The sequence below is a fragment of the Pan troglodytes genome, chromosome 7 (genome assembly GCF_028858775.2).
Source record: "Pan troglodytes isolate AG18354 chromosome 7, NHGRI_mPanTro3-v2.0_pri, whole genome shotgun sequence".
Classification (NCBI taxonomy): Eukaryota; Metazoa; Chordata; class Mammalia; order Primates; family Hominidae; genus Pan; species Pan troglodytes.
Window position 1 is genome coordinate 153,020,632 of NC_072405.2, and position 137,462 is coordinate 153,158,093.

Here is a 137,462-nt window from a genome sequence, read left to right on the forward strand (position 1 = left end):
TCTTGATCATAAGATACAACTTCCATAAGCCTTTCATAACCTTTACAATCTTTATATAGGAGACAGTTAATACTTCAAGAAAACCTTGTTAATTTGACTCAGGGGCCCATATGCTGGTCTTGCTTCAGTGTGCCTTCAACATTAATGATTAATTTATAGAGAAATTGAACTTATTTTATCTTTAAAATCAGCCCTTACAATCTCACGCACCCACCTCTACCGAGGTAGTCCATGGGCCTTGAGGAGTTGAATAGCTTTAATTTCTGTCCCTGTGTTTCAGGAATGCAGTTGATTTTGATTGGCATCTTCTACTGGGCCCAAAGATGGGGCTTTAATTGCTGTCAATGTTTAAAAATTGAGCAGGACTTGGTGTCCTTTTCAGACCCAGCAGTCAAAGCCCTGTAACTCAATGTCACAAGAACTTTAAAAGCACATACAGGAAGATACACAAATGTAATAACTTTAATTTAAAAAATTAAATATCGGCCTGGTGTGGTGGCTCATGCCTGTAATCCCAGTACTTTGGGAAGCCAAGGGGGGACGGATCATGAGGTCAGGAGTTCAAGGCCAGCCTGGCCAATATGGTGAAACCCCATCTCTACTAATAATACAAAAATTAGCTAGGCATGGTGGCGTGCACCTGTAGTCCCAGCTACTCAGGAGGCTGAGGCAAAAGAATCGCTTGAACCCAGGAGGTGGAGGTTGAAGTGAGCCGAGATTGCGCCACTGCCCTCTAGCCTGGGCAACAGAGTGAGGCTCTGTCTCAAAAAAAAAAATTATCCTTTTCCTAAGCAAACCAAATTTAACAATAATGGCATAGGAATTATTTCAATAAAATGTTAAATCTGTTAGGTCATTTACCAAAAGGCAAAAGAAAAGACCTTCTGCAGTGCACAGAATATTATGTTGGAAGAAAACATTTCCTTAGACCTTTAGGAAAACGTGCCTTTTAAAACGGGAGAAAAAGCCAAAAAATGGTGAGATGCAATAAAAGCTGAATTTTCAGTAAAAAAAATTAAAATCTGTTATAATTTATTAAGAGTAATCAACCCCTTAAGAGAATTTCATTGTTCTAACCAATAATTTAGTGCATAAGTGTTTTTTTTTTACATCAAGCCCAATCTCTAGGAAGAGCAATATAATTTCCCATTACTTATAAACAACTTGATCATATACAAATTTTTGTTTTTTTTTTTTTAAAAATCCTCTTACTATGACTTATACAGACCATTCATCACATGCCTGGACTTTGTCTTTTGTCCTGAACATGCTCTTTCTTAATCAGTCATTTTATTTTAGGACTAAACTTACCATACAAGATTCTTTCTCATACAAAATTATTTCTCTTTAAGCTTTCTTAACACAAAAAATACCTCTTTATTTTTACAACTTTCTTTACATCCCTCTTATTTTCTGGTTCTTTTACCTTGTTTTATATATAACCTTTAAATAAGCTTTAAATTAGATAAAACTTGTTCACCTTTTTTTAAAAAGGACACACCTTTTTTTTTTTTTTTAGCAAGAATGTTTTCCTACAATATACTTTCATTGGAAAATACCTAAATAGTGAAATATCTATTATTCAATATAACTTTCTATTCTAAATTATGACAAATTTGTCTACAAGTATGTATCACATTACATTTACCTAATTACCTTGTTTACCTAGATTGTTTATGAAAACTGTGATAGTCATGATTTAAAGTTATGAAACCATCATTGCAAAATTATAACTGAGATAAGGAAAAAAGATTTGACTAACTAACTCCAACTTGCTTCTAACCTCCAGGCTGTCCTTGTTCATTCCTGGACTTTGGGAGGAACTTAGTTTATAGTTTAGCTTTGAAACAAACACTATAACAGTCCTTTCCGAAAACAAACTTCCTTACTGCCTGTGCACTAGACTGCCTAAAGCCACAGAATTAGAAGTTATGATAATCTTACTAAATTCAAAATGCAACTATATTCATTAAATCAATATCAATGACTTATTTATTAAAGATTACACAAGCAAATATCATTATGTTTTGGGCCGGGTTTATAGTTTTGTAAACCCTCTGCCAAATTTTGACAACTTATACTATTTGGCAGGGGTAAGTATGAAATTGCTTGATTAATAATTGCAAACAAAAATGTATGCTGACATTTCTAATATTACTTTACCAATAATTTTAAAGCGAGCTCATTTATTAATAATTTTACTTAAGTTATGCAAACTTGAAAAAGCATTTGACTAGTCTTTCCTTTTTTCCTGATAAAGTATTTATGTATTAAGTATAAATCATTGATATTGATTTAATGAATATAGCTGCTTTTTGAATTATTTCACTTTGAGCCAATTAATTAGAGCTCTTTTATATATTTTTCATAGTGAAACATTGTGTACACAACACATAAATACAGACATATTAGGCATGCTGATAAAAGTACATCTTATAGATTCATAAAAACCTTTTTTTCATATCTTAGACTTTCAGATTCTTGATAACCTGTTTCAGAACCCTAGACAGTTGTCAGCTAAATAGCCTTAAATCTGCATATCAGGTGAAAGTCAAATAGCAAAATTTACATTATCAGGTACACAGAGAAAATGTCTGGTGGTGCTAGAGAAAGATTAAAGATGGATGCCAACTCAATAATAAAATTACAGAAATTTATTGTTGGATTATATAGGAAGACTGATTTTATTTAGATAGAGACTACCTGTCTTTCTTTTTTTAACCTGATATCTGAGCTCTGGGTAGAGCCCACACTGAATCCTGGGTCTCCAAAAAGGGTGAATTATTATGAGGCTAGACAACGTGATGCTTTTACAGTGCACTTAAAAAATAGTTTTAAACAAAGGCATTTTTAAGTGTCTAAACTACACTCTTCCTTAAAAACCCCAGAGTAGCCTCTGTGCAGTATCTATTTTAGTCAAACAATCAGGTAATAAGAGAATTCAGTCAACTGAGAAGAAAAACACTTTTGCTAAAAAAAAAAGGCAAGGTCCTAGAGGAGAAAAACAATGAAAAAACAAACACATGAAGACCTTTCAAAGACAAACATACACATATGCGTGCACGCACACACACACACACACACACACACACGTACATCTTGGATGTTAGCCTTTTAATTAAACTGACTTTTAACCATTGAGCTCTTTTTAAAATAATCCATTTAAATTTCATTACCGTATTTTAGTCAGAAAAAATTGCTGCTATTTCAGAGGTACCAAGTATCAAACCAGAAAGGGCTTGATTTAGGAACCAAACCCACCAAACCCAGGCTCTCATGGTGAAAAGAAAGCAGAGCCTTAGCTATGGAACTGCAGCATGGGGCAACCGCCATTGTTTCAGTTTGGCCTGGCTAGCAAAAAAGCGGCCTTGTTCTGTAAATAAAACCCCTTTAGTAGTCAAAATCAAAAATCTTTCCTTTTTTTCTCCTTTTGCTGGCTGTTTTTCTCCCCCAACCATACCACCTTTTGTGTGTGTGTGTGTGTGGAGGGGAGGCGGGGGGTGGAATTTAGTCACTTCAGAGGCCTTGTTCCCCATAATTTGGAACTTCCCTTCAGATTTGATCAAGTTGGATAGAGTTGATTAAACCCAATGGGCAAAAGACTGAAACAACAAGAGAAACAGTAGGAAAAACAGAAACAAACAAACACCAAAAAAAAAACCACTTAAGCAAAACAAACAGTGGCACAACTTATATGATCACTGAACACTCTAATGGTAAAAAGAAATTAAGACCAGCTGGTTGTTAACTTTAACTTTAGCCAAGACAAACCCCAATTCAGTTACTTACCCAGGGATGGGTCTCAGGCTGAAGACTGCTCCCCACCATCCTAGAAGCAGGAAAAATCTCATCTTCCCTGTTGGAAGTGAGCTCAAACTCCATAAAGGAGTTACCTGCCTTCCATTATCACGGAAGCAGGAAAACTTCCCTTCCTTGTTGGAAGAAAGTAAAACTCCAAAATAAAGGAGTTGTACACCAAAATAAACTTTAGATCTTGACCAAATTTTGGGAGAGCAGGGATTCTCTGGAGGGGCAGCTCGCAGACCTCAGCAAATTGTCCTATTGATTTGAGCAATAAATTAGTTCATGATGGTACCAAGCATCAATACAAGATTTGTCAAAGCTCAGGGGCACCTCCACTCAGAATCCCCCCGTGGTTACCAAATATGAACCCAGAAAATTTGAGACAGGTCCCAGTTAATTTAGAAAGTTTAATTTGTCAAGGTTGAGGACACACGCCCATGACACAGACTTAGGAGGTCCTGATGACATATGCCCAAGGTGGTCAGAGCACAGTTTGGTTTTCTGCATTTTAGGGAGTCATGCTGGTTCCGTCTGGAAAGGTGAGACAACTCAAAGCAGGGAGGGGGTTTCCGGGTCACAGGCAGGTGAGAGACAAACAGTGCATTCTTTTGAGTTTCTGATTAGCCTTTCCAAAGGAGGTAATCAGATATGCATTTATCTCAGTGAGCAGAGGGATGACTATGAATACAAGCAGAGGGATGACTATGAGGCAGGTTTGCCCTGAGAAGTTCCCAGCTTGAATTTTCCCTCTACCTTAGTGATTCTGGGGGCCCAAGATATTTTCCTTCCACATAGACATAGAACAAATTATATTATTTCAGATAAAGGCAAAATTCTGAAATGAATCATAATGTTTTGGAATACAGGCCTGTCCTTGTGTCTCATGAAAGCAGTTTACGTTGTCCCCTTTGCCCAGGTCTAAAGACGAGCCTTCAGTTAACTTGAGTTTTTGTCAGATACTGGTAGGAGTCAGTGCCATCTTTAGATATGTGTGTCCAGGAGTCAAAGCCCTACAACAGGTTATTAACTAAGCACAAGGATTGGTTAATAACTCCTGATAAGGACAGCTTCAAGGGGGCTGAAGGAATCCTTTAACTGATTTTCTTCCAATATATAATTATCAGGCTGGAGGTGGTGATACTGGACTTCATGGTCTGACAGAAAGTTCTAGAAAGAGTCTATGACCTTGCAGAGATTAATTTCTATAGGTTTAATAAGCCCCAGCAATAAGACTAAATCAGAGACTAAATTTAAGATTTTGATTTTGAGGATATTTCTCTAAGATGTTAAAAGGCTCAAAACATTTTATTAACATAAAATCACAGGTCATTGTAATGGTTATACACTTAACCAAGAGTAATAATCATAAAGACTTTAACAAGCAATAGAGAAAGTCACATGGAGGTAAAAACCTTAACCCTTTTAACTTTCAGTTTTTTTGCAATCATAAAGCTAATAAAGACAGTATAGGAATTATCTTGAAAAAAACATAAAATCTTGTTTTTTTTTTAAGCCAGCTAATAAAAAGGCAGGGAAAACCTTCTGCAGTGAGACTGCTTCTCCTTACGGGAAGCCCATTTAGATAACCTGGAAGACAAACTTGAGGAAAGAAGTGCTTGAATGCACAGGAACAGTGTTTAAGGTTATGAGCATATGTGACTCTTAGGAACAGCATGAGAAGTTTTCTGATTACACTGAAAATTTAGACACAGCAAGAAAAGCCAAGAATATAAAATCAAGTTATACTAGAAGAAAACATTGCTTTTCTAGACCTTCAAGATAAAACATTTTAGCATCAGGCCATTGCAACAGTTAAAACTGGAGGAAAAAAGGGGTGCAGGAGCTGACCAAAAATGCTGAAGGAGAGGGTCATCTTCTCAGGCCTGCTCAAGGGGGAAAAAGCTGAAAGCAGTGAGACAGAAAAAATGGAATGTCTAAAATATGGATCTGAGAAGTTTAGAAGAGAAACGGGGTATAAAATTGAAAGTAAAATTTCTTGTAACTTCATTCACAGCAAATCAGTACCTAAAGAAAACTTTGTTTTAACATAGGCGACCAATTTTTAGAAAGACTGTTATAAATGGCTTCCTTTCAATTATAACCAACTTAATCATATACAAAATTCCTTTCATAAATTCCCCTTCACGAACTTTATCCCAGTGTACACAGACCATCTTAGACGTGCTTGGACTTTCTGCCTTGCCCTAACCTTCTCTCTTTCCTAAATAATCATTTAGTCATTATTAATGACTAATAACTAATAATAATAGTCATATTAATGGCTAATGACTAATAATCATTAGTCATTTTACTTTAGGACAAAAATTTACCACACAAGATCCTTTTTCATACATTATTTGCTATTCTTTATAACCTTCCTTACCAAAAATACATCTTCATATCCATAACTTTCATTCACATCTCTCGCTCCCCTACTTACTGGCTCCTTTCTACCTTGCTTCATAAGTAACTATTTTCAAGTTCATCATTTGAATTGACCTTTAGATAACTTCTGAATTAGACAAAATTATTTTTCTTCTCAATAAGACTAGTTCCTGCGAGGCTTTTGGCCTCCAATGCTGCCCAGAGACATGCTGAATTAAATAACCCAAAGAAAGAAAATCACCAGGAGAAGGAAAATGGCAGGCGTAAACTTCAGAGCATGCAAGCTCAGGATGACGGGCATCACTAGTGAGGCACAGACAGCAAATATGCAGCCAATGAAGGGGACGCGGGAGACCCAGCAGGACATGCTGGCAAATATCCCTCTGAGTCTCAAATGGGCTCTCCATTGGGGTGGCACTGCAGCCCTGGGACCCAAAAGGCTGAAGAGCCCCATGCAACAGGATGGTGGCTGACCTGGAGGATCCCCGGCTCCAGGCTCCCCAGCAGACAGAACCCAAAGGATCCCACACCTCTGGGTGAGGTCCACTAACCCCTAGTCCCTAGGGGAACATAAAGGAGCATGAGCATCCCTGTGTGTCCCAAGGCTTGGAAGGCTGAGCACATTGCATACAGAAAACCAGAGCGGGAAGGGAAGGGAAGGGACAGCTAAGCGCACTTGCTCATCCGTGAGTGGGAAAACTGAGGAAGCAAGAGATCCTGCACTGTTTGCCAGATGTTAGCACTTTATAGATAAGACCCTTCCACAATTCTAGAAACATGTTTCCCACAGCATAAACTTTTCTTAATTGGAAATGACCCAGACATCCAACACGCAATCCAAGGAAAGCTGTGGACCAAAGTTTTGGTAAAGTAGTCTTTAAGGAAGTCTGGTTTTAAAAAAAAAAAAAAAACCTTTTCATCATTTTTTTCTTCAGTTTTAAATGAGTTTTTAATGTATACATTTTAGCCAGAACTGGCTGAACTGTACAAGAAAAGACAATCTCCAGGTAGCCTTGAATTAGTAATACCAAAAACAGTGAGTCTCACCTCAACACCGTGAGATAAGCAGAGTTGCCACTCGGCAGCAGCTTAGTAACAGCCGATCCAAAGCAGGCAGAAAAGAACAGAGAGAAACACATAAAGAACATTAGAATCCGCCACTGGAAGGTGGAAACCTCTGGACCAGCCATTTGGGGCTGCCCCAAGGCTGCAGTACAGCAAAGCAATGAGCTGGGAAATGATGAGAAGTAGAGCTTTCCCATCCCCAGCAGAGGGCACAAGGTGGATTAGTTCAGATCATGTACTGACAAACATCTTGCAAAGAGACTTCCATTGTTCCAGATATACCCCAGGGCATCTAACCTTGTGGGCCGAGCCTCTAACCTGAGTTTCTAGGCGAGCATCCTTGTCTAAGCATGACATAGGATGCCAAGAAGGACCCCATTTACCAGAGGTGGCCAACTGGTGCTGCAGACAAAACTTCCCCAGCACATAGTCTCATCTTATGGTCCCTTAGTGCATCGCCAGAAAGATGTTGCTGGAAGAGGGTTTTTCAGTCTTGCACAGGAAGGAATTCAGGTGAGTCACAGAGTGCAGTGAGAAGAGATCGTTTATTGAAAGCTACTCAGATGCAGAGTACGGCATCCTCAGAAAGCAAGAGGAGGAACGCATTGTCTTTGTTTTAAACTCCTCTCATGTAGGGGTCTTATCTATGTAAAAGCTAAGTTAAGTCTATGTGTGGGTGGGTTGACAGCGTGACAAAACTTATTACTTTGTTGATTTAAAGTAAACTATCCTTGGGATTTTAGTGAGTAAGTACATCAAAGCATGATTCTAATTATTTTAAAAGCACGTATTGTTATTAGATATTGGCGCATTTGGACATTTTGTTGCTGTAGGAGTTAGTCCTTGCAGGCATTACTAAACTCCCTCCTTAGCTGTCAACACCTGTGACCATGGGCTGTGACTGGCAAGGAATTGCCTTGCTCGTTTTAAAATGGAATTGGCTTTAAAATGGCGTCACTCTGGCTCTCCTACACTCCTGTTTCTCTAGTAATCCCATCAAAAGCAATGTACAAATTCAATGGGATCCCTATCAAAATTTCAGTGGTATTTCTCACAGAAATAGAAAAAAGATCTGGCTGGACACGTTTGCTCACCCCTGTAATCCCAACAATTTGGGACGCCGAGGTGGGTGGATCACCTGAGGTGAAGAGTTCAAGACCAGCCTGGCCAACATGGCAAAATCCCAACTCTACCAAATATACAAAAGTTAGCCGGGCATGGTAGCACACGCCTGTAGTCTCAAGCTACTCAGGAGGCTGAGGCGGTAGAATCCCTTGAACCCGGGAAGCAGAGGTTGCAGTAAGCCAAGATTGTGCCACTGCACTGCAGCCTGGGCAACAAAGTGAGACTCCATCCCTCCCCACCAAAAAAGAGAGAAAAGAAAAAAAATCCAAAATCGGCATGGAACCACAAAAAAAAAAAAAATAGCCAAGGCAATTTTGAAAAAGAAAAACAACGGTGGAGGCATCACACTTCTGGATTTGAAACAATGTTATAAAGGTGTATAATATGGTTTGCCCTGCCTTTCTCCGGCAAAGACAGACTGTGAGGTCTACTTGGCTAATTTCCAAGCAGCCACATGCCCTGCAGACATGAACTCCTAGCAGGGAGCTCAGAGGCCTGCTTGGCTTTGGCTGGGCTCCGAACACACAGCAGCCCTTGAAGGCTCCTCCCTCTGCTCTCCCTCTGCTCTCCTTCTGCTCCTCCCTCTCCTCTCCTTCTGCTATTGCCTCTGCTGCAGAAGCCACAGGCTCCCCTAACGTCCTCCTGCCCCCTGCTCTGGAATTTACTCTCACCGTTTGATGGACTTTGCTGGGCTGCTCCTCCTCTTGGTAGAATGGTTCTCTGACATCAAGATATGAGAGGCATTTCTGGTTTGAAGGCTATCTGATGCTGTTTCCTGGTAAGGAAGTCGTAAGTTGCTATTGTCTTCCAGAGGCATTTGAGGAGCAGCTGCAACACACCAGAGGTCCCTGCTGGGTGGCAGCGCTGGCTTCTGCCAAGGGTTCCCAGGCGGCAAGTGTCCTGATAGCAGACATTCCTAACCACATCTGGACGACTGGCTCAGGAGGCCTGCATGAAGCTGCATGCACCACCTCTTGAAAATACATTCATGCTTTTATTGGTTCAGGGACCCATTTGAATTCAGAATAGCAAGGGCGGTGTATTCCTCAATGGGGAATGTTGTGTCTCCAGATCTCTCATAGGTCCACATGGCTCTGCTTCTTGTTTAGCAAAGGGCTCAGTAAGAGATAATAATTTGCTTCTCTCTGTTTGAGGGACATTCCTGGTTATACTGGCACAGGCATTCCAGAGAAGTCCCCAGACCGGACTGGGCCTTGCATTTGGCCAGGCTCTGTTGGGTGTTTGGGCGAATACAGCCCAGTGCTTCTCTGAGCAGGCCATCAGCATGACGGCATCCACATCTCTACTAACTCACTCTCATGGTTAGCTAGTCCAAGTCCCGCCACTCCTCATGCCAGGAAATTCAAATATCCCTGTGCCAAATGGCACATGTTTACCTAACCACATTCTCCTAAAGTTATGCCTGGCTGGACTGCAACAGTGGGTGGAAAAGAAGGAAATGTGCCTTTAGACCAATGGGGTGTACTACGGCATCCCACCTGCAACCCTTACCTCCAGCTTGTTGAGTTACCTGGACAGTCTTTACAATATGAGGTATAGCTGAAGAAATGCAGCATACTGCACTGTTGAACCCTGCACATGTGCTGTCAGCCTCCACAAATAATCTCTCAGACAGGATGGTTAAAAATAAAATCAAGGTCAGGTGGAGTGGCTCACGCCTGTAATCCCTATACTTTGGGAGGCTGAGGCAGACGGATCGTTTGAGGTGAGGAGTTCGAGACCAGACTGGTCAACATGGTAAACCCTGTCTCTACTAAAAATACTAAAATTAGCCAGGCATGGTGGCTCATGCCTGTAATCCCAGCTACTCGGGAAGCTGAGGCAGGAGAACCACTTGGACCTGGGAGGCAGAGGTTGCAGTGAGCCGAGATCATGCCACTGCACTCCGGCTTTGGTGAAAGAACAAGACTCTGTCTCAAAAAAATTAAAAAAAAAAAAAATCAGTGGGAATCAATTCCTCCACTTCAGCCTTTTCCTTGAGAGTAGGGAGGTCTGGCGGCCCTCCTGAAGTTGTGCAGGGCTCAGCGTCGACTACAGAGGAAAGTCTGGACCATCCAGAATATTCCAACATAGCATTCATGAATTAACCACACAGGGAAGACTTTGTTCATATTCCTTGAAAAATTACTCCCAAGATCCATTGTAATGAGCCTTTTTGGCATCATATATGAACCATATAACTTCTGGGTCATTGCCATGGCATTTGTAAATTGTCATGGTGCTGGTGTGGTGTCTTACAAGAATGTATTATAATTAGCATATAATGAGCAATGAGGGCAACTAGAAGTCACTTTTGTCACCATCTTGGTCCTAGCTGGTTTGGGCCAGTTTCTTTGTTATATCCTGTTTTGATCACAGGGTCATGATCAAGGCTCGGAAAACAAGTCCTGCTGATATCATACCTCACAACTATTTCGGGATTGGTCAGCAACTCAAATATTGTCTTCTGTTAAGCAATGTCTGTTAAACGGGAAAATGGACGAGAGACATAAATAGAGAGATCACAGAAAAATGCAAATATCCACTAGCCATATCAAACATATCAAACCATATCAAGTGCTCAAGCTCACTTATAATTTAAAAATGCAAATTAAAAATACACCCGTATACTATTTTCATTTTCATCTGTCAGATTGGTGAAAATCCAAAGAGTAAATAAGAGGACATTCTTTCTGACACCACCATGAAAACAAGCACTCACTCCTCAATGACAAAATTGTCCAAAGACCAGATAGAGCAACTGGGCAATACTCATATAAACTGCAAATATATTTAACTTTTGTCCCTTGATCTCATTTCTGGAAAGCTGTGGTATAATGGTATATGTAAGGAATGACATTAGGGACAATTGCAGCGTCATGTATATGAAAGTTGACTTCATAAATTGAGTTATTCTGGTCATACCCGACTAAGTCAAGGCAGAGGGCCAGAGGAAAACCACTCAGGCAGACAGCACCTGCTCCAAGAACCATCTGCAAGCCCAAGTGCTGAAACGCCTGCTGCAACTTTACAATCAGGTGCACCTAACAGCTGCTGGAACGACCTGCCGTGACTCAAAGACAACGTCTACCTACTGTGTCACTCACCCATCAGAGCCTGCCAGCTCCCCAAACCTCTACCAGGGCCCACAAGTTTTCTTTCTAAACAATAGGTAACATTTCTTAAATAAAACTTTCAACCTTCTCTTTGTTCGTCAGACACACCAAACACATTTCTGGTCTGTGTACGCCCAGAATTACAATTCTGTGATTCCTGAATAAAACGTTTAGAGATTCATCCTATAATGTATTTGACTTTGACATGTGAGATATAAGAACACTGTGAACAACACAAATGTTCATTCGAGGAGGCTATTTAAATTAACTATGGTACATCCAGGCCATGGAATATGATGCAACTTGTATTAGTCCTTTCTCCCATTGCTATAAAGAAATACCTGAGGCTGGGCAATTTATAAAGAGAAGAGGTTTAATTGTCTCACAGTTCCACAGGCTGTGCAGGAAGCATGGTGCTGGCTTCTGGGGAGGCCTCAGGAAACTTACAATCATGATGGAAGGCAAAGGGGAAGCGGGCACCTCTTACGTGGCCTGAGCAGGAGGAAGAAAGGGAGTTGCCTACACACTTTTTAAAAAACAGATCTCGTGAGAACTCCATCACAAGAACAGCACCAAAGGGATGGTGCTAAACCATTCATGAAGGACCACCCCATGATCCAATCACCTCACACCAGGCCCCACCCCCAACACTGGGGATTACAATTCAACATGAGATTTTGGTGGGGACACAGATCCAAACTATATCACAACTGTAAAAAAAAAAAAGACAAAGAAGAAAGCAAAGAAAGGAAAAGAGTGTGAAATTCCTGCTCCTGCCTGTGTTAACAGAGGGCCTCTATACAGACGGTTGAGAGGAGAAAGCAGGGTGGAGAACAACACCTGTGGATTGCCCTTTGGGGCCTACTCACACGGGCCCAATTTCTCGTAAAACTAGTATTTAGGGTTTGTTTTGAATAAACATAGAAATTGGCCCACCCTATGTTAAAACTTGGGAAAGTTACATTTGTCTTATCTGAGCTCCTTTCTCAGGAAACCAACCATCGGGCCTCCCAGACAGTATCAAGGCGCTGAAACTCAGTAGGTCCTTGAGGCCAGACCCCTCACCAGTCATGACTGCCTAGCTGCCTCCTCACTCTCCCTAATTCCTGTTTTCCCACACAGGGTGATATTTCTTCCCTGCTCTGGAAACTTCTAATTTTAGTGGGCTGAGGAGAGGGATTTGTGACTGAGCGCCCATCTCTGGGCTGTAGCACTTGAATGAGGCCTTCTTCCCTGGCACTGCTGGTGGTGATTGGCTTTCTGTGCAGGGCAGGGGGCGTAGATGACAACCCTGATGTTTGGGTAGCACTGTTACTGTGAGAGACATGGAAATCCTCCAGTTCTTAGTCTTCTTGGAGGAGGGAATTCAGACAAGAGATGCCTAGCAAGAGGTATAGGGTTAAGTAACCTATATTTAAAGAGTCAGGATCTCAGAGACACAAGACGGAACCTGCCACTCAGGAGATAGAGCCAAAAGCTAGTGACTTTCTTTTTTTTCTTTTTCATTTTTTTGAGACAGGAGTCTCGCTCTGTCGCCCAGGCTGGAGTGCAGTGGCGCGATCTCGGCTCACTGCAAGCTCCACCTTCCGGGTTCACGCCGTTCTCCTGCCTCGGCCTCCCGAGTAGCTGGGACCACAGGCGCCAGGAGGAATTCTTATTTGAGCTTTTAGTTAAGGAAATCAGTACAGCTTGAAAGAGGAACAGGGTGGGCTGCTCGAAAGAATGAGTCAGTCCCTACTCACGCTGGGGAGACCCTCTTGATGAGAGTTTTACAGGATTACTCACGAGCGGCCCAGGCAGGGGCCTCACTAGTAAGCACGTTTTGGGAAGTCCTCGGGGCACGCAGGCACCGTGACCTCACACACTAGTGCACTGGAGTGTGTCATTAGCATCTAGAATCTCTCCCCAGGGATGTGGTTTCTGTTTTTGTTTGTTTGTTTTTTGGTATTACAATGAGCTAAAAGCTATTCAGGGGCGAGTTCTCAGAGGTGCGCCCGCGCTCTTCAGCGGAGAAAATCCCCTACCTGGCCGCTGGCCGCTTTCTGTGGGCTGTGGGGTCCCCAAGGCGACGGCCGTTGGGCTCAGGGGCTGCGTTTCCACACGCGCCTTTCCCAGGGCTCCCGCGCCCGTTCCTGCCTGGCTGCCGGCCGCTCCAGCAGCAGCACAAGGCGGGACTCAGAACAGGCGTTCAGGGCCGCCAGTGGCCGCGAGGCCCTGAGATGGGGCTCCAAAGACCCCGACAGGCCCCGGCGGGTGGGAGGCGCGCGCCCCGGGGCAGGCGGGGCTCCCCCTACCGGCCAGACCCGGGGAGAGGCGCGCGGAGGCTGCGAAGGTTCCAGAAGGGCGGGGAGGGGGCGTCGCGCGCTGACCCTCACTGGGCATCGCTGGGGACGATGGCGCTGCTCGCCTTGCTGCTGGTCGTGGCCCTACCGCGGGTGTGGACAGACGCCAACCTGACTGCGAGACAACGAGATCCAGAGGACACGCAGCAGACGGGTGAGCCTGGCTCGCCCTCCACAGCCACGGGCCGAGAGGACGGGGCCGGGCGGCGTCTGCCCGGCACCGCGTGGCCACCGCCCCGACCAGGCCGTGAGAACGGAGAGTTCAGGGGGCCCGTGGCGCCTGGAAGCCTCTGGGGAGCCTCGCCTCGTGCGGCTTCCACCAGGGCGGCGGGGCAGCCTGAGCCCGGCCCTTCCCCAGCCCTTGCCCCCCTCCGGCCGCGCTTCCCCGGGAGCCCTCAGGCTGGAGGCTCCCGCCGGCCTGGCCTCCGGGGGCTTCACGGGCTGAGAACCGTTCCAGCTGCGGGAGGAGGGCCGGCTCCTCCTGCAGAGCTAGGCCAGGCCCAACCCAGACCCAAGGGAGGACTCCTTTGAGGGAGTCGGGGTGCAGGACCTGGGAGGTGGGTGGACCTGGAAGGTGGGCGGGAGGGCACGTGGGAGCAGACCCAAGCCCCAGGGTCACTTCCACAGCCGTCGGCCGGGAGATGCCAGGGCCCGTGGGTGCAGCGTGGCCGACCTGGGGTCAGGGTGCTGCGGCCGAGTGGGGGTGCGCTGTGCGCTCATGTTGTGTGCTTGGATGTGGGAGGATGGGGGAGCCCCCAGGAGAGAAGACAAATCACTCCGAATGTAAAGAAGTCCGGGGGCTGGGCAGTTTATAAAGAAGACAGGTGGGATTGGCTCACAGTTCCACAGGCTGTCCAGGAAGCCTGGTGCTGGCTTCTGGGGAGGCCTCAGGGCACTTACAATCATGGGGGAAGGCGAAGGGGAAGCGGGCAGCTCTTACGTGGCCGGAGACCCCTCCTGCTTTCTCCCCATGCGGCTCACTCGAGTCATGTGGCCCCAGCCACTGCTCAGGGGGAGAAGGATGGGGACCCGCCGAGTTTGTGCTGGTCGGATGCCGGCTGTGTTCATCAGATAGGCACGGAGAACTGGAACATTCTGCTTTCTTTTTTATTCCTCCTTTCAGACGAGGGTGACAATAGAGTGTGGTGTCATGTTTGTGAGAGAGAAAACACTTTCGAGTGCCAGAACCCAAGGAGGTGCAAATGGACAGAGCCATACTGCGTTATAGCGGCCGTGAGTGAGTATCTTCGCTCTTGTTGGGGACCCAAAGGCAGGTGAATAGAGGGCTTTCAGGAATCAGGGCTGTCTAGTTTTCCTCAATGGGGAATAACTAATAGAAAGTAGCCTTTTTTTTTTTTTTTTTTTTCTGAGACGGAGTCAGGCTGGAGTGCAGTGGTGTGATCTCGGCTCACTGCAACCTCGCCTTCCGGGTTCAAGTGATTCTCCTGCCTCAGCCTCCAGAGTAGCTGGTATTATGGATGCGCGCCACCACACTGGCTAATTTTTTATTTTTAGTAGAGGTGGGGTTTTACCATGTTGGTCAGGCTGGTCTCGAACTCCTGACCTCAGGTGACCCACCCGCCCTCGGCCCCCCAAAGTGCTGGGATTACAAGCGTAAGCCACCGCGCCCTGCCTTTTTTTCCCTTTAAAATGTGAAGAGCAAAGTTCTCAGAGGCCAGAGAGAGGTGAAGGGGGAGTGGGGTGGCACTCAGTCCATAGGAACTGTGCTAGTGTAAGGCAGTGCCTGCTACAGTGGGTCCAGATGAAATACTGGGAGGTAGGAAGAAAATCTGGATTTCATATCATCCATTTTTAAATGAAAAATTAAGCTTTAATAATGTTAAATGCGCCACAGAGAACAGTGTCTATGTCACTCTTACAAGAGATGCACAAAACCAAGGTGTACAGCCTTCAAGTGTGTTCTCAAAGGAGGGTGCATGCCTTAAAAATTGTGGAGACCACTGCTCTGTCATCTGTGATTCCCCTGAAAACCTCTGGGTACATGAAGCCCTCCCCAAGGGGAATCTGGACACCCAGCACATTCTGCCCACAGGGAGATCTTCAGGGCTCGTGAATTCTGATTCCGCCCAGCAGTCACTCTCCAGCCCTTCGGTATCCACGAAGTTGGTGGGGTGCTGAGGTGATGCTTCAGACTCAGTGTGGCCCACATCGACTTTATAACTTAATATGGCAAAATGATTTGTACAGTGATGTATAAGATGAAGTGTGGTCATGAGACAAGACCCCCAGCTCAGAGTTGAGCCAGGCCCACCAAGAGGCCAGCTCCACACCCTGGGTGATGGCCAGAATGGCTGGGAGTCATGTGTCTGTCTGTGGTCACAAAGGCCTGAGCCAACCCTGTGTTTGAGAAGTTGAGACCTGTTTGTTCCCAAACAGCAACCCCTAGACCCACATTCCCAGTGCATATGGACAGGCCATACCACGCAGAAGCCAGCCCTTCCCTGAAGCAGCATTCAACACACAGGCCTGGCCCTCGTCCTCCCGACTCCCCCTTGGTGCCCCAATTGAGTGTGTACCTTTGAGCAGGGCCGCCAGGGGTGAGGCTTTGACCCAGACAGAAGGGCCTCGGTGTCAGGCATTGGAATTGCGTGATTGCCTTCTCTCGGTCTTTATTTCCTATTAGAAATATTTCCACGTTTTTTCGTGATTTCGAAGCAGTGCTCCGCTGGTTGTGCAGCGACTGAGAGACCCAAGCCAGAGGAGAAGTGGTTTCTCCTGGAAGAGCCCATGCCCTTCTTTTACCTCAAGTGTTGTAAAATTCGCTACTGCAATTTAGAGGGGCCACCTATCAACTCATCAGTGTTCAAAGAATATGCTGGGAGCATGGGTGAGAGCTGTGGTGGGCTGTGGCTGGCCATCCTCCTGCTGCTGGCCTCCATTGCAGCCGGCCTCAGCCTGTCTTGAGCCACGGGACTGCCACGGACTGAGCCTTCTGGAGCATGGACTCGCTCCAGACCGTTGTCACCTGTTGCATTAAACTTGTTTTCTGTTGATTACCTCTTGGTTTGACTTCCCAGGGTCTTGGGATGGGAGAGTGGGGATCAGGTGCAGTTGGCTCTTAACCCTCAAGGGTTCTTTAACTCACATTCAGAGGAAGTCCAGATCTCCTGAGTAGTGATTTTGGTGACAAGTTTTTCTCTTTGAAATCCAACCTTGTAACTCATTTATTGCTGATGGCCACTCTTTTCCTTGACTCCCCTCTGCCTCTGAGGGCTTCAGTATTGATGGGGAGGGAGGCCTAAGTACCACTCATGGAGAGTATGTGCTGAGATGCTTCCGACCTTTCAGGTGACGCAGGAACACTGGGGGAGTCTGAATGATTGGGGTGAAGACATCCCTGGAGTGAAGGACTCCTCAGCATGGGGGGCAGTGGGGCACACGTTAGGGCTGCCCCCATTCCAGTGGTGGAGGCACTGTGGATGGCTGCTTTTCCTCAACCTTTCCTACCAGATTCCAGGAGGCAGAAGATAACTAATTGTGTTGAAGAAACTTAGACTTCACCCACCAGCTGGCACAGGTGCACAGATTCATAAATTCCCACACGTGTGTGTTCAACATCTGAAACTTAGGCCAAGTAGAGAGCATCAGGGTAAATGGCGTTCATTTCTCTATTAAGATGCAGCCATCCATGGGGAGCTGAGATATCAGACTCAAAGTTCCACCGAAAACAAATACAAGGGGACTTCAAAAGTTCACGAAAAAATTGAATTAAAAGATAAAAATTTAAAAATGTTTTATTTCTCAGCATGAGCTCCATCGAGGTCGAGACGCTTTTGCAAGTGATGGTACCAGCCATTCAGTTCATCCCTAAAGAATTGGGCACCCTGGGAATTTAACCATGCCACTTCAGTCTTTGTGACGTTATTAACTGAAGAAAAGTGGGTGCCCTTTAAAGATTTTTTAAAATTATAAAACAGAAGTAACCAAATCAGGCCTGGAAGGTGTATGCCTAGTGATTTCCCATTGAAACTCTCACAAAACTGGCCTTGTTTGATGAGAGGAATGAGCAGGAGCATTGTCATGGTGGAGAAGGGCTCTCTGGTGAAGCTTTCCGGGGTGACGATTTCCTGGGTGTTTTCCTGCTAAATCCTTGGCTGACTTTCTCTGTACACTCTCATAATAAGATGTTACTGTTCTTTGGCCCTCCAGAAAGTCAATAGGCAAGATGCCTTGAGCATCCACAAAACGGTTGCCACGACCTTTGCCCTTGACATGTCTGCTTTTACTCTGATGGGACCACGCCCACCTCTAGGTAGTCATTGCTTTGCTTGAGCTTTGCCTTCAGGAGTGTACTGGTTAAGCCACATTTCATCTCCGGCTATAATTATTTGAAGAAATGCTTCAGGATCTTGATTCCGCTTGTTTAAAATGGCCATAGAACGCTTTTCTCTTATCTGCAGCTGAGCTGGGAGAAAGTTTTGGCACCCACCGAGTGGACAGTTTACTCAACTTTAATTTCAGTCAGAATTGTGTAAGCTGAACACCTTGGGATACCTACAGCGTTGGCTATTGTTTCTGCTGCTATTAATCAGTCCTCTTAAATTAGGGCACGAACAAGATGAATTGTTTCCTCACAGACTGATGTGGCTGGTCTGCTGCTGTGGACTTCCTCTCCAACATCATCTCTTCTCTTCTTCCAATGAGTTATCCGCTTACTTAAATTGCTGATTTCTTCGAGGCATTGTCCCTATAAACTTTCAATAAATCATCAATGATTTCACCACGTTTCCAGCCAAGCTTCACCATCGATTGCATGTTTGTTCTGGTTTCAATTTTAGCAGAATTCATGTGTCTGATAGGAGCTCTGTTCAAACTGTTGCCTTCTACTTCTTAGGGCCTCAAACTAGATCCTCTTCAGACATGTTTTCACAAGTTAGTACAAGTTTATTTTGTTGCAAAATAATTCTAAATTCATGCATTCTTTTTCCCAATATGCATTTTCCATGAACGTTCTAAAGATCACTCATCCTTCCTCCCCATGTTGTCTATTCAATGTCAGGGAGGATGTGACCCCACCCACTGCTCACTTTTGTCTCCCTTCTGTCCCCACCATCCTGGCCAGCCACTGCCTGGTCTAATACCAGAGGCTGCTGGGTGGGGAACCCTGGGGAACCTTCCAGATAGAGTTTCTTTGCTATTCCTGAGGCATGGGGAAAAGGCTCATCTCAGTCACATCTGAACACTTCAAACCTGAGGCCAAAGTCCATTCTAGGGGCAGTGGGCAAGGAGGGTCCCAGCAACTCAGGACCAGATAGGACCACCAGCACCTGTCAGGCTCTGCCTGTGTGTCCATCTTTTTGCCCATCATAGGCTTGTGTTCACATCCTGCCATTCACACCAGCACCCAGAAACAATAGCCCCAGATGCTTCCAATTCGCAGCCCTGGGCTTGAGTTTGGGGAGCATTACTTTCATTAAGGCAGGCAAAAGTGGGAACTTCATTCAGAAAGAGCAAGTGAGGTAGGAGGTCAGCCACATGAGAGAGTTTCCATGGCAACCTTCCATTAGAGTCTCTTCAAATGAAGGATGTAATCTGTGATGTAAAATCATAGCAAGTCAAGAAATGTGAACACGGACAAGTTCGAAATTGGGAACTGTTGGGTCTCTGGTAACACTAGGAGCACTCCCAATTACTTGAGTAAGGGAGACAGAAAATTATTGCAGGGTTAGGAATTAGAATGGATCAAGGAGTTTGCTGTCTCCAGTGTGATAGATGCTCTTTCTAGAAAAGTCACCATGGATGGAAGACAGAACGGAGGGTAGTGTCTAGAAAAGAACAAGGTTCAACCCAGATGCTCCATTATGAATGTAAAAGCTCAAGTATTGTTGACCAAAGGTTAAGAGTCAGTCTAGAGTGAGGGATTGGAGAAGCAGGAGATGGTGGCCCAGCTGGTCAGGGAAGGTCCTTACACAGGCAGAATAGACTAGGGGACAGATCCAAGGCCGAGACACTGACAAGGAGAACAGACACTTCTATCAACATGGAAGAGCAATAGGCAAGAATACAGAGAAAGATCATGTATAGGAAGGGGCCAGGAAGTTGAAAGAATTATCCCCAGCAGTCACATTTTCTCTGTGAAACAGAATACGGTGGTGTCTGCTCAGAGAATGAAGGTACAAATAAGGTTGGACTTTGAGTGCCATGATGGAAGCTTAGGACTATCCCCAAAGGCAAGAGAGAAGGGATATCTTAGGGGACATAACATAGGATAGCCCAGCATTGTGGAGGTCATGGCTAAGACAGGGCATTAAACATTTGCAGAGACCTGCAAGAGTTCTGTAGTGGATTTTCCCCAGCAGCAGCCCATGTTTATGAGGGGGAAAGGCAGATAACAAAAGTATATCTGGGTGTGAGCTAGTTCAGAAGGTCACGATGGAAAGAGAGCAGTTGAGTGATGAACTATGGGAACTTCACTGAATGGAGAAGTCAAAGTAAGGTTAGAAATATCAGTTTTGAAGCAGTACCAAGGCCAGAGGCTATAGATGGCACAGAAACACAGAGCAGATGTTGGCAACCCCATGATTAAGAGAGTAGGAAAGGAGATTACAACCACTAAAAATAACCAGAACTTAGTGCACAATAAATGAAGGCTCAAAACTAATGGGGAAAGAATGGCTTATTGAATAAATGATATTGCTAAAACAGGCTACTGTGTTACTACTAGATCAGGTGTGTGAGTAATGCAAATCCCCACATCATAATGACTTAAACAACACAAGAATGTGTATTTCTTGCTCTTGTAAATGAAGTGAGCAAGTATGGAGCCCAGGGCTGTGGGCCACTGCTGGAAGGACCCCTTTTCACGTGCCACCACAGCTCGGAGCACACACGGGGAAAGGGGAATGGGTGGGTTCTGGAAGACCAGCATTGTTTTCAGAATTATGAATTCTCCAAAATATATATGCATGTATATATCATCACCTATGTGTAGGCTTTAAAAACAAAGAAAATTGAAAATTTGAGGTTCCACTTTGAGTCCGGAAAGCAGTCTTCTAAGAATAAGTATGTCAGGGTTTCCAAGAGCTGCTGGTAGCCTGATGGCTGGACTCAGAGGATCACATGAAGACACACTGGAAAGTATCTTGAACATGGATTTCATGTCTTGATCTCTGAAAACAGAAAATGACCCTCCTGTAATACACATGAAGTAATTCATAAATTTCCAAACAGCTAGACTTTCTGAAGGCTCTGCTTGGTCAAACAAACATGTCCAGGTCTCTGAAATGCCTTTCTATCTCAAGCACTAAAAAACTATTACTGACTAAATTCTTTTATGGTCAAACACAAAACTGATACTATAAAACAGAAACAGCACAAGAAAGGAAATTAGAAGCCATCATAATTGTGAACAAAAGATAAAATATTGGCTAATCAAATCCAAGTGTATGAAAATACTAATATATTATGATAAGTACAATTTATCCCAGAAATGCGAGAACAATAAAAATCTTAGGAAAAGATACCACTCACCATAGCAAGAGAATACGCAATAATAACCAAATGATAATCAACGTTCAGTTATAACATTTTAAAAATCCTGGATACCTAAGAATAGAAGGCAATTTCAATATTTTGAAAAAAGTTACTTACCAGAAACCTAAAGCAAACACCATACTTAGTGGTGAAGCATTAGAAGTGTTCTATCTAAGTGCAAAAACATGATAAGCCTATACATTGTTACCACTGCAATAAAACATTAAAGTGGAGAATTTAGTCATGTACTATAAGAAAAATAAAGAGTATAGAAACTTGTTCCCAACAATCTGCCCCATTAGATAGCCACCTATAACAGAAGACCTTAGACTAATTAATTTGTAAAGAACAGAAATTTATTGCTCACAGTTCTGGCGGTGGAGAAGTCAAAGATCAAGATGCCAACAGATTTGATGTCTGGTGAAGGCCTGTTCCTCATAGATGGCACCTTCTATGTGTCTCTGGAAAGACCTAAAGAGGCGAAGACATTCCCTTCAGTCTCTTTCATAAAGGCATGAATCACATTCATGAGGGGTGCCTCCCAAAGGGATGCACCTCTTTTTTTTTTTTTTGACATGAAGTCTCGCTCTTGTCACCCAGGCTGGAGTGCAGTGGCGACATCTCAGCCCACTGCAGCCTCCTCCTCCTCCTGGGTTCAAGCTATTCTCCTGCCTCAGCCTCCTGAGTAGCCAGAATTACAGGCACCTGCCACCACACCCACCTAATTTTTGTACTTTTAGTAGAGATGGGGTTTTGCCATATTGGCGAGGCTGGTCTCAAACTCCTGACCTAAGGTGATCCGCCTGCCTCGGCCTTCCAAAGTGCTGGGATTACAGGCGTGAGCCACCACGTCTGGCTGGGTTGCACCTCTTAATACCAACACAATGGTGATTAGGTTTCAATATGAATTTTGAAGGGACACAAACATTGTACCACACCATTCTGCCCCTGCCCGTCCCCAAACTCATGTCTTTCTGACATTTAAAATAAATTCATTCCATCTCAAAACTCTTAACTTCAGTTAAGTCTTAACGTAGTTCCAGCATCAAAATTCTAAAATCCAAAGTCTTATCTAAATATCACGTAAAACAGATATGGATGAAACTCAAGGTAAGATTTATTCTGAGGCAAATTTGTCTCCAGCCATGAACGTGCAAAATCAAACAAATGACATGCTTCCAAAATACAATGGTGGGACAGGCATAAGATAAACATGCTTATTTCAACATAGAGAAATAGGAAGGAAGGAATGACAGGCCCTGATCAAGTCCAAAACCCAACAGGGCAAACATTAAATCTTAAGTCTCCAAAATATTTTTTAATCCATGCCCCACATTCTGGACACACTGGGGTGGGGCTTGAACCCCCAAGGTTTTTGGCAGCCCTGCAGCCCTCCCTCCTGGCTTTGCTATATGCACCTCTCACAGGCTGGAGCTGCCTGCTGGTGGCTCTACTGGTCTGGGGTCTTCAGGGCAGCCCTGCTTTTATGATGCCACTGAGTAATGCTCTCTCCAGTGACCCCTGCCACACCTGTGGCTGTTTTCTGCCTCTGTCCTACGTCTGTCTGAGGTATCCTTTGAAATCTAGGTGGAGGCAACCATCCCTCCAAAGCCCGTGTGGAAATGATACCGTACAGATGCTGCCGAGGTTTACCGCATATGCCTTCCAGAGGGGCACTCTGAACTGGTCCTGGGCCTGCTTGAGCCACAGCTGTAACAGCCAATGCAGGCCCAAAACTGGAATCCTGAGAGCAAAGCCTTGAAATCATTCTGCTCCCAAGACCCTGGTGTTCTGGACCTGTGGTGGATGAGACATCCATGAATGTAGGGTCCAGCCCCACAGGGTCGGTGGGTTTTCTCTCCATGTGTGGAGATGAGAGAGTGTGGAAATAAAGACACAAGACAAAGAGATAAAAGACAGCTGGGCCCGGGGTACCACTACCACCAAGACGTGGAAACCAGTAGTGGCCCCGAATGCCAGGCTGCACTGATATTTATTGGATACAAGACAAAGCAGCAGGATAAGGAGTGTGAACCATCTCCAATGATAGGTAAGGTCACGTGGGTCACGTGTCCACTGGACAGGGGGCCCTTTCCTGCCTGGCAGCCGAGGCAGAGAAAGAGAGGAGAGAGAGAGAGAGAGACAGCTTATGCCATTATTTCTGCTTATCAGAGACTTTTAGTACTTTCACTAATTTGCTACTGCTATCTAAAAGGCAGAGCCAGGGGTACAGGACGGAACATGAAGGCGGACTAGGAGCATGACCACTGAAGCACAGCATCACAGGGAGATGGTTAGGCCTCCAGATAACTGCGGGCGAGCCTGACTGATGTCAGGCCCTCCACAAGAGGTGGAGGAGTAGAGTCTTCTCTAAACTCCCCTGGGGAAAGGGAGACTCCCTTTCCCGGTCTGCTAAGTGGCGGGTATTTTTCCTTGACACTGATGCTACCGCTAGACCAAGGTCCACTTGGCAGCAGGCGTCTTCCCAGACGCTGGCGTTACTGCTAGACCAAGGAGCCCTCTGGTGGCCCTGTCCGGGCATAACAGAAGGCTCGCACTCTTGTCTTCTGGTCACTTCTCACTATGCCCCCTCAGCTCGTATCTCTGTACGGCCTGGTTTTTCCTAGGTTATGATTGTAGAGCAAGGATTATTATAATATTGGAAAAAAGAGTAATTACCACAAACTAATGATTAATGATATTCATATATAATCATATCTATGATCTACATATAGTATAACTATTCTCATATATTGTATTATACTGGAACAGCTCGTGCCCTCGGTCTCTTGCCTTGGTACTTGGGTGGCTTGCTGCCCACACATGAAAGTCTCAGAAATGCCCTCAAGATCATTCCTCCATTGTCTTAATAAATAACACACAGTTTCCTTCTATCCATACTAATCTCGTTATCAAACATTTGCTTGACCACACCTTTGGTGTCTCTCCTGGACACACTTTCACATTCTTTACAATAGTGTCAGGCTCAGAATTTTCCAAATATTCAAGTTTTGCTTCCCTTTTGATGATAAATTCTGTCTTTAATTCATGACTCTCTTCTTGCATTTCACTAAAAGCAGTCAAGAGAAGCTGTGCCACACCCTGAACACTTTGCTAAGAGATTTCTTCTGCCAAATATTCTACCTTGTTGCTGATAAGTTATTCCTTCTACGAAAGGCTAGAACATGAACACAATTCAGCCAAGTTATTTGCCACTTAGTAACAAGGATTGCCTTTCCTTCAGTTTCTGATAATCTGTCCCTCATTTCTGTCTGGTACTTCATAAGAATGGGCTTTACTGTCCATGTTTCTACCCAGATTTTGATCATGACCACTTGGATAATCTCCAAGAAGACTGAGGATTTTCTCTATAGCTCTCCTCTTCTTCTGAGCCCTCACCAGATTAGCCAATGTTTGATTAGAGCCTGTTCCTCACAGATGACACCTTCTATGTGTACTCATGTGGCAGAAGGAGCTAGAATGCTCCTTTCAATCTCTTTTATAACAGCATTAATCCCATTTATGAGGATGGAACTTTCATGATCTAATTACTTCCCAAAGGGCCCCACCTCTTAATACCAACGCAATGGAGATTAGACTGCAACATTTTGGAGGGACATGACATTCAGACTATAGTAATAGCTTAAAACTCTTCTATTATAAAACACTTCATCTGATTCTCTGGCTGTTCAGGTTTTAAAAAAATTAAAATAAAAAAAAACACTTTTAAATCCTGAATGAAAAAATATCTTAAATCCTTTTCCACTCTATGCCAAGTTAACACGAACATTTCAGAGGCCAAAAATAAAATGGGAACTGGATCATGATTCAACATGGTAGTTAAGTCAGGAGGCTGAAAGCTTCCTTGAGAATGTTTGCTTTTGTCTAATTATCTTGTGCCACATGTAGGGGATAAGAGACAAGGCAACGGATGTCCATAAGATAGGAAGTTAAAATGAAAAAAACACATAAATTAGGAGCTTAGGAAGGGATATATCTTAAATTAAATACTGAACTAGGAAGAAAGACACACTCTGCACAACCCTGTCTGCCTCACTATTGGCTCTGCATGAAGGTACAAATAGGAAGAGAAGTTTCACCTCAGAATCCAGAAACTTCCAGAGTACAGGGTTTGTATTTATATTACTAGTTAAATACACTAAACTCTAAACCAAGAAACAAATGTAAGGTAATAATGGATTGGTTTCACTCTATAGATGCCTGGAAATCAAAGGAAAATTCTCTCTGAAGGGACAGACTCTGAGTCCAGAAATCATAGAATTCTCACAGATACTATCTCCATAAATCTGCTATAAATCAAAATTTACAAAAGAAAAATAAAAACAAGAAGCAATGAGTGAGTAGAATTAGAGCATAAAAGGTTTTAAACATTGGAAAAAATAGATACCAAATACAAAATAAGTTTCCTTAAAGAAATAAAAGATCAGCTGGGCATGGTGGCTCATACCTGTAATCCCAGCACTTTGGGAGGCCAAGTCGGGAAGATCGCTTGAGCCCAGGAGTTAGAGACAAGCCTGGGCAACATAGGAAGACCCCAACTTTGTTTTATAAAAATAAAATAACTTTAAAGAAAGAAAAAAATCATAAAAAGCATCAGGAAAGAATACAATACCATCAGAAAAATATTGGGCAGACTTGACCCCCCCAAAATTAAAAAAAAATCTAAAGAGAACATCCAGAAGTAAAAAAATATATAACCATCATATGTTAAAACTCAAGGGATAAATTAAATAACAGATTAGACACAGATGTAGAGAGAATAAGAAACTGGAACATGAGCTGAAGAAACTACTCAAATGTGACCTAGAGATAATAAGAGCTGGAAAATACAAAGAATAAACTAGAAGACAGGGAGAATAGAATTAGACAGTCTGATATAGAAATAAGCAAAATTTCAGAAGAAGAGAGTACAGACAATATTTGAAGAAATAACAATGAGTGGTTTTTCCAAAATTGATTAAAGACATGAATACTCAGATAAAGTAATCATATTGAGGCACATTCAGAGTATCACTTCAGGACTCCAAAGCCAAGAGGAAAATTTAAAACCTGCCAGAGAGAAAAGACATACATCTAAAAAATAAAACAATTACACTTGCACTGACTTCTCAATTTGATTATGGAAGTTAGAAGATGGTGTACTAGTGTCTCCGAAGTGTTGAAAGAAAATGACAAGAAATTAAGGTAGAATAGAATATTTGAATAAAGGCATTTTCTGATAAATACAAAACTGAAATTTTTTACCACTGCTCAGCCATTACTAAATGAACTCCCAAAATATTCTTTAAAAGGAGTGAAAATAATATCAGACAGGCAGATGGAATGAAAGAAGGAATCATAGAAAAAGATATACTAATGTGTGGTGCTATGGATTGAGTTGTGTTGTTTTTCCTACCCACCCCACAAATTCACATATTGAAGCCCTAATCTCCAAAATGGCCGCATTTGGAGTAAGTAATTAAGGTTGAATGAGGTCATAGGTGTTAGCCTCCGATCTGGTAAAATTAGTCTCCTAATATGAAGAGCCACCAGAGAGCTCCTTCTCTCTCCACCATGTGAGGACATCATGACAAGTTGCCATCTATGAACCAGAGAGTGAGCCTTCACCAGATACTGAATCTGCCTGCACCTAGATCTTGGACTTCCCAGCCTCCAGAACTGTGAGAAATAAATGTCTGTTGTTTAAGCCTCCCAGTTTGCGGTAATTTATTATGGCAGCTAAAGAAGACTAAGACATACGGAAAAATCAAAACTATCGCTGAATAGATAGCACAATAAGAATTTCCAATTTATGGGGGCTTAAAGAAAATAAGAGTGATAATACTAGACACATGTGGCATAAAAGGAAAGAGGGAGGTGATAGAGTTGTTCTGTAGTTTTTGCAGAGTTCACAAGGAGGTTCAGATATACTGAAAAAATTTGGCCGGGTGCAGTGGCTTATGCCTGTAATCCCAGCACTTTGGGAGGCAGAGGCAGGCAGATCACGAGGTCAGGAGATCGAGACCATTCTGGCTAACATGATGAAACCCCGTCTCTACAAAAATACAAAAATAGGAAAAATACAAAAAAACTAGCCAGGCGTGGTGACACACGCCTGTAGTGCCAGCTACTCAGGAAGCTGAGGCAGGAGAATCACTTGAGCCCGGGAGACAGAGGTTGCAGTGAGCCAAGATCGTGCCACTGCACTCCAGCCTGGGCAACAGAGCGAGTATCCATCTCAAAAAAAAAGAAAGAAAGAAAGAAAGAAAAAATTAGACATAAAGAGTAAATTCCAAAATGCAAAATGATAGAAATCCAGTTTTAAACTTCTATGTATGTGTAGAAAAATAAGAGATCAATATTGAATGGTGAAAAGCATAAAAGAAATAAAAAGAACTAAACAAGATGATAGAAATATATCCTTATTCCTTAGCAGTGACAACAAATAAAATCACCAGTTCTAGCCTGGGCAACATGGCAAAGCCTCCTCCCTACAAAAAAAAAAAATACAAAAGTTAACCAGGCATGGTGGTGTGTTCCTGTAGTCCCAGCTACTTGGGAGGCTGAGGTGGGAGGATGGGTTGAGCCTGGGAGTTTTAGGCTGCAGGGAGCCACAATCACACTACTACATTCAAGTCTGGGCAACAGTCAGACCTCATCTCAAAAAAGAAAACAAAAAATCACCAGTTTGAAGCTAATTATTATACTGATTTTTTGTTTTAATCCATAAAAAGATACACCCAAAACATAAGACCAGAGAAAAGTTAATCATACAAAAAATGGCAGAAGATATAGTGGACTTATACTATTAATATGAGATAAATAGACCTCAAGGCAAAAAGTATTAATAGACATAAATGACAAAATATTCAAGTCACTATAAAAATATGTTAACAATTTAAAATTATGTCTTCCAGAGGTGTTTCAATATAAGGAAGTAAAAGATGTTGTAAATACAGGGAAAAATTGATAAAACCGACAATATAATGAAATATTTTAACACACATTGTTCAATAATTGATAGATCTAGAATGCAAAGTATAGTGAAAACACTGAACAAGATAACTGACAAGACTGACTGAATATACATATGTGGGACCTTGCACCCAACAATTACAGATCAGGCCTTCTTCTCAAAGATGGAAAACTACCCAGAGCTTTGAGGGGCTGAGGCAGGAGTATTGCTTGAGCCAAGGAGTTTGAGACCAGCAAGGGCAAGATGACAATACCCCATCCCTACAAAAAATTTTAAGATAGCTGAGTGTGGTGTTGCATGCCTATGGTACTAGCTATTTGGGAGGCTGAGGCAGGAGGGTTGATTGAGCCCAGGAGTTCGAGTTACAGTGAGGTATGATTGGGCCACTGCACTCCAGCCTGGGTGACAGAGCAAGACCCTGTCTCTAAAACAATTGGAGGGGGGAACCAAACTGAAAATGTTAAAATACTTTAAATTGAACAGTTAAAAATCTATACCAAAATGAAAAAAAAAAAAACCTTCAGGGTAAAGCTAAAGCAGTACTCAAGGAGAAATTTATAAGCAGTTAGAAATTTAAATGTTTATAATAGGAGAGAAGAAAATTGGAAAAGTAATACATTAAACATTCGATTTTGCTAAGCGTGTGAGCTCATGCCTGTAATCCTAGCACTTTGGGAGGCCAAGTCTGGCGAATCGCTTGAGCCCAGGAGTTTGAGACCAGTCTGGGCAACAAAATGAGACCCCATCTCTACAAAAAAATGCAAAACATAGATGGGCATGATGGCGCACACCTGTAGTCCCAGCTATTCGGGAGGCTAAAATGGGAGGATGCCGTGAGCCCAGGAAGTCAAGGCTGCAGCAAGCCGTGATCGTGCCACTGCACTCCAGCCAGGCGACAAAGCGAGACCCTACTTCAAAAGCAAACAACAAAAAAATTCCGCTTTAAAAGTCAGAAAGTAGGTATGAAGAAAATAACAAAGTGGTAGAAGTTAATGAAATAGAAATCAAGGGTATGATAGAAAGGCCCAAGAGGTGAATTTAATAGCATATTAGACAATCAGAGAAAGGAAGAGTAAACAAGAAGAATGGTAGGTAGGAACCATCAGACTGAAGATCACAAAATTTAAAAAGAGAATGGAAAATACAGAAAAAGCCTTGGTATCGGGGACATGGAGACAAGGTCTGGCATAGTTGTATATAAGTCGATGTAATTATTGACTCTGTTTCTTCACCCTTTGCTATACATCAGCAGCAGTCCCCAACCTTTTTGGTACCAGGGGCCAGTTTCATGGAAGACAATTTTTCCATGGATGAGGCAGAAGGATGGTTTCGGGATGAAACTGTTCCACCTCAGATCATCAGATTCTCATAAGGAGCATGCAACCCAAATCCCTCACATGCACAGTTTACAATAGGGTTTGTGCTCCTATGAGAATCTGATGCCACTGCTCATCTGACAGGAGGCAGACCTCAGGCTGGAATCCTTGCTCGCCTGCCACTCACTTCCTGCTATGTGGCCTGGCTCCTCATAGGCCATGGACTGTGGAGTTGGGGACCCCTGCTATACAATACCCTCTGCCATGTAACTTTGCAGTTCCTCCAGCCAAAGACTTGGTTTAGTTCCCTGATATTCACGTTGGATATTGTCACATGACTTGCTTCAGGCAATGATATTAGCAGAAGTGACACAAGCAAAGACATGAGATGAGCTTGTGTGATTGGGATTTCTCTCGTGCCCCCACCATCATCCTGAGAAGAAAATGCTTCAGCTAGACCACTTGTACCAGGAGGATGAGAGACGTGGGTTGTAGAACCATCCCAGTGGACTCAAGATCTGTAGTGAGAAGCGGAGCTACCCAGCTGAGCTGGGCCTACCCACAGATCCATGAGTGATAATACAAAAATGGATGTTTCACATCAGTGGGCTTTGGGGCGGCTAATTATGCAGCAGTAGCTAACTGATAGACCATGGATCCACTAAGAGAAAGGGACAGACACAATATCTGAAGATACAGGAGATCATTTTTGAAAACTGATAGAAAATAACCACAGATTTGAGAAACTCTGAGAAACTGAAGCAGAATTGATACAAGGAAAAATCATACCTGGATACATCATTGCAAAACTTCTGAAACCCAAGAATAAAGAGAAAGTCTTAAAAGCAGTCAGAGCAAACAGCCACAATACTTAAAGGAGCAACAATAAGAATAATACCCGAGTTCCAAAAAGAGAAAGTAAGCAATGAGAAAAGACAATGGAAGAACATTGTGAAACTGCTGGAAGAAAATCACTGCTAATTCTAGAGTGTTCTACAAAACAAAATACCCTTCAAAATGCAAAAGTAAAGACAAAGTGAAAGAAACACACTCTCATAGAATGTATCACCATCAGACCACACTAAAAGAAATCCAAAAGGTGGATGAAAAGTTATATCAAACATAAGCAATGGAAAGAATATTAGTTAATATAAATAAAAATCTATTGTATAAGACAATAATAACAAGGACTTTAGGGATATAATATATAGAAGTAAAAAATTATACAGCAGATTTAATATAATGAATATAAGTAGTGTGAATAATTGTATGTGACCACAGTAACACAGAAGGTGACAGAGGAATGAAAGGAGTTAAAAGTATTCCAAGGCTCAAGCATTGTGCTAAGAGGCAATAAATATGAAAATGAATTAAAACAGTGTGTCCCAATAAAATGTATTTGAATTTCATATATATCTATGGAAGATGCTTTAAGTAAAAAAAAAAAAAATTCACATTTAGATACTATAGTATAGTTTATTATTTATTTATTAATATTCTACTTAATAAATAACATTCTTAGCTCACAGGTTGTACGAACACAGGACTGCAGCTGGCTGTGGTCTCAGGTTTTGGTTTGCCAGCCCACGTATCAGGAAAATAGCAACCACACAAGGCAGCTACCACCACTCAGTCTGGGGTACAAAGGGGAGAATTAATAAAACTAATAAGCTGGAATTCATGAAAATGAGTCACTCCCCAGGTGCCCCAGGGCGGCTGCCACACTGGGATCTGGCCTCTGAAGAGGGATGGCAGCTGCTGCCAGGGTCTGAGCTGGAAGGGCCTACGGCCTGAAACCCAGACCCCCGAGATGAGGCGTCCCTGGCAGTGGTTTGAGGTCTCTAGCAGGGAGATCAAGCTGATTCTGCAGAGTCGGGAACCTGCAACCCAGTTTTAGCAGCTAGGTGGGGAAGTGCCACTGCCAGGTGAACCAGCAGCGTCCAGAGGACACGTGGCCCCAGTGGCAGGTAGACCGGAAGCCTGGGAAAGAAACCGGAAGCAAACTGAAAGGAGCACATTCCCCATCTTCCCCAGCCTTGCGTGCTTTCTCTGGTGCCCCTAGTGGGAGAATTTAGCACAGCACCAGCTGTCCCAGCAGAAATGAGTTTGCGGAGCTAGGGCCAGCCACAGAGGTGGAGTGGGGATGGTTGGTGTGGAGCTGAGTCAACACCAGGCAAACACTAAGTGAAAGAATCTGGCAGAGTTTCTACTGTCAGACAAAAGTGATGTTGATACAGGAAACATTACTATAATGGAGGGCTTTTCATAATTGCAAAAGGGTAAATCCAACAGGTGGATACAATAATTCTAAATGTGTATGCATCTGTTAACATAACCTCAAAATATATAAAGCAAACATTAACAGAAATAAAAGATGAAATGGTAAATTTCAACATACTTCTTTCAGTGTGTGACAGAACAATCCAGCAAATTAATAAAAATATGCAATATTTGAACATCATTAACAACCTTGGCCCACTAACATATACAGGGCACTGCACCGAACAACTAAAAAGTCACAATTTTTTCAAGTGTACATGGAATGTTCATCAAATTTTTGTCCATATGCTGGGGATAAAGCAAATCTCCACAACGTCAATGACTTGAAATCGTGTGGCATGTTTTTGACCATAATGCAATTAAATAAAAAACCAATATCAAAAAATAAAATATCCCCAAAGGTTTGGAAGATAAGAAATAAATTTATGCATATTCTAAGTCTCAGAAGACAGTCACAAAGGAAGTTGGAAAATATTTGTATTAAATTATACTGAGGCAAGGTACAGTGACTCATGCCAGTAATTCCAGCACTTTGGGAGGGTGAGGTGGGAAGGTTGCTTGAGCCCATGAGTTAGCAGCCTGGGCAACATAGTGAGAACCCGTCTCTACAAAAAATTTTAACAACTGGCAAGGTGTGGTAGTGCCCACCTGTAGTCCCAGCTGCTATGGAGGTGGAGGTGGGAGGATCACCTGAGCCCAGAAGGTTAAGGCTGCAGTGAGCCATGGTCATGCCACTGCACTCCAACCTGCATGACATAGTGTCCAAAAATAATTACACTGTTTCTCCAAAAAAGAATTATACTGTTTACATGACCTATTATTACTTGCGGTATAGTGACAAAGATATGCTTAAGAGAAACTTGTGGTCTAAAATAATCCATTCATGGGAAAAATTCTTAAAGACAGAGAACTGAGTATCTACTTCAAGAAATTAGAAAAAGAATAGCAAATATATCCACAGAAAGAAGAAATTCAAACTAATAGAAAATTCATCAAAAAATAAAAATAAAAGGTTGCTTATTTGAAAAAACTAATAAAACTTATAAATCCTTAGAAAGATTGATCATGAGTAAGAAGGCACAAATTATCAATATCGGGAATAAAAAGATGACATCTCTAGACTAAAAAACATAGAAAGATACCATCTAGGGCTAGGTAAAAAGTTCTTAAAATTGACACCAAAAGCTGAATCCATAGAAGGAACAATTGATAAACTGGACCTCACCAACATTAAGACCTTTGCTTTGCTATTGACTCTGTTATTAGGATGAAAAGACAAGCTTCAGACTAAGAGAAAATATTTACAAGCCACAATCTGACAAAGAGTTTTATCTAAAATATACAAAGAACTCTTAAAACTCAACAGTAAAAAAAAAAAAAAATCAATGAGAACATGGACAAGGCATATAAACAGACATTTTGTCAGCAAGCAGATGTGAGTGGCAAATAAGCACATTAAAAAATAATCAACATCCTTATCCTTTTTTTTTTTTTTTTTTTTGAGACAGAGTCTCACTCTGTCGCCCAGGCTGGAGTGCAGTGGCGCGATCTCAGCTCACTACAAGCTCCGCCTCCTGGGTTCACGCCATTCTCCTGCCTCAGCCTCCTGTGTAGCTGGGACTACAGGCGCCCGCCACTGCGCCTGGCTAATTTTTTTTGTATTTTTAGTAGAGATGGGGTTTCACCGTGGTATCAATCTCCTGACCTCATGATCCACCCGCCTCAGCCTCCCAAAGTGCTGGGATTACAGACGTGAGCCACTGCGCCCAGGCCATCCTTATCCTTTATAAAATGCAAATTTAAGCCACAATGAGATATCACCACATACCTATGAGAATGGCTAGAATAAAAAATAGTGACAACACCAAATCCTGAAAAGGATGCAGAGTAACTGGATCACTCATACACAGCTGGTGAAAATTTAAAATGGTACAGCCACTATGGAAAACAGTTTGACAGTTTCTTATAAAAATGAACATACAACTACCATGCATTTCATAACTCAAGTTCCACCAGACATTTGGAGAAAGGTTCAGAAACTGGAAGCTTACCCCAAGACACCTCAGGTGACGTGGATAGCGGAGGCCTTTAAGGTTTTTAACAATAAGGACCAGGCAGGGGAGGAAAAAAAGGATGAGAGAATGAAAAATCGGGCAAAAATTTTGGCTGCCATAATTACAGGTCTGCCTCAAGGTGACCCTAGGCAGGAGAAACACTCCAGACAAGGGGTGACCAGACCTCAACCAGCAGCAATAGGACTGAGGGACAACCAATGTTCTTATTATAAGAAAGAGGGGCACTGGAAAAGGGACTGTTCATTCCATCCTGTGAAGTCATGACAGCATGAATCTCCCCAACCCACTCCTCTTGATGCTAGTCTCTTGTATGAAAAGGCCACCCTCTCTGCTGGATGTAGCCCAAGTGCTCTCCCAGCTGCAGTCTTGAAGCGTTCTGTTGGCATCACCACCGCAAAGCCTCAGGTCACTCTCAATGTAGCAGGCAGGAAACCTGAATAACTATTGGATACTGGGACCAACTACTCTGTCCTGACCCAACCTGTGGGACCTCTGCAATGCCAACTGTATGGTGATGGGAATAGATGGCCAGGAGAAGGTAAAATGATTTGCCTTTCCTTTGACTTGTGAAATTGGATTTAAGGGTATTACTCATTCTTTCCTATATATCTCTGAGTGTCCCCTTCCTTTAATAGGTTATGATTTATTATCCAACCTGGGAGCCTCAGTTTCCCTCCAGGGGATGCAATATAAGTCTCAGTACCTCCGAGAAGAGAATCCATTTACTGGCCCTTTTGGCTCCCAAAGGTCAGAAGCTACCTCCTGTCCTGGAAGAGATAGTATGTCAAGTGGCAAAGTTTATATGGGATGCCAGTACTCTAAGACAAGCCATCATTGCAGAGCCTATTAAGATAAAACTTAAGCCAAGTGTACCCTACCCATGCAAGCCCCAATACCCTTTGAGGACAGAAGACCTACAGGGAATACAGCTCCTCCTGGAAAAATTCCTATAGCACAGGCCTATTCAGCCCTGCCAGTCACCTTGTAATACCCCAATCTTGCCTGTGGAGAAACCAAAAGGGGAGTACTGGTTTAGGGTACTCCTTTTAGGAGTGAATGGGTTAGGGCAGTGAATGACTCAGTTGTTCCCAGTCATCCTATAGTTCCCAATCTATCCACACTCCTCTCTCAGATCCCTAGGCGCACTCAGTTCTACATGGTGCTGGATCTAGAGGACACTTACTTTTGTATCCCATTGCATCCCAAATTCTCCTACATTTTTGCCTTTGAATGGAAGTATCCAGAGACCCAGGAAACTTCCCAATATACCTGGACAGTGCTACTCCAGGGGTTTCAGGATAGCTCCTACCTCTCTGGGAAGGCCCTGGCAAAAGACCTCAGAGATCTTAAACTTACAAGTGGAATCTTATTGCAATATGTGGATGATTTGCTTATTGCTAGTGAGGGCTTCCATAGTTTTCAAGAACATACTATTAAAACCTTACATTTCTTGGCTGAATGGGAATATAAGGTCTTCCCCTTAAAGGCCCAGATCTCCCAGACACAGGTTCGATGACTAGGGTTCATACTTACCCCAGAAGCCAGGATGCTTGCCCCAGACTGAAAGCAGGCCATTGCTTCACTACTAGTCCCTGGTAGTAGAAGAGAGCTGCACGGATTTCTGCAGATGGCTGGCTTCTGCTGGGTTTAGATCCTAAACTTTGGCCTCATACTTAAACCCACTCAAGAGTGGAGAAAACCAATTATCCCACTGGGTAGAAGCCTGTCAGCAAGCATATGAAACCCTAAAATCTGAGTTAGGAAGGCCCCTGACCTAGGACTCCCACATTTGTAGAAGCCTTTCTTCCTATATGTATATGAGAGGTTCAGGCCAGCCCTGGATGTCCTAATTCAGAATCTGGAGTCCATCCAATGGCCAGTGGTTACTTTCAAAGCAATGAGACCCAGTAGCCCAGGGAAGGCCAAGCTGACTTAGGGCAGTGGTGGCCACCAGCCTCCTGGTCAGAGAGGCCTCCCAACTCACATGAGGCCAACCCCTTCAGGTTGACACTCCTCACCAGGTCTGGAATGTGTTAGAAATAAAAGAGCACCACTGGCTGGGGAAGCCTAACTTTATAGCAGGCCCTGCTGCTAGACACCTTCCACTGAACCTTAAAGGTGTGTTAGACCTTGAATCCTGCTGCCCTGGTTCCCTCGCCCACTTCAGAGACACAAACACACTTGTGTGGAGACTTTAGAGCAGACCTATTCTAGACAAATGGACCTGCAGGACTCCCCCTTAGAAAATACAGATAAAGAATTATTTACATCTGGGAACAGCTTTGTAGAAAATGGCATCCAAAAGACAAGCTATGCTGCTGTTGGCTTGAACCACATTGTAGAAGCAAAAGCCCTTGCCCCAAGCACTTCCACTCAGGAAGCAGAGCTCAAAGCCCTAGTCATGGCTCTTTAACTAAGGGAAGGAAAATACTTAATGTATATCCTGCCTCTAAGTATGCATTCCTAGTGCTCCATGCTCATGCAGCTGTCTGGAAAGAGAGGAGATTGTGGACTCCTAGGAGCTCCCCCATAAAACATAAAAAAGTGATTCTGTCCCTTCTTGAGGCAGTTCAGCTCCCTTCCCAGATAGCTGTCATGCACCATGAAGGGCCCCAGCGGGCAGTTCTTTAACCAGCCGAGGAGACAGCTGAGCTGGTGAAGCTGCCAAACAGGTGGCCCAGACAGAGCGGCTTGGCCCCTTGGCTCCTGTAACCCATGTTCCTACCATAGGAAGGAGGGGCACTGGGAAAGGGACTGCTCATTCCATCCTAGGAAGCTGGGACAGAATGAATCTGCCCAACCCACTCCTCCTGTTGCTAGCCTCTTCCTAGCCACTTTCTTCTAGACGAAGAGTTAAATCAGGCTGTAAAAGACATCATTAACTTGGGACAAGTTCAGCAGGCCATCTTCCAATATGATAATAAGATGTGACCTCAGCCGGGTCATGGAGTTTCAGATCATTTCCCTGCTAGCCCAGGTGCACAGGTCCTACTCAAGACATGGCGAAAAGGAAGCCCAGAGGCTCAGTTCACTGAGAAATGAAAGGGTCCATACCAGGTTTCCTTGGCCACTCCATCAGCTGTACAGTTGGAAGGACTTGTCTCTAGAATAAAACCTTTTGCTTCTCCTGATGGACGACAGGCCTGCTTGGAGAAAACAGTTTACTCCCGTAAACCTATATAGGACCTCAAGTATTTGTTCAAGAAGCTGCCTCTGGAAGACAGCAATAGTTAAGTAACATCCTTATATAAATGATATATACCAGGGGATATGCAGACTATCTTCAGGACCCTGGCTTGATACCCCCAACTGCACAATTCATAACCTGAACCTCTCCATTCTCAATGACACCAGGGGATATGCAGACTATCTTCAGGACCCTGGCTTGCTACCCACCAACTGCACAATTCATAACCTAAATCTCTCCATTCTCAATGACACCAGGGGACATTCGAATTTGGGCTCCTCTTGGAATTGTTTTCCCTCGAGGCCACGCTAATGACCTCCTCAACCACCCTGCTTGCCTAGCTCTTTCCCCCTGCATGGCTCTGTGGGCTTGGACACCCCAAGCCCAGGCCAAGGAAGGGCCAGGTCTGGCACCCAGAAGTCCCCCACTTGACCTTGACTCCTTCAAGTCCCCCAATAAACTGCCAGTGAACCACCACAAGCTGCCCAAATCCATTGCGTTAGACTGATGCAACTGAGTGATGGGGAAGGTGTGGGTCCCTCCAGCTTTCGTGGGTGCTAAGACTGCTGGGTGTCTGGCACTGCTCTGGCCCTGGGACACAGCAGTTAGGAGGCCAACCAGGCCCTGGCCTTCTGGCTTCAGAGTCCAAGAGGGACAGAAGTATTCCTTGCTTATGTATTCCCTGTGTAAGATTGCAGCAAGGCTATGCACCCTGGGAGAGGTTCCCTGTGCAAGGAGAGCCCTGGGGATCTTGCCCAGTCTCTGGGCCCAGGAAGCGGAAGATGGAAGAGGAGGGAACAGCATGTGGGTGGGAGGGGAGCTGGGAGAGCAGAAGTTGGGAATGAAAGGGCAGGGGCAGGAGCAGAGGAGGTCTGGAGGGTGGGTAGAGACCTTGGAAGCTCCAACTGGTTTCTCATTCATCCATCTTCACCGGTATCTCCAGGGCTAAGCCTCCAGCTCTGGGTCCCTCCCCTGGCAGGAGAGGACACAGTGGTGTAAACCAAAAATGAAATTCTAAGCACCCCCACCATCTGAATGGACCCCTGCTCTTGACCAAGGGCAGTCCAGGGTTAACCTGAAACACTAGTTCAGACCACGACAGGAAATGGGTGTTGGATATGCCTCACTGTACCCTCCTCCCTTTGGATTTCAGGCCCAGCTGACCAGCAGTAACATCAACACACCCCTTAAAGACTGAGAGAACAGACTCTTTAAGTCTGATGAGAAACATTTACAATCTATTCTCTCTGAAGCCTGCTACCTGGAGGCTTCATCTGATGATGAAACACTGGTCTCCATGACCCCTTATCTTAACCAGACATTCCTTTCTATTAATGCTAGGTCTTTAAAAAATAACTCTTTTTTTTTTTTTTTTTTTTTGGTAGAAGTGAGGTCTCTCTATGTTGCCCAAGCTGGTATCTAACTCCTGGGCTCAAATGGTCCTCAGCCTCCCCATGGCAAGGATTACAGAAATGGGCCACCATGCCCGGTCAACTTAACTCTTTCAACCAATTGCCAATCAGAAAATCTTTGAATCTGCCTATGACCTAGAAGTCCCTCTGTCACTTCCAGTTGTCCCCACCTTTCTGGACCAAACCAATGTCCATCCTGCAAGTATTGATTGATGTCTTATGTCTCCCTAAAATTTGTAAAACCCAGCTGCAGCCTGACCACTCTGGGTACAAGTTCTCAGGATCAGGATCTTCTGAGGCCGTGTGACGGGCCACAGTCACTTAGATTTGGCTCAGAATAAATCTCTTCAAACATTGCACAGTGTTTCACTCTTTTTGTTGGCAAGGGGACAACATGGGTGACCAGGAGGCTGCATTCTTTGAGCAATGGCCAACAGGCTCAACGGCTATGTCCTCAGTCCCTTCAGCCCAAAAGGCCACCCCTCCCTGGGGCAGAGGGCTCAGAGCCCAGCTACGACAAGGTGACACTTCAGGGACAAGTGTGAGCAATGCTAGGGTGTTGGGAATAGGCCCCCAAAATCTGGCCATAAACTGGCCTCAAAACTGGCCATAAATAAAATCTCTGCAGCACTGTAACATGTTCGTGATGGCCATGATGCCCACGCTGGGAGGTTGTGGGTTTACCGGAATAAGGGCAAGGAACACCTGGCCCACCCAGGGCAGAAAACCGCTTAAAGGCGTTCTTAAACCACAAACAATAGCTTGAGCCATCTGTGATTTAAGGACATGCTCCTGCTGTAGATAACTAGCCAAACCCACCCCTTTATTTCGGCCCATCCCTTTGTTTCCCTAAGGGGTACTTTTAATCTATAATCTGTAGAAGCTGTGCTTATCACTGGCTTGCTGTGAATAAATACGTGGGTAAATCTCTGTTGGAGGCTCTCAGCTCTGAAGGCTGTGAGACCCCTGATTTCCCACTCCACACCTCTATATTTCTGTGTGTATCTTTAACTCCTCTAGCACCGCTGGGTTAGGGTCTCCCGGACCGAGCTGGTCTCGGCACTGGGGGAGCTGCCCTGATAGGTAGTGAGCTCCCTGTCCCTGGGGCTATCAAGCAGAGCCAGGTGCCGCCCCAGGGAGCTCCTTCTTTGAGGGCGGTCCAGAACCCTGGAACCCCAGCCCAGGCCCAGGCCTGAATCCGGACCTTGTTTAACCCAGCAATTCCGGGACCCCATCCCCGGTCGCTGGCATCCGCTGTCATTCGAGAGCCTGGAGCTGACGGGGAGAGCTGGTCCGGCCTTCTCTGGGCCGCCTTTCCTCCCCAGCCTCGTCAGGAAGGGGCACAGGACAGCCGAGCTGCGCGACAGCCCGCTGGGCCTGCGCCCCAGGGCCTCCGGCGACACTTGGAGTCCGCAGCTGAGTCACTGACTCTCACCCGGGCTCCCCCGCTTCCGCCCGGCCCTGATTTGTTTCAAAAGGGAGGAAGGGCGGGAATGCTCGGGAAGGCCTGGGGTTGGCAGGACCTTTAGGGGGTGGAATGAATGTCGTGAGGGCGAGTAAGGAGGTACCGGCTGGGGCTGAAAATGCGCACGGGGACCATGAGCGTGATTCGCCCTGAGCCGCTGCGAACGCCCTGCGAGCTGGGGTGGCCCTGGAGGTCCTGGAGCAGAAGCTAGGTTCCCGGAGAACCTGCAGCGCCGCTGGCGATCGGGCTGGGTCCCATTTTCCACGAAAAGTCCCGCGGCTTCGGCCGCGGAGGTGCTGGAGCCTTTGCGCTCAGACGAAGGGCCGAACGGCCAGGGCCAGGCCGCGTCTTCAGAGCCTGGCGAGGGTCTCGCGCTGCTGGGAAGGCGGAGACGCCGGGGCGCGCGTGCACCCGCGCGCGTGCACCCTCGCGCCTGCAGCGCCGCGCACGGCCGCCAGGTGCCGCTGTGGCGCTCAGCGCGCCGCCCGCCCCGCCCCAGGGAACGCGAAAGTGGCGCGGGCCTGGACGGCGGGACGGACCACGTAGGGCGCTGAGAAGGTCGCGCCACCGTGGGCGGGGCTCCGGGCACCTCCCCCTCGGCCGGCCTCGCGCTGTGGTTCGCTCCGGGCGCGCTGCGCTCGCGAGTTCCCAGGAGGCCTGGCGGGCACCGTAACCAGCGCCGCGGACACCGGCACCGGCGCCACGGACTCCGCAGGACCCCGCGCCCGCCGCCGCCGCTATGCTGGGGCTGCTGGTGGCGTTGCTGGCCCTGGGGCTCGCTGTCTTTGCGCTGCTGGACGTCTGGTACCTGGTGCGCCTTCCGTGCGCCGTGCTGCGCGCGCGCCTGCTGCAGCCGCGCGTCCGTGACCTGCTAGCTGAGCAGCGCTTCCCGGGCCGCGTGCTGCCCTCGGACTTGGACCTGCTGCTGCACATGAACAACGCGCGCTACCTGCGCGAGGCCGACTTTGCGCGCGTCGCGCACCTGACCCGCTGCGGGGTGCTCGGGGCGCTGAGGGAGTTGCGGGCGCACACGGTGCTGGCGGCCTCGTGCGCGCGCCACCGCCGCTCGCTGCGCCTGCTGGAGCCCTTCGAGGTGCGCACCCGCCTGCTGGGCTGGGACGACCGCGCGTTCTACCTGGAGGCGCGCTTTGTCAGCCTGCGGGACGGCTTCGTGTGCGCGCTGCTGCGCTTCCGGCAGCACCTGCTGGGCACCTCACCCGAGCGCGTCGTGCAGCACCTGTGCCAGCGCAGGGTGAGCGGCCCCCGCCCCTGGCCCCGGAGCACGGCCTTTGTGGGACCTCCGGGGGCTCCTCCTAGTCCCTGGCCCCCTCCCCTAGGGAAGGCCCGCTGCCTGCACCTCTTTCGGATACTGCTGGAGTCCTGCCTCTTACCGCTCCCGCCCCTCCCTCTCTACCGGGGGCATTCCTCACTGATGCCTTTGTTCGTGGGGGTTCCTAGGGTCCCCGAATCAACTCTTCATAGTCGGGCTTAGCGTGCTTCCCTCCTGCCGTTTCTTAACCTGGTCCCTCACGGTTTCGTGTTCACCCCTCTCCTCTCTCCTGGTACTCTGTTCTGTGGCTGGAGTGCTGACCTCTCTGGTCCTTGGTCCTGAATATAGGCTGGAGAGGTGATCAGTTAGAAGAGGTTCCTAGGAGTTCCTGAGGACCTGAGCCCCCCTTTCAGACAGCTTAGAGCTGAAGGGCTGGGTTCTGGTCACCTGGGTTTGAGGTTGAGGTACTGAGCCGAGTAGCTGAAAGCCTTCTGGCCTTTCTGCAGTTGGAGAGAGGAGGGCCATGCACCTCCCCAGGGCTCGCTCCTTCCAGCAGGGCAGAACCGCCCCTGCAGCATGGCACCTGGGGCCCTGGGGACGGCCACCAGGCCGATGTGGCCAGAGCAGTTGCCTGAAAAGTTGCCTGGAGCGTCCGTGCAGGAAGCCAGGGCCTGCGCACCCCTGGTGTGCCCTTAGGGCACTGCCCTCTCCGGTCTCGGACAGGTGCCTCCCGAGCAGACGAGGGTCAACGTCTCATCTCAGTCCTGATGTTACAGGAAAGGGATTCAGATCCAGACCTCATGGGAGGGTTCTTGGATCTTGTGTAAGAAAGAACTCAGGGCGAGTCTGCAGTGCACAGTGAAAGCAAGTTTATTAAGGTAAAGCGGTGAAAGAATAGCTGGTCGGTAGACCCAGTAGCATGTTCCTGTAAGAGGAGGAACGCGTCCACCCTAGGTGCAATGCTTGTATATATGGGGAGATGTGTTCTGCTACAAGGGTTTGTGATAAAGGAGTAATTTTCTTAATTACTATATTTTGCAAGAATCAATATTACTATCTTCTTTTTTTTTTTTTTTTTTTTCAGACGGAGTCTCACTCTGTCGCCCAGGCTGGAGTGCAGTGGCGTGATCTCGGCTCACTGCAACCTCCGCCTTCCGGGTTCACGCCGTTCTCCTGCTTCAGCCTCCCCACTAGCTGGGACTACGGCGCCAGCCACCACGCCCGGCTAATTTTTTGTATTTTTAGTAGAGACGGGGTTTCAAAATCAGGAATGCCTTTGTTCTCCAGACATCGGGATATCTGGACACTCCCAAGTCTGGGTCTCTTTAGTAAACATTATTAATTTGTTCCCTTGAATGTGTTTGAAACGCGTGTTCCCCGGTGCCGTAAAGAAATAGCAGGTGAACATAAATTTAATTTACTCAGCAAGGCCATTTTTACTTCCTGCAGAAAGGGTACACTCGCCAGCAGCTTTGCCATGAGAGTACACCGAACAAAGGAGACAGGCTCATTTACAACCTGATGCGTAACAATCGCTTTTATTTAAAGTGCGAACGGAATATTTAATCCATTTCAGCCAGGGATTTGCATCTTGATACTCTCTCGATGGCTAAGGTCTGTTTTAGAGCTCTTATTTTTACAATAGACACCCTAGTTTTATTATTAGATGTAGAAGCAACCGGTGTGAGATCTAGAACTGAGGCTACTGAAGAAGGGGGAGATGGGGGAATAATGCGTATTTAAAAAATACCTAGGGGGTCTTTTCCATTTATGTCAATCCCCATACCACAGAAGCGACTGAGGGCAGGTCTAGAGTTAGTTAAGGTGGAGGTGGTGATAGAGAAGGACAGGGTTACACTGATAAGGCTGACAGTTCGAAAGGGTAGTCCTTTCAGTGAAATAGGTGAGGGGTTTTAGATCTGCACAGACCTTTTTCGTGGAAGTTTAACTTTGCTCCTGAGCAGTTGAATGTGTATAGTCCCGTTTACTACAAAGTTGGCAGGCTATAGGAGCAGAACATTGGCATCTTGGCTACAGGTCATTACAATAATGACAGCTAGGGGTAACCGTGTCCATCAGAGGGCTGGGACGTAAGCATTTGTGTGAAAAGGCTAGCTGTTGTTGATCTTTTACATTTCCGCAAGGTATGACAGAACAAGCATTCAAGGCAGTGGTCTGAGGTGAGTTAGTTACAATAATGACAAAGGCGCTAGTAACAATAAGGAAAGGAAGCAATATAGAAGGTACATGAAAATTAAGCTTTCTTTAACTTTAACTTAGTAGGATTGGTCCTAGTACAGTCATCCATGATTCTGAGAGAAAGATGTTTTCTTGACTGGAGTGTGGTCATTTTTTTCTTGGCTCTGCGGATGGCAGTCTCAGTGGTTAACAGCATAAAATAGGGTTCTTCCCAGGCTGGCTCAAGTTTTCTCTTTCTGTCTTTTGATGAGGACGTGGTTTTCAGGCTGGTGCTGGTGTACTGGAAATTCTAGGGGTGGTACCTAGAACTGAAAGACTTTTAGTTCTGAGGGAAGGGAAACTGGAAGATAAATTAAGTATATAATTTTTGCTGCATATCCTGGGGCTTGAGGCCCCATGGTGATGCCTCCCACTCCATTCCTGCTCAGCACCGCCCAGGGGACACTGCAGCCCTGCCTCCTCTTAAGCTCTTGGCCTTCTTGGGGCCTTCACTGCCCCTGTGCACTGTGGCCTTGGACATGAGGGGCCTTGTGACTTACCTGGCCACCTTCAGGCCTTAAGAAAGCTAAACACTGTTTTATATTTGACAATGCTTTTTGTATGATTTTATACCAGATAAGTTAAATTTTACCTTTATACTAATGTGCTATTAATGTTAAACTTAATAAAATCTTTTTTTTTTTTTTTTTTTAGACAGAGTCTTGCTCTGTCGCCCACGCTGGAGGTGCAGTGGCGCAATCTCAGCTCACCGCAAGCTCCGCCTCCCGGGTTCACGCCATTCTCCTGCCTCAGCCTCCCGAGTAGCTGGGATTACAGGCGCCTGCCACCATGCCCAGCTAATTTTTTGTATTTTTTAGTGGAGACGGGGTTTCACCGTGTTAGCCAGGATAGTCTCGATCTCCTGACCTCGTGATCTGCCCGCCTCAGCCTTCCAAAGTGCTGGGATTACAGGCGTGAGCCACCATGCCCGGCCAAACTTAATAAAATCTTGTAGACATTATTTATTCAATTTTAATGTCTGACTATAGGGTAAGATTTTTATAGACTATTTTTAAGCTTTTATAATTTTTGTTAAAGAGCGGGTTAGTGCTTTAAGAAAAATCTATTGTGCTTTTAACATCCAGTTCACAGAAAAACTGCATGATACCCCTTTAACTTTAGCCAATATGTTTACACACAGAATTTCCTTTACAATTAACATTTTAAAACTTGCTTAAACCTTTAAAACAAAATATATTTTTTAACCTTTTAATGTAGGTAAAAATCCATATTGTGTCTCCTTATAATCCTGTTATTAAAAGTATTATTTTATTTTTCTGACATACCTTGTATATAAACTGTTTTTTAAAAAATAATTTTACATTCAGGAGGCCTAATTACTTTTAAATTATACTCTATTTCTTGCATAAATTCCCTTTTATAGCTTTTCTTACGACTTTCACAATCTTCAACATGTCTTAACTTTCTGCCTGCCTTTTACGCTATTTCTTTTTCTCAGTTTCACCCTCTATGTCTTCTTTGATTTCTGTCTCTTCCAGTTTCTCTCTTATTCTTTCCCTCTGTATTTTAATCTCTTTCTGTCTCTTCTCTCTCTTCACTCTTCATCCCCTGCTTCCTTCTTCCCTCCTGAGTTCTCCCGCTCCTACAGCAGCAGGGCCGGGCAATGGCACCAGCCCCTGGGCATGCACTGCCGTCAGTTTCTCTATCCACCCCCGCCATTCCCCTTTTTACTTTTTTTCCCCTTTCTTCCTACACTTAGTTTCTTGGGCTGGGTGGGATTTGCATGGCTGCAGTCCGGCCCGGGCAGCCCAGAGGCTTGGCAGATGCCTGCCACAAATTGCAAGAATTATGCCCTCTCACCTCCTCTGCTCTCTTCCTGGCGCCGCTGTGCTTGCTGTTTTTGCTTTCTTTTTTTCTGACTTCCTCTCCTAGTTCTTTTTCCTGTCTGCTGGTCTTTCCTTTGTCTCTGCCAGCCACCTATGCTGCTGTTTTCCCCCCTCTCCTTCCCCTTCCCCTGGGGGACCAACCGGCGAGAGTGAAGCTTAGCCTTTTTCTTTCCCTGTGAAGAGGGGAAAAGGGAGTTTTGAACATATATATATATATATATATATATATATATATATATATATATTTTTTTTTTTTTTTTTTTTACTACTGGAGGTTTGTGTGAGGTTCAACCCCCTGAAATTAATGGAAGACTTAACCCCTCAAACCAGGGGTGTCTTGCCTTGCCTGCCCTGGAAGGCACAACCCCTCAAACCAGGGGTGTCTTGCCTTGCCTGCCCTGGGAGGTTGACCTGTTTCCTCCTTTCCCCCCAGAGGTCCCTTGCATACTTCCCACTTGTGTTGTCCTCTCTGGTCGCTCCCCCAAGGGAGAATTAGGCCCCTCTTAGTGTAGGCGTGCTGGTATAAATCCCATGGCAGGACCTGCCCTAAGCCATATGAGGTCACTACAGAACCGGAACCATGGAGAGGACCCACTCACTGTCCAGCAGGAGGACTTGTCACCATCCACACAAACCACACTGCAAGCAGGGTTGTCTGTGATCATTCACGCATACACACATTCAGCCCTCCAGAATTTCACCACCAAGGAAGTACTTTACCAGCTCCTGTGGCTTCTCCTTCCTTGGTCTGTGCACAGAGTTGCAGCCCTGGTATGTGAGCATCCTTTACCTTAGGTTGCTGGCCAGTTTCTTTTTTTTTTTTTTTTTTCTGCATTGCTGAGAGTCCGGGTTTATTCGTCACACCAGGTGGGTCTCGATTTCTCATCCCTGAGGCCACTGCAGTGAGGCAGAGGAGCGTGCTCCCTCATGAGAGAGGAACAGAGACCGCCCCCACAGGAGAATGTAGCCCTGCGGGGCTTGCCACCAAATTGTTTGAAATGCTTGTTCCCCAGTGCCATAAAGAAACAGCAGTTGAACATAAATTTAATTTACTCAGCAAGGACATTTTTACTTCCTGCAGAAAGGACACACTTGCCATCAGCTTTGCCACAAGAGTTCACCCAACAAAGGAAACAGGGTCATTTATAACCTGACGCGTCCACCCTATTGCCGTCTCTGGTTTCCATTGACTGGGATGGGACCTCACATTCTGTATCTGTCCCGATTGGCCAGCAATGTACAACTTTTTAAAAGAGGCAAAGGCAGAGGAGAACAAAGGAAGGAAGTAATTTGTGGAATGCTGAGAAAGGTAAAAACACCTTCAAATAAGGAAGAGGAACAGGCTATGACCTAATGCCCGCTTGGACCAGTATAAGCATGCCAGGGCAAATATTTAGGCTAAATTGTGGGAGCTAAGAACATAAAGTAGTACATTGCTTTCTTTATTACTGCTAGCAGATATTTAATAATGTTAGCACAGGTCTTTGAATAAATTTTGCTTCTAAGAGAAGTTACTATTTATTCCTAATTAGATCGGTAGGAAAGTCTTTGAAGAGGAACCTCTACTTTACTTTTTACAACTGTAAACATCTAGAGGCTCGGAATGCCTCTTTCTGGGGATGCAGCCCAGCAGGCCCCAGCCTCATTTCCCAGCCCTCACTCAAAATGGAGTCGCTCTGGTTCCAGCGCCTCTGACACTGAGAGGTCATGTCAGGAGTGGGGAAACTGAGGCTCAGAGGAGCTATGGCACTGCACAAAGCTACACGGCTCCCTGGTCTTCTGTTTCTGTTGAGTCATGTGAACCAAAAAGTATCCGAGATGTGTCTCAGTCAATTTAGAAAGTTTACTTTGCCAAGGATAAGGACTCACCAGTCCTGACAACACGTGCCCAAGGTAGTCGGGGCACAGCTTGCTTTTATACATCTCAGGGAGGCACAATACATCTGTCAGTACATGTAAGATTCACATTGATGCCATCTGGAAGGGGGGGCTTCCAGGTCATGGTAGATGTAAAAGTTTTCTGATTGGCAGTTGGTTGAAAGAGCTATTATCAGTAGAAAGGCATGTCTGGGTTAAGATACCGGTTGCCGAGACCTAGGTTTTATTATGCAGATGAAGCCTCCAGGCTGCAGGCTTCGGAGGGAATAGATCATAAATGTTTCTTGTCGGACTTAAGGTCTGTGTTGTTAATGCTGGAGGGCATAACAGGCCTGTCCCACACCCTCTTCCATCATGGCCTGGGCTAGTCTTTCTGGTTAAATGTGGAGGGCCCTGGCCTATTGGAGGAAGTTCATTCAGATGGTTGGGGGTACCTTCCGATGGTATTTTTGGTTTACAGTCAGGAACCCCCTAAAAGGCCTAGATCTCTCTCTGTCCCCAGGTGCTGGACTCTGTATGTCTTTCATGCATCTAGAGTCCAGAGGCAAAGGCCACCAAGGCTGAGAGCCGGGCACGGAGGCCGAGGAGATGGGGAGCCAGGGTTGCTTTTCTGGGAAAGAGGGCGTGATAAAATCAGGCATGGGCTGGTTGGTGAGGTCCCTGTGGGAGGTGAAGGCTGGGACCCAGAACAGCAGAGACTCTGTCGATGACGTGGAAAGACCGCGGGTGCAGTTTGGGCAGGCTGAGCCAGGGTTGGGTCTTGCATGTTGAGAGGCTGGCCTGCGGTGATGTGGCCAAAGAGGAAGAGCTGGGCTGGGGTGAGTGTTGGTCACATGGTTGAAACTAGGTGGGGAGGGGAGTGGTCCAGGGGAGAGTCCAGGCCCAGCTCTGCTGGGACTTGCCATGGGGGTCACGACTCATCTGCAGGGAAGGTCTGGGCTTTATCTCTGAGCACCTCTGTGTGCTGCTCACCCTGAAGTGGGGGTGGGCCTATGCCTGGCCTGTCCCCTCATCCTGGGAGCTCCCAATGCCCATCTGCAAGGCTGTGGACCCCTCAGGAGTGGCCTGGAGCCTGGCTCCCATTGCCACATGGTGGCTGTGTGTGTGGAGAGGGTTGATAGTGGAGTGGTCAGGCCCAGGCTGCCCTGGGGGATGAAGTGCCATCCTCTGGGTGCCCTGGAGAAAGAAGAGAACTCAGTGAGCCCTGTCTGGTACCTTCCTGGAGGAGGGCTCCCATGCTGGCCCTCCACCCCTCTGTCCCCTGTCACCCTGAGGCCTCTGGATTTCCTCTCTGCCCTTCCCAACCTGCCAACTTCATGGGTTTCTGGCTGGGTCCTGGGGATGGCCCCTAGGGGAGACGGGCCGGGCACAAGCGGGGCTGTGTCAAGGTGTGTATGCGGGGGTAGCACAAGTATGCAGAGCCTGGGGAGGCATGGGCAAAGCATGGCAGGCGGCGGGGCAGGGGATCTTGGAAGGTCACGGGCTGGGGAGCAGTGTGGGCAGCGGCCCAGAGGTGGGAAGGCCGTAGCTTAGCTGGGTGTCCCCTTTCTGTCCTCTGCAGGTGGAGCCCCCCGAGCTGCCCGCTGACCTGCAGCACTGGATCTCCTACAACGAGGCCAGCAGCCAGCTGCTCCGCATGGAGAGTGGGCTCAGTGATGTCACCAAGGACCAGTGACCGCCACCTTCACACCGTCTGCCCTGGCCACCATCCTGGGCCTGGGGGCTGCCCACAGATGGGCAGTCTCAGCCATACTCTGTTCCAGCTGGAGTAGCCTCCTGACCAGCCTGGCCCACCCTGCTCCACCCACTGGGCCCCCCCAGTTATTGATACCCCTCTGTGCTGGGCTCCACGCTAGGCAGAAGGAGGAGTGGCATTGGCATCCTGACCCAGCTCTGCCCTCAAGGTGGGGATGGATGGGCAAAGGAGAGTCCTGCCTGGCCCTACGATGAGGCCACTCGTGTGGGCCTAGGTAGGGGAGGATGGTGCCTGGAGCAGAGGGACCCACAAGTGCCTCCCGAGCCTAGATCCTGGCTCGGACCACTGCAAGGGCCGAGGCAGGGCCAGACCAGAGCATCCTGGGTACAGGCCTGGGCTCTCCAGGGCCTGGGCCTGATTCAGGTGCAGTGGGCACTCCTGAAGGGTCAGAGCGGCATCTGCCAGGCAGCCCCTCTGGCGTCCGCTGAGGTAGATGCAGGCCTGGGGCAGAGCCTGGGTGGTCAGAGGCCGGGGCTAGAGGCAGATGGAAGGGAGGCATTTGCCGGCAGAGGACGGGGCACCTGGGCTCCCCGCTGCAGTCGGCCTTGCCTCCTCCTCCTCCTCCACCTCCAGTCAGGCTGGACGGGAGGGTAGCCTTGTGGCTGAGAGGGGTCAGACTAGGTGGCACAGGGGCTCCTGGAAAGACAGCAGGCTTCCTGCTGGGCGTTCCCTTGTTGGAGGGAATAGAGTGGGTGTGGGACTCTGCAGGGGTGTCCTTGTCCACTCGCACCCCTCGCCGCCCACCAGGGCCATGCTCTGTGACTTGGGCTGATCCCCACCCTTTCTGGGCCTACAGCACCACAGGCCGCTGTACCCCCTTAGAGCTGCCTGTCTCTGGCCTGGCCGGCAGGCGTCTTCTTAACTCCTCTGTCCTCTATATTCAGCATGTTCCTTGTCAGCTGCTGGGCCGGCCCTGCCTTGCGCTAGCAGAGCCTCTCCTGGCAGCTTCTCAGGTCTCCCTAATGGAGACACCAGGCTACTAGGACACTGGCTGGGGCCACCCCCTCCTGCCTAATGCCTCACCTTACAGCTGGGGAAACTGAGGCCTGGAATGGCCCAGAGTCACCAAGGCAAAGTTGGGGCTGGTCCCAGCCTGAGGCTCCAGCTGATGCCCTCAGCTCCCAGAGAGGGGGTGCCCCATCTAGCTGGGTGCAGGGGTCACTGCTTGTCAGCTCAGGGCCCTGTGCCCGCTTGCCTGTTCCCCTACATCTGTGCCTGCACATCCAGAACTGCCTCCTTGCCGCTGCCTCCAGGAAGCCCACCTTGAGCCAGAGTCAAGGGCTGCAGCGCTGCCCCTGATAGAACACGCCCGCCCCCACTGCTGTTCTTGCCTTACAGCCACCATGGGAAATCTGCAACCTTTCTGTTTTATTTAAAGAAAGCCCAGCATTAAAGGGTTTTCATTGCAAGCGTGCTGGGGAGGGCCTTGTTTCTGAGCTACCACCACCACCATCCATGCAGGAGCAGAGGTGGGACCAGGGAAGCTGGGGCACATTCCCAAGATGGGTGTCTGGCATGGGGGGCTATCCAGGTTTGTTGGGCTCCCGTGAACTTAGGGATCAGGCTGGCAGGGCAGGGCTTGTCCTCATCCCATGGGGCATAGGACTGAGGCCAAGAAGGTGCTGTCCAAAGCCCCCTGGGGAGCCCTTCCTGCTCCAGCCCTCCTGGTTCCCAGCTCTCGAGGCTTGCAGCCCCATCTACAGATGCCAGCTCCGGGTTCCCGGTTTCCCTCCTTCAGGGATTACCCTGGCGGTCATGCCTCAGACTCTGGGTCTGGCCCTCCAGGCTCCCAGAGCCTCAGGCAGGGTGCTGGTAGCCATTGGGGGCAGAGGTCAATGGACTGGTGGGTGGACAGGAGGCAGAGAAAGCATGGGGGCTGTTCTGCAGGCCCTTCAAAAGGGGTGGGGAGAAGTGGGACCCTCCGGGACATAAAGTTGAGTGAGGTGGGGTGTGGCCACATCCATGCTGTGACCACCTTCCTGGGAGGGTCCAGAAGGCTCTGAGGGCCAGGGAAGGAGTGGGCAGTTGGAAACAGCTATGAAACCGGCATTTAGTGATGGGGCAGTAGGGCTGGGGAGGGGAAGCAAACTTGCTCAGCAAATCTGGGGTCTGCAGCCAGACTGGTTGGCCAGAAGCCTCTGTGCTTTCTCTGGGGTCCTTGGGGGAGGTGGCTCGTGGGGTCGCCACGGGTGTGTGAGCTGAGTGTTGCCAGACAAACTTCCCAGTGGGGCTGCAGACGAAGCTGTAGGGATGCCGTCCAGCTGATGGTCCTGACCATCTGCCTGAGCCCTGGGGCAGGGCGGGGGCCACAGGACAGGGTGCCTGGGCCTTGGGAGGGCACCATGTGATGATGCCACTGCGGTCCCTGGCTCAGCAGCTGCCTCCGGGTCGTGGAAGGCACATTGGCCTGGATAGGGAGTAGGGCTCAGTGACTGGACTAGGGATGAGTGTATCCAGTGTGCATATGGATGTGCGTGCCTGTGTGCATTTGTGTGTGTGTGCGCGCGCGCGCGCACGCACGCAGGCAACGGGCGAGCTTCAAGGTGGTTGAATGGGCAGCACCCGCAGGCCTCTGGGGCTTCTCTCTCCATGCAGAAGCTGAACACCCTGGGCTGTCATAGGCTGGCTCAGAGGAAGGTTTGAGCCAGCAGGGCCCTCTCTTGGTCTTGTTTTTGGAGGACGGGCTGACGACAGGACTGGCCCGGGTCACGGAATGGGCGGCTGGGATTGGAAGTGAACCAGTGCCTTGTCCTGGCGGAGCCACTGGAGCCCATTCTGCTCCTGTGAGCCTGCCACCTCGGAGAAGTTAGAGGGCAGCAACTGCTTCGGCCCGCGTCCTTCCCCCAAGGCCAACAGCTGCAGAATTTCTGCCCCAGCCGCCCTCACCCCCGGAGGTGTCTGCACAGTGTCCAGTGTCGGGCCCAGGAAGCCCTTGGTGGATGCTGGTGAAGAAGGGACAGGTACAGGTTATGGGAGTGTGTCCGGAGGTCCTGGGGTGGTGGCTGTGCATGGGTCCGTCGTCCTGGGGGAGGAGGCACTGTGCCCTCTGATGGCCAGGTGGACAGAGTCACGACTGCTTTGGTGGGTGTCCCCGGGGCTCACTCTAGGTCAGTTGCCTGCTCAGTCTCAGCATCCAGCCACCGCCTCTGGGCTCAGTCAGCTGACTGGCCACTGTTGTGTCCCCTCAGGGCCCAGGGACACAGATCCCCACATCTGAGGCCTTGCTGAGTGGAGTTCTACTGTGCCTGGCGTCCGGAATTCTGGGACAGCAGGACCATCGCCCACCTCATGGATTGGGAAACAGACTAGGGCAGGGAATTCCCAGTATGGCCGCCAGGGGCACAACGAGGCAGGCCAAAGGGGCTGATTCGTCCCAGGCCCAGGCCGCCGCTCCCCGCATGACTTCCCCTCTGGACACCTGCAAGTTGGGGGCACCCTTGGGGAGGTGGAGGGTCTTGCTCCTGAGGGCGGGGAGTGACGCCCTGCGGTCTGCACACCCCTCTCCTTTAGAGATTTCTTAAAGCTGCGGAAGACTAGCGCTGGCTGGTCTGACCTCTCCGCGGTAGTGGGGTTCAGAAGGGCCTCTGCTTCCCCTCCGCGCAGTAGGGCCTAGCGGCACGGGTGGGCGCCCTTCTCCCTCCCCTCCACCGCCACCTCTTGCGGCTGGCTGCTTCCCCGCCAGCTTTACCCACGTCCTGCGACGGTCACGGATGCGACGCCCACTCACCTCCCTAGACCCCGCGCGCCCGGGTGGTGAGCGCCTGGCCTCCGCGAGCCCCACCCCGTGGGCGCGTCCTCCCGAGGTGCCTCCCTGGCCGTGGCCTCCCCACGCATTTCCTGGGAGGGTCGCGGCGACAGGCAGGGCAGGTGGGCGTCCTCCAGGCCGGCCGAGAGGGCCAGGGCTCTCTGAACTCTGTGCTGCGGGCCCCTACGGGCCAGGCGGCCCAGCTGCGCGCGCAGTGCAGGTTCCGGGCAGAGCGCACAGGGTCGCCGCGTGCTCGCGGTGCGCGCTCTGGGAGGAGTCTTCGGGGCGCGGGTTCCGGGACTCGGGCGCGCGCCCTCTGCTGGCCGTGCGGGTTCAGCATCGGGGGCCCCTCGCAGGTGCCCTCCCAGGGATGGGGGCACCTGCTGAGCCTTCACCACTGCGCTCCCAAAGAGCCTGGAGGCCTGATCCCCATTGTGCCGCTGGGGACGCTGCCAGAGATGCGGCGACTTCTTGCTCCGTCCCCCTGGTGAGGCCAAGGCCCTGGCCCCTTGGCTCCAATCGAGGCCCGGGTGAGGCCCTTGCAGGTCCGGCCCTGACCCAGGGGACGGGCCCTAACCGGAAGCCACGCCGCCGGCCCGGTGCTGGCCAACGGGGAGGCCCGGGGTAGCCCTTCAATGGGGCCTCTCTGGCAGCTTTCTCTGGTCGGGGCTGCTCGCCAGGGAGAGCATTTAATTCCTGGTATTTCTGGGAGGGCGTAGAGGTAGGGGGTGGGTTCTGACATCTGGGCCCTTCATAGACAGAGGTGGGCTCTCACAGGGGTCCTAGGCGACCCCCGCCACTGCCCTGGTTACTCCCGCATGCTCCTCGGGTATGCCCAGCTGGTCTGACCACAGCCTGCTGCATACCGCTCCCACCCCAGCAGGCACAGGTGCCCACAAGACCCCACGGACGTGGCCCAGCTGATGTGTGGGGCCTTAGAACCCAAGACCTAGCTGGGCAGCGCTTAGAAGGTGTGCAGCCCAGGAGACACCAGGGGACTGGGGCCTGGAGAGGGGCAGTGTCCAGGGGTGGCTCAGGCCCACAGCAGCCCATGCTCCCCGTTGGCTCTGCCCACCTGCCGACAGGGGTGACAGTGGCACAGAGCACTGTGACTGTGATGGGACAGCCAGGGCCAGGAAGAGGGGGAAGCGAGCCTGGAAGTCAGGTCTCCTGGGTCCTGAGAACCCGGGGCTCCTCCACTAATCTCAGCTGTCCCAAGGGGACAGTGGGCAGTTGTCAGAGGAGGTGACTGAAACCGTGGAGCTGTGTGGTACCAGCAGGCCCAGGTGCACACACCCAGGAAGACCCCTTGGGCTGGGCAGGCAGAGCCAGATGTATCCACCCTTGGAGGAAAGTGGATTCCAACTCTGAGCTTCCTTCCCACTCTAGGGTGGGAGCGATGTCTCCAGGGTTTACAGGGGAGATTCTTAGCGGGAGATGTTCCCTGGGCTAGGGTGCAGGTCCTGGTCTGAGATGCCAGGCTAGTTTGCATCAGGAAAGGGGCCCAGGAGGCATTTCTCCCCCTAAGGCTCTGTTTTCCTATCTGTGAAGTGGGTCACAGAGGCTCTGGGTGAGAGGGAGGAGCAGGTGCCTAGAATGTGCTGTCCTTCCGCCTGGCTCTCCTGAAGGCCAGTTCTGCAGGGTGTCAGTGCCCAGGAAGGACAAAAGTCATCTCCACTCTTGGCTTAGTTATGTTTTATAAGCATGGGGTATGGAAGGCAGAGGGCGCCCCTGGTGTGCTTCTCTCCCCTCAGACCCCATGAGTGAGCTGTGCCACAGCAGCAGGAAGCAGGGGGAGGTGATCACAGGTGGAGCCAGGCCCCGTCAGAGAGGAGGTGCCTGAGGAGCACCTTCCGCCCTGCCGCCCTGGGTTCAGAGTTCCGAGTTGCAGAGGTCTCGGAAGCAGCAGAAAATCAGGTGGGCAGCCCCGATGCTGTCGGGGTCGGTGGCCACACAGGAGCTGGAGCAGGAGCGGGTCACCACGGGGCTCTGGTTGAAGGGGTACTCTGCAGGGTGGGCCAGTGTCAGAACCCTCACTCCCCTGCAGCGCCTGCATGCTGCTGCACTGCTCCCAACCGCCGTCGCCTGACCTCACCCTCCCTGTGATCCCTGTTCCCAATAGTCCACATCTGTGAAGCCACCCGGGGCCCAGCCCTCCTCTGACTGTGACCTGTTCATGAATTATTAGGCCCTGTCAGACCTCTGAAGTACCGCGCTGAGAAGGGACCCCGAGCCCAGAGGCTGTGGCAACACCACCCAGTGGGTCTGTGTCAGAGCTGGGGTTTGAACCCCCCAGGGTACCCCGGCCATTAAGCCCCACCCACCTCCAGCGCCTGGTGCCCCAGGACTGGGTCTCTGAGGGGGCTGTGCCACCCTCGTGGAAGGCACCCCTGCCAAGGTGTGGCAGCCTGTTCTGCCCATCCCACCTGCTGCCTTTTGGGCCGGGAGGAGCACCAGCAAAGGAGGGAGGCACTTGGGGGAGGTGGCCCTGACTCCAGTGCACCCAGGGCTGCCGTGGGGCCTGGCCTCACCTGCCTCCACCGTCACCAGCGTGGTCATGCAGGCTGTGTCCTCTGGCTTGCAGCGGGTAATGGTCCTGCAGGAAGCACTGGTCATGGGCTCCTTGCAGGTGTAGCACTTGAGGGCCTCACCTGGGTGAGGGATGGGGGCAGAACCTCATCACCTGACCTCGGTGGCCTCATCCTGGAACCAGGAGGCAGGGGCTGAAGGAGTCTCACTGACATCTTTCAAGGCCCCGGGGAGCCCTTCAAGGGGCCTCTCTGGCAGCTTTCTCTAACTGAGCTGAGCCACAGACTTGAATGCTGCATCCCTCCACCAAGCCTCAGTCTCCCTTCCTGCAGAGTGGAGCCGTGACCCCTGTCCCAGGGTGAAGCTGGGCTCTGGGACCCAGGAGGCTCACTGAGAATGAGGAGGGTGAGCCTCATGGGGGCCTAAGGAGGCTCTCAGCCACAAAGCACCCCCAACAGCCCCATCCCCCTAGGAGGTGGGCAGACAAGCTCAGAGGCAGGGTCCCCACCAGCCTGCGGCCCACTCACCACAGCCCATGCTCCAGGCTGCCACGAGCAGCAGCTGCACAGCCCAGCGAGAGGCCATTGCTCCGTGCTCAGAAGTGATGAGAGGTAGCCAGCCTCACATCAAGGATTTATACCCAGCCCCTTGGGCACCGGCTTCTGGGCGGTGGCAGAACCGGCTGTGTGAGTCAGGAAGGTGGTAAAGGGCCCAGTGGGGAGGCAGCTGGCAGGAACATAGCAGACGGGCAGGGAGCTGGATCTGGGAGCTCTGTCTGAGGACGATGGCCAGGCCTCTGCTTGCACACCTCCAACACTGGGGAACTCACTGTTCCTCAGCCATGTCCAGTGGTCCTGGGACAGCTCTGACGGAGAAGGCCTTTCCCGCTGAGCTCAGACTGCCCCTCTGATGAGCCCCCATGTCCTGGCTGTGCCTCTGGGGTTCACATAGGCCACCCAGCCCCAGCCTGGGGGACCCTTAAGACCCAGGTTCAGTGTAGCCTCTGCCCTTGTTGCTCTAGCCCCGCCTGGCACCCCCTCCCTGCAGCCTGGCCTGCAGCCCTCTCCACAGATCTCTACCTGGTCTGTGTACACCTGATACACACCTGCAAAGTAGAAACCAGAGGTAGGAAACAGGTGTCAGGTGAGGGTAGCATGGGCCAGCTAGAGCACTCTCAGGCTGACAAGGTTGGGCCCAGGAGTGGCCCCTCATCACTGCCAGCCCCTTCCCACTAATGGCCTTTAGACCAAACCTGAGTTTCTTGGTTTTAGGCACCTGACAATAAGGTTCTGCTCACCCTCCAGCCTCCTGGCCTGACTGTGTTGTCTGCTCTTTACTGCGTGCCCCCCACGACACCCTGTTCCACACGCATGCCTGCCTATGCCATACCGCTCAATGACCACATTGCCTGGTCTCCCATCTGATGTCCCACATCTTCCCCATGCTGTGAGGCCCACTAAGGTGCCCCTCTCCACAGTCCTTCCAGGTATACCAGCCTCTCTGGTTTCTCTGTCCTGTGATGTCCTAATGGGTGGTTGTATAGATGGATGAGTTGATGGATGGATGGATGGGGGATGGATGAATGGGGGATGAATAGGCGATGGATAGGGGATGGATGGATAGATGGGTGGGGGGATGGATGGGTAAGTGAATGGGAGATGGATGGGTGGATGCATGAGTGGATGGGTGGATGGATGGGTGGATGGATTAGTGGGGGATGAATATGGGATGGATGGATGGATGGTGAGAGATGGATAGGAAATGGGTGAAGGATGTATGGGTGGATAAGTTGGGGATGAATGGAGGATGGGTGGGGGATGGATGGATAGATGGATGGATAGGTGGATGGATGGATGGATGGGTGGATGGATGGGTAGATGGATGAGTGGGGGATGAATATGGGATGGATGAGGGATGGATGGTTGGATGGATGGGGGATGGATGGGAAATGGGTGGAGGATGGATGGGTGGATGGGTGGGGGATGAATGGAGGATGGGTTGGGGATGGATGGGTGGATGGATGGATGGGTGGATGGATGGGTAGCTGATGAGTGGGGGATGAATATGGGATGGATGGGTGGATGGTGGGAGATGGATGGGAAATGGGTGGAGGATGTATGGGTGGATGGGTCAGGGATGAATGAAGGATGGGTGGGGGATGGATGGATAGATGGATGGATGGGTGGATGGATGGGTGGATGGATGAGTGGGGGATGAATATGGAATGGATGAGGGATGGATGGGGAATGGGTGGAGGATGTATGGGTGGATGGGTGGGGGATGAGTGGAGGATGAGTGGGGGATGGATAGATGGCTGGATGGGTAGATGGATAGATGGATGTATGGGTGGATGGATGGATGGATGGGTGGATGGATGGGTAGATGGATGGATGGATAGATGGATGGATGGGTAGATGGATGAGTGGGGGATGAATATGGAATGGATGGGGGATGGATTGGATGGATGGATGGGGGATGAATGGGAAATGGGTGAAGGATATATGGGTGGATGGGTGGGGGATGAGTGGAGGATGGGTGGATGGATGGGTGGATGGATGAGTGGGGGATGAATATGGGATGGATAGATGGATGGATGGGTGGATAGATGGGGGATGGATGGGAAATGGGTGGAGGATGTATGGGTGGATGGGTGGGGGATGAATGGAGGATGAGTGGGGGAGGGATAGGTGGCTGGATGGGTAGATGGATGGATGGGTGGATGGATGGATGGGTGGATGGATAAGTGGAGGATGAATATGGGATGGATGGGGGATGGATGGGGAATGGGTGGAGGATGTATGGGTGGACGGGTGGGGGATGAGTGGAGGATGGGTGGGGGATGGATAGATGGATGGATGGGTGGATGGATGGATGGGTGGATGGATGGGTAGATGGATGAGTGAGGGATGAATATGGGATGGATGGGGGATGGATGGGGAATGGGTGGAGGATATATGGGTGGATGGGTGGGGGATGAATGGAGGATGGGTGGGGGATGGATGGATGGATGGGTGGATGGATGGGTAGATGGATAAGTGGGGGATGGATGGGTGGATGGGTGGGGGATGGATGGGGAATGGGTGGAGGATGGATGGGTGGATGCGTGGGGGATGAGGGGAGGATGAGTGGATGGATGGGGGACAGATGGGTGGATGGGCAGAGGATGGGTGGGTGGATGCATGGATGGATGTTGGATAGATGTGTGGATGGGTGGATTTCAGAAGGATGGATGGATGGAGGATGGGTGGATAGGTGGGTGGAGGATGGATGGATGAATGGGGGCAAGATGGGTGGATGGATTATTGAATGAATGACATTTGAGAGAGTTGATGTGTGAAAAAATGAATGAATGGATGGGAGAATTCAGGGATGGAGGGATAGGTGGCTATAAAAGTGGCGGCAGACAAATGTGTAGTGAGTGGGCCCTTCCGAGGCAGAATTCGATGCTGGAAGGAGCTCTGGGCTGGCACCAGGAGTCCTGGGTTCTGGTCTTGGCCTACTGCTCTCTCCATTTGTGGCCTTGGTGTGGCCCCTTTTTCCTTCCAGTCTTTGGTTTTCTGTTTGTAGTTGTGAAAGCTGAAGTGACCTGCCCTTGTGGGCTGAGGTGAGTTGTGTGAGGCTGTGGGATGGTTGCAAGAAAGCCAAGGGAGGGCGTAGTTACTGCAAATTAAACAAAGGGGCTGACATGGGTTGGTGCACAGATGGCAACCAAGAGCAGCCTCTCCCCAGGGCTTGGTCCACAGACACACCCAGGTGTTTCGAGAGGAGTCAGAGACTGTCCGGTTCTGGAGCCTGAGCTCCACCCGGCCTCCCGTGAAGCCCATGTCTACTCACAAGGACTCTCACCCCACGTTCTTTCATCTATAAACTGGTCAGGGGAACATCTGCCAGAGGGTGGTTGTGAAAACTAGCAAGTATCTGGCAAAGGATGGGCCTCCATCAAGCTTTCAACTCAGCTCTGTGCTGATCACAGTGCAGGTGTACTTGGGGCAGAGGTGGGCGGATGCTGAGGACAGGGGTACTGCTCTCAGCTGCTGCTCTCATTGGCTTTGAAAGGGAGGGAAGTCCTCAGAGGGTGCTCTGGGTGGGAGTAGCAGCCAGCAGAGGGGCACAGGCAGCCTTTCCGCTGTGTGGGAAGAGTGGGCACTAACTTGGCCCATCCCTGAGCCCAGCACTCTATTGGCAGGTGGAAAAGCAGCACTGTGTCAGACACAACTCAAGCAGGGAGAATTTATGCCCTAGTTAGGCGACTGCCCTCCCCTCCTCCTGCCTCTCCATGAATCCACACCTTTTCCCAACATGTGGAACCAGGAGACCAGGTTTTTTGAAGGCAGCTCAATCCCCCAAACCCCAGAGTTCTCATCCATGATAGGCCTGCAGCACTGAGCCAGTTCACACCAAGCCCCAGCTATCTGCCATGTCAGCCCGTTCTCTTTCCCAGAGGCCTGGCCCTTTCTCCTTGGCTACACTCTCCACCCTCCACTCAGAGAGACCAGCTAAAATGCAAACTGGCTTATGGCACTGCTCTTCCCAGAAACGCTCCCTGGCTCTCCACTGCCTTCAGCATGCAGTCAAAAAGCCCCACCACCACCGCTGGTGTTTGATGCTTGCCCAGTCTGGGCTGGCCTGAGGGACTACTGGACTATCATCTCCTCAAGTAGAACATGTTTCCATTCATCTAAGAATCCTTCTCCCACAGCCTGGGTCTGACCATGCTGACTGTTGAGCAGCATTTGCTGGAGGATGGATGGATGGATGGATGGGTAGATAGATAGATGGGGGATGGATGGAGGATGGATGGATGGATGGATGGGTAGATGGAAGGGGGATAGAGGGATGAATGGGTAGGTGCATGGGTGGATGGATGGGGGATGGATGGATGAATGTGTGGGTGGATGCGTGGATGGATGGGTGAGTGGATGGATGGGTGGGTGGATGGATGGATGGATAGATGGATGGGGAATGGATGGAGGATGGATGGATGGATGGATTGGTGGATGGATAGATGGGGGATGGATGGAGGATGGATGGATGGATGGATGGGTGGATAGATAGATGGGGAATGGATGGAGGATGGATGGATGGATGGGTGGATAGATGGGGGATGGATGGAGGATGGATGGATGGATGGGTAGATGGAAGGGGGATAGATGGATGAATGGGTAGGTGCATGGGTGGATGGATGGGGGATGGATGGATGAATGGGTGGGTGCATGCATGGATGGATGGGTGAGTGGATGGATGGGTGGGTGGATGGATGGGGGACAGAAGAGGGATAGATGCAGGGGTGGGTGGATGGGTCGATGGATGGGGGATGAATGGATGAGTGAATGAATGGAGACTGGACAGAAGACAGATGGATGGGTGGATGGATGAGTGGATGGATGGATGGATGGATGAGTGAATGGATGGATGGATAGATAAATGGATAGGGGATGGGTGGATGGATGGAGAGAGTGATGGATGGGTGGGTGGGCATATGGGTAGAAGGATGGATAGGTGAATAATGTATGGCTAAAAGGGGAGATGGATGGATGAGTGGGTGGGTGGAGGAGGGATGGATGGATGGATGAATGGATGGATGAATGGATGGATGGATGAGTAGTTAAAGACAGGCTTAATGTTGTTTCTTCCAAGGTGACCCAGGATGGGTATTTGTGGGCATTCAGGTTGACTTCTCCCCAGGGTACAAATGCTCTTGCAGCCTCTCTGACAAAACTTAGCACAGGTTTGGACACCCCTGGGAATGGGAATCTTACTCCTTCTCAGGGAAGTACCTGCCCCACTGGGACAGACCTGTTTCAGGCCTTCTTCCATGGGAGCTTGGACTTGCCAGTCTGACACCCACAGCCTTGGTTCTGACCCTGTATCCAGGCTTCAGAGCCAATTACATCTCACAGGCGAGTCTGATAGCTAGTCAAGTTCCTTGGAGGATTGAGGTTTTTTGCATAGACAGGCACTGAGTGAGCTCTCAGGTTTGGCTGCTGATTTAACAATGGGCTAGGGTAGAGAGGGGGAGGCAAGGAGCTGGAGGTGGCTGTGATAGCTACCCAGGGACATTGGCTGGTGGCTTAGATGGCATGATGACAGTGGGCACAGGGCTGAGGCCGAGGAAGATGTCCTGGCAGTGGGGTGGGGGGATTGCTAATGCTGAGATATGGGAGGTGGTGGCTGAGGTCCTGAGGGTGCTTTGTCCTCTTGAAGGTTAGTGCTGGGCTCCAGCCTTGTCCTGACTGTATTGTCTGCATTTGAGATCCAGACATCCCTGCCCTGGGGTGGGCTGGGCCCTGCTCCCTGAGGAAGTGTGGCAGGTGTTCATCCTGTTCTGGAAGGTCGCAGCAGGTGGCCTTGGGGAAGTCAGGAGTAGAAGAGAAAAAGAGGACGGCTGGCAAGGTGGTCTCATCATTCCTCTGATTTCAGGGCCAGATGTAATGGGGCCAGGGCAGAGGGTGCTAGAGCTGGCAGGTCCTAGAGAGGAGCAGAGCCCACTCCATCAGCCCGCCAGGGGTGGGAGTGGCCTGCACCACCAGACACTGAGTTCAACTGCTCCCCTCGCCTGCCTGCTCCTGGCTCCTCTTCTAACCAAAATCTGGAACCACTGGCTCTTCCTTTTCCCATCAAGCCATGTCCTGCCCTGCCCATTTCTACAGGCTGTGAAACTGCCCAGGGCACTGCACTGGTGGGGCCCTGGGTCCCTGCCCTGGCACCTCACTATAAGCCTCTCCTACCCCACTGGCAAGCTGAGGAGTAAGCCTGGATGAAGGACTTGGGTCATAGGGAATCTCAGGGACAGGTACCCAAAAGGTGGCATCATGGATGGTGAGGTTAAGGTCAAAGATAGGGCTCTAAGGCTTGGATTGGGCCTCACTCATAGCCTGTGCTTGGGCCTGAGCTGAGCCCCTTTCCCTATCATTGACTGAAGCCTTTTCCTGATCACACAATCACACACTGAGCCTGGACCCTAGTTACAGATTGAATCCTGATCCTTGGCCCTTGACTGAGTCATACTCCGTGGCTGAGCCACAGGCTCACACATGGAGCCAGGACATCAATCATAGATCAAGGCCTGGCACTGGTTACAGACTGAGCCCTGATCCTGTTTCCAGGCTGAGTCCTGATCTCTGGTCACAGATAGGCCTTGCTCCCAGTCTCTGTGAGGGGTTGTGAAATGCATGTGTGTTTGTAGGGGGTGTGTGTGTATGTGTAAATAGAGTCTCAGCCTAGGCTTTGAGGCCACTTTGTGGGAGTCTTGAGAAAAGCCAGCTGAGAGCTGTGACGTTTGATGGCTGAGAGCATGTCTCCCTCTTGACAAAATCAGAGCTCAGGGTCACAGCCTGGATGGGGCATCCAAGACAGCACTAGAATGTTCCCAGCCTCCCAGGCCCCTTCCTCTCCAGGAGGCTGCCCTCATTTTACCACCAAGGCGTCTCTGACAGATGGTGGCTGTGCTCCGGGTGGTGGGGCCCCTGGGAGCAGGCCCTGGACCATAGCGCCCACTGTGGACTACAGGTCTAGCCCCAGGAGGGTGACACCCAGGGGCCCAGAAACAGCTGCTGGAGCAGGGAGGGTGAGGTGGGTAGGCTCAGTGGGGGTCTGCAGGGCCCAGGAGGAGTGGCAGGTTCCAGGGTGAACATTCTCCTCTCCTAGCCAGGCTGGGGCCCATCTCCTGCCACGACCTCCCTTGGGCAGCCCTTGGGAGGAGCCGGCGCTGGGTAGGAGGGCCACTGGGTCCTGTCCTTCCTCATGTCCTTGAGTTCCTTGTGTGTTTCTAGGACCACGTGCATATGTGTGCATGCATGTCCATGCCTGTGATCATGGGGAGTCTCAGCCTGGAGGCTTCTGGGGCAGAGGACTCCCTGGAGAGTTGCCTGGAGGACTGGGGCGCTGGCCTAGGGCCAAGGTGAAATGAAGGCCCCTTCTGCACCAGAACTTGTGGCTGCCCTGGGCATCTGACCCCCTGGGCACCAGACCCCTGGGAGCAGAGCTGAGTGAGGGCAGGGATGTTAGGTGGACATGTGGGGTGAGCCTGGAGAGGCAGGCAGCGGACACACTGGGATCCAGCCTATGGTCTCCTCCTCAAAGCAGCCTCCGCCATCAGCCTTGGGGCAAGGCCCTGCTCAGGCTGGGGAGGTGGGTAGTGGGGTGCTCCAGAGGACAACCCCAGCTCCTGGTCACTGCCTTGACCTTCCTTCCACCTGACATGCCTTGCCCTCCTCAAGGCCTGCCAGATCTCTCCATCATTCAAGGCTTGGCCCTAATGCCCCCTCCTCCAAGGAGCTGGCCCTGACTTCACCCTGGTAGATGTGGTGCTCCCTTGCCGATGGGTCTCAGCTGCTGCCCCACCCTGGTCAGGCCCCCACATCCCCTGAGGGCAGAAATCTGCATGGTTTGTGTGGGGGTCCCAGGCCCATGGCTGTTCTCACGATGGGATAGAGCTTAACATCACAGGAAGGCAGGAAGAGAGACAGATAAACAGGAACGGGGACATAGACGGGGTCAGAGATGCAGCTGGGGGCCCCTCTCTCTGCCCTGGAAGGCAGGTCTGTGCCCAGAAAGGAGACTCAGGAGTCCTGGTGCAGGGGGCACTTCTTCAAGGAATTCGGGGCTGGGCCGCATAGGGCCAGCTGCGGCAGGGCCATGGGGGTGGGCGAGGACTCTACAGTCGGAGGCTCAGGAGTGGGAGGAGCGTGAGGACCCCGCAGTGGAGGCTGTTCAGAGCGGGCGCCCCGTCTACATTGCACAGCTCAGTATTGCAGCAGGACACGGGCCGGGTCTGGCCGATGCCATCCACATCCGAGGGCTCACACTTGCTGGCACAGGACTTGGTCACCGTGGAGTCCCCCTGGAAGGGGTACACTGTGGGGTGTGGGAAGAGTCAGCCGTCAGGGCTGGTCACTGCCTCCAAGCCCTGGTCCCTGCCAGTACCACCTCATGCAGGCCTCACTCTGGGGTCACCCACCCGGGTCTCCGTCCCTCCTGGCCCAGTGCCCTCCTCTTCCTCTCTCCTCCCACCGACGTTGTCCGGGTGTCTACCATGTGCCAGGCACCCGGCCTGATGGGGCAGTTCCCTCCCCGAGGTGACCGTTGAAACCAAAGCCTGTAAGTGTGCCCAGCTTCTCCAGTCCCCCCAAAACGAGGTTGCAGATATGTTCCCACTGAAGGACATGAGGGAGAGAGGAAGGAAGGGGAGGGCAGAGGGAGGCCTAGCTCGGGCAGAAAGCCATTTCTGGAGATGGGTGAGGTGGTGGCTGTGCACTGGGGCCAAGCTGGCTGGTGGTGACTGGGCTGGAGGTGGCTCTGACCGGGAACCCAGCCCTGCCCGCCTTCCGTGCTCACTGCCCTATCTCCCGGGAGTAGAGTGTGACTGGGCTGGAGGTGGCTCTGACCGGGAACCCGGCCCTGCTCGCCTTCTGTGCCCACTGACCTATCTCCCGGGAGTAGAGTGTAGTCTTGCACATGGTTTCGTTGGTGGTGCAGGTGGCGATGGTGACACAGTCGGACACTCCTGTGGGCTCCGGACAGACGTAGCAGTGCAGGGCCGGCGCTGGGGAGAAGGGACAAGGGCGGTCAGGCAGGCTCCACCCCTCCCAAGCCCAGAGACAGTCTGTCCTGGAAGCCCACGTCTGAAGAGGACAGTGACACTGGCCAGGGTCGGGATGCCTACCAGCCAAAACTCAGGAGCAATGCCAGGAGCCTGCGGCTGGGGACAGGTCGGGCTCAGCCTCGGAACCCTGCATCCCAGAGGCAGAGTCGGCTGCTGGGGGTGGGGATCCAGCCTGCAAGGCCTGGGCGGAGCCAAGCCAAGCCCCTTTGGAAGTGTTTGGGAGACTCAGGGGGACCAAGGCCCTGGCATCTTCATAGCAAGAGGCACCTCGGGCAGGAAGCCTTGGGTGGGGGCGTGGCTGGGGGCAGGTTACCCCCTCAGTTTCCCCATCAGGGAAGTGCTGCTGTGGAGATTAAGGGATCAGGCCAGGAGGCCCATGGAATGCAGGGTGTGCCAGGCTGCATCCGGGCTGTGTCTGGGTGCCCACTCCTCTCCCACAGGGACTTGCAGACCGGCAGGGACGGGGACCGGAGAGGCTCCAATTCCCTCCTGCTCCAGTGACCTCGGCCCCAGCCGCAGCAGCCCAGGTGGGTCTGGCTGGCTCCGGCTGGCCGGGGCAGCCAGCTGCACAGCTAGGCCCGACTCCTCTGTCCCCACTGTGGGGATGCAGCGGGGCCTCTGCCCCTCTCTGGTGCACCTGTTTCTGGGAAATGGGCAAAGCCATCTGCCAGGGGCCTCTGGGCCAAGCTGCTTCTGGTTGAGTCCAGGACATTGCCCCTGATGGTTGTTTCAGGCTCCACATCAGGGAGTCACCCCACCCCATGTGTCTGGTTTCCCCACTCCTCTCCATCCCTACTGCCACCCCAGCCTCAGAGCCTCCCTGGGGTTGCCTTCCCTCCCCTGCTCAAGGCCCTTCTGGGTGCCCATAGCCCCCCATAAAGTGTGACACCCAGGCTGGTGCTCAGGGGTGTGGCTGGCTGGGCCCCCACCCACCTCGAAGGCCACCCTCTGCTCACCCTCATTAGGCGCCCCCCTCACCGCCAGCCCCTCTCTCCGTCTCCACCCTCCCCTCCTTATGGCGGGGGGGCCACACCCCCGGCCCCGCAGCTCTGGCTTCTCCTGCCTCTGAACCCCCTTCCTGGGGCGCCCTCCCGGGAACAGTGTGAATGTCAGTGGGTGGCATCTCCCTCCGTCCCAGCTCCCCTGTGGGTCCCACACCTTACCCAGCTCTCCGCAGGCAGCCAGCACCAGCGCCAGGAGCGCCAGCCGTGTCCCCCGCATGGTCCCGGCCCACTCCTCTGTGCTCTCACCCCAGGCTTGCCTGGCGGGGACAGCAGACACCAAGTGAGGTGGTGACAGACCGGTCTGCTGAGCGGATTAGTGGGGTAGAGTTTCCCCAGGGTGGAGGTGTGAAGATCCCGCCCCTCCAGGGGCTCCCCAGCCTTCCAGGCTGCTCCTCCCACTCCCAGCCTGGCCCTCTAGGCCCACCCCACCCACCTGGGACCCTCCCTGTCCCTTCCTCATTCCTCCAGTATCAGGCCGGTCCCCTCCCTGCCCTTTCCTGACCCCTCCAGCTCCCTGCCTCCGCCACCATGGCCTGGGGCCGCCCCTTCTTCCCTTTGTGGGGACCCTCCTTGACTCCTACACACCCTGTGCCTCGGCTCTTCTCCCCACCCCCCTCATCCAGGAGAGCCCCCACTGGCTCACCCCAGGCAGCCCAGGGACCCCCCAGACTGCCTGGAAGGGGGCAGGGGAGTGTTACAGGCCACTCTCTGCTGCTGGCTCCTCAGGGATCCCTCCTGCCTCTGGTCATCTGTGTTCCAAGGCAGATCCGTGTGCTGGATCTTCCAAGATTCTGGGCTGGAATCTTTCCAGGAGGACCTTGGTCCCACCTCCGAGCTCCTTTGAGTGGTCAGGCTGGGTGTTGGGGGCCTGGGAGTGAACTGCCACCTGGACAGCCAGCTACAGGGTGTGCTCAGAGGCTTAAGGAGACAAATGCCAAAAACTACTGGGTCAGCAGAGAAGGTCCTGGATAGAGAGTGGGGTGGGGAGGAGCTGGGGTCTCTTGGGGGTGCTAATCACATGCCCCCAGCCACCTGCCAGCTGGGTACCTTCATCTCTAACCTTCTGATAAAGCTGCCCTCAGGCAGGGCTTACCACCTCCTTGCAGGTAAGGAAATTGAGGGAAAGTTCCTTATCCAGGGCTCAGACAGGGGACAGTGACTTTGGGTTGGGATGCCTCAGACCATCTCCTGCTCAGCTCCCAGCTCTCCCCACGGACATCCCCGCAGACTGCCTGCTCCAGCCTCCCCAGGCTGTGTCTGGTCTGTGATCCTGCCACCCCCTGCTCCCAGTCCTGCAGCTGCCAGTGTGTAGGGTGTGGGGGTGGGGGGAGGGATGCGTGACAAGCAGCCTGTGTCTTCCTGGGCCCTGGCGGTCAAGGCCATGATCTCAGCTAAGCCCAGACTGAAACTGGAGCTCTTCAGCCTGAGCACCCAAATCCCACCTCATCCTGGTCTTTGCTCCTGCTGTTCCCACTGCCAGGAATGCCCTTCCCTCTTCTGTCCCAGTGTTTGAAATTCTGTCTTTGGTCGACCGCACTCTCCTGCCCGCACCCCCTCCCTGCCATGGCCCTTTTGGTGTCCCCACGCTTTCCTGCTGCATCAGCTCTGTTTGGGATCTGGTCTTCGCCCCAGCGGCTGGGAGAGCCTGTGTCTCTCTGAGACTAGGTGGGGGTGGAGTGTGCAGGGGTGGTGAGTGGGGCACCAAGGATTCCCTAGCGCCCCACTTGTGTCAGAGACTTAGCCTAGAGGATCTCACTTTTCCTCACTGCAGCTTCAGAGGTGCACAGTGCTAATGAATTTATTTTGCATAAGGGAACTGTGGCTCTGAGAAGTAATTGACTTAGGCAAGGCCGCCCAGCCAGGCCTGGGTGAAGGCTGAACAGCAGCAAGCCTGTCTGGTTTTTCATGGTGCCACTCAGCCACGCTGCAACTGGCCATTGATGCTGGGTGCAGCTAACTGGATTAGACACCCCACCCTACACACCCTGGGTTCCTCTTGAGGCCTGACCCAATTCCTCTGCCATGGCATGGCCCAGCTCCTTCCTGTCCTCAGACCCAGGGGCCCCACCTGTGCCTTCTACCCAGAATACACGCCTGGCCCCCAGGCATTCACCTCCTCCTAGAATATCTGCCTGACCCCCATTGGAGAGATCCAGGCTAAGCCTTTCTGCAAAGTTGCAGCTGCCTGATTGGGGTGCGGAAAAATGTGGCCTAGCCAGGGTCTGGGCTGGCTTTGTTTGGGAGGACTGTGTTCCAGGAAGACCACACCCTTCCCTCCTCAGTTCCACCAGGAAATTCTGGGTCAGAGCTCAGTGTGTGACCAGAATCTGGGATCAGTCTATTATCAAGATCAGGGCTCAGCATATTACAAATGTCAGAGCTCAGCACGTGACCAGGATCAGAGTCAATGTGTGATCAGGAGCAAGGCTCACCTTGTGACCAGGATCAGGGCTCAGTGTGTGATCAGGAGCAGGGCTCAGCATGTAACAAATGTCAGAGCTCAGCTTGTGACTAGGATCAGGGCTCAGTGTGTGATTAGGAGCAGGGGTCAGCATGTAACAAATGTCAGAGCTCAGCTTGTAATCAGGATCAGGGCTCAGTGTGTGATCAGGAGCAGGGCTCAGCTTGGGACCAAGATCAAGGCTCAGTGTGTGATCAAGAGCAGGGCTCAGCATGTAACAAATGTCAGGGCTCAGCTTGTAATCAGGATCAGGGCTCAATGTGTGATCAGGAACAGGGCTCAGCACATAGAAAATGTCAGGGCTCACCTTGTAATCAGGATCAGGGCTCAGTGTGTGATCAGGAGCAGGGCTCAGCATGTAACAAATGTCAGAGCTCAGCTTGTAATCAGGATCAGGGCTCAGTGTGTGATCAGGAACAGGGCTCAGCATGTAACAAATGTCAGGGCTCAGCTTGTAATCAGGATCAGGGCTCAGTGTGTGATCAGGAACAGGGCTCAGCATGTAACAAATGGCAGGGCTCAGCTTGTAATCAGGATCAGGGCTCAGTGTGTGATCAGGAACAGGGCTCAGCATGTAACAAATGTCAGGGCTCAGCTTGTAATCAGGATCACGGCTCAGTGTGCGATCAGGAGCAGGGCTCAGCATGTAACAAATGTCAGAGCTCAGCTTGTAATCAGGATCAGGGCTCAGTGTGTGATCAGGAGCAGGGCTCAGCATGTAACAAATGTCAGGGCTCAGCTTGTAATCAGGATCAGGGCTCAGTATGTGATTAGGAGCAGGGCTCAGCATGTAACAAATATCAGGGCTCAGCTTGTAATCAGGATCAGGGCTCAATGTGTGATCAGGAACAGGGCTCAGCACATAGAAAATGTCAGGGCTCACCTTGTAATCAGGATCAGGGTTCGGTGTGTGATCAGGAGGAGGGCTCAGCATGTAACAAATATCAGGGCTCACCTTGTAATCAGGATCAGGGCTCAGTGTGTGATCAGGAACAGGGCTCAGCATGTTACAAATGTCAGGGCTCAGCTTGTAATCAGGATCAGGGCTCAGTGTGTGATCAGGAGCAGGGCTCAGCATGTAACAAATATCAGAGCTCAGCTTGTGACTAGGATCAGGGCTCAGTGTGTGATCAGGAGCAGGGCTCGGCATGTAACAAATTTCAGAGTTCAGCTTGTGACTTGTATTGGGATCAATGTGTAACTAGGATCAGGGCTCAGCGTGAGACCAGAGACAGCCTCTAGGGATGACCTCCAACCACAGTAATGCTGCTGCTAAACTGAGGAATTGTCAGGCTGCCACTGGAGCTACTGACTTCAAGAAATTACCCCTGAACTGTGATCCAGGGATCAGATGGGGCCCTCACACCAGCTCCCACACCACTGCCTCTTTTCTGGGCACACTGGACCCCTGCTGTGAAGCCCTTCTCCAGGACCTTCCCCAGATCCCTCTCCATAGGCCAGGGTGAAGATTCAAGTCTGTCACCTAGAGGCACTCTGGTGGGGTAGGGCAGCAGGGAAGAGAGGCCACACCCTGGTCCCTGGCAGTTTCTGCTGACAGGTCAGTGGTTGGGATGGTACCCAGGGTGGGATGGGAGCTCAGGTTCCATGGTCTGCCATGTCCCTTGCTACCAGGGTCTGTCCGTGGTCATCTGGTGTCCCATCATCACCCAGTGTTCTGTGTCTGCTCAGGCCCTGTGGTCAGTCAGTATCCTGTGGCCGCCCACACTTACTGTGTCACTGTTTCTGTTTCGGAGTCTGGGCACGGCTTCATGTTGCTGCCGGGTCACTCTCAGGCTACAATGCAGGCTTTGGCTGAGCCATAATCATCTCAAGGCTCAGCTTGGGGAGGACCTGCTTTTAAACTGGTGTGGAGTTGGCCAAATTCTGTTCCTCACTGTCTGTTGTTAGAGGCCGCCCTCAGCTCCCGGCCATGTGGGCCTGTTCAACGCGGCCACCAGCTTCGTCAGAGCCTCAGGCTGCACTAGTGTCTATGGCTGGGTAGCAAATCACCCTACACTTAGGGGTTTAAAACCACACCCATTTTTAGCTCCGGCCTTTCTTGCCTTGTGGGTTCGGCTGGGCTCTCTGCTCAGGGTCCCACAAGCCACAGTCGAGGTGTGGTGGGGCTGGACTCCACCTGAAGGCTCCAGAAGGAATCTTCAGCCTCACTCAGGCACCAGCAGAATCCGGGTCCTTGAGGTTGCAGGGCTGACATCCCTGTTTCCTTGCTGGCATCTGCGGAGGCTGCTCTCTGCTCCAGGGCCCCCATTCCTCCTTGGGTGACCCCTCCACCTGCCAGTCAGCCACGCGCACTGCATCCTCCTCCAGCTTCAGTCTCTGTCTTCCTTTTCTGCCACTGGCAGACATGTTCCATCCCTGGCTGCACCTTGCACCAAACAGTAAAACCCCCGACTTTGTCATTCTCTCCACAAGTGCTGAGGTTCACCGGAGGTGGCTTCTGGCGTCTGCTCTTGCCTTCCCCCTTCCCACCCTTATGATGAAGTGCAGCCACATGCCGTCCCCAAAGCCTCACCTTCCGTGGCCACCTCATCCCAGGGGAGGGATCTGGAAGCTGATTTGTTGCCGCCCATCTTCTCGGCTGATGGGGCCCTCAGAGGTCAGATGACCAGCTCCAGAATCTGACCCTCAAGGGTCACTTGTAGATAATGCCTTCTGATGGCCTCAATGGGTCTTGAGGAAAGACTCCTGGAATGAGACCCCACACCCACTGCTTATCAGGGAGGCGGTGGGCGGGGCCTATGCAGGAGCCACTGCCTTCACATGTATACCTTTGCAAGGTGGCCTGCGGCCCAGAAGCCCCGCGAGCCAGGACCCCACGCAGCCAGCAGAGAAGTAGGTGCCTTGCCTGGATTCCTGCCTTCCCTATTCAGGAAATAGAAGTCGCCCCTAGGCTCCAGGGCCCCTGGGAAAGGGAGCTGTGGTTTTCCAGCCCCTGCAGCACCAGGTGGTGCCCTGGCAAGGTTGTGGGTGGAGGCCTGGGCCTTCCACCAACACAGGCTGGGCTCCCCGCTGGCTCCAAGCCACAGTGAGGTGCCACAGGGGCAGCACTGGGGGCCTCTCCCCTGCACCCAGGTGCACAGCCCCGCCTGCTCTGCTCTTGGTGGCTTCTCTTCCGTCCTCTCACCCTGTTCATGTTTTGTGCTGTGAGCACCTCAGCTTCGGGGCAGGGGTCCCCAGGCCCCATGTGGGAGGCTGTGGCCAAGCCCGGGGCAGGGCAGTTTCTGATCACACTCGTATGGGATGGCCTCATTTGTTTTTTTGCCTCCAAAAGAGGAACTCCTCTATTCGGGCAGCTTCCTGGGTGGACGGGGAAAAGGAAGTGTCAAAAGTTCAGGCCTGGGGCACCCTTCCAGGCTAGATGCCAGCAAGGCTCAGGGAGGGCTGGCAGCGTCCAGCGAGGCCTGGGGGCTGGCTGGAAGGAGTCAGGCTTAGAGGTGCTGAGTGGGCAGGAGACACAATCCTGAGTCTGACACGCAGAGCCCTGTAGGAGCTGGCACTGTTCCCCTCTGTGGCCTTGTCCCCTACTCAGTCCCTCCCAATTTATGTTGGCAATACCCACCCTCGCCCAGAACCCAGAGGAGCTCTCTCTGCCACTGCAGCTCCAGGGCCCAGCGAGCCTTCCTGCGCAGCCTGCCTCAGGGTGGTCTCCCGGGAGTCTCAAGGGCTGCCCCACCTGGGCTCCGGCTCTCCTGGTCATCCAGTAGGGCAGGCCAATGGCTCCTAAACCAGTGTTCCTATGTTGAAAAGGAAGTGGAGGCACAAACAGCGCCAAAGGTTGTACGTTGGAAAGAGGTCTCCTGTGTCCTTCCAGAAGGGATGTGTCCTCCAGTGCCACCCTCTGCACCCACGCAGGTTAGCTCACCTGCAGCTTCATGATGGGAAAACTGCAGGGAACATGTGTCTGTGCATGTTCTTTGCCCCCTACCCTGTTAGGAGCAGCGGGTAGGAGCAGGGCTTGTTCACACTGAGAACTGGAGCCAACTCCACCCACAGGGCTCACTGTTCATGGGACCACGATCCCCTCCCCTCCCCTTCCCCTTTTTTTTTTTTTTTTGACAGAGTCTCCTTCTATCAAAGGCTGGAGTGCAACGGTGCTATCTCAGCTCACTGCAACCTCTGCTTCCTGGGTTCAAATGACTCTCCTGCCTCAGCCTCCTGAGCAGCTGGGATTATAGGTGCATGCCACCACGCCCAGCTAATTTTCATATTTTTAGTAGAGACGGGGCTCACTGCAACCTCTGCCTCCCGGATTCAAGTGATTCTCCTGCCTCAGCCTCCTGAGTAGATGGGATTAGAGGCTCATGCCAGCATGCCCGGCTAATTTTCCTATTTTCAGTAGAGATGGAGTTTCACCATGTTGGCCAGGCTGGTCTTGAACTCCTGACCTCAAGTGATCCACCCACCTCAGCCTCCCAAAGTGCTGGGATTACAGGGGTGAGACACTGTGCCTGGCCTAGACCATGACTTTCCACCGTGCATCTTCATTCCTGAGCTTCACGCTTCCAGGAAGATAAAGCAGCAAATGGCTATCATTTATTGAGGATCTTCCCGAAAGGCCTATTGACTCTTCAATAGAAACTGTTAGGGAACACCTCAAGACTCAGAACCCATGGCCTCAAAATTCTAAACTACTTTTTCCGAGTCCTGGCTCAACACTAATGGAGCCCCCTCATTGGAAGACCTACCTCAAATCAGACTCAAATCCCAGGAGTGCTGGAGGGAGCTGGGGTGACCTGTCCTTGGGTTTTCGGTGACATTTTAGGGAGCCAGCATTCAACGAAATGCTAGTGGCATTTTGAAGTTTCCTGGACAGGGGTGATTTGTCCTGCGAGGGCTGCATCTGGGACAGCACCGAGGTTGGTCCGTGTCCTTTCTCGCCGCGTGGCCTGGTCGCTCTCCTGCTTGGGGGTTTGCAATTCTGCTTGGCACCTCTGTGATTCCCAGGACGGTTGAATTTCCTCTCCTCGGCTTGGCCACTTGAATGGCTTTTTCTGGAAACCTGCTGCTCATATCTGCTGCTCTTTGGGAATCTCAAAGGATTATTTACTGTAAACCAAAACTAAAATTCTAAGGCCCTCCACAACCATCTGAATGGACCCTCTTCTTGACTAGGGCATTCCAAAGTGAACCTGAAAAACCGGTTCGGATCATGCCGGGAAAGGGTTGCACACCCTCATCATCCCTCCTCCCTCCTGGAATTCAGGAAAAGCTGACCACCGTTAACATCAACACAGACCTTCAGTCTGAGGAGAAGCATTTACCATCTATTGTCTCGGAAGCCTGCTACCTGGAGGCTTCATCTGATGATAAAACCCTGGTCTCCACCCCCCTTGTAATCCACACATTCCTTTCCATTGATTCCAGCTCTTTAGATAATCTTAACTCTTTCAACCAATTGCCAATCAGAAAATTTTTAAATCTACCTAAAACCTGGAATCCGGCCCCCCCCAACCCCGCCCCCACCTCGTCCGCTGGAGTTGTCCTGCCTTTCCGGATGGAGCCAATGTACATCTTCCATGTATTTGATTGATGTCTTCAGTCTCCCTAAAACCAGACTGTGCCCCAGCCACCTTGGGCACATGTTCTCAGGGTCTCCTGAGGGCTGTGTCGTGAGCTATGGCCCCTTATATTTGGCTCAGAATAAATGTCTTCAAATATTTTACAGAGTTTGAGTCTTTTTGTGGACGTTATGTGTGGAGGGAATCATCGTGTGTTACATGCGTGGCAAATATTTCCTTGTTTGTCTCGTCCTTCAGTTTGTTTATTCTTTTTTTCTTTTCTTTTCTTTTAGATTTTTAGGTAGTATTTATGAATCCCAATCCTGGTTTTGTGTCTTTTCTTTTAAAAAAATTTTTAACAGCTTTATTGAATATACTTCACGCACCATACAATCCACCCGTTTACAGTGGGTAACTCAGTGGTTTCTCACGCACCATACAATCCACCCGTTTACAGTGGGTAACTCAGTGGTTTCTCACGCACCATACAATCCACCCGTTTACAGTGGGTAATTCAGTGGTTTCTCACGCACCATACAATCCACCCGTTTACAGTGGGTAACTCAGTGGTTTCTCACGCACCATACAATCCACCCGTTTACAGTGGGTAACTCAGTGGTTTCTCACACAGCATACAATCCACCCGTTTACAGTGGGTAATTCAGTGGTTTCTCACGCACCATACAATCCACCCGTTTACAGTGGGTAACTCGGTGGTTTCTCACGCACCATACAATCCACCCGTTTACAGTGGGTAACTCAGTGGTTTCTCACGCACCATACCATCCACCCGTTTACAGTGGGTAACTCGGTGGTTTCTCACGCACCATACAATCCACCCGTTTACAGTGGGTAACTCGGTGGTTTCTCACGCACCATACAATCCACCCGTTTACAGTGGGTAACTCGGTGGTTTTTCACCTACCATACAATCCACCCGTTTACAGTGGGTAACTCGGTGGTTTCTCACGCACCATACAATCCACCCGTTTACGGTGGGTAACTCGGTGGTTTCTCACGCACCATACAATCCACCCGTTTACGGTGGGTAACTCGGTGGTTTCTCACACACCATACAATCCACCCGTTTACAGTGGGTAACTCAGTGGTTTTTAGCATATTCGCAGTTTTAGCCCATTTTCATCATCTTGAAAAGAAACCTTGAATGCTTCAGCGCTTTCTTTGCTCCATTCACTGTGAGAACGTGAAGTGGTTATTTTGTGAGATCGTGAGATGGATATTTTGGTTTCTTGACATTGCTTATTTTGTGAGATCGTGAGATGGATATTTTGGTTTCCTGACATTGCTTATTTTGTGAGATTGTGAGATGGATATTTTGGTTTCCTGACATTGCTTATTTTGTGAGATCGTGAGATGGATATTTTGGTTTCCTGACATACAGCTCTTAAAACCCTTGGAATCTCTGGAGTGGCAAGGGCATCTTTTGTATGCTAATGAGAGGACTGGTGACTGGGGGTCCCCAGGGAGCTTCAGGATGAGGGACAACGGGATTAGAGAGCTGGGACTTCAGCCCCACCCCCAGCCTTCAGGGGAGGGGAGCGGCTGCAGGTTGGGTTGGTCAGTGGCCAGTAGTTTAATCCATCATGCCTACGTAATGAAGCCTCTGTAAATTTCCCAAAAGGACAGGGCTCAGGGAGCTTCCAATAGCAGAACACATGCAGGTGCATGGAGGTGGCGCTGGGAGGGGCTGGGAGCTCCGCGCCCCTCCCCATGCCTGCCCCGCGCGTCTCCTCCACCTGCTGTGCGTCCACACCTTCGTCACAGCCTGTGTCATAAATGGGTAAACGCGGCTCAGCGTGTCCCTGAGTTCTGTGAGCCGCTCCAGCAAGTCATCAAACCCGAGGAGAGGGTTGTGGGAACCCTGATTCATGGCAGGTCGGTCAGAAGCACGGGCCACACCTGGGGCTTGTGACTGGCATTGGAAGTGGGGCTCACTGCGTGGCACTGAGCCCTCCACCTGCGGGATCTGACGTGACCTCCACTGGAATGGTGTCGGAATTGAATTGAGGACACCCAGTTGGTGTCCACTGCAGTGTGGCTTGGTTGCTGGTGGAGAGAAATACACACACTTTGGTGATGGGGTGAAGTACTGTATTGTGTGAGAGCAGGAAAAGTACTCTGGCTTTTCCCTATTTCTTTTTGTTTGTTTGTTTGTTTGTTTGTTTGTTTGCTTTTTAAGATGGAGTCTCGCTCCTTTGCCCAGGCTGGAGTGCAGTGGCACCATCTTAGCTCACTGCAACCTCCGCCTCCCTGGTTCAAGTGATTCTCGTGCCTCAGCCTCCCAAGTGGCTGGGATTACGGGCTTGCGCCACCACACCTGGCTAATTTTTGTATTTTTAGTAGAAACGGAGTCTCACCATGTTGCTCAGGCTGGTCTCAAACTCCTGACCTCAGGTGATCCACCCTCCTCGGCCTCCCAGTGTGCTGGGAATGCAGGCGTGAGCCGCCACACCCAGCCTTTCCGTATTTCTTAATAATCCCTGCCACCCCCTAGCAACCACTCATCTCCTTTCCCTCCCTATAGAGCTGCCTATTCCGGCCACTTCTGAGAAATAGAATTGTACACTGCTTGGCCTGTTGTGCGCAGCTTCTGTCTCACTTAGCGTCGTGTTTTCAAGTACCCCCCCGCCCGTGTTTTCAAGGCTCCCCCGTGTTTTGGTGTGGGTCGGGGCTTCATTCCTTTATGTGGCTGAATAACATTCCGTGGTGTGGGTCTGTCATCTCTGTCGATCCCTCCATCAGTTGATGGGCATTTGGGTTTTTCCCGCCTTTTGTCTGCTATGAATAATGCCACTGTGAATGTTTGTGCACAGGCTTTTGTGTGGACTTGTGTTTACTCTTCTTGGGCCATGCCTGGGGGTGGAATTTGGCCTGGGGGTGGAATTTGGCCTGGGGGTGGAATTTGGACCAGGTGGGGGGGCGGGGGTGGAATTGCTGTGTTTACAGCAACTCTGTCCAATCCTTTCAGGAACGTGTCTTGCTTTTCTATTCTGAATTATCTAGCATTTTAAAACCTCCTCTTTTTACATCGAAACCTCTCATTCAGTTGGCATGCCTTTGGCTGTAGCGAGAGAGGTGAGGATCCAGCCTTATCCTGTTCTCTCCGCAGTGCTCCACGGCGGCTGCCAGTGAGCCCTGTCCCTCTCCTGCAGATCTGAGAAGCGCTCCATTGTTACCTCAATTCTTGAGCTTATCTGGGTATCTCCAGCGCACCCCGTTTATGTCTTCTTCTGTGCCCGGGGCTACTCTGAAAGTTGTCCTGCACCTGAGTGTCCGGAGGCCCTGCCTGAGACACCCCCTCCTTGTGGAGCAGCTTAACAATTGCATCAGCTTTCTCCTGTGCTGATTCTTCATGAGAACGTTGCCAAGGTGAGAACAAGAAAGGCCAAGGAAAGGGCCTGGCGGTGTGTTTCTTGGCAGGTGCTAACTCAGTGGGGGGGATCTGGGTGCTGCAGGTATTGACTCACCTCGGCCTCTCCGAGGGGAGTGCCAGGCTTATGTGGGGGTCTCATTCAACCCTGCAGCCCGAAGCTCGGCCATGACGCAATGTTTGCCTAGTGAGTGATCAACTTCCACAAACATCACTTACCTAGTTTCCATGTCCACCCTGAGATGGGCGGCCACAGCTGCCCATCACCTCAGTCTGATTCATCCCACTCCCAGCATCTCTCCCCAGCACCCTGCCTTGTGTGCTGGGTACCCAGTGGCCCAGAGGAGCTGGAGGTAGTGTTCCCTGCCAGAACTGGGGGTTTCCTAGAGAGGGGCAGGCCGGGCCACTGGCCCAGGGGCATGTATGAGGGCGAGGGTGAGGATGCCGCCTCACTCTTCTCCCTATTCCAGAAGGCCTGCTGCAGCCGTCTTTGCCAATGGCACCTCCTCCCTTCCTCCACCCCGCACAGCCTCCACGTCTCAGCCGGGGTGTCCTTTTTCTGAGGTTTCCCAACTCACGCTCTGGGGTGGAGGGCTCCTCATGTGCCCCAGCCCCAACTCCCACTCTAGCTGCTTCAGGAGAAGCAGCTGCCCGGGGTGCCTGGGCCCCCGTGCCCTTCAGGCCTGACAGTTGGCTGGAGGTGGGAGGGCCTGTTCCGTGATAAGGGCAAGTGGGGGTGGGGTAGTAGGGTTTAGCCTGGGGTGAGGGAGCGAGGCACCCCCAAATCTACTCCACTCTACCCCCAAGCCCAGGATGGCAGGACTCCACTCTCACTGCATAGCTTGTACCACACGATCCAATCACATTTTATTGAGGGGAGGTCGGGACCTGAAGGGGCGGCAGGCACGATGGGCCCCAGGCTTGGACGGCAGCAGATTGAGGCAAGACTCCACGCAGGACTTCCCTAGGACAAGTGGTGCTGGACGGTGGCTGCAGAGGCCGGGAGAGGTGGGCTGGCCAGTCTCGAGGGAGGGGCGGCCGTGAGCCCTGGCGCCAGGCTGTGGGGTCCGTGGGGGCTGAGCATCCGGGGGCCTGGAGGAGGGCAGCCGTCAGTCATGGTTGCAGAGGCTGGTCTGGCAGCAAGCGATGGATACGTAGGGGCCCAGGCCCAGGCTGGGGATATCGGGGCAGCCTATGTGGCACATCTTGGTGACCAGAGGCAAATCCTCGGTGTTGCTGAGGACCCCTGAGTGGGCAGGAGAGAAACCATGGAGCTCCCTGAGGCTCTGGTTTGCCCAGACCCTGCTGCCCCATCTGCCACTGAGCTGAGGGTCAGACGCCCCAGGTACATGAAGCATACGGGCCCTCCTGGGGCAGACGTGGCCCTTTGCTCATACCCTTCCCTGGGCATCACTGGCGGACACTCCCCACTATGCTTCTGACTTACTGGGTGCCTGGATCTGGCTCTGTCACCCTCTGAGCCCACATCTTCCCACCTGGGCAAGAAGGACGTGGCCAGCCCACCGCTGTTTCCACTTACGGGTGGCAGTGGTGACGCAGTGGGTGGAGTCCCTCAGGCATCTGGACCCATGGGAGCACCCTCCGAAGCCCGTGCACTGGTGACACCATATGGCTTCGGCTGCAGCTGCGGACATGGGGACAGACAGGACACAAACGGACGGGAGGCAGGTGTGGGCCACCTTCTGCAGTGATGGCACGCACTCATCTCCACCCAGCAGCTCATGCTCCTTCTCAGCTGCCAGTGTCCCGACCCTGTGATCCAGCCCTCTCAGGAGCTGGGCCCCTGTCCCTCACCTTGGGGTGCCTGGCAGCCCTGCAGCTGGAGCCAGCTGGTTGCATCCTTGCCCAGGAAGCAGCCTTGGGCAAGGGTGGGGCCGGGCAGCCCTGGCTCACAGTGTGATGTCCCAGGGCAGTGGGGGTGCAGCAGCCTGGGCTATTTGGGGTCCCAGGGTGGGAGGTGTGGGGGAGGTGGAGGGGCTCTGAGACACGCTTTCTGGCCATGCCCACTTTTGCCTCTGGGTACTGAGTGGGACCCGTTAGACCCCCGGGACTGGATTCTGGTGGCTGCGATGATGGGGCCGTTCCTGCCTCCACAGGGAGCCCAGGGCAAGGGCGATCAGGATGTGGTGGAACAGGAATTAAAAGAAATTAAAGAATTTGTAGGCCGGGCGCGGTGGCTCACGCCTGTAATCCCAGCACTTTGGGAGGCCGAGGTGGGTGGATCACTTGAGGTCAGAAGTTCAAGAACAGCCTGGCCAATATGGTGAAACCCTATCTCTACTAAAAATACAAAAACATTAGCTGGGCATGGTGGCGTGTGCCTGTAATCCCAGCTACTCAGGAGGCTGAGGCAGGAGAATTGCTTGAACCTGGGAGGCAGAGGTTGCAGTGAGCCGAGATTGCACCACTGCACTCGAGCCTGGGCGACAGAGCAAGACTCCACCTCAAAACAAAAACAAAAACAAAAACAAAAACAAAAAACGAAAAAAGGCTGTGTAAACAGAAACTCAGTTGTATGTAAGAAAACCCAATTCCCTCTGAGAAAGAGAAAGAACTAGAGTCCTTTAAAAATTCACTGCCTGTTCCTCTGTGGCTAGTGAGCCTTCTCTCTCCTCCTTTCCCAGGCGCTGTGGAGACACCGTTTCTCTAGTTGTGCAGCCGCAAGGTCACAGACAGAGAAACTCAAGTCGTAAAACATGTTTTTCCTTCAAAAGGAAGAAATGATGTAAGGAATGTCTCAATTAATTGAATCACTGTCTTTGTTTCTCGCTTCTGTAACATGCTTCCCCCTGCACCGATCTCCCCCGGCCCCGCGAAATGCTTAAAAGGTAACTTAACTCTTTGTTCAGAGCTCAGTCCTTTGGATGTTAACCCGACTGGGCCGGTGCACCTAAATAATAAATATCCTCCTCAACCCCTTGGTCTCTCTGATTCCTTAAAATATCCCGCTACAGTGGCGGCACCCAGGCAGCTGCAGGGAGCGGTGAGCTCTGCCTCACTTTACCCAGGAGGACGGCCCGTGCTCGGGAGACACTGCTCTTCCGCGGGCGCTGCTGTGGGTCTGCCCAGCAGTCCTGCTCTCTGCTTTGGGCACTGCCCCACTCCCGAGGCCTGCTAGCCCTCCTGGGCACCCCCCAAGGGCTTCCCTGCCTGCTCTCTGCCCCTCTTCATCCCTGTCTCTGTCCTCTCCTCCCTGGCCGCCTCCATCCATTTCTCAGCCTCCAACTCCCTCCCTCCCTGTCCTCACCCTTGGTTCACACACCCAGGACTGGGTAAGCAGAGTCCCTAACACCTGCTGGCCCCGGGCCTGCTCTCTCTGCATAGGAGCCTGCAGGGTGACAAGGCCAATGGTGTGGCCATAAGGATGTGAGGGCTGCTCTGTCACAGGCACCAGGCGCAGGCCCTGGCTTCCTCTTGAGCTGTGCCCCAGGCAGCCCAGCCTCAGGACACCGGATCCCACGCCTGCCCTATCCCATCTCTGCTGGGCTGCCCCCGCCTCACCGTTGCCAAAGGTGGAGAAGGGCTGGAGTCAGCCCCGGTCAGTGCCAGCTCCAAACCCGGGTTCCTGACAGCATGGCTCTGTATGCACCAGCACTGAGCTGACCTCAGACCTCAGTGGGCACCAGGCCCCTGCCACGGGCCAGAGTCCTCTGGTCACCCCTGGGTCCTGTGGGCGGAATCCTCCATCGAGGCACCACGGAGAAGGTGACACAGATGGGAAGTTCCGGCCAGGGCAGGCCCCTGCCATCAGCTTTGGCCCCTCTACCAGCCCCGGAAAGCAAGCTGAGACCCCACCTTCGAGAAAGAAAGGTGGTGACAGCTGCCTCCAAGCCCCTCTCTGCCTTCCCACCAAAGTGGCTTGAAGCTCCCCTTGGCTGTCACATCCAACCTAGTGACAGCCAATAAGTCGGACACGCCTCTACTCAACACTGGCAGCCACAGGCCACAGCTGGCTGGGGTGGGGGGTAGCAGGGAAGATGGGCAGGAGGCTGGGGCACCAGAAGGAAGAGGTAAGGATATGGGTGCCCAAGGGTGCCATGGAGAGAACCAGCTCCAGCCTGTCCACTACACATGCCCACGCTCCCAAGGCCTCCCTGGCTTTGAACTTGCTGTTCCTCCTGCCCTCTGGGCAAAACAAGCCCTGGTGCAAATGCCACCCCCTCCAGGAAGGCCTCCTTGGTTTCCAGGGCAGAGTGAATGGTTCCAACTCTGACACACCCACCGTGAACTGCAGCATCCTGCCCCAGCTGGCATCAGTGTCCCTGCTCCAAGTGATTGTGCTCAGGGCTCCCTCCTCACCCCCACCCAAGCATGAGGGCCTCTGAGGCTGGGCAGGGCGTTCTACCCATTCCTCAGTGCTCCCTCCCCTGCACTTAATGAGGCCCAGGAGAGGCTTGCAGAATGAATGAATAAATGAATGAATGAATGAATGAATGAATTCCGGGGGTGGTTGCAGGTTGGGTTATCAAGAAAAATAATAATTCTGTCCCTTATCAGAGGGTTTTTTATTTTCAGCAATGAGATCCTGAGGGAAGCAGATAAAATGTTAGCTCCAAACTGGAAAGGCTGCTCGATGGTGACTGTGAGGACACAGGGACAGTGTTCAGACTGGCGCCTGACACACGGGAGGGAGGGGAGATCAGGGGGAGCAGAGGAGAGAGGAAGAGAGGGAGGAGGAGAGGAAGGAAGGAAGGGAAGGAGGGAGGAGGAAAAGAGAGGAGGAGGGAGGTGGGGTGGGGGGGAGGGGGCAGGAATAATGGAGTGACAAACAGGATGGTGGGATGGGCTCTAGGTGTAGATGCATGGCTGGGGGCAGGTCTCTCCCACTGGGGACCCCCGTGCTGGCTCTGAAGCAGGCTGGCCCCTCGGGAAATTGTGCTGTCCATGCATGGCAGAGAGCAGACACCAAGAAATGACAGGGGATGCAGGTGCCCCTGAGAGAGGCTCGCCAGTCCTCCAACCGGAAGAGCGGTGAGGCAGCTTGGGGCTTGTTCCTCGAGGGGCAGGTGGGATTTCAGCAGAAGAAAGGGCTCCAGGAGCCCTGGTGCAGGGAAGGGCCTCTGGGTCAGAGGGGAGTCCGTGGGCACCGGGCACCCAGGCAGAGGCTCCTGTGATGTGCCGCCCCCGGCCTGGATGGCCACCTGACTGCCTGTCCAGTCCTGATGGTTATAAAGGCCTTCTCCAGGTTAAGTCAAGTCCCCAGGCCCCTGTGTGTCTCGGACCTTCAGCACAGAGCTGGTCTGCCCTCATGACCCTGGGGCAGTCCTCAGGGTCAGCAGCTCAGCCTCTCATAAGCCAGGAGGGTGCCCCTGGGGATGGAGACTGGAGGGGTGTAAGAGACACCTGAGCCAGCGCCAGGGACTCACCGACGCTCCACCCCCTGCTCATTCAGGACCTGGGAGGCAGGGGCTGCCCAGGTCGTTCAACCCACAGCCAGGGACGCAGAGGCTTGGCCCCTGGGGGGCTGGGCTGCTTGGGCTTGGAGGTGTAGGCCACCGGCAGATCAAGGGGCCAGCTGGTTTTGTTGAGGCCTCAGGGTGGGGGTGGAGACGCCCTGCCAAGAGAAGACGTTCAGGCTCTGCTGGGGGATGCCAAGGCCAGGTGTGCACAGCTGTGCTTGAGGGGTCATCCCCTTGGAGCCCTCAGGAAGGCCCTGGGCCAAGGGATCTGAAGCTGGGGGGGACAGGGCCAGCCGTAGCAGACGTGGGCACTGCGGGGGTCGAGGGTTGGGGGATGGGGATGGGGTAAAATCACCCAGGAAAGCAGGGAGCAGAGGAGAGGACCCGGGAGCAGGAACTGGGGATGGGAGAGCAGAGGGACTTGGTTTTCCCAGGCAAGAGGGAAGAGGGAGTCCCGGGAGGGTGGCCCCAGGAGACAAACCAGCTGGGAGGCCAGGCCCAAGAGGGCTGGAGGGGGGCAAATTCAGAGTGTGTGTGTGGGCGTGCACGAAGGTGCGTGTGTGAGGGGTGTCGAGGTGGACTGGAGAGGTCTGGGGGCTGGGCAGAGGAAGAGGGGGGTTTGAGCCAAGGGCTGTGCATCCTGAGAAGTGTGGGGGCCAGTGTGGGGGGCTGGGGCTGAGCTGGATGGACCTGCAGGATCGCAGGAGGCTTTCGGAGGAAAGCTGCACCTGGTAGATGGTGGGGGGACAGGAATGGGTTCTCCCGAGGTGGGCAGTCACAGCCCAGGGCTGGAGGGACGGTGGTTGGGCTAGAGTGATGGGGGCCTTGAGCAGGAGGTGGCCCCAGCCCCTGGACTCACCCAGCTGCAGGCTCAGGACGGCGGCCAGCAGGAGCCCAGTGCCGAGCTGCATGTTCTCCTGGTGAGGTCGGGCTGTCGGCGCCCTGGCCGGCTGCCTTATACCTGCTGGCACCCCGCCCTGGCCCTCGCCCGCTCAGCAGACTCTGCGGGTCTGAGTCACCAGGCAGCCGGGATCAGTCAAGGAGCCGGGCTGGGGTCCGGGTGGTAGGGGCCAACCTGGCCCCAAAGCTCGCTGGTTAGGCCTCTGAGCGGGCCGGTGTCATCTCATGAGCCATCTCTCCTTGTCCATAAAGTAGGGATAGCCCTGGCTGACAGGATTGAGGATCTGATAAAATGGCCTGGCACCAGGCAAGCAATGGCCACAGGCCACTCTCCCTCAGTGGCTGGGAAGGAAGGCCTGGCACCAGGCAGGTGACGGCCACAGGCCGGTCTCCCTCAGAGGCTGGGAAGGAAGGTCTGGTGGGAAGGAGGGTCTTGGGCACCAGCCACCAGCCCACCCCTTACGCCTCAAAATGCACACGAAGCTCAGGGCTGGGTGGAAGCCACAGGCCTTCATCTGCACTCCCACCCTAGAACGAGTTGGATGACAAGACCTCCTCCAAATAAGCCAGAGCTTTCCCATCCTGACCCCCCCAGGGCTGGGAGAACACAGAGGGAGCATGGTTGTGAGCCACCTCTCTGTCATCCGTACAGGGAATCGTGGCCATTGTCACACTGTGACTAACGCCCCAGGATCTGTGCAGAGGAGTAGGGGGGACAGAAAGGCCCTTGGTACTAAAAGGGACCCCAAGGATAAGGTAAGAGCCCAGAAGGGACACCCTGGAGAGCGGGAGCCATCAGCTGTTCCTCCAAAGGCTGGCCAGGGGCTGGGGCCCCAAAGGGCCTGTCCGTAGCCAGTCATCCATGCCAACCCGGGGACCCCTGTGTGTCTCTCGGGCTGCCCACATGGCTTCTGTCTACCCCTCCGTTTCGGGGGCTCCTTATGGCTGGGAGGTGGGCCCAGGAGGAGGGAGATCCTGAGAGAGGGGCTGGCATCCAGGCCCTCCTTCCTGGGGCAGTCGAGAAGCTGGGGTCAGGAACCAGGTAGGCAGAGAGGTCAGAGATGGCGGGATGGGGTCCTGGGGGTGTTCCCGCCTCCCTTACCCTGCACGCCCAGACTTCCTCAGGGGTTTGTATGCCCCTCAGGGGTGCTGGGTGGGGGGTGGCCTCTCTCCCACGGAACTGGGAGCAATTCTCAGCAAGCCCCAGGAGCCCTGCCTGTCTCCCTCCCTGTGCCTGGCTCCGAGGACAGGTCAGGCCTAGAGGCCAGAAAAGTCCAGGACCTGGACTGGGTAGGGTAGACAGGAAAGTGGCTGCATGGAGCCTGGAATGCCAGCCCAGCCAGGCTGGAAGGGTGAGGCCCGAGCTCAGGCCGAGGCAGTGGGGCTGGAGAGAAGCGCAGACAATGCGAATCTGTTGATTTATTCACGGCTCAGTGAGACGACGCTGGACGCTGGTTAGGGTAAGGGTTAGGGCAAGCATTAGCAGCAGGGGCATGGCCCTGGGAAGCACCTGGACCCCAGAACATAAGACAGGAGGGAGAGATGCCATCCATTCAGCAGGCACTTATGCCCACGACCAGCTGAGCCAGACCAGCATTCCCATTTCACCACCCCTTACTCCTCAGGATGCAAATGAAGCTCAGGGCTGGGCGGAAGCTGGCAGGGCTGTCCACAGGGAGGACCCCCGTGTGTCTCTCGGGCTGCCCAGGTGGCTCTGTCCACCCTTCTGTCTGGGAGGCTCCTTAAGGCTGGGGAGGGCCCAGAGGGAAGGAGATCCTGAGGGGCTGGCAGATTCAGGCCCTCCCTACGAGCTGAGGTTTGAAGAGGAGAGCAGACCACCCACAGTAGTGGGAGAAAGCACCGGCAGAAAAGCTGGCATATCCACCCAGGGCCTCTCTGCTTCTTTTGACCTTTTTCAGAGTTTCAGAGTTATGAACCAAATCGCCTTCATGAGAGATGACGAATCAGATGCTACATAGTGGGGGAGGCGGCAGCTGGCCTGGCTCCCCCACTTCCCCAGGACCTCCGCCTGGAGGAAGCCTGCCCAGGGCCGCAGCCCTGCCCCCAAAGACCCCAGGACAGACCAGAGCTCCTGCTGGAGCCGGGTGTCCCCATGCTGACCTGGCCATGTCCCCAGGTCCCACCCCAGGGTCACTTCCTGTAGCTCCGACTTCTCTAGTGGCTGATTGCAGTTCCCAGAATGTATAACATCCCAGGGTGCCAGAGCCCACCCAAGCAGCCACTCCTGTCCAGTTCCCAGAATGTATAACATCCTAGGGTGACAGAGCCCGCCCAAGCAGCCACTCCTGTCCAGTTCCCAGAATGTATAACATCCTAGGGTGACAGAGCCCGCCCAAGCAGCCACTCCTGAGTCACTCGGGCATGTCCAGGACTCAGGTCCACACAGACAGTGGCAACAGCTAGCCCTGGGCATCTACCCCCATGAAGGGGACCCTCGGTTCTGCGAGAGAGATCCCTGAAGTGGGAACTGGGCCCCCATGGTGCCCAGTGCCTCTCCCCCTCTCCTCTGCCACTCTGCCCTGCACCCAGAGGCAGCGCTGGAGGCCTTACTCTACCACTCAGGGCTTCTCAAACCTCTGGTTCCACTTTTCTCCTTTTAAGCTTTCCATTTTGTAAACTCACCTCCCCCTTCCCAGGCTTGGGGGTTCAAAGAACCCCAGCTGGTGGGAGAAGCGGCTGCACTGTGGTGCAGGGGGTGGTGAGTGAGCGAGGAGGCACTAGTGTGGGGCAGCTACTTCACCTCCCTGTGCCTCTGTGTCCTCTGTCAAAGAGGCAAGATAATGGCTCCCATTGCCGGGCTGCTATACAGTGCTCAGGGCCACAGTGCAGTGGGGGGACCCACGTCCATCGCCACCTTGATGCATACAACCCGGACAAGTTTACTGCTGTGATTTCTGCCGGCGCTGCTGTGCCGGTTCCCTGGTGCCGCACAGCCACGCACTCCCCATGAGTGGGCCTGCCCAGCATTAGCTGAGTGCCTTCTGTGTGCTCTACGCCAGGTGCCAAGGGCAGGCCAGCCAGGCAGAACCATGTGTGGGGCTGGGACAGGTCAGGGTGGTGGAAAGGTGGACAGATGGAGGCAGGAGGCAGGTGTGAGAAGCTGCCCACCCCACCCCTCAACACCACGGCACTTCCAGCTCCAGCAGGTCCTTGTTCTCGGCTGCCCCTGAGCCATGGGTGGCCAGGTCTCCTCCCCATCACCCCACTGAGACTCGAGACAGGGAGGACCTGATCCTGGAGTCCCTCCCAGCCCTGGCTGAGGAAGCCACCCAACCCGACAACGGGCTTGCGCAAGCCGCGCAGTGACTGCTCCCAGCCTCTCCCAAGGACTTAGGAGCCCAAAGCCGCCTCCCTCCCAGTGAGCATCCCAAGGCATCGCTGGCTGCAGCTGAGAGGGCCTCATTTGGGCACTGCCCTGAGGCTGGCACTTGCAGGTGGGGGCCCTTGGGAGCTCTGGGAGGCACCTGGCAGCCTCCCAGCCACCCCGGGCCGGTCCTGCTCTCCAGGCTTAGGGCTACAGCCACAACCACTGGGGGTAGGGGCGAGGGGAGTCCAGGCCCACCCTGTGCCGGCAGCAACTCCTTCCCAGCTCTGGGCCCAGTATGATGCCCATCTTCCCTCTGGGGAGTCATGTTCCTCCCGCTCCGGGCCCGTTCCCACCCAAGGCCCCTTTGCAGGAGACTGGCACTGTCCTCCTCCAGTGGGAACTGGGTGTGCCCTCAGCAAGACTCTGCCCCCTCCCGTCCTCATGTTCTCAGGAGACTGAGGCTGGGCACTCAGAACCAGCCCCAGGAGCAGAAGGCAGGCCTGCATATAGACTCACTGCAAGGAGACCCCTGGGGTGGAGACCCTCATTCCCTGATCCCCCAGGGGTCCTGCATCAAAGCTCTGGAGATGCAATTTCCAGCAGGGGCTCCCCTGACCAGGGCCATACTTTGGGGCCGGGACAATCCTACCACATGGATATGTCACCATCCTGCCCATGCGGGATGGCTTGAAGGGTTTCCCAGGACACCAGAGCTGGGAGCACTGGTCAGGTGGGGGCCTCAGGTGCAGCGTGACCGCTGGCACCAAAAGGTCTCACGCCCCCGAATGCCCCATTCACAGCAGGTGCAGGTGCTCCCTGGGCTACCTGCATCGGGGATGGATTGGTGCGTGTTGGGCTGACTCCTGCTTCCCAGGCCTGGGGTGGGGTCCCTGGGAGTCTGCACACCCAGCTGGGGCTTCCACCCTGCCCTCCCAGTGGGTGCAGCCCCAGGTGGAAGGTGATGGAGGGACCCACTCACTGCGCATCCCGCTGCGGGGGAGGGGCTGGGTCTCTGCCCTCCCCACCCCACCCTCCCCACTCCCGCCCCCGCACGGCCACGAGAGGGTGGCATGCTCCGCCTTCCCACGCCCAGGCCCGCGCCAGCCCCAGGCTGCTCCCAACCCCCAGCCTGTGCGCGCATCCCCCAGTCCTGCGTCTTTTGCCTTGCTCGGCTGGGTCCTGCTGTGGTTGGGGACCAGGCCTCGGCGGACCACCTGCTCTGCCCCTTTCCCTCCCTGCCCAGAATAGCGCTGGCCGGGTCAGTGTCCAGGACCCACCAAATATAGCATGGCCCTAGCTCCTGCCAGCTTCAGGCCTGGTGCCCTCCCCGTGAGGGGGTGGGAAACGTCAAGGGGTTTGACTGAAAGGACACACACCCCTTGCTGGACCCGAAAAAGCTTCTGTGACTTCGGGGGCCCTGGGGCCTGCTGAGGCAGAGCCGCCCCCTCCCCTGCAGGGGGTGGCTCCAACTCGGGCCTGGCAGACTTCCTAGCACAGGGGCCGGTGCCAAAGGCCCTCCTCCCACAGCCCTGATCCCGTACCGGTCCTGGCAGCTCCTGGCCTCAGTAGGAAGCGTGACTAGGCCTGGAGGAGCCTTTCCTCCTAAGAGTCTCCCCACCACCCCACCTGCGGGCATTCCTCATCTTCCCCCTGCCCCAGCACACCCGGGGCAGACTGAGGCAGGGGCCTCTCCTAGGGCTTCCCAGAAGGTGGGCTTGGCCACAGCTCCCATCTGCTCAGTGCTCCCTGCCTGACTGGGCCCCTCCCCATAAATAGCCCTGGACAGGCGAGGGGCTGATCAGCCCATCAAAGCCGGACACTTTTGGGATCCCACACAGCATCGAAAGGTCAAGGCCTCGAAGTGAGGTCGTGTGGTGGTTGGGGGAGGTCGGGTGTCTTCTTGCCCACAGTCCTGACCCTGGGCATGGCTGAGGAGGTCGCAGGGAGTGTGGAGGGTGAGGCAGGGTGAGCTGGGTGCGAGGGTGTAGCAGTGTGTCTCGAGAGCTTTGTTCTTGAGTGGGTCTGCCTCGGGGGCTTTAGAGCAGACCCCAGAGGGTGGCCAGGAGGATGGGGGCCAGGGCCAGGGTGGCCGGGGTGGCAAGGCCGGCGCCGTTGCAGAGATCGTACTGGCAGCAGGAGGTGGTGGACGCGTGCTTGGAGTAGCCATCGTACACAGTCTCGAAGCAGCGGGGCACGCAGGACTTACTGACCTTCATCCTGGTGGGGGTGTAGTCTGCAGAGGGGCGGGGCGGTGAGCCAGCTCCGCTAAGAGGGGCAGGAGACCCAGCTGGCCCCACACCAACATCCATGGCCATCAGGGCAGGGCCCCTCACCCTGGAGCTCCCAGACAGGATCCGGGGACAGGAGAGCCTCTTTCCTCAGGACCCCCACATGCTCAGGGGCAGGGCAGAACCTCCCCTTCGTGCTCCCCAGGCAGGGCCACACAGGGCCCCCAGACTCACAGGTGCGCGTGGTCATGCAGTAGGCAACCATAGCTGGGCAGCGCATGGGGTTGAAGCAGTTGTCTCCGTTGTAGGCACACACGTGGCAGTCCAAGGCCTGGGCTGGGGTTGGCAGATGGGCGGGAAGGGAACGGGGGTCACAGAACATGAGAGGCCCCTCCTCCAGCCCATCAGGTCCCCAGCCCGTCACCTTCTCCAGGGCAGGGGGCTAGAAGGAGGGGTTGTCGCTGGGAATTCTAGCCTCCTTCCCTACTTTCAGCCCATCTGCCCTCAAAGTGGGTCTGCCCATCCCTCTGTCCTTTGTCCATCTTACCCAGAGGTAAGCCCATGAGGACCACCAGGATCAGGGTGAGCAGGGGCGTCATGGCTGCAGGCAGGAGGGCAGCGTGGGAGTGGGGAGGTGAACAGCAGCTAGCCCTGGATCCAACTCAGGGGTGGCGCACAGAGGATCCAACTCAGGGTGGTGCGCAGAGGACGTGGGGCCGGCCCTGCCTCCCGGAGCTCCTGGTCTACTGGGAGTGCTGCAACCCTGCACAGCAGGTGGCAAAGACAGGTGGTCAGTACTAGGCCTGAAGGACCCATGGGGGCCTGGGCAGGGATGATGGTGGGCAGAGGGGCCACCTAACTCAGTGGGTGTCAGGGAAGGTTTCCTGGAGGAGGAGACACTTGGGATGGGACAAGAAGGGAGAAGAGATCAGGACATTTAAATCAGAGACCAGCACCTGCAAAAGCTCAAAACAGCCTGTAGCGCTGGATGGAGGAGAGATGGGGGGAGGATGAGGGGCAGTGCTAGAGAAGGAGTAGGGATGGGCAGAGGGGCCTTAAATACCAGGCCTCAACAAGGATTTTACCCAGGGGATGGTTGGTGCAGAGGTCCCATGGGAGGTGCTCTGCAGCCCCATCCCAAGCAGGGCCCTGGGGGCCGGATGGCTGGCCATGGCAGGACTGGGCCCAAGGGCTGGGTCTCTTCTCGCTGTTCCCCTCCCCTCTGCTCCTGGGGTGTCCCTACTTGGGGTTCCTTCTTCCAGAAGACCTCCAGAGCCCTGGTTAGGGTTGTCTGAGTCCTCGGCCACTGCAGAAGCTCCCCAGCAGGGATGAGCTGTGCCCAGCTTGGGGGGAATGCATTTTGAGCCCCTCCCAGGAGGGCACTTGGGCCAGACAAGAAGAAGCATTTCCCCGGCTGGGTCTGGTGTTTGGAACGGGAATGCCCCCTCTGGAAAGAGGTTTACAGTGGGGAGGTGGGGGTTGGATTACGGCTCTCCCACCCCCGCGGGGATACTCGGCCCTCGGTCTCCGTCCTGGAGGACTAAATTAAACTTACGCCTTCCCGAGAACAACAAATCCGTCTCTCAGGACACATTTGCCCAGGCCAACCCCAGGATGCCAAAGGCCAGAGTCAGGCCTGCGGCTTCGAGCTTCCCAACCCCCTCACGGAGAGCCCCGCCCCAAACACTGCGGTCCCAGGTCGAGGGGAGGGCTCTCGGCGCGAGCGGGACTATCAGGGTGACCTCACCTGTGACCTTCACCACCGTGAGGTACCGCCGCGCCTGGGAGTCACCCGCGGCCGCTCGCCGGTAGGTGCCTGCCTGAGTCTAATCGTAGGCGTGTCTGTGTCCCGCAGCACCGGTGCCGCATCGCCTGATGCTCACCGCAGGCCCAGCCCAGTCCCGCCTCCGGAACAGCCCGCCCAGAGCGAGCTCACCGCAGGCCCCGCCCCAGGCCTGCCCCGGCCCCACCTCCTGAGCAACCCACCGAGCCGAGCTCACCGCAGGCCCCGCCCCTGCCCCGCCTCCTGGGCACCCGCCGAGCCGAGTTCACCGCAGGCCACGCCCCTGCCCCGCCTCCTGGGCACCCGCCGAGCCGAGTTCACCGCAGGCCCCGCCCCGGACCCGCCTCCTGGGCACCCGCCGAGCCGAGTTCACCGCAGGCCCCGCCCCGGACCCGTCCCCGGACCGCCGGCTCGCCGGGCAAGCGCTGGGACGCCGAGGCCAGTCCAGGCATCTGGATCTCCGACACAGAGGCAGCCACGCAGTGATTCCCTGGCGACCCTCAGACTCACGTGTTCCGCCCGGACACTCCGCAGGCTATCTTCACCGCGTCCCGCGGCAGCCCAGCCTTCCCCGCAGCCGCCTCCGCCCACTCGCCCGCGCCGCGTCGTTTGTCGGCCGGCACCAGCCTTGCGGCCCCAGCTCCGCGCTCCTCCAGCCCAGGCCCAGCAGCTCCGGAACTGGCGCCCTTTGGCGCACCCGCCTCGCTGCCCATGGCCTCCGCCTGCCTCCCCTGCGCTCAGCCTCCGCTTCTGGTCCCTGTAGCAAAGCTGGAAGGCAGGCCTGCAAGGCAGCCCCTTGCTCCGTGGTCCCTCTCACCATCATAATGTTAATATTAAATAATTATCTTTACATAACTTTGAATACTTACGTTATTGGTTCTGTTTTTGGCAAAATGTAATAAAATTTCATGGGTCCGAAAGTTTTCATTTTTTCCAATGTGAGAAAGAAAAATAAAACCTTTTCTTCTACCCTAAAGCTCATTTTTTTCTTTAAAACATTTTTGCGGGCCTGAGGTACAGAATACACCATGCCTGCTGGGCAAGCGGGCTCCGGTTCCAGGAAATCCTCCGGTCCCCAGCAAACTAGGCCAGTTGGTTGTTCTGTTTGCCGAGAGGTAATGCGCACCCTCCTGTGCCAGGTCCTAGTTGGGGAGAAGGCAAAGAATAAAACCAGCAGACGTTCCAGAATATTCCCACCCCATGGAGCTCACACTCTGGTGGGATAAGAGGCGTGAAAGGAACGCATAGGTCAGAACCAGAGTATGTCGCGGTCTTCAGCCTCAGACCACGATGAATTAATACGGATGAAACTTCCCTTGCCCGCCCGCCAGCCGCTCGCCTCCTGCTGTGTGGCGTGGTTCCTACCCGGTCTGTGACCCAGGGGTTGGGGACCTTTATGTTAAAGGAAGTTCTTCAGGCAGAAATACGGATCTACACAAAGGAATAAATGACACCAGAAATAGGAAATAGAAGGTAATTTTTTTCTTATTTTTGAATCAAGTTAAAAGATAGTTGATTACCTAAAGCAAAAATAATAACAATGTATTAAGGAATTTATAGCAAATGTAGAAGTAAATTGTATGATAATAGTAGTGCAGGCTGGGCACCGCGGCTCACGCCTGTAATCCCAGCACTTTGGGAGGCTGAGGCGAGTGGATCGCTTGAGCCCAGGAGTTCAAGACCAGGCTTGGCTGGGCAACGTAGAGAGACCTCATCTCTAAAAAAAAAAAAAATACCAAAAAATTAGCTGGGTGTGGTGGTGCACACCTGAGGTTGCACCCAGGAGGCTGAGGTGGGAGAATCACTTGAACCCAGGAGGTGGAGGTTGCAGTGAGCTGTGATCACACTACTGCACTGAAGCCTGGGTGATAGAGCAAGACCCTGTGTCAAATAAATTTTTTAAAAAATAGTAATACAAATAGACCAGGAGAGGGACAATGGAAGTTCGCTGTTGTAGATTTATTCTACTCTATGTGAAGTGGCCTAATATTTCTTGGAGGTAGACTAGTAAGTCAAAGGTGTATGCTAAGACACTAAAGTGTCACTAAAAAAAGACAAAGAAAAAAGCAAAAGTCAAAGCACTGTAGTTAATAAATCAACAAAGGTGATGATACAGAATTATTTATTTATAAAAGCACATGTTACAGAGACTGCAGAAGAGGAGAAAGGAAAAAACAATGAGACAAATAGAAAACAAATAGCAAGATGACATATATTTAAACCCAGCCACAGCAATAATGACACTATGTCATCTAAACACTTCAATCAGGCTGAGCACGGTGGCTCACACCTGTAATCCTAACCTGTAATCCCAACACTTTGAAAGGCTGAGGCAGGTGGATCACTTGAAGTCAGGAGTTCCAGACCAGCCTGGCCAACATGGTGAAACTCCCTCTCTACTAAAAAATACAAAAATTAGCTGGGCATGGCGGTGGGTGCCTGTAATCCCAGCTACTTGGGAGGCTGAGGCAGGAGAATTGCTTGAACCTGGGAGGCAGAGGTTGCAGTGAGCTGAGATGGTGCCACTGCACTCCAGCCTGGGCGACAGAGTGAGTGAGACTCTGCCTCAAAAACAAACAAAAACATCTCAATTAAAAACAGAGGTTGTCAGATTGGATAAAAATAGAAACAGCCAAGTATATGTTGTCAGTGGGAAACTCACCAGACATGTAAAAACACAAATAAGATAAAAGTAAAAAGATGGAGAGAGATATACTATGCTAACACCAATTAAAAGAACACAGGCATGACTACGTCAATATCAAAGTAGGTTTAAAGCAAAGACTATAATCAGAAATAAAGAGGAGCATTACTGGCCAGGTGTAGTGGCTCTCATCTGCAATCCCAGCACTTTGGGAGGCTGAGGTGGGAGGATTGCTTGAGGCCAGGAGTTTGAGACCAGCCAGGGCAAAACAGCAAAACACTATCTGTACTAGAAAGAAAGAAAAAAAATTTAAAAAGAGGGACATTACCAAATGATAAATTGATCAGTTCATGAAGAGGACTCAGCAGTTCTAAATATGTGTGCACCTAACAATTAAGCTTCAAAATACACAAAGCAAAACAAACAACATCTGATAGAACTGAAAGGAGAAAAAGAAAATCCACAATAACAGAGATTTCAACACTCCTCTTTTGAGAACTGATAAAAAATAGACAAAAAGTCTGTAAGGATGAAGACGTGGATCACATTACCAGTCAACATGACCAACTTGATGTTTATAGGACACTCCACCTCACAGAAGGGGAACACACCTTTATTTACCAATAATGTCCTCCAAGGCAGACTGTATTCTGGGCCATAGAACAAATCTCAGTAAATTTATACGGATTAAAATCATGCAGATTATTTGCTTGGACTACAATGGAGCTAAATTAGAAATCAATAACAGAAATATATCTAAAAGATCATCAAATATTTAGAAACTGAGTAATAACATATTTCTAAACAACTTATAGGTCAAAGGAGAAACCAAAAAGGAAATCAGAAAATATTTCCAACTGAATGAAAATGCAAACACAATTCATCAAAGTCAAAGGATGCAGCTGAAGTGGGCCCTGGAGGGAAATTTTGCACTAATGCTTCTTTTAGAAAAAAAAGAACTAAAACTTCTTTTGGAAGAGAAAGTTCTCCAAAAAAAACCACCTAAACTTTCACCCTCAGAAACCAGAACAAAAAGAGCAAATCAAACCCAAGGTAACCAAAATGAAGAAAATAGCAAAAATAAAAGCAAAAAAAAAAAAAAAAGAGAGAGAGGTAGAAAAAGAAGATAGAGAAAAATCAGTGAGAGCAATGTTTGAGAATGCCCCTCCAGGAGGAGGACCTCAACAACCCACCCAGTCCGGCTTGTCCATGGCAGGACCAGAGAAAGGACCTCTTGCAAACCAAAGCTAGCTGCTTCTGAGTTGGGGGCTGGCCAGTGGAGTGGGCGGCTGGGGCTGCCCCTCCAGCCCTCCGTGGGATCTGGCTGTCGAGACTGGGCGTTAAGGGAGGCTCTTGGGCCCCCCTGATCTGACTGAATAATGCTCCTTTCTTTCTCCCACCTGGCCTTTCAGCCAAGATGCTGTCAGGCGTCATCAGCCCCACACAGGGCCTGCAACCTTGTAGGTGGGGACAGCGCAGCTGGCCAGAGGGGGCCGGGTGGGAGCTCAGGCCCGACTGGACGGTGAGGAGAGCAGAAGTTCAGAGCAGGTGGAGGGAGGATCCCTTTTCAGAGGACCTGGTCAGTTGCTTTTGCACAGTCTCCCTGACAGCTGCCCTCTGTCTGGACATTGTGCTTTGGCTGCTTTTAGCATTTCCATTTTTAAGGCATAGAGAAAATTGCATCCGGTGATGGGCCAGGAGAGTCAGCCATGCACCCCATGACAGGGACAGTGCCCCACCCCTGGGTGCTGGCCGAACCTCAGTGGCTGTGCCTTGGGGCCCCACCACTCAGTCCTATGCCTAAGACATCTCCCTGCAAGTTCTGAGCTTGGGCTCTGGCAGAGGGAGCTCCTCCTTCAGGGGCACTTGGGACATGGGGGCAGGGCTGTCGGCCCCCTCTGGCCAGCTGCGCTGTCCACACCTACAAGGTTGCAGGCCCTGTGTGGGACTGATGATGCCTGACAGAGTCTTGGCTGGGACTGGGGCTGGGGTCAGGTTGTGTCCAGGACAGTTGAGGAGCTGTCCAGCAGGGTCACAGAGAAGCAGCCTGGAGGCTGGGAGACTGAGCTAGGGACCCTTGGAGGCACAGGGCAGAGGGCAGTGATGGGCTATGAGCTGTGACTGTCCTTGGGCTTGGTCTGGAGTCCTGCCAGCTCCCAGGCCCCATTGCAGCCACATGGGCAGCCTAGCCCTCTCTGGATCCTGCAGGTTCGCTTCCACTCCTGGGCCTTTGCCCAGGGCCCGCACGCAGCCTCATCCATGCTGCCTTCGTTGTCCCTGTACCTGCTGCTGCTTTGCAGTCTTCCCTGACCCACCAGCAGAACTCCCTCTTCCTTCATTCCTGGAGTTTGGTGGCCACAGCCCCCGTTTCCTGACTTTCAGGGGTGGGAGTGGTGGGGGAGGTGGCATTCCCGCCTGCCTCCAGGCTGCACTGGACACAGAGCACTCCCGTTCCCTGGGCCCTGGATGAGGATTCCTGCAGCCAGCCTGCCGTGAAGTGGCAGGAGTCACTTTCCCTTGCCCAGCCTTAGTTTCCCCATACGGAAGTGGGGATGGGTGGGTCTGCGGCCTAGGCACTCCTACCCCTCTGCTCTCTGCCCGACTCCCATGCCCAGGTGCCTTCGCACACCCTGCCCTGGGCGCTTGGCAGGCCTCAGGCCACCTGTCCAGAGTGGAGTGGAAAAGGGCACAGATGGGGCCATGAGCGGCACTGGCCTGGGCGAAGGCGGATTTTCCCTGTGCAGGAGCCCCAGCACCTGGCTCTCCGGTGGCCACCAGGGGGCGCTCATACTTAGACCTCCAGGAGCACTTGCAGGCCCCTCCCACATGCCAGCACACAGGGGAGAAGGGGCGCCCTCACCCCTTCACCCTGGGTCATGTCCCTGAGACTGGGGTTCAAGAGCCTCCAGAGAGGCCGGCTTGGAACACCCCAGGCCCAACCCCAGCCTCGGAGCCATGTGGACACTGACTACCCACAGCCACCACCCAGGGCAAGTCCAGCTGCCTGGGCCCACCCCCATCCATGGGAACCCAGCAGCCCCTTGGCCAGACATCACCAGGGTGAAGCTGGACTGGAGGGGGCGGGGAGCATGACGCAGGGAATATGGGCCAGGTGAGGTCGCCCAGAGGCAGGGAGGGTTCTGCACCCACTGCGTGGGTTCTGGTATTTCGGGGATGAGGCTGTGACGTGGAGTGAGATGAGGCCCCTGGCAGATGCCCCAGCAAAGGGCCCTTCCCCTTCTGGAGAGGGCCAGAGGCTCCCGCAGGCTGACCCCACGCCCCCGGCATGGGAAGTCTCAGGCCTCACCAGGGTCAGAGCAGAGTTCTGCCTTCCCCCAGGCCAGCTCCCTCGCAGGTCTGGCCTGGAAAACTTATGGTGACCGAGCCCCCTCCGGCCCCGGCCAGCAGACAGTGGTGTAGCATGGGTGGCAGCTGGTGAGGGGTCAGTGGTGCTCCCTGGCCCTGGGTCCAGGCACTCAGCTCTTTGTCCCACGCACCATGAGACCAGCACCATTACCACCCCCAGTTCCAGCCAAGGGCAGGAGCACTAGGTGGGGTCTGGGGCCCCAGGAGCGCACGGAAATGCCTGCAGCCCTGCAGTGGCTGGGAGGGGCGCTGAGGGCCAGGGCCACCATTTAGTCACAGGCAGCATGTGGGGTGCTGGCTGCACCAGGTGGGTGGCCAGTGGAGGAAAATGGAGGCTCCCGGAGGTGGAGTGCTTTGCCTAAGGTCTCTCAGTCAGGGCAAGGAGTGACCCACCTTGGCCGCCCTGGGGAGATGGGCCTTGGGTGTGGAGAAGGGTGATCCCAAGGTGGAGACAGTGAAGCTCACCCAGACCCAGTCCTGCGGTGCCTTGGCTGGGCAGGCAGCCCTCCAGGAGGGGGTTGCACAGTGGCCCTGGGTCCCAGGGGAGGCAGGATGGACAGGTGGTAAGAGCAGGCCTTCCCAAATCACGCTTCACCTCCAGTAACCATCCAGCACCCCACTCGCCCCCAGGCCCTCAGCTGGAACTGGGGGTGGTGATGGTGCTGGTCTCATGGTGCGTGGGACAAAGAGCTGAGTGCCTGGACCCAGGGCCAGGGAGCACCACTGACACCTCACCAGCTGCCACCCACGCTATGCCACCGTCTGCTGGCCGCGGCCGGAGGGGGCTCTGCCACCATGGAATTTCCAGGCCAGGCCTACGAGGGAGCTGGCCTGGGGGAAGGCAGAGCTCTGCTCTGACCCTGGTGAGGCCTGAGACTTCCCATGCCGGGGACATGTGGTCAGCCTGCGGGAGCCTCTGGCCCTCTCCAGAAGGGGAAGGGCCCCTTGCTGGGGCATCTGCTGGGGGCCTCATCTCACTGCACGTCCCAACCTCATACCGAAATACAGCCAGAACCCACGCAGTGGTCATGGAACCCTCCCTGCCTCTGGGCGACCTCATCTGGCCCATATTCCCTGCGTCATACTCCCCACCCAGTCTAGCTTCACCCTGGTGAGGTCTGGCCAAGGGGCTGCTGGGTTCCCATAGATAGGGTCCATGGGACTTTTCCTGGATGGTGGCTGAACTTTCCCTGGGCAGCTGGACTTGCCTTGGCGATGGCTGTAGGTAGTCAGTGCCTACTTGGCTCCAAATCTGAGGTTGGGCCTGGGGTGTCCCAAGCCGGCCTCTCTGGAGGCTCCTGAACCCCGGTCTCAGAGACATGACCCGGGGTGAAAGGCTGAGGGGTTCCTTCTCCCCTAGGTGCTATGTGTGGGAGGGGCCTGCGAGCCCTCTTACCCTGTGCTCCTACTCAGGCCTCACCCCAGGAGTGCCCTCCACCTCTGGGGCGGTGGGAGGCATCTGAGCAGCCTGCCCCTTCCAGGGTGAGGACGGACGGTGCCACCTCAGGCATCACCCCACGACTGGCCCCAGGGGACATGTGCTGGAGGCTCAGGGTACCTGTGTGGCCTGATATCCGCCCCTCAGCTCCTCCGTCCCAGAATAGCACAGCCACAGCCACACTGGTTTAAATCATTTATCTCCATGTAGAGATTTGAGTACAAAAATAAACGGCAACAAAACAGAAGGAGTGTGAAATCCAGGGATCCACAGGGCTTCTGTCCTCCACCTTCCATGCAGCTGGGGGCTGCATCCTCTGTGGGGTGGCTTCATCCTCTGTGGGGTCTGCGGGGCCTGCTCCAAGTCATCAGCATTCCATGCCCACCTGGACCTGGTCCCAGACTTTTGGGGAAGCCCTCAGCCTGGGGCTCCTGGCACCCCCGTTGCGGCTGGGGAAGAGAGGTGTGGAATCCCCAGAGAAAGGGAAGGAAAGGCATGAGGGGCCTTCCCTGGGGGGAAGGTCACAGGCTGGGGGCTAAGATGACGGCCAGGAGGCTCAGGGCCAGCCCCAGGCTGAGGGCACTGTGGGCGAGGGCGGTGCGGGTGGGTGCAGAGTTGTGCAGCTTCTCATTGCACAGGTCCTCCTGGCAGCACTCGGTGGAGCTGGTGCCGCTGCTGACCTGGCCTTGCAGGGTGTAGCTGGGTGTGCACGACTCCGCACAGTCCTTCTTCACCAGATTCCCCCTCAGAGGCTCCACTGGGCACAGGTGAGTGTGGTCAGGCCAGGCAGCCACCTCTGCCCCCCACCTCCCCACAACCTTCCAGCCAGCAACCACAACAGCCAGGGATGTCCCCCAGCCCGAGGGACACCTGGACAGATGCTACTCACCTGTGTTCATGGTCTTGCAGAAGCGAGAGCTGGCCGGGCAGACCACAGAATGCTTGCAGTTGCTGGAGCTGGTGCACACGTGGCAGCGCAGGGTAAGGGCTGGCGGGGAGGGAGTCGGGCTCAGCGGGCCCAACAGAGGCCTCCCGGTGACTCAGCAGGGCCTGCTCCCCCACCCGCAGAGACCCCTCCTGGACAGAGGCCCTGCTGCCCTTGCCCTAGGCCCCCAACCCCGGGCTCTGGGTCCTGGCAGGGCATGAGCCCTGAGTGCAGCCTCAGGGGACATGTGTTCCAGCCTGGGCCGGCTTGGAAAAGGTGTCCTGCCCTGCCCCTGTTTAGGGTGTGTTGCAAGCCTTTCCTCCAAGGTCTCAGGGAGCTCTGCGACTGCCAAGAGGACACTGGCTCTTGTCCCCACCCCAGGGGCTGTCCCTGGAGGAGATGGCTATGTTTCTGAGGGCCTGACTGAGCTAAGGCCCCAGGGGCAGCCAGCTTGGCTGCTCTGAGCCTGTGACAGGAAGGGCTTGGTGGCCTTTGGGCTGTCCTGGGCTGTGCTGGGGGAGACCTGGGGACCGGGAGGGGCTGGTGGCAGGGACTAGATGGCCGCTCTCCCAGTGAGAAGCATCTCAAGACAACCCCCTGCTCCACTCTCTCAGGGTCCGTGACTCCAGGAGTCAGTTCTAAGATCCTCAGATTCTGAAACATTGTAAATCTGACACTCGTTAAGATTCGGGCTCCATGTTGTTTTAAATTTGAAGAGCCTAGCACCCACAGTGTCGGGCTTCTCTGTGCCTAGATGTCGTCAGCTCCAGGCTCCTAGTATTTGGTGACCACACAGGCCAGAGCCGCCCACCCGCCCATCCCCTTGGCCCAGCCCCTCACCTGGCCCTGTAGCCACAGCCAGGGCTGCAAGGAGCAGCAATGCTGTCCTCATCTCTGATGTCGTCTGGGAGCAGTGCGGGCCCCTGCATTGCCAAGGCCTTATAGGCATGGGCTGGGCGGGGGTGGGCAGTCCGCCAGCCAGCGGCATTCTGCAGGGCTCTGTGCAAGCGTCAGCCCAGGACCGGCACCTGCCCCACCCTGCCTGGCCCACGCCCACCAGCCTGGCTGTCGCTGGGCGCTGCCCCTGCTGCCCCCCGCCAGGCAGAAGTCTGCCCTCCGCAACGGGGCCCAGTGGCTTCCTGGCCCTGCTGTTCCTGCTGCTGCGCCTCCATCTCTCCCACTTTCACTTCTCTGTCTCTGTGGGTCTTGTTCTCTCGCTGCCGTCCGTTCCTGGGTCACTTTGTCTCTGACCTGCCACCCGCTACCCCCCGCCCCCCACCCCCCACCATCCATCACCATCCTGTGTCTTTGTCCCTGCATTCCCCCCATAGTTCCCTCAATAGAGTTGCAGCCTGTGCCCGGTGCCCTGTGGGTGCCCGTGGGTGTCCAGGGCAGGGGAGGTAGGAAGAGCAGGTGCTGGTCCTACTCTCCTGGCTCTGGGCTCAGGGTTGCTGCCTGGGATGCAGAAGGTCCTTGAGCTGCAAGGGCTCGGGGTGGCTGTGGGCTGATGGGGTGTGTGAGGCAGAGGCAGAGGCCACTCCGAGGCAGGGAGGGCAGCTGGGGCAGCAGTGAGGTGAGCACTGGACAGAGTGAGGACTGTGAGGACCCGGCCCTCGAAGTTGCCTGGGGAGCCCTGTGGGCAGAAGGCCCGGGCTGTGGAGGCAGCAACTCCACCCTGCGTTGTGCAGGGAGAGACTGAGCCCTCCTGGTCTCCACCAGCCCTGCCTCCCGCCCTCCAGGGCCCCAGAAGCCCTCCCCGTGGGATTCCTTCCCCCACTCTCCAGGCCCCTCCTGCTACGTTGGGGGCAGCGCCATCCCGGCCACTTTGTAACTATTGCTCTAGGTGTCCCGGCTCCAGTCTCCCCAAAATCGTGAACTCTTTGGGGCTGGGCCCCAGCACCCAGGGCCTCAAAGCAGGTTCTTGGTCTGCTGCCCGTTGAGTGGAGGCCAGTCCCCGCCTTCACCCTCTTTATACTCACAGGAGGGACTTTCTTTCCCTGGAGACGGGGTCTCTGAGCACCCACCGCCTCACGCAGGAGCCCACCTCTTGGGGCCCCCATCCACCTGCTCAGCCCAGCACGCTCTGCCGCTCGCCTGTGCTGGGCAGCACCCACCTGAGTGGTGTGGAGGGGCCCACAGACTTGCTTTGCCCCTGCCCTGGCTAGGCTGAAGGTGAGTGGGAGCCGGGGCACAGATGGAGGTCAGCCCTGGGCCCAGCCTCCTGCCGCCGCTGCCACGTGGCTAATGAACAGACAACAACAGGCCCAGGGCAGGGCAGGGCCGGTTCCGGGGAGGGTGGTCCTGGGCTGGGCTGAGGCTTTTGGGAGCACCGTGGGTACTGGGGCCAGTCAGGCCTGGGCTTGAGACAGACCCTCTGGCCCTTCCTCCCGGCATCTCTCCCTTGCTGAGCCCCACGTCTCAGATGCTGGAGATCCCAGCAAATGTCTCCTGAGAATGCTCCTGGCCGGGCTCTCCCTGACACAGTGCCGGGGCCTGGAGGATCCACCTACAGGAGGGGTTGCCTGGTGGTGCCTTTAGAAACCAGGGTGCAGGCAGGAGCCCCCTGGGGCAGCCCCACATTTGCATCTGGTGCCTGGCCCTGGCTGGAGCTTGGTGGGGACGTGTGGAGTCTCACTTGCCAAGGCAGGTGACCCAAAGGTCCATGCCCCCACCCAGAGAGAGGAGGTTTCCTCCAGCTCCAAGGCCCTGTGTCCATGGGTCACAGTGAGAGGCATGGGCAGCTTGGGAGAAGGTGCTTCCAGGGGCCTTGGGAAGCAGAGCTCAGGGCTTGGTGACAGGGTGGTGACTCGGTGGGCATGGCAGGTGGGGAGGGTGACTCACTGTGGCCAGGGGCATGAGAGCTGCTGGAAAAACAGGTTTGGAATTCCTGCTGGGTCTGGTGGAGCTGGAGGGTCCCGGATGTCAGGTGGCCTGAGAGTGGGTTCTGAGTGTGGGGCCATGGGGGAGTGTGCTCCCCACACCTGGGGCTGGAGGAGGGCCCTGCACACCTGGCTCACCCCCATGGGACACCTCAGGCATCACTGTGGCTGCGTCCCTGCCAGGCATGGGAGCCGGAGTGGGGTTCCAGTTTCGTGGGATGAGGGCCTCTGACCTGGCAGGGCTGCCCACGAGGATGAGCTGCCCATCCCGGGCGGTCCTAGCAAAAGTATGAACAGCAGCCCTACACAGTTCACTTTCAGGAGAAAGTGGGTGCTTCTGATGCCACGAGCCCTTGGACAGCTGAGCTTATGGGGACAGTGCAGTCAGGGAGGGTTTCTTGTAGGCAGTGACCTGACTAGAGCCTCAGAGCCAGGGATTGGAATGTGGAGAGGAGACACTGTGGCCCCTCATGTCAGTCCCTGCCCAGTGCTTGCTCACTGGTGAGGAAGTGAGGGCCAGAGAGCTCCAGGCACGTTCTGGGGCAGAACCTGGTGGGGTCTCAAGCACTTCTCACTATCACTGCCAGCCTTTTCCCCCTCCTCCCTCCTCTGTTCTCTAGAGCCTGGGCCCTCCCCTACTCCACCCCTCCCACTCAGCCCCTGGAGCTGGGGCCCTGGGCCTGGTTGGTACCATCAGGGTATTGGCAGCAGAAATGACACCTGGGAGAGGCGACGAAGGGGCCTGGGGCAGGGAAAACCACCGCCCCACCCCGTTAGCCTTGCCCGCTGCTCCCTGAACCAGGAAACCCGGCACGGGGACAAGCCCAGGCTTCTGTCTGGAGCAGAAGTTCCTTGCTCATGCCCCTTCCCCCACCTTCTGTCCCCTCTACCTTATGCTGGGCCCCTAGGAACACACAAGGGTGTGGTGGCTCAGAGAGGGAAGCGCCTGGCTTAGGGCGGCACAGCACCGTACTCCAGGCTTCCACCAGCCCAGCCCTGGGCCCTGTCCTGGCTGAATGGGTGCCTGGTGGACAAGGCGGGGCCCTGGGCTGGAGGAGCTGGCTGAGTAGGTGCCTGGTGGACAAGGCAGGGCCCTGGCCTGGAGGAGCTGACTGAGTGGGTGCCCGGTGGACAAGGCGGGGCCGCGGGCTGGAGGAGCTGGCTGAGTGGGTGCCCGGTGGACAAGGCGGGGCCCTGGGCTGGAGGAGCTGGCTGAGTGGGTGCCTGGTGGACAAGGCGGGGCAGCGGGCTGGAGGAGCTGCCTGGGCTGGAGGAGCTGCCTGGGCTGGAGGAGCTGGGAAGCCCCAGGGCACAGGGAAGGGCTTCTTCACCCTCAGGCTGTTACCTGGGCAAGCCAGAATCCCAGCCACACCCCAGGGGTTCCAAAATGCATCCATCTGCCTTGAGGCACTCCATTCATTCATTCATTCACTCACTCATTCATTCATTCATTCTTCAACATTTTATAAGGACCAACCATATGCAAGGCACTTTGGATATAATGGAGACCAAGAGAGAAGAGAGACAGGGCCCAGGTCCCAGGGCCTGCAGACCAGTGGGGAGCGGGAACAGACAATTGCTGCCTCTGTGGGACCCACAGCAGGGGTGTGATGATGTGGAGGGTGAGGATCTGGGGCTGAGAAGCCAAGGGAAGACCAACCTTGTTGGAGCTGTCTAAGCAGGGAAGGGTGTGTGGCCATTACCTGGTAAGCAGGTGGGTGTCGGGCAAGGGCATTGGGGCCCAGGTGCCAGGCCCCTTTTCTGTCTCTTTCCCCTGCAGGGGCAGGTGGCTGCCCCGAGCTGAGCGGCTGAGTGTGTGGTGTCTTTCTAGAGGCTGCCCTGATCCTCTCAGCCCCCTCACCTGCACAGATGGGGCCTCAGATGGACAGCAAGGGCCCGGCCTTGCCCGGCATCACCCAGCAAGCGGGAGCCACAGCTGGGCTGGGCCTCTGGGCCTGGGCCCTTCCCTCACACCCAGGCCTCCCCACTCCTCTTTCTAGTGCCGGAGTCACCTTTACACATAGCACCACAATCTCAGGCAAAGTCTCTTTCACCTGCTTCCCAGGGCCAAGCCTGGCCCTGCCCCAGTCTTAGGTCACCCCCTGGGACCCTGGCTACCAGCCACCCCTCCCAGGGTACACCTAGTGTCCATGGGCCGGGACGGGACAGGGGCCGGGGCTGGAGGCCAGCTCTGCCCCTCCACACAGGCCCCTCATCCTTGCCAGGTCTCTCTTTCCTGCACTGCCAGGGGGGCAATCTAGGGAGCAGTTTCGTGGATGGAGAAACCCTTCTACCTTGGGGCACAGCTTGTTCCCAGCAAAGGCTGGACTGGGGCTCTAGGTTCCTAAGGCCCAAGAGAAACAAACCTGTTCCCAGGCCTGGCTGGTGGTGCCCACAGGCGGGGCTGGCACCTTCCCTGGGAGAGGCACCATTTCAGCACCTAGGACCGGCATGGTCCCTGCGAGGCGCTGGCGTTCAGGGGGCTAGTCAAGGGTGCCCAGTGCCAAAGTCTGGGCGATGAGGGAGAATCCCTCAGGGTGTGAACTGTGTCCAGCCTGTGGTAGGGGGAGAGAGGTTGCAGCGGAGTGCAGCCCTGGAGCCACGGAACCATAGCGCAAACAACTGTGGGGACCTCAGAGTCCCAAGACTGCAGGCTGTTAGCATGGGCTTGCAGAACACAGAACCCCAGAATTGCAAGACCCAAGGAACCTGGATGAGAATCAGGTGCCCTGGACGGGGGTTATTTTCACACATTAGGACATGCTCCCACCAGCATTCTAGGGAAGGTCAGAGGGTTTGTGTTAATGCTGAACTCCTGGGTTCTCCCCTCTGCTAGGCCACAGCTCAGTCTACTTCCTGTTGTGGCCTGGAACTTGTGGCTGCCAACCCTTAGCTTCATGAGGTAGGTTCAAGGCTGGTGAGCACAGGGCCCACCTCACTTTCCTCCCCCACTCCCCTGCCTTCATTTGCTCCCAATACATACCTGCTCATCCATCCTCTATCCTCCATCCATCCATGCATCCATCCATCTACCATCTGCCCACTCATTCTCCACTCATCCACCCACCCATCTATCCATCCACTCATCTGTCTATTCTCCATCCATCTATTCATCCCTCATCCAGCAATCAATCTACCATCTGTCTACCCATCCATTCATTCACTTATCCATCCATCCATCGACTCATCCATCCATTCTCCATCCACTCATCATCCATCCTCCATCCATCCAGTCATCCATCAATCAATCTACCATTTGTCCACCCATCCATCCATCCATCCATCCACTCATCTGCCCACCTTCCATCCATCCAGCCTCCATCCATCCATCCTCCATCTTCCATCCATCCAGCCTCCATCCATCCATCTTCTCATCCATTCATCTTCCATTCACTGATCATCCATCCTCCATCCATCCACCCACTCACCCATCTGTCCTCCATCCATTCATCATGCATCCATCCATCTATCTACTCATCCATCCATTCTCCATCCACTCATCATCCATCCTCCATCCATCCAGTCATCCATCAATCAATCTACCATTTGACATATACACCATGGAATACTATGCAGCCATAAAAAATGATGAGTTCCTGTCCTTTGTAGGGACATGGATGAAGCTGGAAACATCATTCTCAGCAAACTATCGCAAGGACAAAAAACCAAACACCACATATTCTCACTCATAGGTGGGAATGGAACAATGAGAACACATGGACACAGGAAGGGGAACATCACACACCGGGGACTATTGTGGGGTGGGGAGAGGGGGGAGGGATAGCATTAGGAGATATACCTAATGCTAAATGACGAGTTAATGGGTGCAGCACACCAACATGGCACATGTATACGTATGTAACAAACCTGCACGTTGTGCACATGTACCCTAAAACTTAAAGTATAATAATAATAAAAAAATCTACCATTTGTCCACCCATCCATCCATCCACTCATCTACCCATCCATCATCCATCCATCCATCCACTCATCCGTTCACCTTCCATCCATCCATCCTCCTTCCATCTACACTTCATCCATCCGTTCTCCATCTTCCATCCATCCATCTACTCATCTATCCATCTTCCATTCACCCATCATCCATCCTCCATCCATCCACCCACTCACCCATCTGTCCTCCATCCATTCATCATTCATCCATCCATCTACTCATCCATCCATCATCCATCCAGCCATCATTCATCCTCCATTGATCCATTCACTCATCCATTCATTCTCCATCCATCCATCCTGTATCCATCCTCCATTTATCCATTCACCCACTCATCCATCCATGCTCCATCCATCCATCCTCCATTCAGCGATCCATTCATTCAACCTCCATCCATCCTGCCCCCTCTGGGCAAGTGAGTCAGACATTTTGGCCACCTTGGGAGACATGGGATGAATTTAGTGCTGATGGCGCAGTGTGACCTTTCCCTTAGTCGTAAGGAAAATCCCCAAGATATTGAGTGCATCCTTCCAGAGGGTCTCCTGATAGGTGGGCTGTTTCACTCCTGCTCTCCTGTCCTCAGGACAGGCATTCTTCTTCTTACTCTGCCTGTGGTCCTCCCTTGCCCTGTAGGAGTTCCTGTCCCACCAAAGGACTCCCCACCATGAGTCAGTGCAGACCAGCTCCCTCACGGGAATTCCTAGCAAGACCTCGGACCAGCCTTCCGCGCTTCTCAGGCAAGGGTTATTTGGTGGTCTGCAGTGGCTTTGTCCCTCCAGGGCCTGTCCCCAACTCAGTGTTCCCACCAGTGGGCACTGCCCTTATGCCACTTATGTGTCCTCTAGGAGTTAGTTAGAATGATGTCTCTCTGTCTCTCTCCCCGCTCTTCCTTTTCTATTCACCCACACCTGCCCCTGACAAAACAGTAATTCTCAAAGGCCAAGGAGTCCACCCTGGCAAGGGTTCCGAGACCCTTGGGTCTGCAGTAGGTCATAGCAGCTTTGGGGCTGGCAACACCCAGACCATAGACACATGCTTTTTAAAGGTTACAGGATAACTTGGGGGGACATCAAGGATCCTAGCCCTTAGGAATGAAAGAACTATCTTCCACGCACTGCATGCCCTGTCTTCAGTCTGTTGCTGGCACCAGCACCTCCACAGGGCCATGTGAGTTGTCACCACATGACTTGGGTGGAGGAGGCCTGTCTTTGCTCCTCCTGGGATCAGGTGACTGCTGAGCTTTGAGGCTGGAGCGTCCCAGCATGGCTGCTCCCTGCTCAGCTTGGGGGCCCTGAGGACCCCACTTGGCTATTGGGTCCTGGGCAGGGCCTGGGGTGGGCTGTCCCTGCAGGAGGTGTGCGTGTTGCTGCAGTCCTCACTGGGTACCGGGCCAGGCCTCCAGGGGAGGGAAGAGAGGCCCATGCTGGGCCCTGCCAGGGAACTCACCAGGACCCCAGGGGCTTAAGGGATCAAGAGGGTGTTACATAAGAAGGGAAGCGAGTGGGTCCTTGGGGAGCAGGAGATGCCGAATGGAAGGAGCATGGAGGCCCAGGAGCCCCTGAGCCCATGCAGCTGTGCCCGGGACAGAGGAGCAACTCTGACGGGCAGCCCAGGTCACAAGAAGCCAGGTTGGCACTGAAGGGACCTGAGAAAGCCCCACCCACCTTCATTTCAGAGCTGGCACTGCTGACAGCAGGGTCTAACCACAATGCTGGCTCTGGGTTCCACTGTCCCGCACATCTCAGCCTGAGCCCTGCTGAGCCTGGTGGCCTCTCCTCCCTGGACCCAGACCTCCCTCGGGCATTTCAGGGGTAACTCATTCCAACCCATTCAGCCCCACCTCTCCCCCAAACTGCTCCTCCTCAAACCCGCAGAGGCCATGCAAGGGCCCCCAGAGGCCTACATCTCAACCCTCCCTCTGCCTCTCCCTTGGCCCCAGTCTGGCCCTGCCTCCTCCTGGCTGGGGGCTGTGCCTGCCTCTGCCTGCACCGCCCCGCCCTGCAGTCCTCACTCCTTACCCTGCACTTGGGTTGGATGCAGTCCCTCCCCTGGACCCCCTCAGTGCTCTCCCACACTCTCAGCCTCCCTGTCCTGCCTCTGGGCCCTGACTGGGCGGTCTGTGTGCTCTGTCCATCTCGGGGGGCTGGGTACCCCCTTCCGTCTCGGTGCCCGGGTCTCCTCTCAGGCCATCAAGCCCTGTCCTACCTCTGGGCCTTTGCACATTGACCTCATTGTCAGACACACTGGCGCCTTCCAGAGGGCCCCAGCCACGGCCCCTGAGGCCTGTCCCTCCTACCCTCCTGCCTCCCTCACACCTTGGCCAGGCGCTGCAGCCCACATGAGCTTGTCACTTTGCCTGCTGTGCCCACTCTTACCTGCCCACTCGAGGGCAGGGACAGTCTGTCACTGTGGCATCTGAGAGCCATGATGCCTGGTGTGCAGGAGGTGCCCTCCAGAGCTGCTGACTTAGTGATGTGGAAGCCGGAGGGCCCAGGGGTGCAGCTGAGCACTCACCAACCCAGGAGTGGGGCTCCCTGTGCCCCAGCTCTTCCCCTGTGGCGAGGGGCTGTGGTCAGCTTCGTGCGGAAACAGCCTCCTTGCCATGCCTGGCTTCTGGACACAGAGGCTCCTGCAGGCAGAGGCTGTGGGCTGCTGGGTGGCACCAGATGCGGTTTCTGTTGGGACTTGCAAGGGTGGGGCCTGCCCTGAAGGGTGAGCCCCTCCTGAGTCAGCCTGCCTGGGAAAGCTCCTCAGGCAGGAGTCAGGATTCCCACCTTCCTTGAGAAAAGAAAACTCCAACTTTACTCTCAGGATGGCTGAGAGCACCTGACCCCACACCAACCTCCCCGTGGATCCCTAGAGCCCAGCAGGCTGGGGCCGGCGGAAAGCTGTGCTGGGGAGCCCGTGGGAATCCTGACAGCCTGGCTCCCAGGGGTTTCACTCAGGTCCCTTCAACCCACTCGGCCCTCTACTGGCTTCCAGACAGCTCAAGGTGCAATAACGGGGGAGAAGCCCGCTGAGGCAGCAGGAGCCTCTGGAGCTTCTCCCGCTGACCTGAGCTCCCTGCTCCTGGGTGCTTGGGAGCACAGCGCTCCCTGCAGAGTGCTTCTTTAGCACGGGCACGGGCTCGGGAGACCAGCGGCAGGCTGGGTGGGGGCAGCGGCCCCGGGAGGCTGAGAGGAAGCACTGGGCAGGCCGAGGACGCTGCTGGGAGGCCTTCTTCCTTCTGGAGCAGGAGTCCAGCGGCAGGCAGCAGCCCCGGGCCAGGGCGGCTGTGGGAACACCCTGCCTGGCTCACTGCCTGGAGGCCTGGCAGGTGCGGAAGGTTGAGGCCGAGGGCCACAGGGGAGGCTGGGCATCTGGCCTGCACACCTGCCTGCTCAGATTCCCAGAAAGGAGGCAAACACCTGCCTAGGGAGGCTCCCAGCCAGCACAATGGCTCCTGGCTTAGGCGCCTGGGCCGTGGGAACCAGCTCTGCCAGGCAGGAGGCCCACCGTCACTCATCTGGCCTGGAAGTTTGTGCCCATCACCTGGGGAAGGGAGGCCAGGGATAAAGGAGTCAAGGAAGGGAAAGGACATCTCTTCCTGGCTTCCAAGCTTGAAAGGGCAGAACAGCAGGGCGAGGACTCAAGACCTGGATGGAGGAGGCCTCTGGGCCAGGGAAGGGCCCCTGCAGGCCACAGAAGCAGAGAAACCCTGAGAGCACTGTGGGCACCAGGACCTGGCTGGCTTCCTGAGGAAGGGCCCTGCGTCTGTCCCTGTAGCCAAGCCCTGGGCAGGGGGTGGCTCTGGCCTTGCCACCCTGGAATAGCCCCGGGAGGAGACGTGGCCCTCAGAGGCCTGTCCAGGGTGGTCGAAGCAGTCCCGTGCCCCCACCAGAGACGTAGGGCTGCGGGGGTGTGGGGGCACCCTGCAGGACTGAGGACCAAGGACACAGGATGTGGGCCTGTGGTGGGGCTGCATAGACAAGGGACACCAAGGCTCAGAAGGGCTTCCCAGAGGACCCCAGGTAACCCGTCCACCTGGGACTGACTGCATGTGTGTTTCTGCCTTGAAGGTCAAGCAGTGCTCAGTGTGGACTCAAGATTCCCAGGTAATAAGGCACGAGTATTTCTCCCACACCTGAACCTCGACACCAAGAATTCCACGCTCTCCTCTGTAAAGCGCCCCCTGCCCACCTCTAATTGCAGGGGCCCTTCCCTTTTTCCAGGGCGCAGTTGACTAGGGACAAGAAATACCCCTTGGACCCGGCATCTCTGAGAATGAGGACAGGCAGAGCTCGCCACTTTATTCTGGGGTGGGGTGGCAGGTGTCACTGCCTGGAGAGCCAGGACGATCCCCCACACAGTGAGAATGGAGACCACCCCCCAATTCCAGTGCCTGACACTCAGCCTCAAGGTGACTTGCCCCACCCCGACAGTGCGCAGCCAGGGGACCATTTAAAAGGCCGGTGTTCACCTGGATGGGGCTGGCAAGGGTCCCTGGGCTGGGGACACTGACCAACAGACTGAACCCCCAGTGAGAGCCCTGGGGACAGGCCCCTCCTCAGGGTATCTGCTGCAAGGATACCCTGGGCAGGTTTGTGATGGATGGAGGGAGGAAGGAAGGGAGGAAAGGAGGGATGGAGTGAGAACTGGGTGGCTGGCGGAGAGGATAGAGTCAAAGGGGTGCAATGCCTGAACCCCTGAGCCATGTCCTTTCTTTGAGGGCCGCTGTGGGCAGAAGAGGAGGCCCAAAGGGCCTGATGGCTGCATGCACGGGAGTTCTGTCAGGCTGGGCATGGGAGAGGGGGAGAAATCCCCAGCTCCAGTCCCTCAACCCCTAGCCTCTGAAATAGTGATAGAGGGTGCTGGAGAGAACTGGAGGGCTCTTCCCACTCGCAGCTGGCCAGGGGTCCCAGGACCCCAGCAAAGGGTCCTGCAGGTATTGATCTTGAAGCAGGCGTCCCCTCTGAGGCATCCCATCAGCAATTCCCTGGGGTGGGGATAGAGCTCCCTCACCAGGGCAGGAGCCCAAGGGGGTGGGGTCCTTCCTCTCTCTCCAGGACCCGGGGTGGGGTGCTGGGTGTGGCCTGGGCAAAGGAGGGAGGAGGGCGTGGCAGCTGAGACTAGGACCCTGCTGCCCCGGGTGGGGTGTGTGGGAGCTGGTCAGGCTGAGGGGACCCACGCTGAGAGCTCCAGGTGCAGGGCCTCAGCGGGCTGCCTGCAGCAGGGCCCACAGCTGGCTGGCTGCGATGCTGGCCCACAGGGTCCCGGGGCTGCCCACCAGGCCTGCGGCTGCACTGTCGTTGCACTGGCTACCCTGGCAGCAGGACACAGAGAGGGCGCGGCTGTCGGAGGACACAGTGCTGTTGGGGCACGTCGGGGAGCAGGACTTCATGACCAGGATGCCACCGGGGCTGGCTGTGGAGAGAGGAGGAGGCTCTGTGGGTACCCTGTGTTGTGTGCCAGCTGCCCGGCCCCGGGAAGGCCCGAAGCCTGGGACCCATCAATCGGCACCACGGGCACAGCCTGTGCGTGCTGGGAGACCCTGGGGAGGCCCCTGCCTGCGGGGCTTGGGGTGGCGGCTTGGAGGAGTGGGTTTCAGAGAGACCTTCTGCTGCGGGCCAAGTCCTTCCTCTGGCATAAGGGGACCTGTCTCTCCTCAGACCAGGCTCCTCCATGACATCTGGGGCCAGGAGCAACTGAGTGGCTCCTCCCTCCCCAGTCTCACTGCAGAGTTTCAGGGAGCAGAGGAAAAGCCCAGGTCCCACGCTCGACCAAGTCGGGAAATGGCGGGGGGTGAGGACGGGGCAGGCTGCTCAGCTGCAGAAGCTCATGTCCCGTAGGGAAAGGGAGGCAGGGTCGGCCAGGGGCCCCGGGGAGCGGGTGAGAAGGAGCGGGCTTGCGGCCTCAGGCAGCACTGCTGTCTGTGTGAGACTCTGCCAGCTTCTGCACCAGCGCTGTGGGGGCCACTCAGAGCCCAGCAGCCTTGGGTAAAGGGGAGCTGCTTCCCTGAACCTGCACTGCTCAGAACATTCTGGAAGCTGTGGCCCTGACCCAAGGGTCCTCGTGTTGAAAGCTGGGTGTGGGGATGGGGGCTTCTGTCTCAAGATGCTCGCTAGGTCTATGCCTCTGTTTTCGCATCGCCACTGTTTTCGGTGAAAGGAATGAATTCCTGGCGAGTGTTCAGGGCAGCGGCGCTGCACGGCCGAGGCCGACCGCACAGCAGTCATAGCTGCATGTAGCTAGTAGCAGGGTTTAGCGCCACGTTCTGTCCGGCCCTTTCCCGGCCCTGGCAAAGCAGAGAGACAGAGCTGCTGCCAGGTCTGGCGGAAAGCAAGCTGCCCCTGGATGAAGAGAGCACCGCGGAGGGACCCCTTACCTCTTGCCCAGTGTGCAGTCTTTGCATAAGTCCCATGGTTAGTGAACCTACACTCCGTTCTTAAGTAAGGAGCTTCGTTTTTATGGGTAAAATGGAGTAGAGGCAGCATTAGCTGGCCCCGTCTCTGAGTAATCCCTGGGGAGACCTGGGACGGGCCCAGGCACCAGTCATTGGCCAGATGGTTTGGAGAGAGAAGGCCCTGGGCTCCAGGGAGAGTGAGGCCGCGTCAGAGCGTGGGCCATAGGCTCTTGTTTCCTCGCTTGTGAAATGGGGACATTCAGCTGGCCTGCTAGGGAGCAAGTAGAAGTCAGACAGAACCGCTCGAGGCCTGGCGCTCTGCGGGGTTGGTAGTGGCACCCGTTGGTGTTGAACCCAGGGGCCCTTCCCCCTTTGCTCCCAAACCCTCAGGGGGCCAGGCAGCCCTTGCCCCTCCACCCACATGGAGTGACTCCAGCAGATCAAGGGCCTGGAGTCACTGGCTGAAGTCACTGCCGGTGGGTACAAGGGCACCTGGTAGATTTCCTCTGCCCACCCATGCCTGGATGTGCGCCTGCCAGAGGCTTTCGGCCCCTGGTGCATGCTCAGGACGCCTTCTGTCCACGCTGTCCTCCCGGCTACCCACCCCATCTGTCAGTTCTGCCACCCCATTACCCCATGTCAGGCTTGGCTGTAACCTCTGAGGCCCCTGGAGGATGGGTCCTGGGGATCTCTCTCAGGAAACGCTGCCTGGCCAGACGGACAGATGGACAGACAGAAGCAGGCACAGTGAGGGGCCAGCTGGAAGAGGGGCAGGGTAGGGACAGCAGCCCTGGGGGTATGGGAGGAGCGCCGAGGCTTCCAGCGAGGGGCGCCCGGGGAGGAGAGTGCCCCTGGCCCCTCTCTAGCTGGCTTTGCCTGTGGCTTGGGGGTTGTTTTCTGACACCACCCACAGCAGGCCCTCCACGGGGCAGGGCTTCGGGCTTCCCTGTTCCTGCCCAGTGCCCACTGCAGTGTGGGGCCCACGTTAGGCGCTCGACGGGCAGCTGTTGGGGGATGGAGGCAAGAGCAGCTTCTCGCCATGCCGTCCCCTGCGTCAGGTGTGGCCAGAGTGGGGAGGGAGCGTCCCCTAGCCCTTGAGAGCAACAGCTGGTGTCTCTGGGCAGGGCCAGGCACCTTGGCACGCTGGGAGGGACGCTGTGTCTCCCCGTAAAATGGGGTGGCTCTGAGTCCAAGCTGGAGGGGACTTTGTGGTCATTGGGATTTGTAGAAAACCGGCCCAGAGGATGGGTCCTCAGGACCACACAGGGAGGCTGCCCTAACACCCCTGCCCCTGCACAGAACAGGGAGTCCGGGAGAGCTGCGCGAGAACCACAACTGCTGTGATTTATGGGGGCTAGAGGCCCCCACAGACATGATCCCAATGGTGACAGAGACCCACCAGGAGAGAGATCTCTCATCCCCTTCCCAGACATGGACACTGAGGCTCAGGGGTGACTCTGCCTCCAGGGTCTCACAGGGCATATGTGGCCGTCCTGGGTGTGAGCCCATCAGTCTGCCCCCTCCAACCATATCCCTGGCCTCTTTCCTTCTCAGGGGCAGGACCTTCCTCAGATCAGGGTCCCCCCTGTCTCCGGCCCCACTGCCCTTTCTCAGGCTTCACACTCTCAGGGTCTCCACTGCCTCTGCAGACAGCCTCCTCCCTCCCACCCCCCTCAGGTCCTCAGGATTCAGATATGACCCCCAGGCTCCTCCAGCCTTTGAATGCCGACCCTGCCTGTCACTGCCACTGCCCTACATGTGAGCTCTGGGACCCCGCTCAGCCTGCAGCTCAGAAGAACCAGACCTAAATGAAGAAGGGTCCACAGGAGGCCAGAGGAAAGAAAGGGTGTGTCGTCAGGAGGGCAGAGCTCCAGGCTCAGCTAGAGGCACCCAAGGCAGAGGCTGGCGGAGAGGGACATGGGGGCACCTCCCAGGAGGGCTGCGTTTTCCAGGCTTCCGCATACACGCCACCTGCTCTCTCCTGCTATTTTAAATGGGCATCCTTTGGTTTAAGCTGTAAAGCCCCTTCTTGGCCCTATTTTGGCAATACTGCTGGAGGCTGCGGGGCTTCCTCTATCACTCGCAGAAAGATGCGATGATGAACGTAGGTGCATTAGCCACTGCCACTGACAGCCTGCAGGGTGTGGATGCTGCAGGATCCTTTTGGGAGGGCAGTGGTGTCCTGGGGTCTGGACCAGGGCAGGGCAGGGGCACCCAGGTGGGGAGGTGCCCAGTGGGGCAGGGCTAGGTGGGCGGGCCTGGCCCGGGTACTCACTGGCCCGTGTGATCACACAGTATTTGTCAGTCGGGGCACACTCCACCAGGGACTCGCAGTGCTCGTGGCCACAGCACACATGGCAGTGCAGGGCCTGAGCTGGGGGAGGAAACACAGGCCCCTCAGTCTGAGCCTGGGGCTGGCGCCGAGCGCCAGGCTCCCAGCCCACCCAGCTTTGCCCCTCTGAGCCACCTCCTCCGCCCTCCCTCCAGGGGAGCCTCTGGGTCCCCTGGGATGGGCCAAAGGGCTAGGGACTTCGTGGTGGTGACCACTCCCTCTGTCCCTTCTTGTCCTGTGTGTGTGAATGTCAGGCTGTCAGCATGAGGGAGGGATATGTGTGGGACAGGTGTAGGCTGCCCCAGGTCTCACGAAGGGTCTTCCCAGCCACTTTTCTTCCCACGGCTTCCCTCGCACCTGTAAACTCATGCACACATCTGCCTCCCTGCCCTCTGAAACTGCCACTGGGTAGAGGACTGGGGATGCTAGAGAATGTAGTGGAGCCACATCAGCTAAATCAGGAGAAAGATGGATGGATGAAGGGGTGGTTGTTAGGTGGGTGGATGGGTGGGTGGGTGGAGGGATGGATGGGTGGGTGGGTGGAGGGATGGAAGGGTGGATGGGTGGATGGATGGATGGAAGGCTGGATGTGTGGGTGGATGGATGGAAGGCTGGGTGGGTGGGTGGATGGAAGGTTGGATGGCTGGAAGTGGGTGGATGAGTGGGTGGATGGGTGGGTGGGTGGAGGGATGGAAAGGTGGATGGGTGGATGGATGGAAGGGTGGATGGGTGGATGGATGGATGGAAGGCTGGATGGGTGGGTGGGTGGATGGAAGGGTGGATGGCTGGAAGTGGGTGGATGAGTGGGTGGATGGGTGGGTGGATGGGTAGGTGGATGGGTAGGTGAACGAGTGGAAAGGTGGATGGGTGGGTGGGTGGATGGATGGAAGGGTGAACGGGTGGGTGGTGGGTGGGTGAGTGGATAAAAGGGTGGGTGGGTGGATGGATGGATGGATGGGTGGTCGGAAGCATGGGTGGGTGGATAAGTGGAAGAGTGGATAGTGGGTGGATGAATGGAAGGGTGAATGGGTGGGTGAGTGGATGGAAGGGTGGATGGGTGAGTGAGTGGATGGAAAGGTGGATGGGTGAAAGGGTGGATGGATGGGCAGGTGAATGGGTGAAAGGGTGGGTGGATGGGTGGGTGGGTGTAAGAGTGAATGGGTGGGTGGATGGGTGGGTGCGTGGATGGATGAAAGAGCAAATGGATGGATGGAAGGGTGGATAGGTGGGTGGATGGCTGAGTGGGTGGATGGGCAGGTGGATGAGTAGAAGGGAGGAGGGGTGGGTGGATGGCTGAGTGGGTGGATGGGCAGGTGGATGAGTAGAAGGGAGGAGGGGTGGGTGGATGGATGGATGGGTGGATGGGAGGGTAGATGGGTGGGTGGATGGTGGATGAATGGGTGGGTGGATGGATGGAAGGGTGAATGGGTGGGTGGGTGGATGGGTGAGTGGGTGGATGGATAGAAGGATGGATGGGTGGGTGCGTGGATGGTTGGATGGATGGATGGAAGGGTGGTTGGGTGGGTGGGTGGATGGGCGAGTGGGTGGATGGAAGGATGCATGGGTAGAGTGGCAAATGGTGGAGAGAAGGGATGGGGCAGCATGACGCATACAAGGAGGGGTAACTTCAAGGTGACCTGTGTTATACTTCTTACTGTCCCCATCTTCTGTCTGAATCAAAGTGTCCTCACCTACCAGATGGGAGTAATAACAGCCCATGCTGTGGTCTTTTGGGAGGATGAAATGATGAAATGCACAAAACATTGGCCCCTGCCCCACCCTTCTTTACTGGAAAAGGATTGCAGGAAGCTCCAGGCAGGGAAGCCAGAGGCAGCTGGGTTGCCTTTCCTAGGGCAGGTGTGGCTCTGGGGACTTCACATACAGAAGGTGCTTAAGGGCTGTTGAGAGGGCTATCTGCCTGAAGCCTGCTGGTGATGCCCATACCCCAGCCATGTAGGGATCTGCAGCCAGGCCCTGGTCCAGGCTGCAAGTGGGAGGAACATGGGTGGGCTGTGTTCCTGGCTGGCACCTGTGTGCTGTGTGGTTGCCCCCAGCTTCCAATGACATTGAGGACTGGGTCCACAGGCTCCATGGACAAGGCTGAGATGTACAGTCATGGGGACCTATGGAAGAAGGGCAAGGTACAATGGATGCCCTGGGGAGACACTTGGCCAAGAGGGAACACAGTTTTGATAGAGGGCAGGGAGATCTGGGAAGGCTTCCTGGAGTGGGTGGCCCTGTAGGGACATGGGTGGTGGATTTCTATTTGTAGTTGGAGGAGAGACATTTGGACAGAAGGTGCAGCAAGGAAGAGGGAAGGCCAGATTGTTCAGGGTGTGAGGCCCCAGGAGCTGTGACAGGGCGCGACAGTGGGTGGAGAAGCCAGAAACACCACATCCTGGTGTGGAGGCTGTGCTGCCTGGAAAGGCATCTTTGAGCCTTTTGTACCAGGACTTAGGGGTGGAGGTAGTGAGAAAGGTGCCCTATAGGGGGTATCCTGTAGGTGGTGTCCTGTAGGGGTGTCCTGTAGGGGTGTCCTGTAGGGGTGTCCTGTAGGGGGTGTCTTGTAGGGAGTGTCCTGTAAGGGTGTCCTGTAGGGGGTGTCCTGCAGGGAGTGTTTTGTAGGGGCGTCCTGCAGAGTGTCCTGTAGGGAGTGTCCTGTAGGGGATATCCTGTACAGGTGTCCTATAGGGATTGTCCTGTAGGGGTGTCCTGTAGGGGGTGTCCTGTAGGGAGTGTCCCGTAGGGGGTTTCCTGTAGGGAGTGTCCTGTAGAGGTTTCCTGTAGGTGTGTCTTATAGGGGTTTCCTGTAGGGAGTGTCCTGTAGGGGGTGTCCTGTACAGTGTCCTATAGGGGTGTCCAGTAGGGGTGTCCTGTAGGGGTGTCCTGTAGGGGGTGTCCTGTAGGAGCGTCTTGTAGGGGTTTCCTGTAAGGTGGGTCCTGTAGGGGTTTCCTGTAGGGAGCCTGTAGGGAGTGTCCTGTAGAGGTTTCCTGTAAGAGTGTCTTGTAGGGAGTGTCCTGTAGGGAGTGTCCTGTAGGGGGTGTCCTGTTCAGGTGTCCTATAGGAGGTGTCCTGTAGGGGTGTCATATAGGGGTATCCTGTAGGGGTTTCCTGTAGGTGGTGTCCTGTAGGGGGTGTCCTGTAGGGGGTTTCCTGTAGGGAGTGTCCTTTAGGGAGTGTCCTGTAGAGGTTTTCTGTAGGAGTATCTTGTAGGGTTTTCCTGTAGGGAGTATCCTGTAGAGAATGTCCTGTAGGGAGTGTCCTGTAGAGGGTTTCCTGTAGGGAGTATCCTGTAGGGAGTGTCCTGTAGGAGGTTTCCTGTAGGGGTTTTCTGTAGGGAGTGTCCTGTAGTGGTGTCCTGTAGAGAGTGTCCTGTAGGGAGTATCCTGTAGGGAGTATCCTGTAGGGAGTATCCTGTAGGGGGGTCCTGTAGGAGGTGTCCTGTAGGGGTGTCATATAGGGGTATCCTGTAGGGGTTTCCTGTAGGTGGTGTCCTGTAGGGGGTGTCCTGTAGGGGGTTTCCTGTAGGGAGTGTCCTGTAGGGAGTATCCTGTAGAGGTTTTCTGTAGGAGTATCTTGTAGGGTTTTCCTGTAGGGAGTATCCTGTAGAGAATGTCCTGTAGGGAGTGTCCTGTAGAGGGTTTCCTGTAGGGAGTATCCTGTAGGGAGTGTCCTGTAGGAGGTTTCCTGTAGGGGTTTTCTGTAGGGAGTGTCCTGTAGAGAGTGTCCTGTAGGGAGTATCCTGTAGGGAGTATCCTGTAGGGAGTATCCTGTAGGGGGGTCCTGTAGGAGGTGTTCTGTAAGGGTGTCCTGTAGGAGGTGTTTTCTAGGGGTGTCCTTTAGGGGTTTCCCGTAAGGGGGGTTTGTGGGGGTTTCCTGTAAGGGGTGTCCTGTAGGGAGTGTCCTGAAGCAGTGCCCCTGTACGGGGGTCCTGTAGGGGTGTCCTGAAGGGGTTTCCTGTAGGGGGTGTTCTGTAGGGGCGTCCTGTAGAGATGTTCTGTAGGGGTGTCCTCTAGGGGTGTTCTGCAGGGGTGTCCTGTAGGGGTTTCCTGTAAGGGTGTCCTGTAGGGAGTGTCCCATAGCAGTGCCCCTGTACGGGGGTCCTGTAAGGGTGTACTGCAGGGGGTGCTCTGTAGGGAATGTCCTGTAGATGTGTCTTTTATGGGGTATTCTGTAGGGGATGTTGTTTAGGGGGTGTTCTGTAGGGGTGTCTTTTAGGTATGTTCTGTAGGGGTTTTCTGTAACGGGTGCCCTGTAGGCTTCCTGTAGGGTGGTCTTGATGGGGGTGTCCTGTAGCAGTTCCCTGGGCAAAGCACACCTGCTCTGACTTCAGAGCGAGTGCCTGCTGCGTGGGGTGATGGCATCTTCCGCACCTGTGCAGCTGATACCCATGTTCTTGGGGTCTGACCCTGACCATTCTTGCTCTCCCTGCCTACAGCTGGGTTCCTGGTGCTGGTGGGGCCGGGAAACACTCCTAGGTTCCTCTGAACAAGGACCTTACATTACCGCCACTTCTCTGTAGGGATCCTGGTAGTCCCTAAGCCCTCGGGCTGTGATGGGAATGAAGGGGTCACCCTCATTAGATCCTGGGAGCAGTGACCAGCTCCCAGCAGGTGCTGTCTGACCGTCAGCATCATATGGGCCAACTTTCCAGAAAAGCAAAGTAAGCCCCAGAGAGCACAGGTGTCCCAGGCCAGTGTCCCCATGTCCTGACTCAGCACCCTTGGCCCCTTCTCTCCCATGGTTGTGCCCTGATATATGGAAGGGTTGTGCCCTTCCGTGTAGGGGCTGGAGGGATCTGATCAGCTTGGGCAGCCTGACCTTGACTCCCGCCCTTTCCTGATGCCCCCTCCATCTGTCTTTCCAGCCTTCCCACTGCAGGCCCCTCCTCAAGCTGGGGCTGCTCTCCAAAGTCTCCAGCCCTCCCCACTTCCCCCCTACCCTCACCCCACGCTCAGGAGAAGCTGATGGGGCTAATTATTGCTAGATGATAATTATTCAGCTGATAATCACATGCTCTGTCCCTCCCACCCACACCCCCTGCCTCCTGGCCCCTTTTCAGGCCCCAAAGCCAGGTCATCAAGGTCAGGGTAGAGTGGGGCTAGGGCGGTGACCAACTAGCCCTGGTTTTCTTAGGACTTTCTTTTTTAGCACTGAGAGTCCAACATCCCAAGAATTCCCCTCTGTCTTGGGAAAAGGGGGATGGAACCCAGGCTGGAACCCAGGACCAGCATCGGGGCTTTCCCCACACAAGCCACAAAGACACCAGAAGCTGTGCCCATAGGAAGAGGCCTCCCCCAACTCCCTGCAGCCCCCAGTCCAGGCTGGTGATCCTTGGCAAAGCCTGCCCTGCCAGCGCCCGGCCCCGGGGTGCCCAGCCCAGGAGCCGCCTGCCCCTGTCCCTCCCCTGGTGTGGCCAGCATCTTACCCAGGGCAGCACACACAGCAGCCAGAAGCAGCAGCACCAGGAGAAGCCTCATCGCGGGGTTTTCCGCCAGGGACTGGGAGCCACAGTGCAAAGGCGCCTTTATATGGTGGCCGGCGACTGAGCCAGACCTGGTAATTTAGCCAGAAGATGCGCTGGGGAGAGCAGGGCCGTCCTGACTCATGCCACTAGGCCTCACTGTGCCCCACCTCCAGGACTCTCAGAAGGCTCCTGTGCCCCCCTCTCTGCTGTCCCTTGGTCCTGAGCCTCTGGGCCCCTACTCCCTGCAGCTTGGGCCCTGTCCTGGGTGTTCTCAGAGGGTCATGGCTCCACCTCTGCAGCCTGAGGGCACCGCCCAGCGCGCTTCTGAGTATGTGTAGCCCCCTCCCCACTGCTTCTGAGTACGTGCAGCCCCCTCCCCGCTGCTTCTGAGTACGTACAGCCCCCTCCCCGATGCTTCTGAGTACGTGCAGCCCCTCCCTGCTGCTTCTGAGTACGTACAGCCCCCTCCCCGATGCTTCTGAGTACGTACAGCCCCCTCCCCGCTGCTTCTGAGTATGTACAGCCCCCTCCCCGCTGCTTCTGAGTAGGTACAGCCTCATCCCTGGTGCTTCTGAATATGTACGGCCCCCTCCCCTCTGCACTCTCCCTTGCACCAGGGTAGGCAGGGGTCGCCAAACCCATTCTAATGGGGAAACTGAGGCACTGGAGGCTGGAAGCTTTGAGCCAGTGCTTCTTAATCTTCAGTGTGCACAAAAATCACCTAGGATCCGGTCGAAATGCTGGCTGTGGAGGCCTGGGCGGGGCCTGGAATGGCGCATTCCTGGCAGGCTTCTTGGGGTGGTGTTGCCTGTCTAGGGTAGGCTTAGCTTGGGCCAGTGGCAGAGCCAGGGTGCACAGGGCAGCCTGGCCATGTCTGAATCACTACCCATCCAACCCCAGGCCAGGCCTGGGGGACTGTGGGGTGACAGGGATATTCTAGGGTCACGGGACATGGCCTGTTTACAGTGGGGCTGGCCCCATTTCTATCCTCAGGGTCTCTCTGGGGTTCTGGAGGCTGAGGGGCAGCAGCTCACAAGCTCAAATCCCCTGGGAGTCTCTCCTCCAACCCCCAATGTCTCCCTGCTTCAGGATGGCTCCCCTTCTGGTCTCCTTCCACCTCCCCCTCCTCACCCTGTCTGCCCTCCCCACTGGGATTGGCTCCAGTCCTCTCTACCCCTTGCATGAGACACTTACACTCACCTTCAGCCTTTCCCAGGCCTTCCCTTGTACCCTGAACACGCTTCTCCCCTGCTGCCCCATCAGCAAGATTGCCTTGTCTGGAGCACTCTGTATCCCCTCTGTCTGTCTGGACCTGTGCCCTAGAGGTGCCCCTGAGGGCCTGAATCCCATTCCCGACCTCTGCACAGACCCAAGAGCCCAAGGGCCCTCTTCTCCATCCACCCTCGGAAGCTAGGCCAAGCTGCTGGGCACCCACCCCAAGGCTGGAAGGTGGGGCTGGATGCCCAGGTGGGGGCCATGCAGGATGCAGGGGGGGGTGGGCAGGCAAGCTCCAGGGCTGGGACTGGCTCTCTCTGCAGCCATCTCCCAGCATGAAGGCCAAGGAGTCTGGAATTTGAATGAACACCAGGCTTTCCCTGTGGCGTTGATGGTATACTTGTCAACAGTATTTTATTTTAACTGTTTTTTAGCTCCTTTGAAAACTTACATATCTGGGGACACACATGGCATGTGGGCTCCCATTGCCTTGACCCCCAGTGGAAAGGAAGGATCATTTCCTTTCAGCTCCTCTTGCTCCGCTCACTCCAGGTCACCTCTGGGCTTAGCGGCTTCCTGGCCATGGGTCATGGCAGCGTGTGAGCTGCAAAGCTGCCGTGGGACAGGGACTGGACTCTGGGGCGGGCACCTTTGCAGACACAACCTCAGTCCTCAGCCCAGGCCTGGGAAGGTTTCCTCATCCACCCCTTGGTGGGGTTGAGGGTCAGGGCCGGTGGGAGGAACCGAGACCCGTGGTGTAACAGGACGGCTGGGCGTTGCAGGCCCTGACACAGCCTCTGAGGGAGGGGGAGAGGGGCTCCATGCACACCTGCCAGGAGGCCCCTTATGGGTACTTTGAGGCAGGGAGCATTTCTCCAGCTTCCCTGCAGGGCCCTGCCCCAGGAAGAAAGGCATGGTGAGCTGCCAGTGCCACCGTGGATGGCACAGACTCTGATGTGCCCTTCCTCCCCCCATCCCAGTGCCACAGGGCTCTGAGTCTGTGAAAGAGAAGAAGGGGCAGGGTCGCAGCAGCAGCAGTGAGCTGGGGAGAGATCCCCGGTGCTGGGCTCCACCTGCCCTGAGTAGTAACCAATCCACACAAGGCTGGGCCCCTTCCGCTGCAGAGGCAGAAAAGGGGCTGGGGTGGATGGGTGCATGTGTGAGTGTGACTGTGTGTGAGGCTGTGTGTGAGTGTAAGACTGTGAGAGTGTGAGTGTATGAGAGTGTGAGACTGTGTTAGTGTATGAGCATGTGTGTGTGTATGAGTGTGAGTGTATGAGTGTGAATGACAGTGAGTGTATGAGTGTGAGTGTGTGAGAAGTGTGTGAATATGAGTGTGTGTTAGTATAGTGTGAGTGCATGTGTATAAGTATGTGAATGAATGTGAGTGTGTGTTAGAGTGTTAGTGTATGAGCTTGAGTGTGTGTGAGTGTATGGGGATGTGTGAGTGTATGAATGTGCAAATGACAATAAGTGTATAAGTGTGTGTGAATGTATGGGGATGTGTGAGTATGAATGTGCGAATGACAATAAGTGTATAAGTGTGTGTGAGTGTGTGAGTGTAAGGTGTGTGGATGTAAGAGTGTGTTAGTATAGTGTATGTGTGTGTGTGCATGTGTATAACTGTGTGTTTGTGAGTGAATGTGTGTGAGTGAGACTGTAAGACTGTGTGACGCTATGTGTGAGTGTATGTTTGTGCACGAATATGTGTGTGAATGACAGTGTATGAGTGTGAGTGTGTATGTGTAAGTGCATGAGAGTTGAGTGTGTTAGTGTGAGTGTATGAGTGCATGTGTGAGTGTGAGAGTGTATGTGTGAAAGTGTGTGTGCAGTATGTGTGAAAGTGAGTGTCAGTGTATGCATGAGAATGTGAATGAGTGTGAATGAGTGTGTGAGTGTGTGAGTGAGCATAGTGTATGAATGTGAGTGTGCAAGTGTGAGTGTGAGGATGTGAGTGTGGTGCATGTGTGTGTATGTGAGTGAATGTGAGTGTGTATATAAGTGTGAGTGTGAGAATGTGTGTGTTAGTATAGCGTGAGAGTATGAGTGTGAAAGTGTGTCAGTGAGTGTATGAGTGTGTGTTAGTATGAGGATGTGAGTGTGAGACTGAATGTGTGTGTGACAGTGTGTGACTAAGTGTGAGAGTATGTGTGAGTGTGTGCATAAGTGTGTGTGTGAGAAACAGTGTGAGTGTGAGAGGGTGTATAAGTGTGTGTGAGTGTGTGCGAGCGTATGAGTCTGAGTGTGTGTGTGGTGGGACACACATTAGCATAAATCATCACAGCCAGATGACACCAGTGGGATGGCAGTTTGCAGTCGCTGTGCAGGGCCAGCCGCCGCTTCCTGGAGAAGGCCAGCTGGGCTGGGCTGCATTTTGAAGTACAAGCACAGAGAGGCGGGATCTTGAGAGAGAGGACTAGCTTGTGTAGATGGCACACCAGGGCACAGTGAATCCCAGAAACTCAGTATGGGCATCAGCTGGATTTTACCCCGTGCACACCACGTGCACCCGTGCACAGTTCTCAAACTGTCGTCTATATTCTTGGGAGTGAAAGCTGTTTTTCCTTCAGCAGAAGGCTGAATCAATGAGTTGAGAAATGCTCAACTCAATGATTTCTCAAAAGGCCTTTTAGGAGCCAAGATTCTGCAGCCCCCACAAGGTGGGCGTGTGGGAGAGGGGCCATCCTTCTGGGCTCTCAGGGAAGGCTCCGAGGGAAGAGCTGAGGGCAGGGGCTGCCCTGGGCTGGGCTGGGGGTGGGTGTTGGAATGAAGCCTTGCCACCCACTGCCAGCTGCCCTACTGCCAGCTGCCCTGGCTTCCTCTGCCTGGGGGAAGGCTTGGGCCATTCCTCTTTAAGCTAATCAGGCATTTTACAAGCCGAGTCCGAGTCTTTTATAAGCTAGGTGTTCTCCAAATACAGCCCAGGCTTTCTCTCAGGGCCATAATTAATGGGGCCTCCCCAGCCTGGCATTAGACTCAACTCCCTAGGGTGGCTGAGAGGGGACTCAGGGATGAGCAGGGCAGGTGAAGGAACAGGGGCACGGGTGAGGTTCCGCAGGAGCTACATCCCAGCAAGGAACCTGCCAGCCCGGAGGAGCTCGATCCCGCCTACAGGAAGGGACCTGGGACCCCGGTTAGGAGCCCTAGACCTCTGAGTGAACCAGTGGATGAGTCCTGCTCCCGCTCCCTCCCTCTGAAAGCCCTTCCCTCCCTCCAGCCCTCCCTCCACCCCTCTCTCTTTCCCACCCTCCAGTTTTCTCTCCATCCCTCCCTCCTTCCCTCCATCCACCCTTCCTTCTTTCCCACCCTCCAGTTTTCTGTGTCCTCCTTCCTCCTTCCCTTCCTCCACCCCCTCCCTATTCCCTCCCTTCACCCCTCCAACTACTCATTTTTCTTTCCTTCCCTTCACCCCTCCCTCCACCCCTCCCTCTTTCTCTCTCTCTTTCCCTCTCTCCACCCCTCCCTCTTTTCCTCCCTCTTTCTTTCCCTCCACCCCTCCCTTTTTCCCTCCTTCCATCCTTCCCTTTCTCTCAGCCTTGCCTCTCTCTAGCCAGTGCAGGGGGCAGGGGCTGGATGGAGGGGCATTAGACCCAGGCCCCAGAATTGCAGTGGGCACATGCCAGCCACACTGAGTCTCTAGAGATTTTCAGGACCTTGGTCTCTTCATGCCCAGTTCGGTAGCTGGAAACCTGCATTCACCTCATAGCAGCCTCTAGCCAATGGGTGGAGGGCATCCCTGTCCTGTCCTCTAGCCAATGGGCGGAGGGCATCCCTGTCCTGGCCTCACAGTGAGGAAGCACTTCATAGATCACAGCTCAAGGCCCACTCGGGCCACTCCTCCTCCACCTGATGACTGCAGAGCCCCACAACACCTCCTTGAGGCTGCCCAGGGCCCCTTACGCCCTCTGGGGCCCCCCAGTCACTGGCCCAGAGTGGGTGAGGCCCAAGTGGTGCCCTAGTGGCATGAGCTTGTCCGAGTAGAGGAGGATCCTGGGAGTGTAGCCAGTGCCACCTCCCTGCCCAATTCACACAGGGAAAACTGAGTCCGGGTGCAGGTGGAGGAGTCAGGATTTCAACTAAGGCCCCTAAGCCGGCAGCAAGTGCAGGAAAGGAGCTGTGCTGGGGACTCAGATGCTTGCGTGGGGCTCCCGTGCCCATGTGCCCCATGAGGGCCCCTGTGCCAGGGGAATGCGGGGTCACTCAGGAGTTCATGGCCTGGGCTCGAACCAGAGAGAGGACACAAGGAATCCCAGTTCCTTCCGCAGGGAGAGATGGGGCCACCTTGAAAGGTATCTACACCCACCAGCCCTGGTTCAGGTCTCAGCCCCACTCATGCCCATGCTGTGGGGTGTTGGGCCAGCTCCTCAATCTCTCCAAGCCTGCAATTGGTTGTCTGAAGAAAAAGACTGACAGCAATGCTGACCAGCACAGCAGGCTGCTCTGGGGTGGGCTTAGCAGTGGATGGGGAGGCCCCAAACCCAGCCAGCAACCAGCAGTACCCACCCAGCACCCGTATCTTGACTCCTGACATCCTTCTCCACTCACAGGAATGAGCACTACTTGGAAAAAGGGCTGATTCTAGGGATGGAATGGGGGAACACAAGATGAGCCTGAAGTAGTTTTTTTTTTTTTTTTTTTTGAGACAGAGTCATGCTCTGTCACCCAGGCTGGAGTGCAGTGGCGTGATCTCAGCTCACTACAAGCTCTGCCTCCCGGGTTCACGCCATTCTCCTGCCTCAGCCTCCCGAGTAGCTGGGACTACAGGCGCCCACCACCACGCCCAGATAATTTTTTGTATTTTTAGTAGAGACGGGGTTTCACCGTGTTAGCCAGGATGGTCTCGATCTCCTGACCTCGTGATCCACCCGCCTTGGCCTCCCAAATTGCTGGGATTACAAGCGCGAGCCACTGCGCCCAGCCAAAGTACCTTTAAAAACAAGACAAAACCAAAACCAAACTTCTTTATTGAGATATAATTCATTTCATGAAACTCACCCATTTAAAGTGAACAGTTCAGTGGTTTCAGTACTGCATAGTCGCAGGGTTGTGCAACCATCACCACAATCTAATTTTGGGATGTTTTTACTCCAAAAAGAAACCTGTGCCCATCAGCCGTCAGTGCCAGCTTCCCTGCTCCCAGCCCCTGGCAACCCCTGGTTCACTTTGCCTCCGTGTGAATTTGTCTGTTCTGCACTTTTCATGCAAAGGGGATCATACACTATGTGGCCTCTGTGTCTGGCTTCTGTCCCTGAGCACCAAGTTCTCAAGGCTCACTGCCTTGTTGCCTATGTCAGTGCTTGATTCCACAGAATGTACTCCATGTGGATAGAGCACATTTGTCTATCGGTTCATCAGTTGAAGGACATTTGGGTTGTGGAAGACCATGTGGGGCCAGAAAAGAAGAAAATCCTAAAAAAAAAGACCCAAAATGGTGCGGACTGTGAAAGGAATAGATCAGGCAGCTGAAAACCCTTCCAATGGCCAGAGCTGGAACAATTTGAGCAGCAAAATAAATAACAGTATTGGATTATACTCCTGTGCATAAAATAAATGTTTACAAGTCCATAATGATATCAATAAGTGATTGAAGAAAGAAGGATATTGGAGAGAAAAGACCAATCTTCTGCATAAGAATTCCAAATAATTTACACAGATACTTTGCTTGAAAAGGTGGAGCTTTAATTGCCACTCCTCAGATGTGGCTGCACTTAGTGACTTCCTTCCAACCATGACAGCATGGAAATAGGGTGGGGGAATGTATGAGTGTGTTTTTACGATGCTTAGAAGACATACCAGAGACTGGGCAATTTACAAAAGAAAGAAGTTTAATGGACTTACAGTTCCACGTGGCTGGGAAGGGCTCACAATCATGGCAGAAGGCAAGGAGGAGCAAGTCATGTCTTACAGGGATGGCAGCAGGCAAAGAGAAAGACCTTGCGCAGGGAAACTCCCATTTTTAAAACCACCAGATTTCATGAGACTTATTCACTATCATGAGAGCAGCATGGGAAAGACCTGCCCCCATGATTCAATCACCTCCCTCCAGGCACCTCCCACAACATGTGGGAATTCAAGATGTGATTTGGGTGGGGACACAGTGAAACCGTATTGGGGAAGAAACATTACCAGGAGAGAAGCCTGGCAGATACAACACCATGGAAGTGGTCAAGGTCAGCATCAACAGTGGTGAATCCCAGTGTCAGTGCCTACTGTTGATGTGGTGACAGAAACAGTGATTCACTTCTGCTTCAGTCTTCTCAAAACGACCATCCCAGTCTAACCACCAGGAAAACACCAGGCAAATTGAGAGACACGCCACAAAATATTCAACCAGTACCTCTGAACACTGTCGAGGTCACGAAAAACAAGGCAAGTCTGAGAAACTGTCACCGCCCAGAGGAGCCTCTGTAAACATGAGTATGTACCACACAGCCTCTTGGAGGGTAATGGATGAGAAAAAGACATTAGGGGAGAATGAAGCCTGTCTGAATCAAGTGTGGATTCAGCTCATAATAATGGGTCAATATTGGTTCATTAATTGTAACAAATGGACCACAGGAATATAAGATGTTGAAATAGGGATTTCGGCTGGGTGAGGTGGCTCACGCCCATTATCGCAGCACTTTGGGTGGCTGAGGTGGGAAGATTACTTGAGCCCAGGAGTTTGAGACAAGCCTGGGCAACACAGTGAGATCCCATCTCTACAAAAAAATGACAAATTAGCCAGGCATGGGGGTGCATGCCTGTAGTCCCAACCACTTGGCAAGCTGAGGCGGGAGGATCACTTGAGCCCAGGAGGTTGAGGCTGCAGTGAGCTGTGATTGCACCACTGCACTCCAGCCTGGGCAACAGAGTGAGACCTTGTCGAAGAAGAAGAAAAAGAAGGAGAAGACAGCAATAAGGATATCTGGGTGTGGGGAATATAGGAACTGTCTGTACTATCTTTGGCAACTTTTCTGTAAATCTAAAACAATTATAAAAGTAATAAGCTTCTATAAAAAATGTGGCAATGCCTATAGAAGTGAGGGGCTCGATGGTGGGGTTTGTGTGGCTGGCAGAGCTCTTCAGGGCAATCGCCACACTTCCTAGGCCACATGCTTAGAGCAGCTGTTCTCCTGGTCCCCAGAAGACCACATCTTGGGTCTTGTTTTGCCATGCAGGCAGTAACATTCTGTCTTTGGTAACCTGAAGAAGACCTGGGAATAGCTTGTCTCAGGAGATAAAATGCCAAGATAATGAAGCTAAGGCCACAGTTCATGCCCTTCAATCATCATTGCACAGTAGATGTTCTCACAGGCATGGCTTGAACCTAGACCCTGGTCACACCCTGAGCCCTGACCCTAGACACGCACTTAGGTCTGACCCTGGCTACACACTGAGCCCTGATCGTGCTTCCACTCTGTTTTGACTCTGGACATACATTGAGCCCTGATCCTGGATATATATTGAGCCCCGATCCTGGTCACACACTGGGCCCTGATCCGACACTGAGCCCGGATTCTGATCACATACTGAGACCCATTCCCACACTTTGGGTCATGCTGTCACACTATATATGACTCTGGACACACATTGATCTCTGACTGTGGTCACAGGCTGAGTCCTGAATGTGACCCCACACTGTGACCTGACTCTGGACATAAATTAATGCTGATCCTGCTGTAAAAATTAAGTAATTCGAAATCAAAGCTGTTGGAACTTTAAATTATTTTGAGACTTAAAGGAGTGTGACTATAAGACCTGAATCATGTAAACAGGCAGCTGTAATCTTTGTTCTTCTCATTATAGACTAGCCTCTTCTTTACCTGCATCATTGTGCAGTATGTTGTAAAAGACAACGGGGTGCCAAAGAAGACCACTTTCCCTCTTCACTGTTGATCTCTTTATAGACTGACTTCCCTTTTACTTCTCCCAGACAAAGACTTCACGACTATCACGTTGTCTAAGATGGAATGTTAAATATACTTTTAAACTGGAAAAGGAAAACAAGTTGTAATCAAATTGCTGTATCTCATAAACTGGCCTTGTACGAAAAAAAAAAAAAAAACCGTAAGCCTGTTAAATGTCTTTGTTTTATCTGTCTAGAAAAGCAAGACCTTAACTTTCCAGCTTCGGAGCACTGACCTCATTCTTCTGGGGTCTGTGTTACCTGGATGGTCATTCTTAGCTTTGCACTTGAATAAATTTAGACTGGATTCTGATCCTTTCTATTATTTCGGGTTGCCACGGCTCACATTCTCAGCCCTGGCCCTGGTCATAGTGATTGGAAGATGTATTAAGATCTAGGAACAGAGTTTGGGGGAAGCAAAGGAATGCCAGTTTGCTCAGAGACACAGAGCACTTCACAAAGGGATCAGAGAGCAGCTGGGGGCTCAGGCTGATGGGACTCTTAAAGGGGCATGAGCCGGGAGGCACCAGGAAGAAGTTGGGCATTGCAAGGTGTCCCAGCACCTGCTCTTGGCCACCCTGCTTCTTCCCCTCTTTCCTTCCCACCCAGAACCTTGCCCTGCAACCCCTTTCTCCCTGCTGCCTCTGGCCTCCTGGAGCAGGGAGTACACCAGCTTTTGGAAACCCATTTTGAAGGATCCCAGCCTCTGGGCTCCAGGCTCACTGAGTGTGGCACACAGCTGCACCATGAATGCTTGCCCAGGCATGTCCAGGCTGGTCCCTCCCTGAGCTGTGCTGGCTCCTTTGGGAGCAGAGACTGGGGCGGGGAGGTGGAGGACACAGATGATTCACTCTGGGTTCCCAGGCAGGCTGGGTGCACATGTTTCCAGCTGATCTGGTCAGCCAGGAGCCAGGATGCAAGGATGCCTGTGTTCCTGAGCGTGGGGTGTGGCTGGTATTTTCCAGGAGCAAGGAGGTGGCAAACTGGATAAACAAGGGTGTCTAGGCTTCTGTCTCAGCTCCCAGCAGGCTGCAGGGCTCACCCGGGACAGCTCAGTTTGCCTTCCCTGCAGACTGGGGCTGAGCCATGGCTTGCTCCTGCAGGGCCTACAGCTGGGGGCACTGGAGGTGGCCCGGGAAGGGTCATTAGGAGCTCACCAGCCAGGCAGGGAACATTCCCAAGGGCTTCCGTCTCCGAGCACACTGCCTTGAAGTTCTCTGCCCGCGAAGTGGGGTGGAAATTCAGCACCCCCCCGAGCAGAGCCTGGCCGTGAGATAGATGAGTTGCCCTGTTTAAAGCGGTGCCCAGGGACAGCCTCCACGTCACCATCACTCAGGCTCCCTCTTGCAGCCCCTGCTGGCAAAGTGGAAATGTGGCTTGCAGAGTTGCGTCTGAAGCCAAGCAGAGGGTGGGAACGGAGCCAAACTCATAACTGAACCACCAGCACCCCCGCTGGGCAGCCCCGGCAGTGCACCCTCGGGGTCCTTCAGCCGAGAGGAGCTGGCCCCACCTGCCAGCCCCATGGTGCTCCCAGCCAATGATGGGGCATGGCGGGGGCTGCTCCTCTGTGGCCTCCTCTTAGGGCAGCTTTGGCTGGGATGTCTCTGAGGCCAGCCGACATCTCAAAATGGCCCCGCCATCCAGGAGGCCCCCTCCTTCCGCAACTGTCAGAGCTATGCGGAGTCCCACAGCTCTCGCCTCCCACTCCTGTTCCCTCTCATCCTTCACAGGCTTTTCTGACAAAATGTTCTTGCACATGGAATCCTGCCTTGGCATCTGGTGTGAACAACAGAATCCAGTACACCCAAAGCCCCTCTACAAGACAGCCCCCATCTGCTCTGCAGACGCCCCCGGTCTCAGCCCCGCACCTCTTCCTGTCTCACACACATATACGATACACACACACTCACACACACACAATACACTCACACACAAAAAATACACTCACATACACAATCAAGACACACAGATGTGTACTCACACACAAGCACAAGGACACACGTACACACATACCCACACATGTACACACGCACGCATTCACACAAAATACACACACAGACACACATTCACACACATAGACGTTACTTACACAAGCACATGCACACATGTACACACACTCCCACACATGCACACTCACACACAGACGTGCACTCACAAGCATATGCATACATGTGCACACATATGCACACTTACTGATGTGCACTCACACACAATACACACACAGACACACACGCACTCACACAACACACACACAGACTGCACTCACGTGCACACTCACACACATTCACAATACAGACATACACATGCACACAGGTACATTCCCGCACACGCACACTCAATGCATTCATACAGTACACTCACACTCGGACAAGCACTCACACAAGCATATTCACACGTACATCTACTCACACACGTACACACACAAGCACACTCACATCACAGTGACACACACTGGCTCACATGTGCACTCACACATAACACATCCTCTTTCACACATGCACTGACATTCACTCTCAAACATTTGCACACACACATTTACATTTACTCACACACATTTACATTTACTCACAGTCACATTCACACTCACATTTGCATGTGAACACACCTGTAAGCACACATACACTTGTGCACGCACCTGCACACTGTTCGGACTGCACTCACACACCAACCCCAGAGTGCACTAGGCTTGGTCCAGCCCCCCGGTGCTTCCCCCTCAACTGACCGAGGCTGGTGTGGGAGGGAGGGAGGAAGCTGTCCTGCCTCCGGAGGGGAGATGAGGGCCATTCCAGAGCTTAGCTGCTCCGCTGCCTCTCATCAAGAGCAGGGCCAGTGAGGCCCAGCGGCTTCGGGGAGTCAGATTCGGTGGACCAGGCAGGAGGAGGGTAGGACCTGTGGCTCCCCTGCCACGACCACACTGTGTGCTGAGGTGCCTGGCTCTGGGCTCTGGCAGACCAGGTTTTGCAGTGTGGGCTGCATGGCCGTCTCCTTCCTCTCCTTAACATTCTTTATCCATGAAGTGGGAATCATGATCCCTCCAGCCCCAAGTTGTCCCCAGAATTAAAGGGGCATGTGTGTGTCTGGCAGAGTCCTGGGACCAAGGAAAACCCCAGAGAAACAGGGGGACGGTGCTGTGAAGAGGAAGTGTTGGCTGTGAGGGCCTGATCCAAGTCACCTAGGAAGACAGGGGCAAGAGGGACCCGGGCCCAGGGAGCCGCGGAGCCGGGGAGGATGGGGCGGAGGGGGTCTGTGGCTGGCCGGCTTGCACCGGGCCTCCTCTGCTGCCTGCCCGCTGCTCCCCGATGCTGGGCAGGACCTCGAGTTTCCTCACCTGCAGGATGGGACCACCGCACCGGCCTCTGCTCGCCTCTCCTTCTCCTTCCCAAACTGCGCAGCTCTCGGCACCCTCTTCGTACCACTCCCAGCACCCAGCAAACACGTCTAAAAGAGTGTAGCACAGCTCACAGGCCCTGGCACGCTGTGGGGGTTGTGACGGGGCCCAGCAGACCACGGGGACGACGAGCATCATCAGAGAGTAACCTGCAACCTGGCCATGCTGGGTCCTCCTGGGGACCTGACTGGCAGGAGGCACCCCTGAGGTCTCGGTGGTTCTGGGGCCCACAGGCTTCAGATCTGGCCCGTCTCCCATCTTCCACTCTTCTCCACAGCTCACTTTGCCTGAAAAATAGGCTAATGCTGCCTGCTCTACTGGCCAGCCGGGGAGGCTCTGTTGGTGAAATGAGAGCCCATAGGCTGGAAAGTGTTTGAAACATTTGAAGGCCCAAGTCTGGAGGGCAGGTCCCAAGGTCCACTCAGATGCTGAGTTCATTGGCTCAGCCTTGGGGCGGGGCTGTCGCTCCCGGAAGGGGATCTGCCTGGTGAAGCCCAGGGCAGTGGATTCAAGTCTAAGTCCGCCCCTGTGGATGTGGGGCCTGAGCGAACCACTCAGCCCTCTCAGAGGCCCTCAGGAGGCTCCCAATTTCTGGCCTGCCAGGGCATGACCTCCCTGGAGACCCTCACTCCAGACGCCTAGAAGTCAGTGACCCTGCAGCAAGAGGGAGAGGAGCCCGCAGCCAGGGCTGCTCTGATGGACGCCACAGGGCCGTGCCAACCCATGGCCCAGACTCCTTTGAGCAAAGGCCTCCTCTAGATGTGTTTGCCAAGTGTGGGGGTGGTAAGAAGGGGGTGCCAAGAGCTGCGCAGTTTGGGAGCGAGAGGGGGTGGGAGAACTGAGAGGGGCTGGGTGCCAAGGGGCAGTTGTACTGAGGAGGAGGCTGCCGACAGCGCTGGGCCCCCAAGCCTCTGCTGGGCTTCTGGGAAGCATACGGTTAAGTGTCCTGTTCCCTGCAGCCCAGCTAAGAAAGACCCTTGAGGGAAGCAGGCAGCCACAGAGGCTGCACAGTCTTGGGAACTGTGGCACAGCCCAGGGTGAGCCAGGACAGTCCCCGTGCCCCTCACAGGCCTGGGGAGGGTAAGGCAGAGCCCAGCAGGCTGTCCCCAGAGACCCCAGCTGCCTTCTGGGCCAGGAGACAGGAGTCGTAGTCCTTGTTTACAGGTTGGCTAGGGGAAGCCCTGGGGGAGATGGGCAGGAGGAGGACGTGGCTAAGAGCTGGGGTGGGTGTTGTGGCCTCTCCAGGAGTATTCTGGAGAGAATTTCCTAAACTGAACAGGCTTTGTGAGGCCACCCACACTTGCTGCCTGTTGGCGACCCCTGGAGTGGCATCCCCCCTCACACTTCTGTGGGACCCTCAGACACAGCCGTCGCCATTGCTGAATGACCGTCGCTGGCCACACGGGCAGCTGGACCATGGCCACAACTCACCGAAGGGCCAGAGGTACGACTCACAGAAGGGGTAGAGGTGGGATGCTGCCCACTGGTGGGAGGAGAGTACAGAGATGGACTCTACCCAGTTGTGACAAATTCAGGAGTTTCCCGAAGGGACTGCGACCTCTGTAGGCGAGGCCAAAACACCTAGGGCAGGCCGGGCGCACACCCCCTGGACCAAGGGTGTGACCCAGGGCTGGCGAGTGGGTACCTGGGCTGGGTCTGCCAGGTGGAGAGCCGGCCCTGTCTGCCAAGGGCCCTGAGGGCAGGATGTGGTCTGCCTGACAGCACGTCTGCTCACAGAGGGACCACCTCAGGAGGGCTTTCTTCTGAGCAATTGTGCTTCCTGTCCTGAGCACCTTGGGGAAACTGAGGCAGGAGGTAGTGTGGAGCGGTGAGTATCTTGGCAGGGGTGCCTCTTCACCAGCTCACGCCGCAAAGCCTGCCTACCCCAGCCTCCAGCCCTCATGGGCCTTGGAACCCCTCCGGGCATTTCCACAGCCCACCCCCAGGAAAGCCTGGCTCACAGGTAACCAGAGCACACTCCTATCACAGTGAATCCCACAGCACCCATGCCTGGATGCTGGCCAAGCTCAGGCGCCTGCCACTGCCACTGGCTGTGCCCTGCCTGCAGGTCTCCCTCATTCTACCCTCTCCTCAGATTCTCTCCTCTGCCTCCTCCAGGAAGCCTCCCGTGACTCCACCCAGAGCCCTCTTGTCCCTGAATTCCTGGGGTTCTTTTGGCTTTGGGGATAAGTGGGTGTGGAGCTGTCGTGTCCCTAGGTGCAAGCTGGACCGGTGCCCAGCCTCCCCGATGGCCTTCTTAGGGCCCACCCTGCAAACCTCTGCTTTATCTTCCAGATACAACCTCACCCATGAAGGGAAGGCCACGCCTGCATCCCTTAGGGTCAGAAACCAAGACGCCCTGCAGGCTCTGCACCTGACTCTGGAGCCTAAGATCCCTCGAAGCAGGGCAGTGCTGCCTCCCTACAGCTTAGTCCTGCCCATGGTGGGTCCTTGGTTCAGCCATTCATTCATTCCCTGCCCTCCCCCCTGCCCCATGTCATAGACAGGCTGGCTGGGCCCTGTGCCGGGGCTGGGCCAAATCCTGCATGTGCAGAAGGACCCCGTGAGAGCCTGCCCACAGCAAGGTCGGTCAGAAGGGATGGCTGAGGCACAAGGGGCGGGGCTTACAGCCCAGGTGGGGGCAGCAGCGTAGGGTGCAGGAGCCCAGAGGGAGGGTGCGGGGCCATCCAGCAAGGCCAGCCTGCAGAAGGCCGTTCCTGCCTAGTCCAGGTGCAGAGCCTTAGTAGGACCTGGGAGAGCAAAGGGACAGGCAAGGTCATACCTGCGGGGGTGTGGGGCTCCTCTGCTGGGCCTAGACCTTGAGTTCATACCCCTTTGCCAGGTTGGGAGAGGGCGTCGGCTGGGGACAAAGCGGGTCAAGCAGGTATGAGATTACCCTTGGATCTCTTCCTCCTGCAGCTTGGAGGATGCCAGCAGGGGCCGGCGTTGAGGAGGCCCTCGGGTGGCATCACCAGCATGGCTCTGAGGGTCTCCATTTCCAGAGCTCTGCATCTGTGAGCTCAGGCACCCCACCCAGTCAGCGAGGGAGAAGGCAGGCCGCTCCTCAGTGGACACATGCCAGTGGCCTCAGGTCCCATTGCTCCACTTCTCGCAGTGGAAGGTCACCCCAATGTGCTGAGTCCACTCAGCAGAAGGGAAGCGCTTTCCCTGAGCTTGCAGGACTCAGCCCAGAGCCTGGTGCTTAGAGGGCTCTGTGAGCCTGTGGGCCCAGGGGGCCTGTAGACGCCTCTGGAGGCTGGAATGTCTGTGGAAAGCACCACCTTGCTGATTCTGCCGCAGAGGCTGGGCTGGCATGTGGGCTGGGGCTTGTCCTAACACTGGGACCCTGGCAGGTCTCTGGGGTTGCAGGCAGGAAGCAGGTAAGGCTTCCACACTACAGCCTGTATGAGGTTGTATAAGGTAAAGCATTCATGTATTCATTTGCTCGGCAAGTATTCATTTACTTCCTACATGCTGGACACTGTGCTGGGTATTTGCCACAGTGGCCTTGACTGGCATCCACAGGGCCAGCAGCTTAAGGGCACACAGCCTGGGGCCCATGGGGGTGATAAGAATGTAGGCCTGAGATGGTGGGAAATGGCTCCTGCATGGAAAACATGCTTCCCGTAGTCCCAGGCAGCTTAGAAGACCTACTGATGAGCATCGAAACAGAATCCTGCTCCTAAGCCTGGCTGTGCTCTCCCAGCGTGAGGTCTTTGGTTGCCGTCCTGGCCGTGCTCTCCCAGCGTGAGGTCTTTGGTTGCCGTCCTGGCCGTGTTCTCCCAGCGTGAGGTCTTTGGTTGCCGTCCTGGCTGTGCTCTCCCAGCGTGAGGTCTTTGGTTGCCGTCCTGGCTGTGCTCTCCCAGCGTGAGGTCTTTGGTTGCCGTCCATGTCATTGTCATCTTCCTTACCACGGGGGCCCTGGGCAGCCAACCTTGGCAATACTCATGCAGATCTAATGAAACCATGCCCGCAGACACCGTCTGTGCCCCTGCCTGGCTACCTCATGCCTGTGCCTGGTTGGAGGCTGCACATCTTTGGCTGGGGTTTGCTCTTGGCCTGGATTCCATTTTCTCCCAGCAAGGTAGGTGTGTAGAGGGGGCGTTTTTCTAGCACTGATGCAGTGGCTGGCATGTTTCTTCATACATGGCATGTGGCATTAGCAATTTAAATCTCCACCTCTGGGTGTGATTTTTAGCATTAAAATGAGGAAGGGGTAACTCCAGGTTGAAATTTAAGTCTAACTATACATGTGGGGCTTCAGGGAAGTCCCTAGCCCCCTGCTTCAGGGGGCTGATTGGCTGAAAGTTAGGTGAGCTAGAGCTTGAGTAAGGGGCTTTGTTTTTCTCCCCTAGACCAGACCACCACAGGAAGCCAGCCAGCCTGCTTCATTCCCCCTGAGAGATTTCATCTTCATTTTAAGGGGTTTTGGGCAAAGGTCTCTTCTTCTGGAGCTACTTCCTGCTGAGGCGAGTGTCGTTCCTATATCCTTTACCTTTACCTGAGAGGAATGGAACTCCTCTCAGCTTAAGGGGACGATCTGCTAGGGCTGAGGGCTTCTGGAACACACTGGAAGCACTGCACGGTCAGTAAAATTGTTGCAATCTAGAAGACAAAAGTTTTCCCAGGAAGTTAAACAAGC

The 137,462-nt window shown here is 53.7% G+C and overlaps 7 protein-coding genes and 2 long non-coding RNA genes across 22 annotated transcripts; 2 read left to right on the forward strand and 7 right to left on the reverse strand.

The window, feature by feature from the left end:
• Positions 1-13,471: 13,471 nt before the first annotated feature.
• Positions 13,472-16,854, forward strand: LY6K (lymphocyte antigen 6 family member K). 2 transcript variants are annotated; one of them, XM_519990.9, is made up of 3 exons: positions 13,472-13,991; positions 14,961-15,074; positions 16,482-16,854. In XM_519990.9, exons 1-3 carry the CDS (start codon positions 13,715-13,717, stop codon positions 16,760-16,762), a joined length of 672 nt encoding a protein of 223 aa, XP_519990.3. In that variant the 5' UTR covers positions 13,472-13,714; the 3' UTR covers positions 16,763-16,854. The 2 variants fall into 2 exon arrangements, with proteins under 2 accessions (XP_519990.3, XP_063673514.1); XM_063817444.1 differs by lacking the exon at positions 16,482-16,854 and adding an exon at positions 16,235-16,380.
• Positions 15,647-40,491, reverse strand: LOC104007786 (uncharacterized). Of its 6 annotated transcripts, XR_008536868.2 has the most exons (7): positions 40,146-40,435; positions 38,057-38,137; positions 37,033-37,121; positions 34,682-34,745; positions 33,955-33,989; positions 21,699-21,802; positions 15,647-20,967 (listed from the first exon to the last, which is right to left on the reverse strand). It is a non-coding gene; the product is annotated as an uncharacterized LOC104007786 (long non-coding RNA). The 6 variants fall into 6 exon arrangements; XR_001720476.4 differs by lacking the exon at positions 34,682-34,745 and having other exon boundaries at positions 39,782-40,447; XR_010159706.1 differs by lacking the exon at positions 33,955-33,989 and having other exon boundaries at positions 39,782-40,435.
• THEM6 (thioesterase superfamily member 6) lies at positions 40,462-50,440 on the forward strand. Of its 2 annotated transcripts, none has more exons than XM_001149534.8 (2): positions 40,462-41,294; positions 48,837-50,440. In XM_001149534.8, the coding sequence occupies exons 1-2, from the start codon at positions 40,782-40,784 to the stop codon at positions 48,948-48,950; spliced, it is 627 nt and encodes a 208-aa protein (XP_001149534.1). In that variant the 5' UTR covers positions 40,462-40,781; the 3' UTR covers positions 48,951-50,440. The 2 variants fall into 2 exon arrangements, with proteins under 2 accessions (XP_001149534.1, XP_054513034.1); XM_054657059.2 differs by having other exon boundaries at positions 40,658-41,135.
• On the reverse strand, positions 42,823-45,570 carry LOC107976462 (uncharacterized). Of its 2 annotated transcripts, none has more exons than XR_001720480.4 (2): positions 45,372-45,570; positions 42,823-43,813 (listed from the first exon to the last, which is right to left on the reverse strand). It is a non-coding gene; the product is annotated as an uncharacterized LOC107976462 (long non-coding RNA). The 2 variants fall into 2 exon arrangements; XR_010159707.1 differs by having other exon boundaries at positions 42,823-43,819; positions 45,372-45,470.
• A 4,135-nt stretch (positions 50,441-54,575) lies between the features above and the next one.
• Positions 54,576-55,911, reverse strand: SLURP1 (secreted LY6/PLAUR domain containing 1). The gene is made up of 3 exons (XM_001149955.7): positions 55,833-55,911; positions 55,308-55,427; positions 54,576-54,782 (listed from the first exon to the last, which is right to left on the reverse strand). The coding sequence occupies exons 1-3, from the start codon at positions 55,888-55,890 to the stop codon at positions 54,649-54,651; spliced, it is 312 nt and encodes a 103-aa protein (XP_001149955.1). The 5' UTR covers positions 55,891-55,911; the 3' UTR covers positions 54,576-54,648.
• Positions 55,912-63,961: 8,050 nt separating this feature from the next.
• LYPD2 (LY6/PLAUR domain containing 2) lies at positions 63,962-66,210 on the reverse strand. The gene is made up of 3 exons (XM_001150013.5): positions 66,073-66,210; positions 64,730-64,849; positions 63,962-64,161 (listed from the first exon to the last, which is right to left on the reverse strand). The coding sequence occupies exons 1-3, from the start codon at positions 66,128-66,130 to the stop codon at positions 63,962-63,964; spliced, it is 378 nt and encodes a 125-aa protein (XP_001150013.1). The 5' UTR covers positions 66,131-66,210.
• An 11,647-nt stretch (positions 66,211-77,857) lies between these two features.
• On the reverse strand, positions 77,858-84,901 carry SLURP2 (secreted LY6/PLAUR domain containing 2). 2 transcript variants are annotated; one of them, XM_024345329.3, is made up of 3 exons: positions 83,564-84,901; positions 78,825-78,929; positions 77,858-78,376 (listed from the first exon to the last, which is right to left on the reverse strand). In XM_024345329.3, exons 1-3 carry the CDS (start codon positions 83,613-83,615, stop codon positions 78,249-78,251), a joined length of 285 nt encoding a protein of 94 aa, XP_024201097.1. In that variant the 5' UTR covers positions 83,616-84,901; the 3' UTR covers positions 77,858-78,248. The 2 variants fall into 2 exon arrangements, with proteins under 2 accessions (XP_024201097.1, XP_003311986.1); XM_003311938.5 differs by having other exon boundaries at positions 77,858-78,530.
• A 102-nt stretch (positions 84,902-85,003) lies between these two features.
• LYNX1 (Ly6/neurotoxin 1) lies at positions 85,004-92,035 on the reverse strand. Of its 5 annotated transcripts, none has more exons than XM_054656406.2 (4): positions 91,813-92,035; positions 89,708-89,923; positions 89,395-89,496; positions 85,004-89,165 (listed from the first exon to the last, which is right to left on the reverse strand). In XM_054656406.2, exons 2-4 carry the CDS (start codon positions 89,757-89,759, stop codon positions 88,969-88,971), a joined length of 351 nt encoding a protein of 116 aa, XP_054512381.1. In that variant the 5' UTR covers positions 89,760-89,923; positions 91,813-92,035; the 3' UTR covers positions 85,004-88,968. The 5 variants fall into 5 exon arrangements, with proteins under 5 accessions (XP_054512381.1, XP_009454348.1, XP_009454346.1 ...); XM_009456073.4 differs by lacking the exon at positions 91,813-92,035 and adding an exon at positions 91,454-91,752; XM_009456071.4 differs by lacking the exon at positions 91,813-92,035 and adding an exon at positions 90,908-91,075.
• Positions 92,036-98,554: 6,519 nt separating this feature from the next.
• Positions 98,555-100,315, reverse strand: LY6D (lymphocyte antigen 6 family member D). Its single transcript, XM_001150525.4, has 3 exons — positions 100,157-100,315; positions 99,281-99,379; positions 98,555-99,148 (listed from the first exon to the last, which is right to left on the reverse strand). The coding sequence occupies exons 1-3, from the start codon at positions 100,302-100,304 to the stop codon at positions 98,913-98,915; spliced, it is 483 nt and encodes a 160-aa protein (XP_001150525.3). The 5' UTR covers positions 100,305-100,315; the 3' UTR covers positions 98,555-98,912.
• Between the last annotated feature and the right edge of the window lie 37,147 nt (positions 100,316-137,462).

Bases quoted from the DNA above. Each gene is read 5' to 3' on its own strand.
- LY6K (XM_519990.9), top strand. From the start codon at position 13,715: ATGGGGCTCCAAAGACCCCGACAGGCCCCGGCGGGTGGGAGGCGCGCG. The intron at 13,992-14,960 runs GTGAGCCTGGCT...TCCTCCTTTCAG, and splicing joins AGAGGACACGCAGCAGACGG to ACGAGGGTGACAATAGAGTG. The intron at 15,075-16,481 runs GTGAGTATCTTC...ATTTCCTATTAG, and splicing joins CTGCGTTATAGCGGCCGTGA to AAATATTTCCACGTTTTTTC.
- THEM6 (XM_001149534.8), top strand. From the start codon at position 40,782: ATGCTGGGGCTGCTGGTGGCGTTGCTGGCCCTGGGGCTCGCTGTCTTT. The intron at 41,295-48,836 runs GTGAGCGGCCCC...TGTCCTCTGCAG, and splicing joins AGCACCTGTGCCAGCGCAGG to GTGGAGCCCCCCGAGCTGCC.
- SLURP1 (XM_001149955.7), bottom strand. From the start codon at position 55,890: ATGGCCTCTCGCTGGGCTGTGCAGCTGCTGCTCGTGGCAGCCTGGAGC. The intron at 55,428-55,832 runs GTGAGTGGGCCG...TCCCTCACCCAG, and splicing joins AGCCTGGAGCATGGGCTGTG to GTGAGGCCCTCAAGTGCTAC. The intron at 54,783-55,307 runs GTGAGGCCAGGC...CCCACCCTGCAG, and splicing joins GCTGGTGACGGTGGAGGCAG to AGTACCCCTTCAACCAGAGC.
- LYPD2 (XM_001150013.5), bottom strand. From the start codon at position 66,130: ATGCGGGGGACACGGCTGGCGCTCCTGGCGCTGGTGCTGGCTGCCTGC. The intron at 64,850-66,072 runs GTAAGGTGTGGG...CCTTCTCCCCAG, and splicing joins GGCTGCCTGCGGAGAGCTGG to CGCCGGCCCTGCACTGCTAC. The intron at 64,162-64,729 runs GTCAGTGGGCAC...CACACCCCACAG, and splicing joins ACTCTACTCCCGGGAGATAG to TGTACCCCTTCCAGGGGGAC.
- SLURP2 (XM_003311938.5), bottom strand. From the start codon at position 83,615: ATGCAGCTCGGCACTGGGCTCCTGCTGGCCGCCGTCCTGAGCCTGCAG. The intron at 78,930-83,563 runs GTGAGTCCAGGG...CCATGTCCGCAG, and splicing joins CGTCCTGAGCCTGCAGCTGG to CTGCAGCCGAAGCCATATGG. The intron at 78,531-78,824 runs GTAAGTGGAAAC...CTGCCCACTCAG, and splicing joins CTGCGTCACCACTGCCACCC to GGGTCCTCAGCAACACCGAG.
- LYNX1 (XM_054656406.2), bottom strand. From the start codon at position 89,759: ATGACGCCCCTGCTCACCCTGATCCTGGTGGTCCTCATGGGCTTACCT. The intron at 89,497-89,707 runs GTAAGATGGACA...TGCCAACCCCAG, and splicing joins CCTCATGGGCTTACCTCTGG to CCCAGGCCTTGGACTGCCAC. The intron at 89,166-89,394 runs GTGAGTCTGGGG...GCCCCTCTGCAG, and splicing joins CTGCATGACCACGCGCACCT to ACTACACCCCCACCAGGATG.
- LY6D (XM_001150525.4), bottom strand. From the start codon at position 100,304: ATGCCGCTGGCTGGCGGACTGCCCACCCCCGCCCAGCCCATGCCTATA. The intron at 99,380-100,156 runs GTGAGGGGCTGG...CCTCCCCGCCAG, and splicing joins GGCTGTGGCTACAGGGCCAG to CCCTTACCCTGCGCTGCCAC. The intron at 99,149-99,280 runs GTGAGTAGCATC...ACCTGTGCCCAG, and splicing joins CTGCAAGACCATGAACACAG to TGGAGCCTCTGAGGGGGAAT.